The sequence below is a fragment of the Eleutherodactylus coqui genome, chromosome 3 (genome assembly GCF_035609145.1).
Source record: "Eleutherodactylus coqui strain aEleCoq1 chromosome 3, aEleCoq1.hap1, whole genome shotgun sequence".
Classification (NCBI taxonomy): Eukaryota; Metazoa; Chordata; class Amphibia; order Anura; family Eleutherodactylidae; genus Eleutherodactylus; species Eleutherodactylus coqui.
The window spans coordinates 148,057,898-148,179,793 of record NC_089839.1 but is presented as its reverse complement, the minus strand read 5'-3'; the positions used below and the strand labels follow the sequence as shown (position 1 = coordinate 148,179,793).

The window sequence follows — 121,896 nt, the reverse complement described above, 5'->3', positions numbered from 1 at the left end:
CTGGTATAAACACCACATCCCAAACATGCAGAGAGCCAAACTGCTATATGGAGGAGCAATTGCACAGGTGAAGGTACTGATGAACAACCACTAACACGCCTTCCTTATATTGAGAGAGGCAGCCACTTAGTACTGTTTTTGCCTAAAAAAGGTACATACAGGGTGTCAAGCCACATATTACGTGCAGTGCACCATGCAGGCTTACAACCTATTAATAATGCCATATTTTAATCCAGCAGGTTGCCCTGCACCCCAGTAGTGAACCACACTGGCACCCTAGGCTCCCCACGTGCCCAAAGCCGTACTGCATGTTACTGATAAATACCAATAAATATGAGGTATTGGTTAATATTTTGGACAAAATATGCAAGCTCACAACCCGCGTCAAGGGTCCTCATTTACTTGTGAGTCCCTACACTAATTAAATCAATATGAATCAAGACACCTTGTATATGTGAGTGGCTGTTCATCAGTGCCTTACACCTGTGCAATTGCTCTTCCATATAGCAGTTTGACTGTCTACATGTTGAGGGATGTGGTGCTTATACCAGCCCTCTTGTATCAGTATATCAATAAATATAGGGCTGGTTTCTTGATCAATATAAAATGAAAACCTAATCTTCTTCTTAGGAGCTAGTTTGGTGAAAACATTAGCAAATTGCTTATATAACCAGTCCCAAATATCACTATATGTAGTGATAATATATTTCACATCACTGCAGACATATTGAACCTTCTAACGCTCAACATTTTTTTGTGGAACTCCCCTGAGACACGGACAACAAAAGAGGCAAAGCTTTACATTACCCCTCTTCGCTTAGGCTTATTTTGAAGGAAGCTAAAGAACCTATCATTGAGTTTTTGGATTGCAAAAGGAATCCCGAATACATTGAGAAAACTCATGCAAACACAGGGAGAGCATTCAAACTCCCTGAACATGTTGTCCTTGGTTAAATTTAAAGCAAGGATCCTCAAGGCAACAGTACTAACCCTCATGCCAAGCTGTGTCTCATTTACTGTATACTCTGTATCCAACGTCATCTTCTTATTACCTCTGAGGTACGTGATTACAACCACTATGAAAATAATTAATGTGTTCTGAGTAACGTTTTGCCCAACGGGACATTATTGGCAATCATCTAGTCCTCATCAAATTCTAAAATTAGATATTTAATTTCCTTTGACAAATAACACATAATAGATTGTACTGTGTCATTACTTGTGAAGCATCAATAATGGATATGTTAGTCTGTCCTTGTACAGAGAAACTGTGCAACAGTAAGGTTAAGCCATAAAGCCCAGATATCACTGACAATGTGAGAGATGGGGGTCATCTAACATCTACGAGGTTGTTAGGTTCAGTGTTCACCCTGCTAAGAAGACCAAGGCAGCACAAAAAGTACCATCAATTCCAGATTTACAGCTATATACCTTGCTCTATTCCCTCCCTATATCCCCTTTTCCTCAAAAAAATACATTACACTTTACACCCCTCAGAAAATTAATTTAGGTATAGTTTATGATGTGCTTTGTACTTAAAGGGTTTTTCTGAGCATTAAGAGAATGGCTAGAGGGCAGATAACTCTGTAAAGCAAAGTAAAAAAACATGACCCACCTTTTATATGTCCCACTGATTCTGCACTGCCCACCAACTCAAGCATATACGTCAAACATATCTGTATTATTATTATTATCTTTTTTTTTTTTTAAATGTTGGTGAGCTTGGAACAACATCCTAGACCCCTCCACAATGGTCATACATGTCTGTCTTATGTGGATGCACTGTGCAAATCTATTATGTCTATTTTCTGTATGTGTGTTGCACAGCTGCAGCATCTGAAGGGTTAACTCCCTTAAAATCATTGCCTGTCAGCTCTGCTGCATGCTGAATGTATCTATCTTATAGTGTCATGTGGTACAAGTGAGGTGATAAACGTGAGTGTCTGAGAGCAGGAAGGGGTCTTCTTTTTTCTGTGTTAGAGCAGTGTTCCATCTTACCTGCTGCTCGGAGCTAACATAGAGCCACACGGGAGCACCTTTAGCTTCCATGTTGGAGAAGATGGAGGAAGAGGAACGATATCCCATAACGCATGGAGTATGAATGTAGAGGATTGAGCACCGTCCAGAGAGAGAGAGAGCACACCAAATCCAAATTGCTACTGAACCAGGTACCCGTTCACATTGCAGCAGTTATTTTTCCTGTGTGGCCGTCCGCCAATGGGATCACCACACAGAAGTACGTGATTTTAACACCCACGCGCAGAATGTGCGGGAGCATTTAAACTAAGTCTTCTGCTAAGTAATTTTGTCTTGCCAGTGAGTATGTGGAGAGGATCTTGTCTTTTTGCCTCCTCCGGAGCATATTTTGTGTCCAGGACCGGTGACATATAGATAACGTGGACTATAGGGTCATATTGTTCCTGTGTATTTTTGCCTCCCAACCTCTGAGCTTCTGCCTGTAAGTACTGCCGTCAATGTATCTGTAATTACCTGTTTTGCAAAGTTAAACTAAGTAAAGTTTTACTGGGCCTCAACTGTTCCTGAGGACCCAAGGTATGACACACTTGTCCAGGGTTTGTTAATCCGCCGTGTATGAATGCCGGTGTGTGGAATGATGGCATCATGAACTGACAATTACTACCCCCCCCCCCTCATCCTGAGGACTACTGGCCCTAACCTTTGCTGCGGTAACTCCCTCCTGGACCACTGTGACAGGTCCATGCACTACACCCCCCCCCAACTCCAGCCGTATGCTTGGGTAGCGAGTCATCCCCTGCAGTATTCCATGCTTGGGTATTGCAAAGGTTGGTGTCTCTCACGGGTCACCACAAGCTATAACATTAAAACCACTGATAGGTAAAGTGCATAACATTATTCATCATGTGACAATGGCATCTGTCAGGGATATATTAGGCAGCAAGGAGGTGGTCTGATAAAGCATCTGAGGGATGGGCTGAAAAAACAAGCCCACCTGTTAGGTTGTGCTGCTGGAGTTTGTTGTTCTACAGGGTTCCAGGAGCAGACCTGCCCAGGTGACGGTTAATTGAGCTGGCTGGGTGTGGTTGTTCAGGTCAGCCAATCCCCTGGGTCTGGGTGTGGATATATACTCTGCAATGAGGAAGCTGTATTTCCTCAGTTTTGTCTGCTGTGTGAGCAGTGTGTGGTCAGGTTGCAGCTTGCTGTGTGAGTAGTGTCTGGTCAGCTTGCAGCTTGCTGTGTGTGTAGTGTCCTGTGCTGCCTGTTTAGTGTCTTGCTAGAGTAGAGACTGCAAGACACGAGGAGCCTTGTCAGGACCTTGCAGCTTAAGTTCATTGGCCAATGCACGAACTAATCCCTTGCTTTTATATTCAACCTTACCATCTGCTTTAGCATGCGAGGTTGTGTGGTAAGTGAGTTTGTGCATTTAATGTGTCAGTTCCAACTGGTTGAGAGTGTCACCCTTTCAGGGAGAGCTGGGCCGAGGTTCCAGTGTGGGGCCGCCTTTATTGAGGCGATTACTCTGCTTGTAGGTAGGGCCAAGTCATCTTCCCTGCAGCACAGGGTCAGTTTCCCCTATCCCAGTGTCTTTGGGTCACGTTTGTGTGGCCCAGTGTTTATTTGCCCACACGAATCTAACACCGACCCATGGAAGTCCAGCCTCACAACTTACAGTAGCTCAAGGACTTGCTGTTACTGTTTTGGTGCCTGATATCACAGTAGCTTCAAAGGTCATGAGGAGTCTATGAGGGGAACCTACACAATGTTAGGCAGGTGGTTTAATGTTAACGTTGATAGGTGTATATACTTTGGGATATTATCATATAGTTCATATGCAAAGCAAAAAAACAGATATATCTTTAATTACAAAAGAAATGTGTGAAATAAGGACCCAGTAACACATAATTTTTATCTAAAACACATATCACTCTAAAATAAAAATTCAGCGTTAATTTAGTAGACTTCACTTGAATATATTCTCACCATTCATCCCAGTAAATATGTATTTGTGAATCTTTTCCGTAGAAGAAATGTTTATTAGGTTGTGCATGTTCATATTTTGGCAGATATTATTCATTACCTTCTACAGGTTGTTAATCATGGACTAAAGGCAATTAATGTCACCAAGTAAAAGGGAATCTATTGGTACTGCTATCAAGTATGGCTTTGTGCTCTGTAAAATAGTTGGTATTCACTTAAAGGGACACTAACATATGGGAACTTATGCCCATATAATATCCTGTGTGTGTTTCATCAATCTTGTAATAAACTTCTGTAAAAAAATTATTGTTATACCACTGTAAATTAAGTTTGAAGTGGCTGCCACAAGGGTTTTTCCTTCCAGCTCCTCTGCAATCTACTGTCTTTTGTTTGGTATTGAGTTTCTGCTAGGACGTTTGCTTAGCTGTGGTGAAGGGGCTAGCTTCATAGGCTGCTCCCTGCACTCATAGGCTGACAGATCTGCAGACACTGTGTGTAGCATTTCCGGTGCTAGGTAGGAGCTGCAAGTTGGAATGAGAGCCAGAGGTCATTAACAGGTAATCACGGTTTGCAGTACAAATGGAGGAAGCAGGTAGCTTTGACGGACAGAGGAGAGATAGAGGTTGTGAGCAGTTTAGGAGACAAAGCTTGATCAAGGCAGTACAGCATAATAATCACGCAATGCATGAAGGGACAGGTTTGTATAGAGGGCTAATTGGGAAAGGAACAAGACACAGTGGACTCGGTATCAGGAGTCAGATGAGCTATCCAGCATGCTGAATAGCTCAATCAGCAAAGGTCTCACCCGGAGCATGTGAGATCACTGGTTTGAATCCTGACACAGTGTTTGCAATCTTCACAATCATTGCCTCTCCTGCTGTTATAGTGTTTGTACACATTATATTGGAATTACTATTTAGCTAGAATGTCTCTGAATACCCAACTCCTACAATCAACCTGGGAAGGCACAGGGCATTCAGGTACTGCCTCATTGCTGATTGCTATAGAAGTTGGGAGAAGGAAGGTCACGACAGTGAACTACTGGCAAAATGCTAGGCTTTTAACATACCACCTGCCTGAAAGTGGATTGAAAAAAGCAGGGCAGCAGAAAAATGGGGAAGACAATCTGAAAATCAGAGACTAAAAACATGAAACTGATGCAAATGAATTGGTAAGGAGAACTTGGTATATTTTAGAAAACTTAAGGGGGGGCAGGGACTTGTTATTTGTATATTGCCAACATATTCCACAGCACTTTCAGGTAATTTACTTATTAGCCCCAGCAAGCTGGCTACTCATTTTACTGAAGCCTGTGTCAAGCTTCAGCCAGCTACCTGAACCATGCAGGGATTGAACCCTCAACCCTCAGATCATGTGTGAGAGCTTAGGACTGGATATGCTGCCTTGACACTCTGCACCACACTACATGATGTTGTGATCAACCATACTGGTACGAAAGGTACTTGACCACTAATTTAGCATATATAATAAAGCATGAGAAGGCATCACATTTAGAGATGAGCGAGCACCAAAATGCTCGGGTGCTTGTTACTCGGAACGAACTTTTCGCGATGCTCGAGGGTTCGTTTCGAATAACGAACCCCATTGAAGTCAATGGGTGACCCGAGCATTTTTGTATTTCGCCGATGCTCGCTAAGGTTTCCTTGTGTGAAAATCTGGGCAATTCAAGAAAGTGATGGGAACGACACAGCAATGGACAGGGCAGGCGAGGGGCTACATGTTGGGCTGCATCTCAAGTTCACAGGTCCCACTATTAAGCCACAATAGCGGCAAGAGTGGGCCCCCCCCCTCCCAAAAACTTTTACTTCTGAAAAGCCCTCATTAGCAATGCATACCTTAGCTAAGCACCACACTACCTCCAACAAAGCACAATCACTGCCTGCATGACACTCCACTGCCACTTCTCCTGGGTTACATGCTGCCCAACCGCCCCCCCTCCCCCCCACAGCGCACACCAAAGTGTCCCTGCGCAGCCTTCAGCTGCCCTAATGCCTCACCACCCTCATGTCTATTTAGAAGTGCATCTGCCATGAGGAGGAACCGCAGGCACACACTGCAGAGGTTGGCACGGCTAGGCAGCGACCCTCTTTAAGAGTGGCGGGGCGATAGCCCACAATGCTGTACAGAAGCAATGAGAAATAGAATCCTGTGCCACCGCCATCAGGAGCTGCACACGTGGGCATAGCAATGGGGAACCTATGTGTCACACACTATTCATTCTGTCAAGGTGTCTCTGCATGCCCCAGTCAGACCGGGCTTTTTAATTCATAGACACAGGCAGGTACAACTCCCTATTGTGAAGTCCCTGTCGACCGACAGCATGGGTGGCTTCCTGGAACCCACCGGCGGTACATAAAAATATCCCATTGCAGTGCCCAACACAGCTGAGGTAGTAATGTCGTGCTTAATGCAGGTGGGCTTCGGCCCACACTGCATGCCCCAGTCAGACTGGGCTTCTTTACAAGTGGAAACAGATGCATTTATAATTCCCTGTGGACCCACAGCAGGGGTGGGTGCCAGGAAGCCACCGGCGGTACATAGAAATATCCCATTGCATTGCCCAACACAGCTGAGGTAGTAATGTCGTGCTTAATGCAGGTGGGCTTCGGCCCACACTGCATGCCCCAGTCTGACTGGGGTTCTTTACAAGTGGACACATGTAGGTTAAACTCCGTGTGCACCTACAGCATGGGTGGCTCCCTGGAACCCACCGGCGGTACATAGAAATATCCCATTGCAGTGCCCAACACAGCTGAGGTAGTAATGTCGTGCTTAATGCAGGTGGGCTTCGGCCCACACTGCATGCCCCAGTCTGACTGGGGTTCTTTACAAGTGGACACATGTAGGTTAAACTCCGTGTGCACCTACAGCATGGGTGGGTGCCAGGAAGCCACCGGCGGTACATAGAAATATCCCATTGCATTGCCCAACACAGCTGAGGTAGTAATGTCGTGCTTAATGCAGGTGGGCTAAAAATTTATTTGATTACACTGTAGGCGAGGGCCCACAAAAATTGCTGTATCAACAGTACTAATGTACCTGAAAAAAATTGGCCATGGCCAACCAAGAGGGCAGGTGAAACCCATTAATCGCTTTGGTTAATGTGGCTTAAGTGGTAACTAGGCCTGGAGGCAGCCCAGTTTAACGAAAAATTGGTTCAAGTTAAAGTTTCAACGCTTTTCAGAGCATTGAAACATCTAAAAATTGTTTAGAAAAATTATGAGTGAGCCTTGTGGCCCTAAGAAAAATTGCCCGTTCAGCGTGATAACGTGAAGTTTCAGGAGGAGGAGCAGGAGGAGGAGGAGGAGGAATATTAGACACAGATTGATGAAGCAGAAATGTCCCCGTTTTGGATGGTGAGAGAGAACGTAGCTTCCATCCGCGGGTGCAGCCTACGTATTGCTTACGTATCGCTGCTGTCCGCTGGTGGAGAAGAGAAGTCTGGGGAAATCCAGGCTTTGTTCATCTTGATGAGTGTTAGCCTGTCGGCACTGTCGGTTGACAGGCGGGTACGCTTATCTGTGATGATTCCCCCAGCCGCACTAAACACCCTCTCCGACAAGACGCTAGCCGCAGGACAAGCAAGCACCTCCAGGGCATACAGCGCTAGTTCAGGCCACGTGTCCAGCTTCGACACCCAGTAGTTGTAGGGGGCAGAGGCGTCACCGAGGATGGTCGTGCGATCGGCTACGTACTCCCTCACCATCCTTTTACAGTGCTCCCGCCGAATCAGCCTTGACTGGGGAGCGGTGACACAGTCTTGCTGGGGAGCCATAAAGCTGGCCAGGCCCTTAAAGACTGTTGCACTGTCTGGGCTGTACATGCTGCTCGATCTACACACCTCCCCTGCTACATGGCCCTCGGAACTGCGCCTTCTGCCACTAGCGCTGTCGGATGGGAATTTTACCATCAGCTTGTCCGCCAGGGTCCTGTGGTATAGCAACACTCTCGAACCCCTTTCCTCTTCGGGAATGAGACTGGGAAGGTTCTCCTTATAGCGTGGGTCGAGCAGTGTGTACACCCAGTAATCCGTAGTGGCCAGAATGCGTTGAATGCGAGGGTCACGAGAAAGGCATCCTAACATGAAGTCAGCCATGTGTGCCAGGGTACCTGTACGCAACACATGGCTGTCCGCACTAGGAAGATCACTTTCAGGATCCTCTTCCTCCTCCTCCTCCTCCTCCTCCTCCTCCTCCTCAGGCCAAACACGCTGAAATGATGACAGGCAACCAGCATGGGTACCGTCAGCAGTGGGCCAAGCTGTCTCTTCCCCCTCCTCCTCATCCTCCTCCTCCTCCTCCTCCTCCTCCTCCTGAACGCGCTGAGATATAGACAGGAGGGTGCTCTGACTATCCAGCGACATACTGTCTTCCCCTGGCTCTGTTTCCGAGCGCAAAGCGGCTGCCTTTATGGTTTGCAGGGAACTTCTCAAGATGCATAGCAGAGGAATGGTGACGCTAATGATTGCAGCATCGCCGCTCACCACCTGGGTAGACTGATCAAAGTTTCGAAGGACCTGGCAGATGTCTGCCAAACCAGGCCCACTCTACTGAAAAGAATTGAGGAGGCTGACTCCCACTGCGCCGCCCATGTTGGAGTTGGTATTCCACGATAGCTCTACGCTGCTCATAGAGCCTGGCCAACATGTGGAGCGTAGAGTTCCACCGTGTGGGCACGTCGCACAGCAGTCGGTGCACTGGCAGATTAAAGCGATGTTGCAGGGTGCGCAGGGTGGCAGCGTCCGTGTGGGACTTGCGGAAATGTGCGCAGAGCCGGCGCACCTTTACGAGCAGGTCTGACAAGCGTGGGTAGCTTTTCAGAAAGCGCTGAACCACCAAATTAAAGACGTGGGCCAGGCATGGCACGTGCGTGAGGCTGCCGAGCTGCAGAGCCGCCACCAGGTTACGCCCGTTGTCACACACGACCATGCCCGGTTGGAGGCTCAGCGGCGCAAGCCAACGGTCCGTCTGCTCTGTCAGACCCTGCAGCAGTTCGTGGGCCGTGTGCCTCCTATCTCCTAAGCTGAGTAGTTTCAGCACGGCCTGCTGACGCTTGCCCACCGCTGTGCTGCCACGCCGCGCGACACCGACTGCTGGCGACGTCCTGCTGCTGCTGACACATCTAGATTGCGAGACAGAGGTTGAGGAGGAGGAGGAGGGTGCTTTAGTGGAAGAAGCATACACCGCCGCAGATACCACCACCGAGCTGGGGCCCGCAATTCTGGGGGTGGGTAGGACGTGAGCGGTCCCAGGCTCTGACTCTGTCCCAGCCTCCACTAAATTCACCCAATGTGCCATCAGGGAGATGTAGTGGCCCTGCCCGCCTGTGCTTGTCCACGTGTCCGTAGTTAAGTGGACCTTGCCACTAACCGCATTGGTGAGGGCGCGTACAATGTTGCGGGAGACGTGGTCGTGCAGGGCTGGGACGGCACATCGGGAAAAGTAGTGGCGACTGGGAACTGAGTAGCGCGGGGCCGCCATCATAGCTTTGAAGGACTCCGTTTCCACAACCCTATACGGCAGCATCCCAAGGCTGATAAATTTGGCTATGTGGACGGTTAACGATTGAGCGTGCGGGTGCGTGGTGGCGTACTTGCGCTTGCGCTCCAACACTTGCGCTAGTGACGGCTGGACTGTGCGGTGCGAGACATTGGTGGATGGGGCCGAGGACAGCGGAGGTGAGGCTGTGGGTGCAGGCCATGAGACGGTTGTGCCTGTGTCCTGAGAGGGAGGTTGGATCTCAGTGACAGGTTGGGGCACAGGGGGAGAGGCAGCGGTGCAAACCGGAGGCGGTGAACGGCCTTCGTCCCACCTTGTAGGGTGCTTGGCCATCATATGTCTGCGCATGCTGGTGTTGGTCAGGCTGTTGGTGGTGGCTCCCCGGCTGATCTTGGCGCGACAAAGGTTGCACACCACTGTTCGTCGGTCGTCAGGCGTCTCTGTGAAAAACTGCCAGACCTTAGAGCACCTCGGCCTCTGCAGGGTGGCATGGCGCGAGGGTGTGCTTTGGGAAACACTTGGTGGATTATTCGGTCTGGCCCTGCCTCTACCCCTGGCCACCGCACTGCCTCTTGCAACCTGCCCTGCTGATGCCCTTGCCTCCCCCTCTGAAGACCTGTCCTGAGTAGGCGTTGCACACCAGGTGGGCTCAGTCACCTCATCGTCCTGCTGCTCTTCCTCCGAATCCTCTGTGCGCTGCTCCCTTGGACTTACTGCCCTTACTACTACCTCACTGCAAGACAACTGTGTCTCATCGTCATCGCCCTCCTCACCCACAGAAAGTTCTTGAGACAGTTGGCGGAAGTCCCCAGCCTCTTCCCCCGGACCCCGGGAACTTTCGAATGGTTGGGCATCAGTGACGATAAACTCCTCTGGTGGGAGAGGAACCACTCCTGCCCAATCTAAGCAGGGGCCCGAGAACAGTTCCTGGGAGTGTTCCCGCTCCTGAGCAGGTGTCATTGTAGTGGAGTGAGGAGGCTGGGAGGAAGGAGGAGCAGCAGACAGAGGATTCGGATTTGCAGCACTGGACGGCGCAGAACTGTGGGTGGATGATAGCTTGCTCGAAGCACTTTCTGCCATCCAGGACAGGACCTGCTCACACTGCTCATCTCTAATAAAGGTCTCCCGCGTGGACCCATTAATTGGGCGATGAATGTGGGGACGCCAGAAACGTGCCTCTCTCCTAATCGCGCAACAGTCGGCTGCGACACACCTGGATCAGGAGCTCGGCCTGTGCCCACACCCTCACTTGGCCCTCCGCGTCCTCGGCCACGTCCACGTCCACGTCCTCTAGGCTTACCCCTACCCCTCAGCATGCTGTATTACCAGTGATTTGATTTCCCAGGCAGGAAATAAATTGGCGCAAGCCTGCAGGCCAAATATAATGTTTTCGCTTTTTTGCAAACGGAAGACCCCACTGCGTGTATTCAATGAACAAGAAGTTTAATATCTGTGGTGTGGCCCTCAAAAAGTGTCACACAACTATAGTGTAGCAGAGTTATTAACTCTAGCAGAGCAGGTATTTGCCAGTCAGGAAAGACAATGGCGCTAGGCTGCAGTAAAGCGTAGCTGGTTGCGTCTGATTTTTGTACGTAGTACACGCAGCACACACGTACACGCAGACCTTAGGACTGACACAGGCAGGCCAAATATAATTTCTTTTCCTTTTTAGCAAAGGGAAGACCCCACTGCGTATATTCAATGAACAAGAAGTTTAATATCTGTGGTGTGGCCCTCAAAAAGTGTCACACAACTATAGTGTAGCAGAGTTATTAACTCTAGCAGAGCAGGTATTTGCCAGTCAGGAAAGACAATGGCGCTAGGCTGCAGTAAACCGTAGCTGGTTGCGTCTGATTTTTGTACGTAGTACACGCAGCACACACGTACACGCAGACCTTAGGACTGACACAGGCAGGCCAAATATAATTTCTTTTCCTTTTTAGCAAAGGGAAGACCCCACTGCGTGTATTCAATGAATAATAAATGTCTTCTGGCCCTGCCTACACAATTCTATCCCTGTAGTATTAATGCCAGGTGCAATGCTCTGCACAGCCGGTTTTGAGAAAAAAAAAAAATATGCAACACTGCTAACAGCAGCCTGGACAGTACTGCACACGGATAGAAGTGGCCCTAGAAAGGACCGTTGGGGTTCTTGAAGCCTACACTAACTCCTAACACTCTCCCTGCCTAACCCCCACTTCTGTCCCTATTGCTGGGCGCAATGCTCTGCAGATCCAATTTTGGACTAAAAAAAAAAAATTACTGTGCTAACACAGTACTGCACACTAGTAGATGTGGCCCTGAGAAGGGCCGTTGGGGTTCTTGAAGCCTACACTGACTCCTAACGCTCTCCCTACAGCAGCACCAGCAGCAGCACTTTCCCTCAGCTAAGTCACAAGGCATGTGTGGCGAGCCGCGGGAGGGGCCGATTTATATACTCAGGTGACATCTGATCACCCCAGCCACTCACAGCAGGGGGGTGGTATAGGGCTTGAACGTCACAGGGGGAAGTTGTAATGCCTTCCCTGTCTTTCAATTGGCCAGAAAAGCGCGCAAACGTCTCAGAGAGGAAACTGAAAGTAACCGGAACACCGCGTGGTGCTCGTTACGAGTAACGAGCATCCCGAACACCCTAATATTCGCACGAATATCAAGCTCGGACGAGTACGTTCGCTCATCTCTAATCACATTACATACTGTGGTGGTCTATATATTATTAACATGATTGTTACTGAACATTATAGGGCACAGCCCTGTTGTACCTTCCTTATTACCACAGAGCTCAAAGTATCTGTGAAAGCTGCATTATGAATAGTCCATCTAAATTATTTTATTTTTTGTTACACAAAAGAGTTTGATATTTCCTAAAGTTTATTTTTTATTTTTTGCATCTGTATCCTGCATATACAAGAAACCTTACACAAGAGTTGATGTATAGTGGTGGGCACAAACATGATAATTCTTAAACAAAAACCTTTTATTCATGTATAGTAAGAAGTATCCCTCATTAGAAATCCATAGCATCATCACATATCTTCAAATATAAAAATTCAACACAGTGGCATATGTAGAAGAGAGGAGGTTTTTAAACCGCAACATGCTCTAAGTATGTAGATTTTCTTCAAGCATTGTTCTATAAAAACACCTGAAAGAAACGCATTTGTGAAGGAAACCTATTATTGTTCTAATTTTAATAGGTCATTATGACCTGTTTCATTTGACACTGACAGATAAAAAGCTGTCTTCTAATCTCCCACTACAGTGTCAGTAACAATTTGGGTGTCAGGAACTGAATTGGGGACCTTCAGTCGGTAGCTCTTACTACTGAGCCATCCAGCCTATACAGTTCCTCTGCATGATTCTCAGCCTTGTCCCATGATCCCACTTATCTAGTTCCTGCCTCCTGGTCCTGACCCCGCCTCTGTTCCTAATTAGGCTCATTATAAAAGCCTGACCCTGCCACTGCCCCAGCACGTGATTATCGTGCTCCAAACCTTAATCAAGCTCCAGTTCTGCCTGCTCCTCTGCAATTCTACTAGACCTTCTGATACTGATCTCTGGCTTCCTTTCTCACTATGGTATTCGCTTCATCCACCTGTACTGCAAACTGAGACCTCTCGCTGCCGATCTCTGGCTTCCCTTCTGACTATGCTACTCAACTCATCCACCTGTACTGCAAACTGAGACCTCCCGCTGCTGACCCCTGGCTTGCCCTCGAACTACTCTCCAGACCTGCGGCTATTACACCTGAGGCTCCAACCCAGTGCTTGAAACCGCTAACATTGGGATTTGTAAGAGCACATGAAAATGGTTTCCATACAATGGTGTCACCTGTCTCTTGATGGCAGACATTGAAATAAGTGGAGCTGCTTGTCGAATGACCAGATGATCCTCTTTAATGATGGTTTGTTGAGAGCTTCCTGAGCCCGGTTGCCTTTTGTGTATGCCCTCACACATTCACAGGTCATAACATCTTCTGATAGTCTGGTCATAACAACCCAGGTGGCAGGCAATTCGTCAATACAACCATCTAGCTTCTCACATGAAAAAAATACGCCCCTCTCAAACTCTGGTAATAGGATGAAATTTCTTCTCTGTGTTGTAGAGGTGTCTAGTGGTCAACAAGCTCTACACAAGCGGAAGAAGAGGTCACTACACACAAGGAGCCTCTGAGAGCCTTTTATAGGCCAAGGGGGCAATCACTTTTAGGGCCTCAGGTGACAAGACCGTTCATCTAATCACAACTCTTATCATTTGTATATCTGCCTGAGATGGAACTGCATCCTGAGTTTTGCAGCAAAATGACAACTCCCTCTAGGCAAGAAGCAAAATCTAACAAAAAAATATAGCAATGGAATCAGCTGAGATTGTGCTTTATTGATGTTTTATGTTATGGTCAAATCAGGGCCTTCACAGTCCATTGGCAACAAAGCTCTAGTGGGCAGAGTTTACTTTATCTTACTCTGTAATGTTTCCTCGTTATTAGAAACATACTATTGTACAGTGCCAGGAGCATCAGAGCTGATATTGGCTTTAATGTATTGAAAATTTCGTAATTTGATTTCTTTGGATTACATGATATGCGCAGTGACCGCATTTTCTGTTGTAACACTGTGCAGACCAAAACTTGAGCAAAGTTAGTTCTAACCATATCATTGCCCTGTTCCTTAAGTCTCTAACATCTGCAAAAGCTCACTACATGTTTCTATAAACGTCCATGTCATCGATGCGCGTGATATGTAGTTCCCAGAGAAAGAAGTTTTCTAGTTGCGATTTTCTCTTTCCTTTTGTAACAAGAAGTTCCATGTCACTGTCGTCCATGAGGCGAATCAGGTCACCATCTGGATCCTTCATATTCAGAGCCAGCTCAATGCCAGGGAACTGATTTCTGGTTGAGAACATCAATAAGAAAGTGGTAAGCAGTGAGGAGTAAATTCACAAATTTATCAATTTACAGAAAAAAAATCTTCAAGGAGGAATTTTCTCAGACTTTAATGTGCAATGTTGCATTGTTCACGAGCCTTTACTCCCCCCCGCCCAACTACTTTTTGGGCCACTAAATTAAATCCTCACCCAGGCGTAGTGTATGACAGTTGCGTAATATGCAGCATATGTACATGGCTGAAATACACATATTCCTCCCTTACTTGTGTAAATACGCAGTGAATATGCATGTATTATGTACCTCTCTCACTATCAGGGCTTAAACAGATGAACGTGTTTTAGTCCCGTTATGTGGCCGTGAAAATTAAACTACACGCAAAAAAATATAGGACTTGCCCAATCTTTCTCGCATGTTGTTAATACTACATGCAAGAAAGATAGGGCAGGACCTATCTTCCAGCTTTTTTTTTTCAAACTCGCATGCACTCGTGCTCTTTATGTTCCCCCTCTTTTGCACGGATTGCTCCATATGACCCCTTTCTCCAATTCATAGTCCCCATACCAAAGAAAAACAAAAAATAAATCAGACCAGAAGCGAGAACTGTTAAGGACCAATTAGACACAACGATTGTCATTTAAAATTCGCTCAAAAGCTGTCTTTTGAGCGATAATCGTTGTGTGTAACTGCACTGACATCGTGTAGTTTTCGTTAAGCCATCGCTCATTGTTGTCTTTCAGCCTGCTGAAAGAAGACTATGAGCCTTATCAGGGATTCACAGCGGGATACAGCTGATACTATTGTTTCAGCTGTATCCCGCTCCCTGATGACAGGCTGGGTATGAAGAACAGAGCGGTCCAGCTCAGTTCTCCATACCCGGCACGGAGCGCTTGGCTGTATGACAGGGAACCTGCATATTCACTGTATATTTAAGTACAAAACCAATGCAATTTTGTGTGTTCTTTTTTACACACATAAATACACAGCGTATTTATGTAGCAAAACGACTGCAGCATGTCAGCTTGTGAATACGCTGCATATTAACGGGCCGAAATACGCATATGCCCAAGTAAATGCACCCTCAATCCATTGCTCCGATTTTCAGCTGCCCGCTAAATAGCAGTGGCAGTGCAGCCAGCGCTGAAGCCCTACAGCCCAATGTCATTGTGTCCTGACTGCAGGCCGCCCATCACCATATACTATTGTGGGGTGTATGCGCATGTAATACGTGTCAAGATAGTACATGCTGCCCTTTTTCTTAAGCACATAAAATACTTAATTAGTGTGAGTGGCAACATGGCCTCCTATGCGATATTGGTACAGCGTATTACGCTCGCAAAACCTGTGTGCATAATACGTAATTACCAAGGGCTCATGTAACACAGCCCTTAGGGCTTAAGCAGAAAAATGTGATATGCTGCTATTTTGCAACTAGGAAATTCCACGTAACACAGTGAATAGAACCCATTGATTTCATTTATTTATTCTCAATATATAATTATTTCATTATTTATTCTCACTCCTCTTCTTTGCGCTCGTCATTTTCACAGGCACAAAAAATTAAGACGTTCTCTATTTTGTTTGCGCACCAAAGAGCCCCTTCGAGGTCTATGGGAGGTGTGCAAACACGCACATCTTCAGGCAAAAACACATGTGGCATGTGCTAATATGCTCGCCGCTATGGAGTGTATTCGCGCACGACCCTTGGACTATTCAAACGCCCTAAAAGTGCATGCGAGTTTGAAAAATAAAGCGAGAAGATAGGTCCTGCCCTAACTTTCTTGCACGTAGTATTATCACATGAGAATCCCTATAGTGAAAATTAAGCCATTGAAATCAATGGTTTAGTTTCATCCCAGAATGCGTCCATAATTTTCATGGCCACATAACAGGACTAGGACTCATCTGTTGAGGACCTAAAAGTTAGGCAGTGTAAACTTAGACTAGACAGTCTTTCTGCATTTGAAAGTCAGCACCAAAATGCGCAGGATAAAACAATTCAAAGCCACAGTGGCGCATGCGCTAATACGCTCACAGCTATGGGGCGTATTAGGCATGAACCGGGGTTTGTTTGTTTTTTTTGACTATTCAAACTCTATACTAGTGCACACCAATTATAAAAAAAAGCAGGAAGATAAGAATCCCAATAGTGGAAACGAAACCACTGACATCAATGGTTTCATTTTGTCCTTTATGCGGGCTTGATTTTCTGTTTAAGCCCAAAATCTGATTCAAAACCAAGTCAAAATCTGCACCACTGATGTGATTTTGAGGCAGATCTATTGGATAAGGTGAAATCGGCACCAAAATATACTGTGGATTTTGACATGGATCCACATCAAAATACCCTATCTGGGCCACCGCCTCAAGGGCAGATTCAGGCAAACATGGTTTTCTCCCCTTATACAGTCGTGATAATCACATACAAAACCTCCAATATCAATGGGTTTCAGTGGTTTCGTTTTCACTATCAGTATTCTAGCCCGTTAACTGGACGGGCGAGAAAAGTAAGGAAAGATGGGGTGGTACCTTGTTCAGGCTCAACTACACTCCATGCTGCCAGGCGAAGTTGTGCCTACGCTCATCAGAATAAGCCCTAAGACAGTTTTAAGATCTTTCAGATATCAGCAGCTGAAACAGCATTGGTCTAAAGTAAGGCTACCTTCACTCTGTATTCGCAATGTAGATGTGCCATATGCGCCAGGAGAGCTCCCGGCATATAAATCATATTAATATGCCTTTTTGTCCTTTTGTCTTCTGTTGGGCCAGTAAATGTCATTATAACTTTTTTTCCAGTATGGATTAGTGTAATGTACTGGGCTATTCTATATACAATCATCCAGAAAAACCTCTACCACAAGATATATGATTGTTTTTTCTTTTACAATGGAAGCCTTTGGCCAACAGATGCCACTTGATAAAAGAGTGCAAGAGGGGTCTGGACGCCTTTCTTGAGTGATACAACATTATATGTTATAATCATTAATAACTAGAGATGAGCGAGCACCAAAATGCTCGGGTGCTCGTTACTCGGGACGAAATTATCGCGATGCTCGAGGGTTCGTTTCAAGTAACGAACCCCATTGAAGTCAATGGGCGACCCGAGCATTTTTGTATTTCGCCGATGCTCGCTAAGGTTTTCATGTGTGAAAATCTGGGCAATTCAAGAAAGTGATGGGAACGACACAGCAACGGATAGGGCAGGCGAGGGGCTACATGTTGGGCTGCATCTCAAGTTCACAGGTCCCACTATTAAGCCACAATACCGGCAAGAGTGCCCCCCCCCCCAACAACTTTTACTTCTGAAAAGCCCTCATTAGCATGGCATACCTTAGCTAAGCACCACACTACCTCCAACAAAGCACAATCACTGCCTGCATGACACTCCGCTGCCACTTCTCCTGGGTTACATGCTGACCAACCCTCCCCCCCCACAGCGCACACCAAAGTGTCCCTGCGCAGCCTTCAGCTGCCCCCATGCCACACCACCCTCATGTCTATTTATAAGTGCGTCTGCCATGAGGAGGAACCGCAGGCACACACTGCAGAGGGTTGGCACGGCTAGGCAGCGACCCTCTTTAAAAGGGGCAGGGCGATAGCCCACAATGCTGTACAGAAGCAATGAGAAATATAATCCTGTGCTACCGCCATCAGGAGCTGCACACGTGGGCATAGCAATGGGGAACCTATGTGCCACACACTATTCATTCTGTCAAGGTGTCTGCATGCCCCAGTCAGACCGCGGTTTTTAATTCATAGACACAGGCAGGTACAACTCCCTATTGTGAAGTCCCTGTGGACCGACAGCATGGGTGGCTCCCTGGAACCCACCGGCGGTACATAAAAATATCCCATTGCATTGCCCAACACAGCTGAGGTAGTAATGTTGTGCTTAATGCAGGTGGGCTTCGGCCCACACTGCATGCCCCAGTCAGACTGGGGTTCTTTAGAAGTGGAAACAGATGCATTTATAATTCTCTGTGGACCCACAGCATGGGTGGGTGCCAGGAAGCCACCGGCGGTACATAAAAATATCCCATTGCATTGCCCAACACAGCGGATGTAACGTCAGCTGAAATGCAGGTGGGCTAAAAATTTATTGGATTACACTGTAGGCGAGGGCCCACAAAAATTGCTGTATCAACAGTACTAATGTACATCAGAAAAATTGGCCATGGCCAACCAAGAGGGCAGGTGAAACCCATTAATCACTTTGGTTAATGTGGCTTAAGTGGTAACTAGACCTGGAGGCAGCCCAGTTTAACGAAAAATTGGTTCAAGTTAAAGTTTCAATGCTTTTAAGAGCATTGAAACGTATAAAAAAATTTTTTTTTTAATTATATGAGTGAGCCTTGTGGCCCTAAGAAAAATTGCCCATTCGGCGTCATTACGTGAGGTTTCAGGAGGAGGAGCAGGAGGAGGAGGAGGAGGAATATTATACACAGATTGATGAAGCAGAAATGTCCCCGTTTTGGATGGTGAGAGAGAACGATGCTTCCATCCGCGGGTGCAGCCTACGTATTACTTAGGTATCGCTGCTGTCCGCTGGTGGAGAAGAGAAGTCTGGGGAAATCCAGGCTTTGTTCATCTTGATGAGTGTAAGCCTGTCGGCACTGTCGGTTGACAGGTGGGTACGCTTATCCGTGATGATTCCCCCAGCCACACTAAACACACTCTCTGACAAGACACTAGCCGCAGGACAAGCAAGCACCTCCAGGGCATACAGCGCGAGTTCAGGCCACGTGTCCAGCTTCAAGACCCAGTAGTTGTAGGGGGCAGAGGCGTCACCGAGGACGGTGCTGCAATCGGCTACGTACTCCCTCACCATCCTTTTACAGTGCTCCCGCCAACTCAGCCTTGACTGGGGACCGGTGACACAGTCTTGCTGGGGAGCCATAAAGCTGGCAAAGGCCTTGGAGAATGTTCCCCTGCCTGCGCTGTACATGCTGCCTGATCTCTGCGCCTCCCCTGCTACCTGGCCCTCGGAACTGCGCCTTCTGCCACTAGCGCTGTCGGATGGGAAGATTTCCATCAGTTTGTCCACCAGCGCCCTGTGGTATAGCATCATTCTCGAACCCCTTTCCTCTTCGGGAATGAGAGTGCAAAGGCTCTCCTTATACCGTGGGTCGAGCAGTGTGTACACCCAGTAATCCGTAGTGGCCAGAATGCGTGTAACGCAAGGGTCACGAGAAAGGCATCCTAACATGAAGTCAGCCATGTGTGCCAGGGTACCTGTACGCAACACATGGCTGTCTTCACTAGGAAGATCACTTTCAGGATCCTCCTCCTCCTCCTCCTCAGGCCATACACGCTGAAAGGATGACAGGCAAGCAGCATGGGTACCGTCAGCAGTGGGCCAAGCTGTCTCTTCCCCCTCCTCCTCCTCCTCCTCCTCATGCTCCTCCTCCTCAACGCGCTGAGATATAGACAGGAGGGTGCTCTGACTATCCAGCGACTTACTGTCTTCCCCCGGCTCTGTTTCCGAGTGCAAAGCGTCTGCCTTTATGCTTTGCAGGGAACTTCTCAAGATGCATAGCAGAGGAATGGTGACGTTAATGATTGCAGCATCGCCGCTCACCATCTGGGTAGACTCCTCAAATTTTCCAAGGACCTGGCAGATGGCTGCCAACCAGGCCCACTCTTCTGTAAAGAATTGAGGAGGCTGACTCCCACTGCGCCGCGCAAGTTGGAGTTGGTATTCCACTATAGCTCTACGCTGCTCATAGAGTCTGGCCAACATGTGGAGCGTAGAGTTCCACTGTGTGGGCACGTCGCACAGCAGTCGGTGCACTGGCAGATTAAACCGATGTTGCAGGGTCCGCAGGGTGGCAGCGTGCGTGTGTGATTTGCGGAAATGTGCGCAGAGCTGGCGCACCTTTCCGAGCAGGTATGACAAGTGGGGGTAGCTTTTCAGAAAGCGCTGAACCACCAAATTAAACACATGGGCCAGGCACGGCACGTGCGTGAGGCTGCCGAGCTGCCACCAGCTTACGGCCGTTGTCACACATGACCATGCCCGGTTGGAGGCTCAGCGGCGCAAGCCAGCGGTCGGTCTGCTCTGTCAGACCCTGCAGCAGTTCGTGGGCCATGTGCCTCTTATCTCCTAAGCTGAGTAGTTTCAGCACGGCCTGCTGACGCTTGCCCACTGCTGTGCTGCCACGCCGCGTGACACCGACTGCTGGCGATGTGCTGCTGCTGACACATCTTGATTGCGAGACAGAGGTTGCGTAGGAGGAGGAGGAGGGTGGTTTAGTGGAGGAAGCATACACCCCCGCAGATACCACCACCGAGCTGTGGCCCGCAATTCTGGGGGTGGGTAGGACGTGAGCGGTCCCAGGCTCTGACTCTGTCCCAGCCTCCACTAAATTCACCCAATGTGCCGTCAGGGAGATATAGTGGCCCTGCCCGCCTGTGCTTGTCCACGTGTCTGTTGTTAAGTGGACCTTGGCAGTAACAGCGTTGGTGAGGGCGCGTACAATGTTGCGGGAGACGTGGTCGTGCAGGCCTGGGACGGCACATCGGGAAAAGTAGTGGCGACTGGGAACCGAGTAGCGCGGGGCCGCCGCCGCCATCATGCTTTTGAAAGCCTCCGTTTCCACAAGCCTATACGGCAGCATCTCTAGGCTGATCAATTTTGCAATGTGCACGTTTACCGCTTGAGCGTGCGGGTGCGTGGCGGCGTACTTGCGCTTGCGCTCAAACTGTGGCGCTAGCGACGTCTGGACGCTACGCTGAGAGACATTGCTGGATGGGGCCGAGGACAGCGGAGGTGAGGGTGTGGGTGCAGGCCAGGAGACGGTAGTGCCTGTGTCCTCAGAGGGGGGTTGGATCTCAGTGGCAGGTTGGGGCACAAGGGGAGAGGCAGTGGTGCAAACCGGAGGCGGTGAACGGGCATCGTCCCACCTTGTGGGGTGCTTGGCCATCATATGCCTGCGCATGCTGTTGGTGGTGCCTCCCCAGCTGATCTTGGCGCGACAAAGGTTGCACACCACTGTTCGTCGGTCGTCAGGCGTCTCTGTGAAAAACTGCCACACCGTAGAGCACCTTGACCTCTGCAGGGTGGCATGGCGCGAGGGGGCGCTTTGGGAAACAGTTGGTGGATTATTCGGTCTGGCCCTGCCTCTACCCCTGGCCACCGCACTGGCTCGGCCTGTGCCCACACCCTGACTTGGGCCTCCGCGTCCTCGCCCGCGTCCACATCCTATAGGCCTACCCCTACCCCTCAGCATGCTGTATTACCAGTGATTTCCCAGGCAGCAAATAAATTGGCGCAAGCCTGCAGGACAAATAGAATGTTTCCCTTTTTGGGAAACGGAGGGCCCACTGACTATATTCAATCAGATAAGATATGTGTTACACAGAAATGCAGTTATATGAAGTGCAGCAGAGCGGAGACTTTTCACAGGCAGCAAATAAATTGGCGCAAGCCTGCAGGACAAATAGAATGTTTCCCTTTTTGGGAAACGGAGGGCCCACTGACTATATTCAATCAGATAAGATATGTGTTACACAGTAATGCAGTTATATGAAGTGCAGCGGAGCGGAGACTTTTCACAGGCAGCAAATAAATTGGCGCAAGCCTGCAGGACAAATAGAATGTTTCCCTTTTTGGGAAACGGAGGGCCCACTGACTATATTCAATCAGATAAGATATGTGTTGCACAGAAATGCAGTTATATGAAGTGCAGCAGAGCGGAGACTTTTCACAGGCAGCAAATAAATTGGCGCAAGCCTGCAGGACAAATAGAATGTTTCCCTTTTTGGGAAACGGAGGGCCCACTGACTATATTCAATCAGATAAGATATGTGTTGCACAGAAATGCAGTTATATGAAGTGCAGCAGAGCGGAGACTTTTCACAGGCAGCAAATAAATTGGCGCAAGCCTGCAGGACAAATAGAATGTTTCCCTTTTTGGGAAACGGAGGGCCCACTGACTATATTCAATCAGATAAGATATGTGTTGCACAGAAATGCAGTTATATGAAGTGCAGCATAGCGGAGACTTTTCACAGGCAGCAAATAAATTGGCGCAAGGCTGCAGGACAAATAGAATGTTTCCCTTTTTGGGAAACGGAGGGCCCACTGACTATATTCAATCAGATAAGATATGTGTTGCACAGAAATGCAGTTATATGAAGTGCAGCAGAGCGGAGACTTTTCACAGGCAGCAAATAAATTGGCGCAAGCCTGCAGGACAAATAGAATGTTTCCCTTTTTGGGAAACGGAGGGCCCACTGACTATATTCAATCAGATAAGATATGTGTTGCACAGAAATGCAGTTATATGAAGTGCAGCAGAGCGGAGACTTTTCACAGGCAGCAAATAAATTGGCGCAAGCCTGCAGGACAAATAGAATGTTTCCCTTTTTGAGAAACGGAGGGCCCACTGACTATATTCAATCAGATAAGATATGTGTTGCACAGAAATGCAGTTATATGAAGTGCAGCAGAGCGGAGACTTTTCACAGGCAGCAAATAAATTGGCGCAAGCCTGCCAGACAAATAGAATGTTTCCCTTTTTGGGAAACGGAGGGCCCACTGACTATATTCAATCAGATAAGATATGTGTTGCACAGAAATGCAGTTATATGAAGTGCAGCACAGCGGTTACTTTTCACAGGCAGGAAATAAATTGGCGCAAGACTGCAGGACAAATACAATTTTTCCCTTTTTTGGAAACGGAGGGCCCACTGACTATATTCAATCAATAATATATGTCTTCTGGCCCTGCCTACACAATTCTCTCCCTGTAGTATTACTGCAAGGCGCAATGCTCTGCAGACAGCCGATTTTGAAAAAAAAAAATTTGTGCAACACTGCTAACAGCAGCCTGCACAGTACTGCACACGGATAGATGTGGCCCTAAGAAGGACCGTTGGGGTTCTTGAAGCCTACACTCACTCCTAACACTCTCCCTACCTAAGCACCACTTCTGTCCCTGTAGTATTACTGCAAGGCGCAATGCTCTGCAGACTGCCGATTTTGAAAAAAAAAAAATTTGTGCAACACTGCTAACAGCACCCTCCACAGTACTGCACACGGATAGATGTGGCCCTGAGAAGGACCGTTGGGGTTCTTGAAACCTACACTCACTCCTAACACTCTCCCTACAGCAGCACCAGTAGCAGCACTTTCCCTCAGCTAACTCAGTCACAAGGCATCTGAGGCGAGCCGCGGGAGGGGCCGACTTTTATACTCGGGTGACATCTGATCGCCCCAGCCACTCACAGCAGGGGGGTGGTATAGGGCTTGAACGTCACAGGGGGAAGTTGTAATGCCTTCCCTGTCTTTCAATTGGCCAGAAAAGCACGCTAACATCTCAGAGAGGAAACTGAAAGTAACCCGAACACCGCGTGGTGCTCGTTAAGAGTAACGAGCATCCCGAACACCCTAATATTCGCACGAATATCAAGCTCGGACGAGTACGTTCGCTCATCTCTATTAATAACTTCAGAAGGGTCGGTGATCCGGGGATTATTCCGATTGCCAGATTGGAGTCGGGAAGGAAAAGTTTTTCCTTATAAATGGGGAAAGTTGGCTTCTACCTCATTGGTGTTTTTTGCCTTCTTCTGGATCAACATTGGGGGGTAATAGGCTGAACTGGACAGACATAGGTCTTTTTTCGGCCTAACATACTATGTTATTATGTTGCTGTATGCCTATATGGTCGCATTCGGCAGAAGTAAATATTGGGAGCCTCCGAATACTCGGAGGGACACTGGAACATGCAGTATGAAAGGAGCCTTAAAGGGGTTGTCCCGCGCCGAAACGTTTTTTTGTTTGTTTTTTTTAACCCCCCCCCCCCACCCCCACCCGTTCGGCGCGAGACAACCCCGATGCAGGGGTTAAAAAAACAAACCGGAGAGTGCTTACCTGAATCCCGGCAGTCCGGCGTCTTCATACTCACCTACTGATGATGGCCGCCGGGGTCTGCTCCCTCCGTGGACCGCAGCTCTTCTGTGCGGTCCATTGCCGATTCCAGCCTCCTGATTGGCTGGAATCGGCACGTGACGGGGCGGAGCTACACGGAGGTGGCATTCTGCACGAGCGGCCCCATTGAAGACAGCAGAAGACCCGGACTGCGCAAGCGCGGCTAATTTGGCCATCGGAGGCCGAAAATTAGTCGGCACCATGGAGACGAGGACGCCAGCAACGGAGCAGGTAAGTATAAAACTTTTGATAACTTCTGTATGGCTCATAATTAATGCACAATGTACATTACAAAGTGCATTAATATGGCCATACAGAAGTGTATAGACCCACTTGCTGCCGCGGGACAACCCCTTTAATGCTGTAGATCAATACAGAAAAATTAAAGCTATATATTTAATAAGCAATCTGGGGACTCTGATGTCTCCGCAATGCTGCTGGCATCATGGCAGTATTCAGAGACAATGGCTCCGCTTCCATTGACAATTAAGTCATATAGCAAAAATGAATTTTATTTTCTTTAGCAGCTATTGATTTTCTTCTATGCTAAAAATACCGGATACTGCATAGTGCCGCCTAGTTGAGAAACGTTGCCCATTAGTAGTGACCTTCTTATAGTCAAGGGAAATGCCCCCTTTCAGTAATAATGTACATACTGAAAAAACCAACCAATTAAAGCCCACGATAAACGTAAGATGGCCAATCTTCTACAACACAAGATCAATTGAATGGTTTTATTATACAGTTTATGAAACACCTCTCTCAGTTTGTAGCCATCTTACCTTATTAATTGTAGCAGTTCATTGTAGGACGGCCGTTTCTTTACATCCTCTTCTAAGGGAATATCTCTGTAACACAGAAGATTGTATACATCTGGGTGCCGTATGGCCATGATGTGAGCCGTGACTGCAGTAGCGCCCCCTACCATAATTACCTGATGGAACACACATCATAATCATGGAAATAGCAACGGAGCCAGCTGACTGGAAATTTTTCTTCCGGAAGATCTTTGATGATTCTTACAAATGACTCCGGAAATATTCCTACTCCGTCCACAGTAGATCCCTGATACCCAAGGCAGGAGAAATATTTCAGTTGTTGCATGAAATACATCATCAATAATTAGTTTTTTTATACTATATAATTTTCAGATTTCTGTGTAACGGAAGGTCCCATAAATGATAACCTGACCCAAAGCACCAGTTTCAAGTGTGCCATTTTTCTAAGCAGTGGCGGATTAAGTACGGTAGTCTATATGCCCTGGGTTGTTTGTCATACTCAGGCCTCACCTCCCAACGTCGATCTGCAACGTTGTGTCTATAGTCAATAGATGCAGAATGGAAAAATGGGTGGAGCAAAACTCATGTGGTAGGAGTGGCCTGAAAAAAAAGGCAAGGCTGTATGGGATTGAAGTGTACACGCTGTTATGGAGGTACTGCTGAGCAGATATTCTTCGATGTAAGTAGGCGTGATTGAGTGGAGAGACAAAAAATAGTGGTTTGGCGCAGCGCTCCAGAAGCAAACAAACTACTAGAATGATTAGGTTCTACTTTATTTGCTGATGTAAACAACCAGCATTAACCCTTTCCAATCCAATTTGTATCCTGGTTTTCCTAGGGGGCTTACTCTTTTTCTGCTGTTATACAACGGCGCTATATGCTGGCTAAAGCCAATACTGCATGAGGTGAGACATTGAATAGGCTCCAACAGCAGAGAGGCTGGCAATATACAGTAAGAGAACCACGACGGACGTCTTCCAACATCAGAGCTGTACAGCCTTAAATCATAATGTCTTCAGAAGTCAGACAGTGGATTGGAAAGGGTTAAAATACACATTTCAGGGCGAGAGCCCTTCATCAGTTCAGCTGTATTACACACTAAGAATAGACAATGATAGGTAAGGAATAAGGTAACCTAATTAATACTGATTAAAGGCTCCTGCACACGGGCGACTTTGCATGAGCGCAAACCACATCCAAAAGAACCCATTGTTTCAATAAGTTCCCTCACATGGAGCATTTTTGCACCTGCATTTCTGTTGGGCAAAAAAATATGTGAAATACTTTATTTTTGTGCGCACCTGAGGCTCAGTAGGAGTTAAGTCACAAACAAAATCTCACACTGAATGGCGCAATTTTGAGGTGTTGATCGTTAACACTGGGGACAAAGTAGGCTTCCTCTTTGGGCCTCATTTATAAAACATGTCTACAAGTAAAATTTTGTTGTCCATAGCAACCAATCAAAGTTCTTTTCACCAGGGTAGTTTTCTGCTGCCATCTTCTGGCCTCCATAATTTTCTTATTTTTCTGCCAATATAATTGTGTGAGGCCTCATTCTTTGGAATTCATATTACTTTTTTAATGGCTTTTCATTTATTTTCCCTTGTAAGTAGCGTAACTACAAACGTGCAATTCTGGCATTGCTTTTTTTTTCTGTTGATGTTCACCATGCAGGATAAATAATGTGTTACTTTGAAAGATCATTTGATCACGTCTGTGTCCCCGGCGCGATGCTCTCCCCGGCCAATCACAGCCATTCAGTGAATGACATCACTGAATGGCTGTGATTAGTTTATCGAGCGCCGGCTGTGATTGTCCGGCGCTCGATCCAATCACAGCGCTTCCTCACACAGCGCTGTCGGCGGTGGGTTTCAAAACCAAGCCAGGGAGATGACAGCGGGGAGAAGACTGAAGCAGCTTGCCGCACCGCTGAAGAGACCATTGCGCTGGGGACACAGACGCGGGCTGAGAGGTGAGTATTGCGTTGCTTTTTTTACCTAGTATATACTAGGTAACAAAACTATATAATTAACTTTATAAATTATTAGTACAAAAAGATCCTGGAAAAAAATCTGAATTGTTTGATTTGAAAGAGAATTAACAGAACTTCAAGCTCCAGCTAATATACCATGTATGGACAAGCTGCCAAATCTACCTTTTTGGGATTGGTGGTTATGGGTCAGACCTGATAGTGACCATCATGACAACATCACAATGAAGTTTAGTCCATTAAGAGTTTATTAGATTCAAAGAAAACGGTCCAGTCAGTGCTGGCAAATTTGACGCATTAGTATCATTGGTCCTATTTTGGATGCAAGAATTGACTTTGGTTTGATGGGTTCCAGGTTCATCAGTGGACGGCCCTGAGATGATGTCTTTGGCAATCCAATGGTTCTAGTGGACAACAATAGAAGTCTAAATATTACTCTCATGCACATCAATTGCATGAATTTCCCATGATCCCATGGTTCAGATTCTTCTAACATGTCATCTATCCTTCTTACTTATGATGAGCAGGTGCAATGCAACGCTGATTAAGGCAAAAATGCCTCGTTGATTCTGCCTGTGTTGTAAACGAAAAGCTCCAAGATACAGACTTATCCATCTATTCATGTTAATAAAATGATGAGAAGCATTGCAAGCAATATTATAAGTATTAGTTTTGAAAACACTAGAGGGCATCATTAAAAAAATTGTGCTTGACTGTCATTCCTATTTAATATTATTACATTACTCATGCTATAAAATGTATTTATACTTTTTAAATTTATTACCCGATACAGAGATACCCCAAATCACTTGAGAATATACAGCTTGTGGCTCTGCAGAAAATATACTTCATAGTTTACCCCAAAACCACCCAGAGCAGGGCAAGAGGTGAAGTAAACACAAATTTGTAGAGAAAGCTCTCAGCCAAGCAGGGGTCAAAAGGACAGCTCAGTGATAATGATTAAAATCCCATGCATTTTGTATGGTGTTTCCATATTTTTGTCCACCCCCTGTATATTACAGTTCTCATTGGGTTCCTCAAAGTTATAAGTTTTGACTTCATAAATGTGTACGATGGTCAGAAACAGCTAAAAAGGATTACTACAGCTCCTTGAGCACTGATTAAACAACTGTGAGCTTCCTAAGTATCCCTGCCAGAATTGTGGTGTATCTAGTGCCTAGATAACGCAGAGATGTTCTTAGGTTCCTTTTGCATGCAATGATTATCATTTAATTTATCGTTGGAATGTCCACATGATTGGATTGTCTGATAAGTGGGAGTTGAGTTGCTGTAACCCTCACCAATCATGTGAATGGGGATCCCGTGCCTCCCCGTATGAATGGAGTGATGGTTGAACATGTATGACTCCATTCCTCTCTATGGGACTGCTCAAAGTTGCTGAGTACTATACTCAGCTATCTGAGAGTGCATGCTTGACCACTGCTTTATTCATAGGGGGGGTTTTATGACATATGCCATAACATATTTATTGTAGGGAGAGAAGTGGGTAAATCTGCCCACTATGTTTCCAATGCTGATTCTAACACTATTGCTTGTCTTCTCTCTCTTCATCTCATTAACATGAGTAGATGGATAATACCTTGAAGGCTTTCTTCTAGAATAGCGGTGTCAAACTCATTTTCACCGAGAGTCACATCAGCCTTATGGTTGTCTTCAAAGGACCGATTGTAATCGTATAGACAGTGCTTGTTAACATGAGTGTATTTCTGTGGAGGTAATATGCAGTGAACAGAACCTATTGATTGCAATAGGGTCATTCACATGAGTGTATTTTTTCACATGATGTACAATCATGTGAAAAAATATGCGGCATGACCTATATTGGTGCATATTATGCACCCACCACAATAGGCCATTAAAAATGAATGGGAAGGTGCTGATACATAATGAAGACACAGGAAAGATGTCTGCATTCCAAATATGCAGTGTATTTGTGCACAAAAAACATACCAGAAAGGCCAAAAAACGTGAGTGTAAGCCATTTTTGGTCAAGCAAATACACAGCTTATTTGCACGACTGAAATGAGCTTATGTCTGTGTGAACAAGCCCTAATAGTGACCCCATAGTGGTGCCAATAATAATAGTCACCCCCATAGTGGCCACAGTAGTAAGTGTCCCCCATAGTGGCCACAGTATTAACAACATCTCCCATAGTGGCCCCAAAAGTAACAGGGACCCCCGTATTGACCCAGTTGTAATAGTGACCCCCCCAGAGTCATTTCGGGCATGCTGCCCAGCCAGACACCAATAGCAACCCCTCTATTGGCCTCGGGCGAGACAACATCTCTACAGGGTTTACACTCACCCAACCTGCAGCCTTGGTTCGGCGGCAGCCGCTGCTCAGTCTGTGATCGCAGTCCTCTCACCTTGGCAGAGGTGCCAGTGGGGAGAAGTTAACAGTTACAGGCTCAGCAGTGGCTGCCGTCGGCGGACCAGAGCTACAGACGAGGTAAGTATAATTCCTCTTCTTTTGATGCATGGGAGGTGGGTCACATAAAATGAAGCAGTGGGCTGGATTGGGCTTGTTGGTATTGTGTTTGACATGTGTGTTCTAGAACATAGGCAGCATCTGCAAGGCATGTTTGCACTGTGGAAAGATTATCCACCTGAACATCGTAGGTAAGAAGAATGGATAACATCTAGAAAAATCTGTACCATGGGATCGTGGGAAATCCATGTAATGATTCACATGAGATTAATACCTGACCTATATTCTCTTGTTGCCCTCCAGAAACATTGGATTACCAAAGACACTGTCTCAGTGTAGTCTACTGATGTTCATGAATGCCAGCAAAGCAAATACTTACATCCAAAGGGTGACCGATGACTCCAGTGCACCAAGTTTGCCACCAGGAGCATGAAATTCAGAAGAACCTAATAAGAGAAGGAATCTTCTAACCATATTAACTATAACCAACTTTATGAAACCAAAAATGAAAGTCTCACCTATAAGAGACTAGAAGACACCATCACATTTATAATACCATGGTAGACCCAAATGCTTTAGTGAAAAGTATAATTTAGTCATATATATATATATATATATATATATATATATATATATATATATATATATATATATATATATCTGCTGAGTGCTAACAATAAAATGGACTAAAAACCTCTCTCAATCCGTATTTACTTTGCCAACAACTGAAGTGTATTACATCCCCTCCATCAATGTCAATGTACTGTATTATTTCAAATGGAGCAAATTAGAGCAAACTAAAATCAATGAAGTTTCGAAAGAAGCAATGGGTTATAAATGGCAAACTACAGTAAACTCATTACCATTGATGAAAGTCTTACCTTATTGGACACCTACTAATAGCATATTCCCATATATAATGACATACACAGAGCAGAAGGGGCCCTAAAACAAGGTTGTAAATTCGCAATACCCCTTAGGCTTAAGTGAACACAGTTTATTAGAGTTAATCAATTCTCTTTATTGTATTAAGAGTCTAGACACAATCAACACAAATGATTAAAACCTATTAAAATACACACCAACCTACCTACAATTTTATCCATTCTCATTGCAACCAGAAATTCTAAACCTAGGCATTTACACACATCCTTAGGAAAGGGGTTAATCTGAGCTAGACCTCCTTCCCCATGGACGCCATAAGCACTGGCATAGACTAACTCTATGGCTTGTCCTCACATCTCAGTTACATTTTAGAAGATAAAAATGGAGAAGTCTGTGATTGGCTGAGCAGTCACATGCACAGGGAATAGCACGTGACCCCACGCCAGCTTGATATGGTTTCTGAGCAGTGCTGCAGCATTGGACAGGGAGCCATTTAAGTAGGAGAGTATGCATTTTTCTTTCTACCATTTTTTTTCTCATAAAACCCCTTTAACCTCTTAGTGACACACGTTTTTGCTTTTTTCCGTTTTCATTTTTTCCTCCACCCTTTTAAAAAATCGTAACTCCTTTATTTATTCATCGACGTCGCTCTATGAGGGCTTGTTTTTTGTGAGACGAGTTGTATTTTTCACTGGTACTATTTAATGTACCATATAATGTAATGAAAAACTTTTAAAAAATTCTAAGTGGAGAGAAAAGGGAAGAAAAATGACATTCCGGCATCTTTCGGTGCGTCTTGTTTCTATGGCACATAAAATGCAACAAAAATGACATGATAATGTTATTCTATGGGACTCGGTACGGTTACTACAATACCAAACTTGTATAGTTTTTTTTGCTGTACTACTTATATATTTTTGTAAAGATATTTAATTTTTAAAAATTATTTTCTGTTTCCATCTTCTGCGCACAATAACTTTTTATTTTTCTGTTGATATAGTCGTGTAGGGCTCATTTTGTGCGGTACATCCTGTAGTTTTTGTTATGAGCATTTTAGAATACATAGGACTTTTTGATCACTTTTTATTCGATTTTTTTCTTGGCAACAGGGTGATCATAAAGCGCATTTCTGGCGGTTTCTATTTTTATTTTTGGACGACGTTTACTTTGTGCGGTAAATAATGTATTACTTTGATAGATCGGACTTTTACGGAAGCAGTGATACCAAATATGTATTTTTGTTTTATTATTTAGATTCTTTCATTGTAAATATGGCAAAAGGGGTTGTTTTTTTTTACTTTTATAACTTTTTTTTTACATAATTAATAAAACTTTATTGGTCTTATTTTTAATTTTTCTTCTAGTCCTCCTAGGGTACCACAACTAGCGATGCTTAGATCGCTTATGCAGTATGATGTAATGCTATAGCATTACATCATACTGCATTCTGACAGGCAGCCTATCAAGCCATCTCACACAGGGATGGCTTGATAGGCATTATGTCATGACAGCCCTGGGGCCTTTCAAAAGGCACCCAGCTGCAATGACACCGGCAAGGGGAGGGCCATACGGGACCCCCGAACATCATTTGGGGGATTTAAATGCCTCTATTAGATTTGACAGCGGCAGTTAAAGGGTTAACGGTCCCGATCGGCCCTGCGTCCGAACAGGGATGTTGCCCGCAGGTGTCAGCTGTAATAAACAGCTGACACTTGCGATGTATGGAGGGAGATAGCAACACTATCTCCCTCCATACACGTCCTGCAATGGCAGGACATAAAAACACAATAGGGTGGTCACTAAGGGGTTAAAGAAATCGTTTATCCTCCTGTTTAATTGGCCCAGTCAGTGCAAAACATGGTTCTTGTGTGGGCTCAAACTGGAATTTTGTCTTTGGAGGAGTATATACTTTTCATGAGCACAAAGCGGGATTATTACTACGGGGGGCACAAAGTGAAATGGTAGAAAGTGGGTATTACTTTGCAGAGGCACAATAGAGGTCACATTTAGAATTTTTTATTGCGTAAAGGCACAAAGGGAGCAACTAGCCATTGTGGAGGAACACAAGGAGGCAATACTACTTGGTGGTGGGCACAGTTATTTTGTGGGACATAAAACAGGGCACCAGTGTTATGTGGGGTGCAAAGGTAATCCCTACCACTATGCAGAGGAATTGGGGGCAACAGCAAGACGGAGAGTTTCTGTGCAGAGACGAGTCGTAGTTGGAAGAAGCCTTTATGGTTTCCTGGGCGACTGTACTGTATGACCATACCTAGAGCTGAGCCTCTGTATCTAAGCCTGCCATGTTCTGAAAGTTGTCTTATAGATATGCGATGTCTCCGGTGTACAGATGTAGGAATTGTTAATATGACTGGTGCATCATGATAACTCAATTTACAGCACTGCAGCACATTGTAGTTGAGTTATTATAACTGGTGATGAGTGGAATAATAATTGGTTGGACTAATTTAACGAAATCATCGTGAATTGGTACAGTAAATTCCAACTCCTATTAAAGTCAATGGGAGTAAAAATCAGGGTCACTAATTTTCCCTCCAGCAGGTCTTCAATGCAGCCAAAGCCCCCAAATTGCCTGGAAATACAGCCACACATCTGAGGAATAGTGTGCTCTCCCAAAAAATTGGTCAAAATTGTGTACAGTGGTGTAGGGTGTCAATCATAGCACACGAGTGTCACTGAAAACAAAAGAAGGCCCATATAGGTTCTCCTAAAAAAATTACACCAATGAAGACAACAGATGTGCTGCTTGTTTTAAAAGCAATGTCATAAATTACAAGGAGAAAATATGTGAGGTTTAGATAAAACTCAAGCACAGCTGTAGAGCTACCAAAAATTACTCTGCCCAAAGCAACAAGTGTGCTGCTTGTTTTAAAGCAATGCCATACATTTTGCACATGACACATTCTACCAGGTGAGCAGAACAGTCAAGCACGGACCTTCTCCAAGGAAAAGCTGGAGAGCTACAGAGGTTTCTTCAGAAAATTTTCATTTTGGGAGAAGGAGGTGGAGGAAACAGGGAGAAAGCAGAACAAAATAGAGCAGCAGCAGCACCACCACCATCAACAGCACCTTGAAGGCACAGTGTGGTCTGAAATAAATCTATGCTCAGTCATATATGAGGAAAAATTGCCAGCCTGGTTCATTTTTATAAAAATAAGACAATCCACATAGTCTGTGTACAGGCGGATGCCTTTGTCAGTTATCACACTTCCAGCTATGCTAAACACCCTTTGTGATAGCACACTGGCAGCGAAGCATTCAAGCACCTCTAAAGCATTTTGTGCAAGCTCGGGCCACTTGTCCAGCTTAGCGCCCTTATCCAGCAAGTATTGCTGGATCCAGTGCGGGCTGATAGCGTGATCAGGAAAGCCATAGGTCGATACAAGGGTAGTAGTACTGGTTGCGGTACAAAAGGACCAGACATGTAGCATAGTCAGGGAGAAGCCAGAGGTCAGTACACAAAAGCAGCAATTGTAAGGAGGGGAGCAGTTGATAGCAGAGCACAATAATCTTGCAAGGGAAGGAGGTACAAGGCCAGGCTTAAATAGTGAGTCCAATCAAGGAACAGGGTGGAACCAATCACACAGAGACAGGGAACAAGGACAGGATTCAGCAGAGGAGCTATCCAGAGTGCTTGAATAACTCAGCAGGGAAAGCCATCCTGACAACAAGGATGGCCATACTGATTGTGCTACTATAACTGACTATTTTGGTCATTTTATCAAAGCAGGCTAAAATGGCACACACGTCTTTCATTAGTAGCCACTCCACAGGTCTCTATACAGCATTTGCTAATGACATAAACCATCTGGTACTCTGTGATCACTCTCTGCTGCTGACTTAGCCTCTACAACACATGCAACATGGAATTCCACCATGTAGGCACATCAGAAATGAGACGGTTCAATGGTAGCCCAAACTATAGCTCCACCTCCACCAAATGAGAGGTAGCATAGTATACTAGGTAAAAAAAATGTCCATCCAGTTCAACATGTTATCCCCCAACATTAATCAAGAGAAGGCAAAGAACTCCAATGAGGGAGAAGCCAAATTTTCCTCATTTTAGGGAAAAAATTCCTTCCCAACTCCAATCTGGCAATCGTATAAGTACCAAAATATGAGCCCTGTTTCATGATCTTTTCCAGCACAGGATGTAACCTCAGTAATTGTTTAAGAAGCGCTGCACTACTAGGTTCATCACATGGGCCAGGCAAGGTACGTGTGTGAGATTGCCAAGGCATAGGGCTGCCAACAGGTTGGCCCCATTGTCACACATGACCTTGTCTGGATTCAGATTGTGCATGGTCAGCCACATGTCAGCCTGTGAGTGCAACAGCTCTTCGGATGTGTGTGGCTGCACTCTCCTAAACATATGAGTTTTAGGACAACATTGTGGTGGTACTTGAGGCATGTTGTGTCATTAACTCTACAAACTACCATAAATTAGGGACAGCGCTCCACCAATCTCAGCACAACAGTAGCAAGGATGAAGATAAAGAAGGAATTACCCAGCGCTAGTGGGATAACCCCCTGGTTACCCACCAACACCTCCAAGTCCTAGTAGACGTATATCAAAAACAAGGCAGGATCCATCTGTAGTTCCCTTAAATCGTGAGGCAACAGGAGAGCTGCCTAGCAAATTTGTGCCCTCTCTTAGAGTGGGCCCAATGGATACAGTGAAACTAAAATAAAAAAAGAGCTCGGTGCTCCAAAGGGAAGACTCCAGGACACCTTCCGTAATAACAACTTAGGGTTTTAATCTCAAACTAGTGCAACGCGTTTTGTCGCTAAAGCTGCGAGTTTCTTAAGCACAATAACTCTACAAACTGTTCTGCATGCTGCAGATGTAACACACGGGCAGAACCACTTCTAAGGAACAACAGTGCGTTTACCTCACCTCCTGCAGAACGCGGGGCTGTTGCTTTAGTGGGAGCCGCCTAATGTACTTATTTGTACTGTCCTCTACCACCTCTACCACCATTGACACATCCCCTACCCTTTGCTTTCTTTATGTTTCATTTTTATTTATTTAATTTTTTGGGATATTTATTTTTTAGTGTAGTTATCAGCTAACTTTGTAGTTTGCAGGAAACTACGGGTAGCTGCATAAAGCCTGTATATAATTCATAGTGGCCGGACTGGCAACTCTGAACGATGTCTGCGGCCGCTGACATGCACTGTATGTATTTGCTGTTTCCCTGTTTGGTTTTATCTTTGTTTTATATTAACAAAAAAAGCAACATCAACTAAATAAGCTGCAATCCCTGGGAATCATGATATGTGAGAACAGAAAGCCACAGAATATAGCTTGTATCTTTGTGAGCTGTCCCTGCTTAGTGCAGTGTAATTGAATTCCCCAAACCCCACTTCTAGCTGCGTAAGGCCTGCAAATAATTTGTAGTGGCTGGACTGGCCATTTTGAACAACCTTTGAGGCCACAAACAGTGAATTGCAGTATTCTCCATACCAAAGCATATTTTGTCTATCTGCTTTGCTGCTATATAGGTTGACAGCAGCAAAAATATCCCCTCTTCCAATGTACAAACCATGTTTTGTATAGACATATAAAGGTGATGAAGCTTCTTTCTCTGCTCCCTCCAATATAATCCTGTTTAAGTTCTCTGCTGGTATACGTACAAGCTTGCACACCAGCAGTAATATATCCTCTGTAAAATATCTTATCCTACTAACAGACCACGTGTTTTATATAGGCATATAAATGTGATGCAGCTTCTTTGTCCTGTGCTCAACTGTAAAATGACCACTGGTGACACTGTGCCTATGGGTTATATGGCTAGGTCATGTGACGAAGATGTCCAATGAAACTGCTGCCTATATGCAAGATGGAAGAAACATTTGGTGACATCAGAAAGGTGCCCTAGGTGCTGATTGGCTGCATGCTGACATCTGCAGCAAGCAATATGGGAAATTTGATTTTCCAACGATTTTTGCCAAAAATCAGTTTGGACTAACCCGATTCATTTTTGCAAATACTGTATAGGGACAATTTTATCGTCCGGCCGATCCAGATGAACAACAGTAATCATAACACATGAAATGTCAAGTTAACATTTCCTACATCTGTACATATATATTTTGTTGGGGGTGCAAAACATATGAATTGGGCCTAATAACAGACAAGTCAACTCAACCGGTTTTACAAGGTGTCACCCTATTTTTAGCACCCTCACCCAGTCACCTTATGATACATAGTTGTCACCCTGTTGCTGGGAGGGAGGCTAAAAATAGGAAGTTAGAGGAGCAAAAAAACATAAAATATAAGCCATTGTCTGTTCGATTAATCCAATAAATACTGGCCTATATACTTACATTTCTTGCTACTGGCTTTTGCTCAGTTCTGGGGGCTGCAGCAATGATTCTTGATGCCATCCAGAATCAGGATGTAGTATGAAGAGATGCAGACAACATCCTGATGTTGGGCAGCAGCATCCAATGCTGAACTTCCATCGGGAGCAAGAAGGGTTAGGCCACTCTCACACAGGCCTTTTAACTAACACCTTTGTGAGACTGCTCTACATAGTCTGGTCAGGGGACTGAATTATATGTTTTTCTCTTATCTGGGGTCTGACTAAAGTTAAAGTTCTGGTCTGTGGTCTGAAATGAATATAGTGAGTCAGGGGGTCTGAAATGATTATAGGGGGTCTGGTATCTGAAATTAATATAGGGGTCCAGGGTCTGAAATGAACATAGGGATCAGGGATCTATATTTATGGGTAGAAAGATTTGAAAAATTAACAGCAACGCACTCTCCAAGTGTTACTAGTAGTAATGGGATCTGATTTAGTATTTGGGAGGTTTTGTCGGGGTCCAAATACATTTAGGGGGTGTATTCTTGACAAGATATTAATATAATTGGCCTTGTCCATAGGTTAATATTAATGAATATATTTTGGGGGTTTAAAGTCTGAAAATAATTTAGAGGTTTGATCTGAGGTTTCATATTGATATATGGGGTCTGGATATATTGAGTCACACATTTTTTATATAAACCACACCTCTTGGGAAAGTCATTCCCATTTTTGGACGTGGCCTGCTGCTCAAGTATTACCTTTGAAGGGCTTTTCCAGGTCGACATTTTGTAGTAACACCTCTGTATATAGTGACCACAATGCAGTCTCATGTATCGTGCAGAAGATGTTAAGCCCATAGATACCTTTTTATCCTAAAGTCAGTATCATGTCTATAGATCCCTATTAGAGATGAGCGAGCATACTCGTCCGAGCTTGATGCTCGTTCGAGTATTAGGGTGCTCGAGATGCTCGTTACTCGAGCACCATGCGGTACTCGTCTCGATTAAACGAGCACTGACCATTGAATTCAATGGAGCCGGCAATACAGCCGGCTCCATTGAAAGCAATGGGCTGCCGGCGAGCGCGGGATGAATTTTCGGGAAGGCCTTAAAAATATAAGCCCTTACCTGAAAATCATCCTAAAATGTGTAAAAAAATAAAATAAAATTATACTCACCTTTCCGCTGCAGCCGGAGTTCAGCCGCGTCTGGCCAGCAGTTCTCATGAACTGCTTTCTGTAGTATTCAGCAGGTGGGGATTTAAAATCCCCGCCTGCTGAATGGGCTGCCTCTGATTGGTCACAGCTCTCACCAATCAGAGGCAGCTCTCACTCACCCATTCATGAATTCATGAATGGGTGAGTGAGTGCTGCCTCTGATTGGCTCAGCGCAGGGACCAATCAGGGGCAGCTCTCAGCTGAATGGGCGGGGGGGGGTGTCTCACTCTTGCCACTATTGTGGCTTAATAGTGAGACCTCGGAGCCCGAAATGCAGCCCAGCATGTTGCTCCTCGCCTGCCCTATCCATTTCTGTGTTTTTTACATGACTTTGGTGATTTGCTAAGATTTTCACAAATGAAAACCTTAGCGGAGCACCAGTCATATACAAAAATGCTCGAGTCGCCCATTGACTTCAATGGGGTTCGTTACTCGAAATGAACTCTCAAGCATCACTGAAAGTTCGACTCGAGTAACGAGCACTCGAGCATTTTGGTGCTCGCTCATCTCTAATCCCTATGTAGCAGTAATACTCTTCTAAGTGTCAAGTAAGCAGAACAGTGCTCTCCATCTTATGCAACATCTACATCTTGTGCCTACACCACATCTACCATGGAATATGTTATTACTGCTGCAAATAACTACTTTACACACCGTACACTCGTCACAAGATGAGTTTAAATATAACTAAAAGATCGGAGTCCAATTGAGTTCTGTTGATGACTCCTGAAGGTGATGATTAAGGGCATTAATTAACATTCTCTAAATTTTCTTGGTTTGATGCCAACCCCCACACCTTCGTTTTTTTACCTCCAACCAGTTCTTGTTGACTCGACTTAAAAGATATATAAGATCGCCACACTTAAAGTTTAGTTCTTGATCAGCATTGCCTCTAAAGTCAAAAAGAGCCTAATAGAGGAAAGAAAAACATTGCATTAATAGACAGATAGATGCTGTAGATAGACACACAGATACCGTAAACCTTTCCTATTAAGGGGGTGTCCTAGAACTGAGGTTATGTCTAGATAGGAAGACTTTTAAGGAGTTGAAATTTATGTTAAAAAACATCTCTAATTACTAAATTGCTAAATGAAAGATACTACGGGATGCATTGGACGGGCAGATAAGCCTCAGTGCTGAGAACTATAGCTTTCACTGCATTGCAGCTTTGCAGGGCTCTCAGTTTTTTCTCTGTGTATAAGCCTGGGCAAAGCCTCATTGAAGCATTAACCTTATTCTGTCTTTGCTCTGATTGTGCAGAGGTTAAAATTCAGTGAAGCAAAAGTTTAACACCCACCTGCGCTTATAAGGAAGAGAAAGATTAGTGAGGGCAGATAGGACTGATGCACAGATATTAGAAACAATAAAAATCCCTTTATTGACAAGAGCATCATGTATCAACACTTCATTCGCCAATCCAGCTCTGGTCATAAGAGCCTTTTACACGGCCTTATAATCCAGCATGAATATTCACCCGCCCCATCATCGGGTTTTGCAAATGCATCAACGATCATCCAATGAATGAGGTTACATTTTTGGTTGGTTGTGTCTTTAACGCAAGCAGAAAAATGCTCGCCGAGTGGTTGGTATCCCTCCTGTGCGAATGGGGAGCAGCATGGGAATAAACAAACTGTATTGGCCCGAGTGAATATTATCAATGAGTAGTGGTTGACATACTTGTTGTCGGTTAGCAGTTATTACAATGGACAAATGATCTACATGTCTACAAGGACTTAGGAATATGTGATTAATGCTGGTGTCGCAGTCACTGTCACTAGTGAAGGGAGAGCCATTGCCCATGATGGCCAAGGTACCTGGATCTATCTCAATCCTACAATTGGTGCTCAAACTTTCAAGCTGTACAAGATGTAACTACATTCCTTAGTATTGACTGCGCAGTATTATTTGAGCACTGTAAAGTTGAGAGGAAAGTACAGCAAAGAGCACCAACTAATCTAAGGCCAGCCCTGAGACAGAGCTCAGTTTTTGCCCATCCAGACCACTTCTTTTTTAGACAAATTTGGTACAAGAAGCCTAGTTTTAACTACGGGTACTCTAACATAGAACGACTGCTTAAGAATCCAATAGCCGTGCCAACGATTTGCTCACTAAATAGAGGCGAAGTGCATCGGAGATCTCTTTCGACTGCTTGCCTCCATTCACTGTAAATAGGCAATCGTTTATAGATGAATGACTGCCGGATTTTACCGGCCGATAGTTGCTTGGTTTTTAGGAGAGATAAAAACCAAACAACTCTGGCAAGTGAACAATTCTCTCTCTCTTGAGAGTTGCCCGTAATCACTCTTTTGAGTGATCACTCAGGCGACTATTGGCACATGTAAAAGTACTCTATTAAATCACTTTTTATGTAAAAGTACTCTATGAGCTCCATAGCTATCATGACAATTAGTATTTATTTGGATAATACTAAAGGAAAATTGCTAATTTATTATGCAACTATTAAATAAAACCCACTGAAATCAGTTGTCCAGTGGAAGCTGTCTGCGATTCCTCATTTCCCCAGCAGTAACACAGTAGAGTTGATGCATAGGGTGACCCAGAGTCAGCAACAACTGAATGGTTAATCATCATCATCAACACAGTAAAAGAAATGTAGCATGGCATGTGCTGGAAGTGTGAAGCTATTTTGTGCTCCACTGTATGGTGGGAGGAATATGAATGATGCACGTTCTGATCAGAATGTTTTCTGATGAGGAATCAGCACAGTGATGGATTGACTGTTGAGGTCTGATTAAAAAAAAGTTTGAGAAGCTTTGCTTTGAAAAGAACTTGCTAGATAATAAGTGTCGCTCGGGGTAAGCATTCTTCTGAATGTAGTTTTTCAGATGTAATAATCCAGAGTACTCAACCAAAAATATTTCAGTGCATTAAATGGTTGTAAATGCATAGCTTACTCTATTGCATCCATTCAATAGATTTCTACTATTTATTTTACCAGGCACCTATCATAAATATATGAGACACGCAATAACTAATTTTGACCTTTGTTACTTATAATGATAAGAAAAGCCTCCCCTACCCCCCTCTCTATATGATCCCATCTCATTTACATAGATATCTAATCAGAGCTTTCATTTACTGAATGCATAGATCACAGGGACAGAATTTTATCTGCCTATTATGGGAAAAAGAGACATCTAGCTTTGAGCTCTACTCTATAAATACATTACTCTGCTCATTATATTGAACAGCCACAGTTTCTAGCACAATGCCAAGTATGTCTTGAGCGATTCCTGGAGATTATGGTATGTAATGATGTTAAACTTGATACCATTAAAACTGGATTGTTGAAAGTTTATGGTAATCAACCTTATCACATTTCTCTTATTAGGGAATGTGGCAGTGCAAATCCAGTGAACCAATGACCCTAGAGGTAAATGACCCTTCTAGTTGCATAAGGTAATCGTAGAATTGTATTATAGAGTTCATTACTTAATTATAGCTTTACTGTAAATATAGATGCTTTTCACTATGGGATGACCATTTGTTCAACATAACAGTGTTACCTCTGCCCGGGGTCTCTCCATATCTGAAATGTGCTGGGAATTCTTCTTACTAGCAGAAAGGAAAATACAGATTACTCTATAGCTGCCAATTTACAACGTACAGTCTTATACAGAAAAGTAACACAGACCCCTTCAGTTTTACACAGCTACAAATCATAGTATATTAGATCAATAAAATGTGACAATGTGTGCACTAGCTGCTCAGTATAGTCTGTGTTTTTCCAAATATTTCATTAGGAAAAAGCATTTGGAAGCCAATTATATCCATACTTCAAGCATTTAAGACATGCATAATTGATCTATATTTTAGGTGCAGTCTAAAGATATTTACACAGATAACCCGCCCTAACAAGGGCGAACCTGACCACATACTTAGACCACTACAGACCCTACGTGGGAGAGGAGAAAACCACAGACAATAGGATAACAACAATAGTAACTTCAGTACTTAGCTTAGTGAAGAATCAGCAAAACAAGTGATCCAGTATCAAACTCTGACTTCCACTGCAGTCAGAGGGAGACTGAATTAAACAGCAATGAGCTAAGCACAAGGCCAGGTTAAATAGTCCTCTCAAATTACCCAGAGGTAAAACCAAGCCAGTCTCACCTAAAACCACTCCCACCTGATCAGAAGATGAAGGGATCCAAATACAAGACCTGATCCAGATTACTAGAAAGGAACAGATCCCAGAACCACCACATAAGAGAGAAGGAAGAAAGCCACTATCACTTGACACTTGAACTTGAATACCAAGATGGAACAGGGTAGAATACCGACAGGAAGGGCAGATGAAGAAATCCAACAGGAAATACACGCAGACCGAGGCAGATGGGATAACCTGGCAGATATAGCAAAAGCTGACAAACAGGAGACTGACAGAGGCAAGATGAAAGCACACTGAACAGAAATCAATAACTGGCAGTGAATGGACCTCACTGCCAGCCTTATAAACAGAAGGGACAAAAGGTTTCAATAAAGACTTATGGAACACCCTGTGAACCCTCCTTGTAGATGGCAAACCCAGTTCATAGGCGAGAGGACTCACTACACGTGTGATGACAAATGGCCCCACGTAATGCGGCGCCAGCTTCAAGGACGGAACCTTTAATTTGAGATTTTTAGAAGACAGGTATACCTTCTGTCCCACCCTGTAAGGTTCAGATACTGACAGACTCCTCCCACTACGCAACTGCATACGAGTCCCCGTTGTTTCCAAGTTTTTCTGTACCTCTTTCCATACCCCCTGCAGCGTATCTGTGGCGACGTCAGCTGCAGGGCAGACAGATAGAGTAGGAATCGCTGTAAAGAAGCAAGGATGCTGCCCGTATACACAAAAGAATGGAGAGACCCCAGTGGAAGAACAAGTGTGGTTGTTCAGCGCAAACTCTGCCAACGGCAGGAACTCTGCCCACTGATGAGCCTTTTCACCAGCAAACAACCGTAAATATTGCACTAAATCTTGGTTCTTCCGCTCAGTCTGTCCATTAGTTTGCGAGTGGAATGCTGACGAGAAGGAAAGTGACGTTCCCAGGCTTCTGCAGAAGGCTCGCCAAAGCTGCGCAACAAACTGAACACCGCGATCAGATACAATGTTTTCGGGAACCCCATTAGGCGAATGATTTCTTTTACAAAAATCTTGGCAAAATCTATTACTGTAGGTAACTTCTTTATTGCCACAAAATGTGCCATCTTTGAAAACCGGTCTACAACCACTAAAATAGTGGTGAACTTCTGGGATTCCGGTAGATCAGTGATAAAATCTACCGATAACTGCGACCATGGACGAGAAGGTACCGGTAACGGTCTCAGAGGACCCTCCGGAGGACACCGCTGACTTTTATTGCATGCACAGACAGAGCATCCCTTAACAAAGTCTCCTGAGCCATGCCTGGCCATCAGAAGTGTCTAGAACAAAGATTCAGAGTCCCCTGCACCCCCGGATGGCCTGCGAAAACCGACGAGTGAGATTCTTCAATGACTCTGATATGTAAGGTCTCTGGCACAAACCATCTGTCCTCCGGCACCCCCAAAGGAGCGTCCTGCTGACAGTTCTGTAGTTGAGGGACGAGGTTAGATTCTACAACTGCGACCACCACCCCAGGTGCCAAGATGTCTCCCTTTCTGGTGACCTGAAACTTTGTGACAGGGCGTCCGCCTTCACATTCTTCTCTCCAGCCACCCACGCCCCCGGCAGCCAGACAAACAGCCGGGGGGACGGGCCCTGACCGTGGGACCCAGCGCCCTGCCGCCCCAGGAAGACCTGCAGCCGCATGGTAACAACTGCCTTATCCGAGTGTGCTCGCTCATCTCTAGTCTTGATACTGCCATGCTTATGGACTGACCTTTGCAGACTGGGTTTTTAAATATAGGTGTTTGTCTACGTTATAATAAAGGTTTATATTTTATTGAGAATTAATACTAAAGGGCTAATTTTGCTTATGGCAATTCAAATTCAGTATCTTTAAACCCGGATTATTTCTAGGCACCAATTTTCTTCTGGTCTTTTCATCAATTTTTGAAGGATGTCCAGTTCCTGGTAATATCACTGTTGTGCCAAATTAATCCACTTCTTGATGACGTCTTCACTGTGTTCCAGGGTATATGTAACACCTTGGGCATATTTTGCTTCCCTTCTCCTGACTGATACCTTCCAACAATCAGATCTCTTTATTGTGCTGTAAGTTCTATAGGGACTAACTAAGAAGATATCAGGAAAATCCTCCTAGAAGAGCCAAACGTTATATGGTGTCAACCAGAATCAGTGTACATAATGGCAGCGGAGTACTGACTACTATTTATCATGAGGTTAATGTGAAAACATCTCGAAATATAAGAGGGTATACACACTTATGCAACCACATTACTTTAGTTTGGGCTTTTTTTCCTAAATGATTTCAGTTTGTTTTTCAATGGGATTGTACAAATAACGGGTCACACTGAAGGTGGAGATAAATCTGAAATGATTAATCTTTGTCGTTTTTTCAACACAACAAAAACCTGGCATTCTAACAGGGGTGTGTAGACTTATTATATCCCTTGTACATCTAATGTGTATGACAATCTTAAAGGGGTATTCCGGCAATTCACAGTTAAAGTTATATGCTGCATAAGACAATAACATACAATTTTGCAATATAGTGTTATAATTTGTTTTACAGAGCTGCAGAGATATTACCGTACGGGTGCCCCCCCCCCCCCCCCCCCCCCCAGTTCCTCCCCATCTAGCTTAGTTCTCTATTGGTACCCAATGGTTACGACCTGTATGCTTCGCTGTTTTACCAGTCAAGTATGCCTTCAAATTCTCAAATGATGACATAGTTTGTACAGTTGTGAATGTGCACACCTTAGTACCTGGTAATGGGGTATTGTGGGAGATGTTGTTTTTGTACTCCATGGCATCCATTTTTAATAACAATGTAGAAATCTGGAGCTGGCTAGAAGCAGCGGTGGCACAGGTCAGCAGTAGATGGTACTGAGTTCAGTTTGATGGTTTAGATGGACATTTGGAATAATGGCAATAAGTGGAAATATTAGGGAATTTTGCCTAGTCACTGGAATATCCCTTCAAGTGCTTTAGAAATTGGGTATTGAACAAGGAGTTCCAACAGCTGAGAGCAAAATCATGCGCTTTTGACCCATTAAGGCCGCGTTCCCACGGGACGGAAATCCTGCGGAAATTTTTGCAGAATGTCCGCAGCAGGACCGCACAGAAATTCTGCGAGATTTCCGCAGCGGAAAGGCAGTTTTAATACCTGCACCTTCGGTGCGGGTTTGAAGTGGCTTGTCCATCTGTATTCCACTGCGGGAATCTCTCCCCATAGAGCGGAAATGGCAATACAATTGACATACGGCGGCTTTGAATTTGGTGCCGCATGTCAGTTTCAGCACAGCTTGGCTGCTGCGAACTGTCCGCAGTGCTTGAACGACATTTTTGAAAATCCTGTCCACTTTGCTGCTTAGTCTCGGGTTTAAGAGTGCAGTCCACAAGAAAATTCCTCAGCAATTCCACCCTGTGTGAACCCAGCCTAAGACAGGGGGCCCGAAAATCAAGTCCTGCTTGAAGCAATGGATTTTCTTGCTTTCCATGACTAAAGGTCTTTTATAGCTATTCCTTTTGACTCCTCCATAAGTCTACATTATCAGCTCTGCTAAGCATACATGTGATTTCAATGGGAAGAAGGAATACGTCGCTGCTAGACACCTCTCTCACATCCAACAAGTCTGATTTTTTATCTATCCTCCAATATTTGCTGTCAGAGAAGTTGCGTGATAGCCACGGACAATAGATATTCAGGTACTCTTGACAAAATTTCTTGGGTTCTGCCAAATTTCATCTAATCGGTCTTGCAATCTAATAGCAGGGCCTAATTGCTACTTAGTAATGTGAGCCTTTTGTTAGGGTCCCAGGTGCAATAGCAAGGCTTCATAATGATAGAAGCCACTGATGGGGTGAAAAAGGAAACCTCTTAATCCTTTCCAATCCAGTGTTGGACCTCGTCCGACATTGAGATTTCCCTTCCCAGCTCCCATGTCAGCTGAGGTCCGACGCATGTTTCTAACACTATGCAGAAGAGAGGTTCGACATCTGACCTCTCTCCTCCATACTGTAATATACATATTAGCTCACATTTGATTTTCAAAATATTGCTTATAAAAATCATCACATGATCATTTTTATGTGTTTCCATTGAGTAATTCCAAGGATTCCACAACACGCTTTCCCACCGAAAATAACAGAGCCATGTGAAGAAGCCTTTATGTGTATTGTATATATAAATGTAAAAGCCCTCATTGATTTTTCACTCACTGACTGACTCATCACACTGACTTGGGTGAATCCAGGTATGTCAGATAGTATATACATATAAATAATGTTGCACTACTAGTCACAGACTTTTAGTTTTATTGGGGGTAAAATGCTAAAAGAAAGGATTTTTAAAAAAAATGTATAGTTATTTTAGAGTAAATATAGTAATTTTAAAAATAAATAAAGTGTTGAAATGGGTTATTCATCTTCTTTCAGACATTTTGGCATGTAATTTGTATGGATTTGAATTACAGGGCACATACGGCGACAGTTTTGGTTGGCGTCGGCAGTAGGTCATTTTGTTTTTTATGTAAACATTTTTATTCTGTGAATTTTTTAATTTATTTTTGTAACTATATTTTTTACCATCTAAGTTTCCAATTACATCATGGAAGACCTCTGGGGGTCATTCACATTGCATTTTTCTTTTTTAATTTAAAACTTTCCCACTGTAGCCGAGGCATCCATAGGAGCCCAGCTACAAGGAAAAATATCCCCTGCAATGACAATAGTCCCCAACAAAGCTGATCAGCGCCTGCTAGGACCCTGCGCCAAGTCATGTAGTGGAAGAAATACTTTCACTCTTTAGTACATAGCGCTCATTGAGTGCTATGTAGCCTGAAAAGGAGAAGGCGAAGCTATTAAAAACCATTTCTCCCTTCTCCTCCAAGCCAAAGACCTGACCTGTTCCTGCTTGAGTGCAGAAGTTTTAATCCTGCGCCATACTTCTGCTATTAGCTGGGATTAAAGCCCTGGATTTAGCGCCGTAAATTTACTGCGCTTGGTCCTTAAGAGGTTAAAGGATGTCACCGTGTCTGTTGTGGTTATGTCAATTAATGCCAAGGCAGTTGCAGTCTGTTGTTGCTGTAGCTATCAAAAAAGATGTGATACGTTGAATATGCAGTTTACAATGAAAGTCATACATTTTCCGAGTGTGCGGGCGTAACCGGCGCAAGCCTCGAGGGATTCGTCGACTGTCATCTGCTGTTTGGTAGAAGAATAACCGAAGATCTTCATCTAATAGTATCCAGACAGGTGAGTTCAGAAGTGCCTGCAGAACAAAGATGGAGTAGACAATGTGAGGCATTTTCAGATATGGTAGTAGTATGAAAATTAAATGAAACCACTATATTGTTTAAAAGGTTGTCTGAGATAAGAAAAACGGTCTACTTCTTTTTTTTCCAGAAACGGCACCACTCTTGCCGATGGTGCACAAGTGAAGAAGTGACTGTCAGAAAAATGGGTAGAGCAAACCCAAAGTGGTATTTACATGCCTACATAATGGCAGTAGGACTAGGAGGGCAAGAGGGTGGATTGCTTTAGCAGAGAAGGTGCGGATGTTCTACCCAACCAGATGAAGGCCTTGGTGGAGGCAGACATAATCGAACACTGCTGGAAGGATGGGGCAACTTCTAAGATGACAAAATGGAAGAGATAAACTAAAAGAATTATGACCAGCTTCTTGGTTATTGTAATACAGCCAGCAATTAAGACTGGGGATTAGATGATTACTTACTACCACAGGTGTAGCTCCTCTAGATACATGATGGTTTATTATAAGGCTACAGCAGTCCTAATAGCAAAGATGCCGCACTCCCATGTACCCCAAAACAGCTAAGTCCATCTATGAGCCATAGTTGTTCTCTATAACAGCGTTAGGGTACATTGAACAATGAATGATAAGCAAAGGAATTATTATTTATCTTTTAATTGTTGGCTGTGATTAAACTGAACAACTATCATTCAAATTTGAATGGTCCAGCGATTTTTTTGTAATGATAATTGTTCCGTGTGAACTTTATAATCAGGAGTGCATTACCCTCTGACACACAAAAAGGAACTTATCCCTGTAATGTAAGGAGCTGTAAGACCTGCTCACATATACTGACTGCGGACAGGATATGGATCCCCAACACACAGCAGGACTATAAGATCCCAGGGACATTCACATGTTCCACGTCTGATGTTGTGTACCTGATCATGTGCATCAAATGTCCTGTTGGGGCCCTTTATGTTAGAGAAACAGGACAGAAACTGAAAGCAAGGATGAGATCTCATCGCCACATGATTAAACACAGAAAAAGAGAATTTCCTGTGGCCGAGCACTTCTCTAACCGTGGACATGAAATTGGAGATATGAGAGTTTTGATAGTGAAGGGTGGTTTCAAGTCACAAAACCACAGAAGAATTTGGGAATATAAATTAATAACAACCTTTGACACGCTGAATACTGGGTTAAATTATTCCCCAGGATTTATGCGTGAATGGGAAGTGTGAGACATTTATTATACAGACTAGCTGATATACCCGGCTTCGCCCGAGTTAATTTGGTACTGGTGTTTATCTGGTGTTCACACGAAAAATCTTATGAAGCCGTGCTTACTGTAGAGATACCGGAAAAACATATGTTCACCATTTTGCATAATTCTCTGCGTTACCCAGGAAACACCACGTGGAGGTAACCATGTGACATTTACTTTATATAAAATGACATCAGGAAGTGAGAGAATTAGATTACATACATAAAATTTGGACACTAATTCTTTTGAGCATAGAATTGAATAATCAAGTTGAGACACATTAACTTTTCCTATTTATGACATAATCAATGCTCGTGCCAAATTTCCCGTTTCTATGACACCGGAAAGTGAAAAAATTACATTCCGCACGTAAAATTTGGACGCTAATTCTTTTGCGCTAGGATTGAATAATCGAGTTGGGACCTATGAACTTTTCCTATTTATGACATAATCAATGCTCGTGCCAAATTTCACATTTCTATGACACCGGAAAGTGAGAAAATTAGATTCCGTACGTAAAATTTTGGACGCTAATTCTTTTGCGCATAGAATTGAATAATCGAGTTGGGACACATTAACTTTTCCTATTTATGACATAATCAATGCCCGTGCCAAATGTCATGTTTCTATTAAATTGGGAAGTGAGAGATTTAGATTATGTACGTAAAATTTGGACGCTAATTCTTTTGCGCATAGAATTGAATAATGGAGTTGGGACCCATTAGTGTTTCCTATTTATGACATAATTAATGCTCGTGCCAAATTTCCTGTTTCTATGACATCGGGAAGTGAGAAAATTAGATTCCGTACGTAAAATTTGGACGCTAATTCTTTTGCGCATAGAATTAAATAATCGAGTTGGGACCCATTAGCTTTTCCTATTTATGACATAATCAATGCTCGCGCCAAATTTCCTGTTTTTATGACATCGGGAAGTGAGAAAATTAGATTCCGTACGTAAAATTTGGACGCTAATTCTTTTGCGCATAGAATTGAATTATGGAGTTGGGACCCATTAGCATTTCCTATTTATGACATAATCAATGCTCGTGCCAAATTTCACGTCTCTATGTCACCGGAAAGTGAGATAATTAGATTCCGTACGTAAAATTTGGACGCTTATTCTTTTGCGCATAGAATTGAATAATCGTGTTGGGACCCATTAACTTTTCCCATTTATGACATAATCAATGCTTGGGCCAAATTTTAAGTTTCTATGTAGAGATGAGCGAGCACCAAAATGCTCGGGTGCTCGTTACTCAGGACGAAATTATCGCGATGCTCGAGGGTTTGTTTCGAATAACGAACCCCATTGAAGTCAATGGGCGACCCGAGCATTTTTGTATATCGCCGATGCTCGCTAAGGTTTCCATTTGTGAAAATCTGGGCAATTCAAGAAAGTGGGAACGACACAGCAACGGATAGGGCAGGCGAGGGGCTACATGTTGGGCTGCATCTCAAGTTCCCAGGTCCCACTATTAAGCCACAATAGCGGCAAGAGTGCCCCCCCCCTCCCAACAATTTTTACTTCTGAAAAGCCCTCATTAGCAATGCATAACTTAGCTAAGCACCACACTACCTCCAACAAAGCACAATCACTGCCTGCATGACACTCCGCTGCCATTTCCCCTGGGTTACATGCTGCCCAACCTCCCCCCCCCCCCCCCCCCGCACGACCCAGTGTCCACAGCACACACCAAAGTGTCCCTGTGCAGCCTTCAGCTGCCCTCATGCCACACGCTGGCCTCATAGCCACACCACCCTCATGTCTATTTATAAGTGCGTCTGCCATGAGGAGGAACCGCAGGCACACACTGCAGAGGGTTGGCACGGCTAGGCAGCGACCCTCTTTAAAAGGGGCAGGACGATAGCCCACAATGCTGTACAGAAGCAATGAGAAATATAATCCTGTGCCACCGCAATCAGGAGCTGCACACGTGGGCATAGCAATGGGGAACCTATGTGCCACACACTATTCATTCTGTCAAGGTGTCTGCATGCCCCAGTCAGACTGCGTTTTTTTATAAATAGTCACAGGCAGGTACAACTCCGCAATGGGAATTCCGTGTGCACCCACAGCATGGGTGGCTCCCTGAAACCCACCCGCTGTACATAAATGTATCCTATTGCAGTGCCCTGGACAGCAGAGCTAACGTCAGATTAAATGCAGGTGGGCTTCGGCCCAAACTGCATGCCCCAGTCAGGCTCGAGTTTTGTATACAAGTATACACAGGCACGTACATCTCCCTAATGGGAAGTCCATGTGGACCGACAGCATGGGTGGGTCCCAGGAAGCCACTGGCGGTACATAAATATATCCCATTGCAGTGCCCAGCACAGCTGATGTAACGTCAGCTGTAATGCAGGTGGGCAAAAAATTAATTGGATTACACTGTAGGCGAGGGCCCAAAAAAATTGGTGTACCAACAGTACTAATGTACCTCAGAAAAATTACCCATGCCCAACCAAGAGGGCAGGTGAAACCCATTAATCGCTTTGGTTAATGTGGCTTAATTGGTAACTAGGCCTGGAGGCAGCCCAGTTAAAATAAAAATTGGTTCAGGTGCAAGTTTCAACGCTTTAATGAGCATTGAAACGTATAAAAATTGTTTATAAAAATTATATAACTGAGCCTTGTGGGCCTAAGAAAAATTGCCCGTTCGGCATGATTACGTGAGGTTTCAGGAGGAGGAGCAGGAGGAGGAGGATGAATAGAATACACAGATTGATGAAGCAAAAAGGTCCCCGTTTTTGATGGTGCTAGAGAACGATGCTTCCATCCAAGGGTGCAGCCTACGTATTGCTTAGGTATCGCTGCTGTCCGCTGGTGGAGAAGAGAAGTCTGGGGAAATCCAGGCTTTGTTCATCTTGATGAGTGTAAGCCTGTCGGCACTGTCGGTTGACAGGCGGGTACGCTTATCCGTGATGATTCCCCCAGCCGCACTAAACACCCTCTCTGACAAGACGCTAGCCGCAAGACAAGCAAGCACCTCCAGGGCATACAGCGCGAGTTCAGGCCACGTGTCCAGCTTCGACACCCAGTAGTTGTAGGGGGCAGAGGCATCACCGAGGACGGTCATGCGATCGGCTACGTACTCCCTCACCATCCTTTTACAGTGCTCCCAGCAACTCAGCCTTGACTGGGGAGCGGTGACACAGTCTTGCTGGGGAGCCATAAAGCTGGCAAAGGCCTTGGAGAATGTTCCCCTGACTGCGCTGTACATGCTGCCTGATCTCTGCGCCTCCCCTGCTACGTGGCCCTCGGAACTGCACCTTCTGCCACTAGCGCTGTTGGATGGGAATGTTACCATCAGTTTGTCCGCCAGGGTCCTGTGGTATAGCAACACTCTCGAACCCCTTTCCTCTTCGGGTATGAGAGTGGAAAGGTTCTCCTTATACTGTGGGTCGAGCAGTGTGTACACCCAGTAATCCGTAGTGGCCAGAATGCATGTAACGCGAGGGTCTTGAGAAAGGCATCCTAACATGAAGTCAGCCATGTGTGCCAGGGTACCTGTACGCAACACATGGCTGTCCTCACTAGGAAGATCACTTTCAGGATCCTCCTCCTCCTCCTCCTCCTCCTCCTCCTCCTCCTCAGGCCATACACGCTGAAAGGATGACAGGCAAGCAGCATGGGTACCCTCAGCAGTGGGCCAAACTGTCTCTTTCCCCTCCTCCTCATGCTCCTCCCCCTCCTCCTCAACGCGCTGAGATATAGACATGAGGGTGCTCTGACTATCCAGCGACATACTGTCTTCCCCCGCCTCCGTTTCCGAGTGCAAAGCGTCTGCCTTTATGCTTTGCAGGGAACTTCTCAAGAGGCATAGCAGAGGAATGGTGACGCTAATGATTGCAGCATCCCCGCTCACCATCTGGGTAGACTCCTCAAAGTTTCCAAGGACCTGGCAGATGGCTGCCAACCAGGCCCACTCTTCTGTAAAGAATTGAGGAGGCTGACTCCCACTACGCCGCCCATGTTGGAGTTGGTATTCCACTATAGCTCTACGCTGCTCATAGAGTCTGGCCAACATGTGGAGCGTAGAGTTCCACCGTGCGGGCACGTCGCACAGCAGTCGGTGCACTGGCAGATTAAACCGATGTTGCAGGGTCCGCAGGGTGGCAGCGTCCGTCTTGGACTTGCGGAAATGTGCGCTGACCCGGCGCACCTTTCCGAGCAGGTATGACAAGTGTGGGTAGCTTTTCAGAAAGCGCTGAACCACCAAATTAAAGACATGGGCCAGGCATGGTACGTGCGTGAGGCTGCCAAGCTGCAGAGCCGCCACCAGGTTACGGCCGTTGTCACACACAACCATGCCCGGTTGGAGGCTCAGCGGCGCAAGCCAGCGGTCGGTCTGCTCTGTCAGACCCTGCAGCAGTTTGTGGGCCATGTGCCTCTTCTCTCCTAAGCTGAGTAGTTTCAGCACGGCCTGCTGATGCTTGCCCACTGCTGTGCTGCCACGCCGTGCGACACCGACTGCTGGCGACGTACTGCTGCTGCTGACACATCTTGATTGCGAGACAGAGGTTGCGTTGGAGGAGGAGGAGGAGGAGGGTGGTTTAGTGGAGAAAACATACACCGCCGCAGATACCAGCACCGAGCTGGGGCCCGCAATTCTGGGGGTGGGTAGGACGTAAGCGGTACCAGGCTCTAACTCTGTCCCAGCCTCCACTAAATTCACCCAATGTGCCGTCAGGGAGATATAGTGGCCCTGCCCGCCTGTGCTTGTCCACGTGTCCGTTGTTAAGTGGACCTTGGCAGTAACCGCGTTGGTGAGGGCGCGTACAATGTTGCGGGAGACGTGGTCGTGCAGGGCTGGGACGGCACATCGGGAAAAGTAGTGGCGACTAGGAACCGAGTAGCACGGAGCCGCCGCCGCCATCATGCTTTTGAAAGCCTCCGTTTCCACAAGCCTATACGGCAGCATCTCCAGGCTGATCAATTTGGCTATGTGCACGTTTAACGCTTGAGCGTGCGGGTGCGTGGCGGCGTACTTGCGCTTGCGCTCAAACAGTTGCGCTAGCGACGTGTGGACGCTGCGCTGAGAGACATTGCTGGATGGGGCCGAGGACAGCGGAGGTGAGGGTGTGGGTGCAGGCCGGTAGGCACTCGTGCCTGTGTCCTCAGAGGGGGGTTGGATCTCAGTGGCAGGTTGGGGCACAGGGGGAGAGGCAGTGGTGCAAACCGGAGGCGGTGAACGGCCTTCGTCCCACCTTGTGGGGTGCTTGGCCATCATATGCCTGCGCATGCTGGTGGTGGTGGCTCCCCAGCTGATCTTGGCGCGACAAAGGTTGCACACCACTGTTCGTCGGTCGTCAGGCGTCTCTGTGAAAAACTGCCACACCTTAGAGCACCTTGGCCTCTGCAGGGTGGCATGGCGCGAGGGGGCGCTTTGGGAAACAGTTGGTGGATTATTCGGTCTGGCCCTGCCTCTACCCCTGGCCACCGCACTGGCTCGGCCTGTGCCCACACCCTGACTTGGGCCTCCGCGTCCTCGCCCGCGTCCACGTCCTCTAGGCCTACCCCTACCCCTCAGCATGCTGTATTACCAGTAGTGCAGAAACAGAACACTGTAATTAAATGTGCCGCTTATTGGCCTGTGGTTGGAGGCTGACTTTGCTTACGGAACGCACAGCAGAGCCAGGAAAGAATTTTGCGCAAGCCTGCTGTAACACTTAGCTGGCTGCGTATGAATTAGGACAACTACCCCCAGCAGAGACCCAGTACACTGAGGACGGTCACAGGCAGCCCAAATAGATTTTTTTCCCCAAATGTTTTTGGAAAGGCCCACTGCCTATATACACTAAATATGTCTTCTGTCCCTGCCTCACCACTACTGGCCCTGAACTATGTAAAATTACTGCAGACTGTTTCACTGTGGACAGGAATACAGCGGTGATGTAACAGGCAACACAGAGCCAGGAAAGAATTTTGTGCAAGCCTGCTGTAACACTTAGCTGGCTGCGTATGAATTAGGACAACTACCCCCAGCAGAGACCCAGTACACTGAGGACGGTCACAGGTAGCCCAAATAGATTTTTTTTCCCAAATGTTTTTGGAAAGGCCCACTGCCTATATACACTAAATATGTCTTCTGTCCCTGCCTCACCACTACTGGCCCTAGACTATGTAAAATTACTGCAGACTGTTTCACTGTAGACAGGAATACAGCGGTGATGTAACAGGCAACACAGAGCCAGGAAAGAATTTTGCGCAAGCCTGCTGTAACACTTAGCTGGCTGCGTATGAATTAGGACAACTCTCCCCAGCAGAGACCCAGTACACTGAGGATGGTCACAGGCAGCCCAAATAGATTTTTTTTCCCAAATGTTTTTGGAAAGGCCCACTGCCTATATACACTAAATATGTCTTCTGTCCCTGCCTCACCACTACTGGCCCTGGACTATGTAAAATTACTGCAGACTGTTTCACTGTGGACAGGAATACAGCGGTGATGTAACAGGCAACACAGAGCCAGGAAAGAATTTTGCGCAAGCCTGCTGTAACACTTAGCTGGCTGCGTATGAATTAGGACAACTACCCCCAGCAGAGACCCAGTACACTGAGGACGGTCACAGGCAGCCCAAATAGATTTTTTTTCCCAAATGTTTTTGGAAAGGCCTACTGCCTATATACACTAAATATGTCTTCTGTCCCTGCCTCACCACTACTGGCCCTGGACTATGTAAAATTACTGCAGGACGCAATGCTCTGCACGGCCGATATACAAAAAAAAAAAAATGTGCAACACTGCAAAAAGCAGCCTCCACACTACTGCAAACGGTTAGATGTGGCCCTAAGAAGGACCGTTGGGGTTCTTGAAGCCTAAAATAACTCCTAACACTCTCCCTATAGCAGCTCCGGCATCAGCAGCACTTTCCCTGAACTATGTCAGAATGCATCTGTGGCGAGCCGCGGGAGGGGCCGATTTATATACTTGGGTGACACCTGATCTCGCCAGCCACTCACTGCAGGGGGGTGGTATAGGGCTTGAACATCGCAGGGGGAAGTTGTAATGCCTTCCCTGTCTTTCTATTGGCCAGAAAAGCGCGCTAACGTCTCAGAGATGAAAGTGAATGTAACTCGAACATCGCGTGGTGCTCGTTTCGAATAACGAGCATCTCGAACACGCTAATACTCGAACGAGCATCAAGCTGGGACGAGTACGTTCGCTCATCTCTATTTCTATGACATTGGAAAGTGACAGATTTAGATTACGTACGTAAAATTTCGACGCCAATTCTTTTGCGCTAGAATTGAATAATCGAGTTGGGAAAAGGATTACTTTTCCTATTTTGGAGATAATCTATGCGTGTGCCAAATTTCATGTTTCTACGGCATCGGGAAGTTGGAGAACTTTTGGCGAATTAGTCAGTCAGTCAGTGAGTCAGTGAGTCAGTGAGTCAGTCAGTCAGTGAGTCAGTGAGGGCTTTTGTCTTTATATATATAGATAAGACCCCCATCAACAGTAATTCAGGGACCATAAACTTTCACTCCCTTATCAGTGTTTAGCTAAAAATGTTTGTGTACATCTTGTAGCATTCCTGGCCTGACCGCCCCCCCCCCTCCCGCCAACAGTAATTTAGGGACCATAAAACTTTCACTCCGTTATCAGTGCCTAGACAAAAAAAAGTTTGTTTGCTGTTGCAGAATTCCTTTTAAGTGCGAACCAATCACATCCATATCTGTACCTTGTCATAAGTATGTATGTTATAAGCATGTATAAATATCCATGCCTCTTCAGATCCAATCCATTTAAGCCTGAAGAAGAACCCTGCGTTGGTTCGCAAGCTCGCTATTATTACATCATGTATTTTTGTTAGCCATTAAAAGGTATTATATCTACAAGATTACATGGTTTCTCTTGCTGAGAACAATCACATTCAGGCAAAACTGCATCTGTGAACTTCTGATCCTATAGTGCAAGTTTCACTCCTGATAGAGGATCAGAAGTGTTTTCTATTGACTTCAATGGGAAAACTTGCATCACACTCGCACGGCATGAATGCAGCCTAGCATCTTTACATATACACTTGCACGGCAAGTGAGAGACATGATGCATTCAAGTCTCTGTGTTCTGAGAAACCATGTGCTAGGTGCACGTGGTGCAATGCGAGGTTTCCCCATTGAAGACAATGGAAGAAACTCCATGATCCTACACTGCGGATGACAGCCCTAGTGGAGGATCGCTATTTCCCAAAGTGATGCGAGGCTACATTGCATGTTGGCGAGCGCGATATCCGGACATGATATCGCACTGACCAGTGTGAAGTTAGCTTTAATGGGAGAAAAGTGGCCCTTCTGGCATTTGTTTTTCGGATATCGCACTCGCCAACATGTGGTATCCCTGCGGGTGCGAAGCATTTTGATTTAAAACCATCTTGCATCACTTCAGGGAAGCAGCAACCTTCTGGGCAGCTTCAAGCTGCGGCGAAGGACTGCGGAGTGTTTCCCATTGTTTTCAGTGGGTAAACCTCACATCACATTGCACCTCGCACGCTATGCAATGCTGTGCTGGCCCCATTGAAAAAGATGGGCGAAACGTTCTGAGGGAACACCCAAAGATAGGACATGCCGTGATTATTTTCCCGCACGGCGATGTGTATGACCTAATTCGCTCATATGTATAACTACATTCAAAAGAATAGGGGTTCATATTCGTGCTTGATTTGTGAGCCTCGCAACACACAAATCTCGCACAATTTTCTCCGCTGTGTGTAAACGGCCTTAAGGAACCATTTTGACACTTCTTCACTTGATTTGATTTATTTATGATATTAAGATTGTAAATAATAACATGTATATAAGGATTATCACTGACAGCGCAGCAAACACTAAATTACCAAATGTTCTATTCTCTGCACACTTTTACAGCATAGAAGAGCTGAATGCGGTTTCCATGTAACTTCTACTACCGTATAATCATAAAGTCATAGCAGAACTACTTTAATACTAGCTTAGAGAAATCAGTCAAGCTGAGAACGAGTCCTAGAAATAAAGCACATACAATTTAGAAAAAGGCGAGGGTGGATAGTGAGAAGCAGCAAGATATACCAAGTAAAAAAGTATAAATGCACGTTGGGGAGCGCAATATCACTTATAATGCAGGGTCTCTCAGTTCAAGAGCTCTGATAAGTCACATCAACGAACAGGAGGCAGCTCACAATAATACTGCTAGACTTTGGGCGTCTTCAGATGGGTGTGATTTAGTCCCGTTATGTGGGCTGTGATATCTTCCTACTTTTTTTTTCAAATTTGCGTTGAATTGCGCGGTGTTTGGGTAGCCCAAAAATAACCCAGTTTATGCGAAACTATGTTCTGCAGCGTAGTTGCGCATACGCCCACGTGTTTTTGCCCTTTATCTGATTTTTGAGATTTCATGTGTTTGAAAAAATTTGCTTTTGATCTGACTTTTATACAATTTAAGCCCCTCCCACATGCCACAGATTGCAGCTAGAGTCTTGAAAATTTGACTATGTGCATATCTTAATGAAACCTTCTACTTCCTCGATTTCAATAGCCTTACAGCTTGTCCTTCTTGGTGTTACAATTTCATTGATTAAGAGTGAATTGTATGTCCACCCCTGCTATCTATGATCCATCTCCATGAAGTCCATGAAGCATAAAGGTGTTGTCCTCCTTATTTTTTGCTAGAAGGGTCCACCCGATGATAAGATGATCACATGGCCTTATTGAGACCCCCAGTGATCAGCTACAATATAGCAGCACCACCACAGAAGAAACTAAGTATTAGACTGAATCCCAATCATTGTTACAGGGCTTGTATAAAGAGTCAGACATTGATTTGCAGGAATGCTGCCATCCAATAGGTGGCGCTGCAGAGGTATTATTGCATCATTTAATATGTGGTGCTGCAGAGGTATTGTTCCATCTTCCTTATTTGCATATTACCCAGAGGAGCATGAGTGGCCTTATAGGTCTCCTCACTCACCTCCTAGGTGTCTCCCTAAAATGTGATGATACTCCTCCTGATTGAATCCACTAAAATGAGTGGGCTGTCCATGTAACACATTGTCTGGTTGGGTCCTCCATAGCAAGAGGCACTCTATTAGCCCAAGTGGCTATAAAAACAAGGGTCCTTCTTTTAATATTCTCTAGTAAGGTATTTGGAAATGGGTTTTTCTAAAGCAGACGCTAAATGTGGAAATAGTGCAGCAAATGTGTTCATAAACGGATTGCAGTAACTATACCTTCATATAGGCATTCAAGAGAGAAACGCGACCCTCAGCAATTTCCTTCTTGTTCCCAACATAAATCTTTGCTGCAAGACAGGGTTATTAGATACATTACACTGGGCACAACACATATAACAGCTCACACATCAAATAAATGGTAAATTAGGCTGCAGAGGAATGCAGGTCCCGTGACAATGATCATAGACTGAAGGGACAGACAGTACAGACCGCAGCTCATTACCGGAAAACAGACAACTGCTGTGTCAGAGATTGAATAATTCAATTAGTCATTCATTCCATACTCTGAAACTATTACAAATACTATGGTCACTTACCGGGGAGTGGTGGGAGGGTGCAAATATAAGGTGGCATACCCTTCTCGGGTCCATAATTATCTTCAAGCTTTGCATGCAGAGTGAAGAACTGGCTGTATCTCCTGTATATAAAGTACTTACATCCACCTTTTGTTTTGACCTCGATTACAAATGCCTGCAATGACAATTAAAATAGGCAAACTAGGTGAGCACGGGGATTAGCACTTGCAGCAGTGGGGTGCTAGGTTCAAGTTCAACCAAGGGCAAGATCTTCATAGAGTTTGTTTGTTCTGCATGGGTTTTCCCTGGGTACTTGGTTTCCTCCCACACTCCAAAAATATACTAATCCAAGTTGTGAGCCCCCAATGCCCAAGGTAAGTGATAACAATCTGTGTACAGCGCTGCGGGATATGTATGCACTACAGTATGTGAATGAGTAAAATGAATAACCTACTGAGCTTTAATGTGACAGTGTGAGAATAAATGATCATCACTAGATACTTTTTAGCATACTAACGATATTTTCAACTCTTCAGTTCAAGTAGGATTTCCTTGGATTATTGGTTATGAGTTGACAGCAATGCACTGCTGACCAAGATAATGGCCACTTGGTTGTAAGATCGAGTTTTGCTCATGAGCACTAATGAGTTCACTTAACAGAAAACCATGGCCCTCAGTGACATAGAAGCCTTGGGGACAAAAGTGATTGGATAGGGATCACCTACCAGGTGACGCTGTGCCTCCATTCAAATTTGCAAGCTCTTAAATTCTAGTAGCAATTACAGAACTTTTGCCTGTTAAAGATTTGCTGTACACAGCTGAGCTGTTATGTACAGAGGCAATATAGTGGCAGGCAGAATATGTGTGCCATCATATGGTCTTATGGTGTTCCATATGGTGCCGCATTGCAGAACTATTTTGAAGGGAAAATGGCTGTTTAATGCAGAATGTGATGGAGAAAACCACTTGTGAAATCGGTGGTACAGTAAGTCTCCAACTTCCACATTTATGGACTTACACTGATCCATAATACTTGTGTGTGCATAAACTCTTATTCTTCTAAAATAGTTGTCAAAAGTTGTGACCTATTTCAGCTTGATGATTCTACACTGCTCTCATTTGACTGTTGTTTTACAAAACTTTTATCACCTAACCGTTTCAATGGGGCTGGCAGACAGCCCATCAGCCCATTAAAGTGAATTGAGCGGTCCCGTGCATGCATGGCCATGACTACATTCAATGTGACATTACTACGGGTCGGTTCAGCAATCCTGCAATGACGACAAGATGGTGACAAGGGATCCCTGTTCATGGAATTGGTGGGGGTTGTTAATGGTTAGACCATCACCAATCAGACTCTCATCAGCTATCTAATGGATAGGTGATAAAAGTCTGTCATGACACAACCCCTTTAACCCCTTAAGGACATGGCCTATTTTGGCGTTGAGGACCAAACGATTTTTGGTATTTTTTCATCTCCATTTTTCAAAAGCCATAACTTTTTTATTTTTCCGTCGACGCGGCTTGTTTTTTGCGTGGCGAACTGTAGTTTTTATTGGTACCATTTTTGGGTACATAAACTATATTGTAAAACTTTTACTATTTTTTTTATGATCGTAGGGAGAGAAAACACATCAATTCTGCCATAGATTTTTATTTTTTTTTAAAGTGTTAATTATGCAGCATAAATGACACACTACATTTTTTTCTGCGGGCCGGTACGGTTACAACAATACCAATATTCTTATATTTTTTGTTTTAGATTTTTCCACTTTTCCACAATGAAAACCCTTTTTTGGAAATTATTTTTTTCTAAAATCACTGCATTCAAAGTCCTATAACTTTTTTATTTTTCCATGGACAGAGCTCTATGAGGGCTTATTTTTGCGAGATGAGCTGTAGCTTTATTGGTATCATTTTGGGGTACATACGTTTTTTTAAATCACTTTTATTGCGTTTTTTGAGAGGCAAAATGCTAAAAATTAGCATTTTGCCTCAGTTTTTTAGTGTTTTTTTAAACGCTTTTTGCCGTGCAGAATAAAAAGCATGTTCAATTTATTGTACACATCGTTACTGGAGATGAGCGAACATACTCCCTAAGGGCAATTACTCGATCGAGCATTGCCCTTAGCGAGTACCTGCCCACTCGGAAGAAAAGGTTCGGCTGCCGGCGGCGGGGGAGAGCGGGGACGAATGGAGGGGAGATCTCTCTCTCCCTCTCTTCCCCCCGATCCCCCCTCCTCACAGCCGCAACTCACCTCTCACCCGCGCCAGCAGCCAAACTTTTTCTTCCGAGCTGGCAGGTACTCGCTAAGGGCAATGCTCGATCGAGTAATTGTCCTTAGCGAGTATGCTCGCTCATCTCTAGTCGTTACGGACGCGTCGATACTAAATTTTTTTTAATGCTAATATGAGAAAAAGCTCTCCTGCCATGCCTTAACGCTTATTATAGCGATCTTAGGCAATGGCAATACAGGACGCCGGTGTCTGGCGTCCTGTTGCCATAGCAACCAGCCGGGCTCTCGCGATGTTATCGCAGGAGCTAGCTGAAGTCACAGAGGGAGCACGCTCTCTCTGTGAAACCTTTCCCAGATCGCGGAAGGGAAGGGGTTAACAGTAGGTGGGCGCATCTCCAATGCCCCCCGCTGTCGCAGCGGGAGGCCGGCTATGATCTCGCGCTATCTCTATGACGTAAGGGTACGTCATTTTGCGGGAAGTACCCCGCTCCCATGACGTACCCTTACGTCATGGGGAGGGAAGGGGTTAAGGGCATGGCTAAAACTTTTGGTATTTCTGGCCGTTCCATGTGCACAAAAGTAAATATATGTCAGCTATGAGCTGCTATTGATTTGCACGTTAATTTACATTAGAGTCTAGTGTGAATTCTAGTAAATTTGTTGTACCATGTATGACCTTGCTCCTTCCACCAAGCCCTGGCCACTTTTTAGAAAAGTGCTAAGGATGACAGAAAAAAAAGTTGTTAAAACTTTGTCTTCTATACACCAGGAATCTGCCTTGTTAAATTTCCCTGTAACGTCTATGTCCACCTTAAAACCAACCATTATATTATCCAACTGTCGCCTATACTGTTCAGGTTTTTTTGGTATTGGGGGGGGTGATAGTAATTTTATCCTATACATTATATATCAGTGAATCTGCTTACATAGTATACTGAAAAACCACTTCTCTCTTCTGCATCTGCAATATGGGCGGACACAGCAACATCTTCTGGAAGCTGTTCAAAGTCACTAGTACAATAAACAAATGACATCAAAATCAGCACCATAAATCAATAGCTGATGTTACACAATAAATATGTCTGTACAACCAGAAACTGTACTTGTCTGACTGGTTACTACTACCACACATGTTGTAGAACCCAGTTCCAAGTGAAGGCAAATTTTAGAAATCTCTTCGGGGACCAATGAAGTCAAATCTGTTAAGCTGTATCTTTGGAAGCCAAAGCTGCTGGTAAGACCTGGCAGTGAAAGCGTACCCGAGTTTTCAACAACTTCTCATATCCACTAATTTGCTGCTGCTTGCACCCTGTTTTATATCTGCAAGTTCTGATTTTCAGCTGTTTTTCACCATTTTTATGCTGCACTGCTGTTTGAAATCCACTTTCAGGCAGGGGGTGTGTTGAAAGCCTAACATTCTGCCAGTAGTTCACTATCCTGTATTCATTATCCCTCACTTTCCATGCTCAATTGCTCTGTCTCTGGTCCAATCAGCAGTGAGGCAGTATCTGAATGCCCACCCCTCTGCTTTCTCAAGCTGATTGTTGGAGTTGGGCATTCAGAGACATTCTCGCCAAATGGTTAGTAATCTCAATATAATGTGCACACATACACTGTAACAGCAGGAGAGACAGAGATTGTGCAGATTGCAGACATTGTGTCTGAGGATCTGTTAGCATGTGAGTGCCCCTCCTCCACAGCTAAGAAAACATCCCAGAGTCCCAGTTACTGCAGAAGCTCAATACCCAATAACCGATAGTGGAGTGCAGGGGAGTTGGAAGGGAGACCCCTAGTGGTAGACAATTCATACTTGATTTACAGCAGTAAAAAAAACAAAACATTTTTAATGAAGATATATTAGAAGATTGATGAGTTGTCTGAAAAATTAGTGCGCCTTTTAGAAATAATGCTTACATAAATGGTGATAACCTGAAAATAGCTGTTCTCTGATATAGCCTCAGAAGCTTTCTTGGAGCCCAAAGTGGTGATTTCTGAATGGCACCACCACCCTGTCCCTGTAGTACAGCATGGTAGCTGTCAGAGAGACAATCATTCATTTAATAGTCATCTGATACTCCTTTCCTTTTAATCAATAGTGTACTGAATGACAAATTTGGGCATAAAATAGCATTTTTCATTTAAAAGATTTCCATACCTTACATCCCCCACTCAGTGGGTCCCTGTGGCCTTTCCTCATTTCACCCCTTTCATGAAAGTACACCAGTTATGCCAATGTTGTATGATCATTTACATTTTAACTAACTTTTCAAACAACTTTTGCTTTTACGATAGCCAGTGTGATAGCTGGCAAAAGTATAAACAACTATATTTACCTAAAATGGTATTTTTTATGACAAAAAAACTCTCTCCTAATTTGCTGTCCACTGCCTGTTTATATTTCCTCCGTTACTGGAGATGGCACCACTACAGAACAAACAGTGTATAAGGTGATGAGATGAGTAATTCTGCTCATTAAAGTCTATAGGAGCAGAGGGGGTGGGGGGAGGAAGAGAAGGGATAGACACTCACACACAGATGTGCTGTTACAATTAATGTATTCATATACAGACATAGTAGCTTATTCTGAAAAGTAAGGTATGCTTTAATGCTAGTGTGAACATATCTTACAAGCCAAGCAAGGTCTAGCTCTGCAATTATATTTTAATTGCTGCAAAGCATCTAAATTTAAAAAAGAAGCAACTATGCGAATACTCATCTTCTATCTACAGCTGTTTTGTGGTTCTATATACCTCTATGATGACAGATTATAAACAAACTCAGTGTAGTCTGATCCTGTAATCACCCTCCACCAAATGTAAGTTATCAAGAAGTAGGGAACAAATATAAGGGAGTGTGACTGTGGGAGTAGACTAAACATGGTGTGTAGTCTGTGATTACTGCATGGAGACACATAAGTCACAAGACGGTTTGATATTTTTAATCAAGACTATTTGCAAAGTTAATTTAATTTGGATTTTAGATGCATTGGAACAATAACAAATAATGGTTACTTGTTGCAGTTTCTCTTTAAGCTGTATTGTTCTATATCGATTTTTGATACATGCCACTTACCTTTCATCCCTTAGCTGTCGAGGGAGAGACATAATCAGGGATCAGTTAGATGACTGCAGAAGTGTCCACCCTGTATAATTGATAAAAACTTTTAACTTTTTGAACTTGAACAATATGCACTAGTCATATATCCTAAGTGGCAAATTCTATGTTCATAATGGGGAGGTGGGGAATTGGATCTATGGTGTGGGATCCCCTCTCTTCCATGTAAGCCTCAGATTTCAGTTATTGAACATGATTAGTAAATTTTAGACCCTATTTAAAGGTTTGTGCAGCTGTTTACATTGAAGTCTATAGTAATTTTGTAAAAAAGCCAAACAAATTTACTGCAACCCCCACTTCTAAAAGATGGCAGTAAACATCAGTTAGAAATAGATTAATGGTTGAACAATTGTTGAAGGACCACAGCAGACTTTTTTCTAGACGATGATGGTCTGTCATCGGTTGGCTAAAACGTTCGTTCAGTGTAATACGTCACCCGATGGACAAGCGTTTTGGTTTAAATCATCCATTTTCATCAACCTTATCTGCCTATGGGCTTCTTAAAAGAGTGTTCTGGGCTATAGATGTCCCCCCAAAAGAGTTGAAAGATATGCAAAACTCCATATTCCAATATTCCAATTTTTTTGGAGAAATAAAAGTCCCAGAATCAAACAGAAAGTAATGCACTACCACAAAAGAACAGGAGGCCTATCAGTACCTAACCCAATAAAATATTACCTGGCAGCCCAACTAACACAAATACCCTTGATGTCGGCAGGCACCAAAAAACCTTTATGGGTAGACATAGAATCCTCCCTTGTAAAGCCATTAGACCTGAAAACCATCTTCTGGGACAGAAATTGGAAACCCAAAAACCTGGCCCAAATAGCCCCATTAACATACCACCACTTCCTGATATGGAGAAAAAGCAGGTTTAAACACAACATGATGTCACCCATCTCACCGTTGCTACTGGTGATCCCCAACCACACGTTCCCGCCGAGTCTCCAAGAGGAATATTACAAATGGTGGCGATCTAAACACATAACGCTTCTACATCATTTTATGTCCTTTGATAAAATCCTTTCGCCACAACAACTGGTCGAAAAATACTCAGTTCCAGATTTTCTATGGCTAGAACTTAAACAAATACACAGCTTTCTACGCACGCTAATCAACACGACCAGCCCCCCTGCCACCCATACACCTTTCGAAGGACTATGCCTATGGTCTCTGATCCAACCAGGCATACTATCCTCACTTTACTCCACCATGAATAAACCCCCCCCCCAGAAACTAAACTCCCCTTCATGCAACGTTGGGAATCTGACCTGGGCATATCCCTCTCCTTACCCCAATGGCATCACTGCTGCACCTTCATTGCTAAGGGGAGTCACCAAGTAACTCTGGCGGAATCAGCAATAAAAATTCTACACAGAACATACCTAGTTCCCACAAAGATACATAAATACTCGCCATCTACCTCTCCGAACTGCTTCAGGGGATGTAACAGTCTGGGAACACTAGCCCATACTTGGTGGACCTGCCCTATAGTCACCTCACTCTGGAGAAAAGTAACTAACATTATATCTAGAGTCCTAGGGAAAGACTTTCCCCCCACTCCATCTGTCTGCCTCTTAGCCGACAAACCCCCGGGTTTTAACAACCAACAGCACAAATTGTCACAACAGATTTGTATGGCGACCAAAATATACATCGCGTCCCAATGGCTAACACCCAACCTTTTCTAGAACCAATTAAAGCAAGAGTATCTAGAATGATGCTTTATGAAAAATTGTCGGCCATGAGAGGAGACAATATGGACATATTTCTCAAGACATGTAAACCCTGGGCCGACTTCTTAGACATACCGGGCCTAAACAGACCCCTCAGCGCATAAGGTACCAAGCAGACCTCAGTGTGCGACAGACCATATCAACCAGAAGAAAGGAAAACACTAACTCTGAGATAAAGCCAAAAAAGTCAAAACTAAGAGACAAAAGACAGCAAAGAAACTAACAAGGCATTGACTGGAGTTGGGGAGAAGGGAGGGGGGAGAAAAAGGCGACAAACATACAGGCTCTTGCACTAAAAACTCAAACACAGTGTGGACCAACACCTTCATCTTTTACCATCCTTTAGGTTCAATGCATAAAACTTGAATACTGTTTTCATGGCACCCCCTGCGCGGGGAATACATTTTTGCAACTATTTGTAATATTTGAAATTTCAATAAATACTTTTGAGATAAAAGAGTGTTCTTGGCAAATACTATTGATGATCTATCCTCAAGATAGGTCTTCAATAGTTAATCACCAGGGACCTGCCACTCCTGGTGATCAGCTGATCATCCAGACCACTGTCAGTGCAGCGGGGTCAGACGTCATCATCAGAGGTGGAAGCATCATAGAGGGCTTCACTCCCATTGAAATTAATAGGAACTGAAGCCTCTTATTACACTTAATGCACTTCCTGCTCCAACACCAGGATTAGACGTGGAAGTGTAATAGGAGGCAGCACTCTAAGCCCTCTATGACTCTACCACATCTGATACCAATGGCAACATTCAGTCCTGCTGGTGGGTCCCCAGCAATTAACTATTGATAACCTATCCTGAGGATAGGTTATCAGTACAATTTTCCTGGAAAACACCTTTAAGACATTCATGACATATGCTGTTCTGTGTTCCAGTTGGGAGCTCTCCCTGTTGAGCTATCCAATCATCTTCTGGACAGCTTCCTTGATGGACCTTAGCTTTGTTCCCAGCTCCGGCTATCCAGTCCGTTTTAGCTCTGCTCTGCCCCTAATTGGACATGCTATAAAAGCCTGGCCCTTCCACCAGTACCTTGCGTGATTATGGTGCTGCACAGCCTTAGTCAAGCTCCTCTCCTGCCTGCTCCTTGGTAAATATAAACTGAGACTTACCAATACCGACCTCTGGCTTCCCTCCTGACTATAATACCTGCCTCCTCCTTTGTACCATGAACGGAGACTTACCGATTCCGACCTCTGGCTCTCCTCTTACAACTCTTTGGACCTGCATGGCAACTACACCCGTGGCTCCAAACCCAGTGCCAGAAACACCACATATGCTGTGGCTACCATAAATGTCTGAGATGGATGTACCCCTTTAAGTTATCAAACATTATGATCCTCTAATGGTCCATTTACATAGATATTGATGATATCTCAATACTGCTCTGTTTGATAAATCTTTTTTTTTTCAGATGAACAACCATGCACATGAGAGATCATTCAAAGCTTTCTGAATGGATAATCAACTTAATCAACTGAATCATATTTTGTATTGTTCGTTTTTCTCATTTACATACTGTAGGGCAAGGATCAATATGATAATCTGCATGGGAAATGGCTAGATTTACATTTTAGTAATTACTTGGTTAAGCAGTTACTCATTCAAAAATATCAGATCTATATATAATGCTGCATTAACAGTATATAGCAATGCATGAGGAAGCCAACCTGTCATCTTCCTATTGCTTCACAGGAACCTGAAACTGCCAGGAGTATACCCAACCACATAGCTCTAACACATCACACTGTTTAGACACATTGCCAACTTTCTAATCTGTCATAGACAATGTAGTTTTACATGGTTTAACTATACGACCTGCAAATAGGATACCCCTGGGTCCAATCTCAAAGCAGACAACTCTACAGTCCAATGCTGCGCCTGTCTCTCACCTGTCCCACTGTCTTAGGAGGCACGGCGCGTTTTCTGTTGTCTCTGTCAGATAAGGAAGTATGCAGGACAAATGGTGAACAAAAGCAGAAGGAGAGTAATAGGAAGTGGTAACACAAGTCAGACATCAACCTCCCTTTCTACCAGCTGCTCCAGTGAGTCTCGATTTCTACCCTTCACATTTGAAACACTGATGACAGCTATGAACACTGGAGATTTAGTTGCACATGTTGGGAGTTTTGTCAGTATATTAACACCAGTCACATGTTTAATAGTTTTACGGGAACTGATGATTACAAAGTTAACATTTGAAATAACCAGTAACATATCTGTATCGGTGTAACAAGGATCTTAAAGGGGTTGTCTCGCGAAATCAAGTGGGGTTATACACTTCTGTATGGCCATATTAATGCACTTTGTAATATACATCGTGCATTAAATATGAGCCATACAGAAGTTATTCACTTACCTGCTCCGTTGCTAGCGTCCTCGTCTCCATGGTTCCGTCTAAATTCGCTGGCAGCTTGCTTTTTTAGACGCGCTTGCGCAGTCCGTTCTTCTCCTTTCAGCACGAGCCGCTTCAGTGTGCTCCCCGCTACAGCTCTTCTGCGCATGCGCAGACGAGCTGTCACTGCTCGGGAGCGCGCTGGAGCGGCCATTCTATACCATCCTCTGTTAGAGGAAGGTGCAGAGCCGCCCAGCTGTCCCGCCGTCCAGCTGTCCCGCCGTCCTGGTAAGTGATGGGCCGGGGGGGCTGCCGCTGCGCCGGGGGCGGGCTGCGCTGGGGGGGCTGCCGCTGCGATGGGGGGGCTGTCGCTGCGATGGGGGGGCTGTCGCTGCGATGGGGGGGCTGTCGCTGTGATGGGGGGGCTGCCGCTGTGATGGGGGGCTGTCGCTGCGATGGGGGGGCTGTCGTTGCGATGGGGGGGCTGTCGCTGTGATGGGGGGGCTGTCGCTGCGATGGGGGGGGGCTGTCGCTGCGATGGGGGGGGCTGTCGCTGCGATGGGGGGGGCTGCCGCTGTGATGGGGGGGCTGTCGCTGCGATAGGGGGGCTGCCGCTGTGTCGGGGGGGGGGCTGCGCCAGTTACCTGCTGCCTGGCGGTGGGTGACTGGTCGGCCGTGTTCACTCCAGGGGTCCGGTCGGCGGCTGCGGGGCGTCTGGTTGTCAGGGAGACACAGCTGGTAGCGTCTCGGGAGCGCGCACGTCGGGCTACAGCAAGCGACGGGAAAAGAGCCGGCGGCCATCTTGGGAAAATTTTTATAAGTTGCTGAAACGCTGGAACTGTAAGTACAAACCAGCTAGAAAAGTCATTTACAGGGGGGCTTAGTAATGTTTGCTTAATTAGGGGGACTGGGCAATAAAAAAAAATCCACTCCTGCCTCGAGACATCTCCTTTAAGATTAACTTTAACTTTTTAAAAAGTTGCAAATTCTTGCGCAAATGTGGTGTATGGCAAAGTTTGCAACTCTTTTGGAAGCTTTCTGTTGCTATACTTTGATAAATGCCCACCAAAGTCCTCCACTTATTATAAAGTGTTTTTTGGGGTTTTAGGTTATTAATGCCTAATCACCTCATAAGTAAAGAGTTCTACAACTTTTTAATATAGCTTATATATTACTTCCCCACAATAGTCTAGAGCAGTGGTCCCCATCCATATGTAACTCGCCAACCCTTGCTGTGCGGTTCGCTATGGGAGTCCTGACCATATGTACTGGTAATTATTGGTGACATATCTGAACCACTGGTTTAAATTCAGATGGCGTTTTACTAGTTTCACATTTTACACTTTCAGGGCTTAGTCAGACGGGCGTTTTTTGCCGCGATTTGCGCATGCGCATGCGTCCGGCGATTTTTTAAAACCATTGCTTCGCAATGGTATCGGACACATGAGCGCTTTTTATGCGCTCGTCCGAAAAATTATAGAACAAAAAAATCGCAGATCGCACCTATCTGCGATCTGCGATTCCTGTTCGCTTCTGTATATGCGCTCAATGGGGCCGGCGGCAGCAGCGCCGACCCCATTGAGAACATATAGAAGACAAATCATCCTTCTCTGCCACAGCTGTAACAGCTGTGCAGAGAAGAACGATGTTTGCCCATTGAATTAAATGGAGCGGCAATACAGCCGCTCCATTGAAAGCAATGGGCTGCCGGCGTGCGCGGGGTTAATTGTCGGGAAGGGGTTAAATATATAAACCCTTCCCTGCAATTCATGCTAAAATGTGTTAAAATAAAAAAAAATTGTATACTCACCTTTCCGCTGCAGCCGGAGTCCAGCCGCGGCCGCTGTCAGTTCTCCTGAACTGCTTCTCGGCACTATTCAGCCGGCGGGGCTTTAAAATCCCCGCCTGCTGAATGATCTGCTCTGATTGGTCACAGCCTGACCAATCAGAGGCCGGTTTCACTCACACACCCATTCATGAATTCATGAATGGGTGAGTGACTGCTGCCTCTCAGCGCTGAGCCAATCAGGGGCAGGTCTGACTCACATCCATTCATGAATTCATGAATGGGTGTGAGTGAGGCATGCCTCTGATTGGCTCAGCGCTGAGCCAATCAGGGGGCAGGTCTGACTCACACCCCCTTCACACCCACTGCAGGACGGCTGCCCGGAGCTGCAGGCAGAAGGTGAGAATGCAATTTTTTTTTATTTTAACACATTTTAGGATGGATTGCAGGGAAGGGCTTATATATTTAAGCCCTTACCGACAATTCATCCCGGGCTCGCCCGCAGCGCATTGCTTTCAATGGAGACGGCTGTATTGCCGTCTCCATTGAATGCAATGCGCTGGACAGCTCCGGCCCGTTTCTAATGAAACGCGGCTAGGAGCAGATTTTCGGGCGATTTGCGGGCGACTTGCGCGCACCGGTCACGCGATTTGCGGATGCGCATCCGTCATGCGATCCGCAAATCGCGGCAAAAAACGCCCGTCTGACTAAGGCCTCATATGGCCAAAGAGCTCACCATGGCCCCCATCCATTGTATCCTAATGTAAGTGACTGTGGTTGGGTTGCAAATCACAAGTTGCGTAGACCTGACAATTTCAAAAAGTCCATCATGTTTGGAATTCTCAAAATTGTCTGTAATGGAAATTTGTGAGTCACAATGCACCCACATTTACTTTCATTAGGGCTCATTTACATGGCCGTATTGTGTATTTTGGGCCATGAATATGCAGTGTAGCGTGTATTTACACATGTAAAAAAAACTCAATGCGATTTCTTACATAAATACGCAGCAAATACGCAGGTTTCCTGCATATTTATTGTACATTTACACAAGCTCATTGTTTTCAATGTGCTATTTTGGTGCATAATAGGACATGCTGCATTTCCTTTCACATGACGGAAAATTGCGTGAAAAATACGCGGCTATGAATGAAGCCATTGAAAACAAGGGGTTCTAATCACTGAGTTAAATGCTGTATATTAACGTTCATGTGAATGAGTCCTTATAGAGTGATCTTTGGCCTTGTCAATTGTGTTGCACCTAAAAATTTCTGTCCTCCATTTTTAGCTCTCGACCAGCACTAATAATAGAATGGGGCTCAAAAGGTACAAAAAGTTGGGAAACATTAACCCTTTCATGACGCAGCCCTTTTTTTCCATTTTCGTTTTTCCTCCCCCCCGCTAAAAAAAATCATAACTCCTTTATTTATCCATCAACGTCACTGCATGAGGGCTACCATGTAATGTACTGAAAAACTTTTTAAAAATTCTAAGTGGAGTAAAATGAAAACAAAACGACATTCCGCCATCTTTCAGTGCGTCTTGTTTCTATGGCGCACAAACTGCACCAAAAGGGACACGATAACTTTATTCTATGGATCAGTACGATTACTACGATACCAAAGTTGTATAGTTTTTTTTTTACTATACTATTTTTTTTTCAAAGACATTTAATTTTTTGCAATTCTTTTTGCGGTCATTTTGTGCACGCAATAACTTCTTTATTTTTTCATCGACCTAGTTCAGCGATGGCTCATTTTTTGCGGGATGTCCTGTAGTTTCCATTAGTAATAATTCGGAGTACATATGACTTTTTGATCGCTTTTTATTGCGTTTTTTCTGGGAGACAGGGTGACTGAAAAAGTGCATTTCTGAAACCCGCGCTGTATGCAGAGAGTTCACCCCGCAACCTCTCTGCATACATACCCCGACGCTCCAGGACGTAAATGTACGTCCTGGAGCGGGAAGGGGTTAAGGCCCATTTAGACACAAAGATTATCGCTCAAAATTCATCCAAATGATGGCTTATGAGTGATAATCATTGCGTCTAAATCCTACTATTGTTTGCTTTTCTGCTAAACAATGGATTTCATGTGAGCATGAAATCTATGGTCCATGATAGCAGGGACCGCACACTGAATTCTCCATGGGAGCGCTGATAACATTGTTATTAGGTGGCAGCCCTGGCAGAACAAAGGATATGTATTTAAAGTACAGACCACATGCTGTTCTGTAAATACATCTCTTGGCAGCTCATTAATATGCAAATTATGTTAATTAGCTGCTAATTGACATTAGTGCCCAATAGTAGCTATGCAAAATGATCACTCAAAACTGTCACTCAAACTGTCTTTTGAGCGAATTCTGAGCAATCATCTTTGCATGTAAATGGGGCTTTAGTCTAGACCAGAAGTATTTAACAGGTGGACCACAGCTTGCAGCTGTCTGGAGCCCTGCTGTCTGGCCCAGGTGTTGGTGAAAGCGAAAGGTAAGTTCACAGAAGTGGGGCATGGTGCTGAATGACTGCAATTGCTGACACATTGGGACCCTCTCCTAAAAATCCACCTGGACAGAAACATATCAGCAGGCGCAGCTAGTCATTCACTGTCACTATACAAGTTCCAGACATTGTGCGTTGTTCTGTGATGATGCTGAGGCCATCCTGACTCCTCACCCATGTCCTCCTCTAGCATAGAGTATGCTCAGTATATGGCTCAGCATTAACACAGAGCAGCACGTGGCAGCCACAACTTTTATAGAGACAGTGGCTGTTGAAATGTCTCTGCCATGCCAGATTTCAGAGAGAGGGGACACCACACTGGAGCTAATGTCACTAAATGGACACCACACTGGGATTAATGTCATTACATAGGGCAACTGTGGGGTTAAAATTATTAAATGGGACCAAAATAGGGTTAATGTCACTAAATGGGGCTACAGAGGGGACACTGTTACTAATTAGTACTATTATTAAATGGGGTCAGAGGGAGTACTATTACTAAATTAGATCACAGTATGGGCACTGTTACTAATTGGGGCCACATTGGGAACTATTACTAATTGTGGCCACAGAGAGGGCACTATAACTATAGCGGAATGCTGGAAGAAGGGATTACTAGCAGAATGGGGTACAAATACAAGTCATGGCTAGAAGCAGTCTTCATGGTGGTCTGCGCATGGATAAATAAGCAAAATGAAACAGATGATGCCAATCAGAGGAGATGTAACCTGTGATCACTGGAGGTAACTGCACTGTAATCCCTATCACTGTGTAGAACTGCTATCGCAGCTCATAAGTGTTCAAAAAGACATATGTACCCCCAAATGGTAGAAATTAAAACATCAATTCATTCTGCAAAAATCAAGCACTCACGCAGCTCCATTGAGGGGGAAAAAAGAATATTATGGCTTTCAGATAATGGCAAGTTAAGTGTTCTATAGTGCAAATGTAGTAAAAAAAAAAGCTACACATATTTGGTGTCATCATAATTGTACCGTAACTTATACAAAAATATAATTATATACCTGATACCAAACTAATATTTGTAGATGGGGAGAAATTGAGACAAAGTATGTTAGAAAATAGCAGAATTTTTCATTAATGTAGCGAGTAAACATTATTTACATGAAAAGGGAAAACCCCTATAAAATATTTAATTTGCAACTGTATGTCATGCTTGAGGTTAAAAGATTTCTTTTTTTTTTTTTTTTTTTTTTTTTAAACAAATATTTTATTAATTTTCACAGTGGAAATAAAGTACATTATAGACAAGCATAGAGATTCCGATACATACAGATGTGCATATCTGTCCACAGTATTGATAGATATTGGATGAATATTTCCATTATAACTATGTTCTTTCAGATCTTATATATGCATAACCACTTATAGGGTAGCCATAATGGCTATTTCCCATCAGTTGTGGACATAAAGCTGATGAGAAATCACCATGCAAGAGTACAACTCCTGTGGAAAACAGTAACAACAATTACTATTAGGAACAACATTTTAAAGTTAGGAACTGTTGGTCTGGATTAAGCACCACCAAGACAGGCCATACTGCTGAGTGTGGTCGATTATGTAAGATACATGCCAAATGCCACAACACACCACTCATCTTCTTCCTTCCTAAACCCAATGATCATAGTGCGGGGAAAAAGACTTAACAGGAATAACCTGAGAATTGAAGCCACTTTGCCCAGTTGTTTTTGAATTTTCCCACCTGGTCTAGTTTAGTGGCAATTAAGTGTTCCATTACGCAGTTGTGTTGGACCATTAAGAAAATTTCGGATAAGGAGGGAATATCAGAGCTTTTCCATCTTCTAGCAATAGCTGATCTAGTTGCCGTCAGTACATGGGATAAGATCACAAGGTCAGGGGGATTGCACTGTTCTATGCCTAGTGATAGAAGAGCCACACTTGCACTCCAATGAAAGTCAATCTGTAGAATGGAGCAAAGTGACAGATGTATTCGCTCCCATAGAGGCTTGAGCAAATCACACAACCACCAGACATGTATCAGTGTGCCTGTTTGTTTGTGGCATCTCCAACATAGGTGTGAATGCTGTGGTGAAATCTTTGCTAGACGATAAGGAGTCAGGTACCATCTGTATAAAAGCTTCCTATTGGTTTCTAGGTGATTTGCACAGTGAGAGGTCTTCAAACTGAGTTGGAATGCTAGTGACCATTGATCAGAGTTGAAGGATTTCTGAAAATCTCTTTCCCAGTTGATTTGAAAAAGAAAATTCTTTAGGTGTAAGCCAGATGATAGGGACGCATAGGCTTTAGATATGCCTCCAGCTTGCTCCCCACTCTTGTATAGGAATGACTCAAACTTTGTAAGTAAGGCTGTAGGCGGGGGTTTTAGTGATGAGAGATAGTGTCGTATTTGAAGGTATTTATAGAACTCTTTATGTGGTAATAGGTATGTTGCATGTAGCTGAGCAAAAGATTTCATAACAGGTCCTTCAAATAAATCCTCTATATTTCCGATGCCCAGATCCAGCCACATGTCAAGGTTTATATCTGGTATTAGTGATTGGATCACTTCCAAAGGCATTTTAAAGATTCGGCAGGGAAGGAAATTAGTTACTATAGTCATTCTTTTCCACATGCAAAGGGTAGCAGTGATAGTAGGGGAAAAGGATGTAGGGAAACTCTTAGTTAGTCTGGAGACCCATAGGAGATTTGATAGTTTAGAGTATCCAGTAATATCAGACTCAATTTGAATCCAGTGTTTAGAACTATCGTTTATCCACCAGCTGTTAAGTTGATCAAGTAATGATGCATAGTAATAATCCTTTATACAAGGGCACCCTAGCCCTCCTTGGGATGGGTGGAGGTATAATACTTTGGCCGGTACACGCGCTCTCTTATTGCCCCAAATATAGTGCATCAACAAACTTTGTATTCTATTTAAAGTGCTATTGGGTATAACCACAGGGAGGTTACGGAATAAATATAAAATTTTTGGAAGTAACAACATTTTAACAAGGGCAATGCGGCCTATCCAGGAGATTCGTAATTTAATATAGTTTTGGATGTCTTTTTCTAAACTAGACAGTAAAATGTTTAAATTAATATGCCCTAATTGGCTAGTAGGGAATGTTAGGGTAATACCTAAATAGGGGATTTGTCCATCTACCCACTGATAGGGGTATAGTGATTGTAGTTTTGCTTGGGTGTTTTTAGAAATTCCCATATTGAGAATTAGAGATTTGGAAGCATTGATTTTGTAGTAACTGACTCGACTAAATTTTTCTATAATTTCTGATAAAGTACTGAGGGAGGAATCTGGGGATGTTAGACTAAGAATAACATCATCTGCAAATAGGCCTATGCGGTGTTCAGTGCTACCTATTACGATGCCGGAAATGTCTGGAGATGAGCGAATCATATGGGCGAGGGGCTCCATCACCAGAGCGAATATTGCTGGCGATAGTGGGCAACCCTGTCTAGTTCCGTTTGAAATATCAAATGGTTTAGAAATAGAACCAGAGGTATATACTTGAGCAGAAGGGGAAGAGTACAAGGCCATTATAGAGGAAGTCAGATGACTGCCAAAGCCAAATTTCAGAAGCACTTTTTTAAGATACCCCCAGTGTACGCGATCAAACGCCTTCTCTGCATCCAGAGTAAGGAGCAGAGAAGGGGTTCCACGGGCACAAGCTACAGAAATGATATTAATGAAACGGCGTGTGCCATCACTAGTTTGACGACCTTTAATGAAACCGACTTGGTCCTTGTCGATTAGATTTGGCATGATCATCATTAATCTGTTTGCCAGTATTTTTGCATATAGCTTTATATCCGTGTTTAGGAGGGAGATTGGCCTAAAATTTGTAGGGGTATCAGGAGTTTTGCCAGGTTTGGGTAGAGTAATAATGAGAGCTCTCAACATTTCTGGAGGGGGTTGCCCTTTCATAGCTATATCATTAAATACTCTGGTGAGATAAGGGGCCAAAATGTACCTATAGGTCTTATAATACTCACTAGTGAGACCGTCAGGTCCAGGGGATTTGTTAGATTTCAGTGCTTTTATTGCTTTGAGGACCTCAGCTGAGTTAAATGGCTGAGAAACGGCATTCAACTCCGCGGGAGATAGTGTGGGCAATTGTACGTTTTCCAGAAACGAGGATATTTCAGTATTTATGGGTTGGGTGATTGAACAATCTTCCTTTAAGTTATATAGAGTCTTGTAGTAGCCTGCCAGTACATCAACAATGCCTTGAGGGTCATATATCTTAACGCCCTGAGTGTCATAAAGGAAGGGTATGCGCGCTTTAGCTGTACGGATTTTTGCTTGTTTCGCTAATGTAGACCCAGTCTTATTGCCTTGCCAGTAGTATGTTAATTTTAATTTCCTTAGAGCTAGATCGTGTTCATAGATACGAAGCTCCTGGAGCTGCTGGTGTAAAGCTGATATCTCTCTAGCTCTATCTATGGAGTAGGATGTTTTATTTAATCTATGTAATGTACCTAATTGCGTTTGTAAAGACAGTAGCAAGGCGTTCCTGCGTTTTTTATCATAAGCAGCTTGTTTAAGAAAATGACCTCTAATAGTAGCCTTATGTGCGCACCATAATGTTGGGTCAGAGATCTCGCCATTGTCATTGAGATCGAAGTAATCTAGGAGGGCCTGCAGCGACTGGGGTGCATATTTTGGGTGTTGTAGTATGTAATTGTTAAGGCGCCAAGTCACAATAGGTGGTTGATTAAATTGTTCTTGAAGAGACATTGCTACTGGCGCGTGGTCTGACCATGTTATGGCACCTATTGTCGTAGATGTAACGTTTTTTATAAGGTTTTGATCTATCAGAATAAAATCAATTCTGCTATATACTTTGTGAGGGTGTGAAAAATAGGTATAGTCGCGCTCAGTCGGATGTTGTAGGCGCCAAATATCAAAAAGATGTTTGTTGTTTAGTAGGGGAACAATAGAGGTTGGTTGGTTTGTATTCTGAGTAGTGGATGAAGTGTCCACTGAGGGCCATAGAGTTTTATTGAAGTCGCCCAGTAGCACTAATGGGCCCTCTTTAACCTGATCTATAGTTTTTAAGATGTTTTTAATAAATGTATGTTGCTTAGAATTAGGGGCATATATTGAGGCTAGAGTATACTTAAGGCTATTAACAGAGCATATCAGTATGACGTAGCGTCCATTGTCATCTATGATCTCTTTATGGACCGTAAGTGCAACTGTATCCTTGATGGCTATGGACACACCACATTTTTTATGTGTTGCAGGAGAAGAGAAAATATGGGGGAATCGCTTGTGTGTCAGCCTAAATATGTCTTCTTTGTTTAAATGCGTTTCCTGAATGCATAGTATGTCTGTATTAGTTGTATGAGCCTCCTTCCACACCATTGATCTTTTAAAGGGTGAGTTTAGACCCTTGGCATTGATCGATAATATTTTAAGTACCATAATACAAGAAGTTAGGTGCACTGAATTCAGGGAGGGATCTGTGGGGCCCAAGAGAATTATCTCTATTATGTGGGGCCCCCCAGCTCCACCCCCGATCACAATACGACCACAGCCCCATCACGTATAAGCACATCCCAGACCTTTTAGCAAAGGGAAACAAAGTAAACTCAAAATACCAAACACAATGGCTAGAAATATGGGCCTGTAAGGCCAACAAAAGAAACATTGAGATAAATGGTACACATATTACCATAGTTCTCGCGGGGGACTGGATTTACCGGTTACCAGTAGTTTACGTGCCAGATACGGCAGTTTTAGAAGAGAAACAACCCGAGTAAGGAGAGTCCCCAGTCCTGTAATGATTGTTCCGTAGGAGGTCGTGTTAATTGGCCACAGAATGTTCTTCAGTGCGTTTCTTGCTATATGGAACTGTGGACCATTCCTCCCGTAGGGATGGGGAATTCCTTTTTCCATTAGATCCAAGTGGTCCAGGGTGGCCCTGTGGGAGAATATCCCAGTCCTTGCAAAACTGTAAGGCTTCTTCCGGAGATTGTGCATAGAATTTAGTGCCATTTCTAGTGATAATCAGTTTCACCGGGAAGCCCCATTTGTATATGATGCCGTGTTCGCGAAGTATTTTTGTGCTCGTAGCATATGCTCTTCTTCGTAAAAGTGTCGCCGCTGACAGGTCTGCAAACAGTGTAACATTTTTAAAGCGGTCTGGAAGAGTAGGTGGGGTTCTAGCGGTTTCCATCAATTTTTCTTTAATTTGGAAAAAGTGTATACGTGCGATGACGTCTCTTGGTACAGATGCGGGTAAAGCTTTAGGCTTAGGGAGCCGGTGTGCTCGATCGATTGCTAGATCATAGTGAGTGGCGTTGGGGAGGAGGACAGTGAAAAAATCGGTGAGGAATTCCCCAAGATCCTCTGTTTTGACCGATTCAGGTATCCCTCTAAATCTAATATTGTTCCGTCTAGACCTGTCTTCAATGTCTGCTAGTTTTAGTTTTAGAGCTTCCACTTCTTCCTCCATGTTGTTATTAGCGTCAACTAACTCATTGTGGGCTGACGTCAATTCAGCCACTTTATTTTCAATATGACATGTTCGGTCACCGAGTGATGTAATGTCGGCTTGTATAGAAGACATTGCTTGTTGTATATCTTTTTGAATGGAGAGTTTGAGGTCTGTGAGTAGCAGACGCATTGTTGCTTCAGTTATGGGCATATCTGTACTTTGTGACTCCATATTCTGTGCTGGAGTGCTTTTGGAGTGTGTAACATTCTGCTTCCCCCAAGTACCTGGAGCAGTAGGCAATGAAGGGGTTAATGCAGTGACTGTTGCTGTTACTGAGCTCTCTCCTTCTTCTACTTCTGCTGCTGGGTTTATTATTACAGCTACAGATGAAGGGCTGCTTGCTTTATCATTCCCTGCCTTATCAGCTTCAGATAGCAGCGTGTCACTCACTGCCGGTGAGCGGCTGTCTGAGATAACACTGTGAGAGAGTGCCGTGCTTCCCTGCTGCTGGGCAGCGCCATCTTGCAGAGCCCTGCCGGCCGGGAAGAACTTTGTCACTTTTAGAGGACTTTTCTTAACCCTGCCACGAACCATGATGCTCTCCACAGTCAGGACTGTCAGCGGAGCTGAGGAGAGGTGAGTGAGCTGTAGATCGGGTGTTTCTAACCTTGTTTGTGCCGCTGAATTGCCGTGTATGCTGGCAGCTTCGGATCTACACCTCCTCTGCCATGCACTGCTGGCCACGCCCCCCCCAAAAGATTTCTTAATGTACAAACAGGGCTAGATTACAGCATAGATAAATGGGGTAACTGTTCTAGGAATTCCACTACTGTGTCTCAATCATGATTGTCTTGCTCTAAACTTCCTCCCCATACCACTGTGCTATTATTGTGTTTTAGCACTCCATGGCACTATTATGTATTCCCAATCTAAATTAATATTTAAATCAGTACTCCTGCGATGACATAAGGCCACTTTAGACACAATGATTATCGCTCAAAATTTGCTCGAACTCCATCTTTTGAGCGATAATCGTTGTGTCTAAAGGCCCATTTACATGAAGCGATGATCGCTCAAAGATCGCTCAAACGACAGTTTGAGTGGCAGCTTTGAGCGATCATTTTGCATAACCTATTAAGTAGCTACTCAGCTACTTAATAGCAATTTAGTGTACAAATGAAGCCTTTAGCTAAAAGCAGTTAATAGCCCGAAGGCTCTTATCTGCTTTCAGTTTCTTTGTTCTCCGATGAGAAACAATGCTATCAGCACTACCCATGAAGAACTCCTGATAAGGATAAACAACGATTTTTAGGTTGGCCTGAGTTTAACGATCGGCAAGTGCATGAAAAGTGCACGATGGCCGCGCATTTAGACGCAACGTTGATCGCTCAAACGATCACTTTGTAGCGATTTTTGAGCAATCCTCGCTCCGTGTAAATGGGCCTTAAATATGCCCATCTTTCAGTTTTCTGCCAAACGACAGTTTTCAGTTCTGCTTAAAAACCATCCTTCAGCAGAACAGCTGATAACAGGGACCACAGGCTGTGTTCTGCTGGGGAAAAGCTGATAACAGCTGATTGCTTTGTCTCAACTGTCAGCCCCACCAACAGAACAGCTGATAAGCAGGACCTCAGGCTGTGTTTGCTGTTCATGGTGCTGAATTCTCCACTGGGAACTAGAGATTACATAGTTTTCTTTTAGCAGCCACTGGCTGAACAATGGAGCTAATTACAGAGCTCAGACCTCCTGCTGAGTTCTGCAACAGGTCCCAGAAGCTCATTTGCATGCAAATGAAGCTGATAAAGTACTAATACCAATTAGTGCCTAGATTTTCTGTTATTCTCTGTAGATCTTAACCAATCCCCGAGTACAAAATATCAAAAAAGCACCTTTCAATGAATAGAGAGATGCATAAGTTCTATAGCAGCGAGGTGGCATTATCTTCACTAGTTTATTAGTAAGCTTTTTTGGATTTACAGGGAATGTTTCACTTATGTACAGGGGGTAGACAAAAATATGGAAACACCATATAAAATGCATGTCTTAAAATCAGTCTCTACATGTCTTATTGAAATATGATTTATAATTCCATGTAACTTAAGTGGTGGTAATATGACATAGATGCTGCCTAAGCTACAAGTTCCATTGGTCTGGGGTTTGAGCCACTCAGCTGCTGTTGCCAGCTGGCTCCCAAAACCACCCAGAGCAGGGCAAGAGGTGAAGTAAACACAAATTTGGTGGAAAAGCTCTCAGTCAAGTGGGGGGGGGGGGGATCAAAAGGGCAGCTAAGTGCTAATGATTAAAAACCCATGCATTTAACAATGTTTTATTAGTTGTCCACCAACTGTATTTTTTTACTGCTTAAAACCAGCTAGTAAAACATTTTCCACTTTCTGATCTGTTTTTATTTTCTGATTGTAGATTGTTAAATGAAATTTTTGGTACGTGACTAAGGATGTAGCCATCTTGCTGCAGCTGCAACTGAAAGCATTTAGAGACATGCTTTATAGAATTCACATGGACAAACAAAACTGTAGTGTAGAGCCATAAACATAATAAACTGGAGGGGACTCATTAATTTCTACAGAAGATGTTGTAGACATGCTTTGTGACATATGTAGAGGTCACTGTGCAGGGAGGGGGGAGAGGTGAGCGGTGACCATCCAGTATTATGAATAGCACATTCTATATTATCTATTAGAGGAAATCACCTTTCATTGCAATGATAAAATAACTACTGAAAAGTTTTCTATATAGAACAGACAACTTCCAAATAATATAAGGCTTAGTGGTCAGTGTGAATACTGAGTTTTAGATTTTTTTTTATTTCTAATATAGAGGGTAACATCACAGATGAAAAAAAAATCAACAAAAATTCTTAAAAATGTCTAGCATAAAAATTAAATTTATACAAAAGGGTCATTATCTGATGGCATATTCCTTTTTATTCTATATTTTTGAGACAGCAATTAGTGATTCATTCCAAAGTTACGCAAGCCTCTTCTTTATAGGCAGCCTGGACCTAAAAAGACATCTCACGGGGTATTCCAGCAGCTGAACCCAAATGGCAAAATGACAACTACTGCTCAACTTGATATGCTTTGTTGGCCATCAGTATAAGGGGAAGGGACTTGTTATTTGTATAGTGCCAACTTATTCCGCAGCTCTCTCGGGTAATTTATTTATTATTACCTCCCTAGCAAGCTGGGTACTCATTTTCCTGACCTCGGAAGGATGGAAGGCTGAGACAACCTTGAGCCAGCCACCTGAACCATGCGGGGATTGAATTTGCAACCTTCAGGTTGTGAGCGAGAGCTTAGGACTGCATACTGCTGCCTTAGCACTCTGCTCCACACGAGGCCCTATAATAGAATGATAGTATAATAGAATGTGAAGCTGCACTTAGGTCTCTGTGTGGAGAAATCTCTCTCTGTGAGCAGAAATGCAGTCCTAAGCTCTTGCTCACGACCTGAAGGTTGCGGATTCAATCCCTGCTTGACTCAGCCTTTCATCCCTCCGAGGTTGGTAAAGTGAGTACCCAGCTTGCTGACTGGAGAAGACAATGGCCAAAACAGTCTGCCAAGAAAATGTCTTGATGTGATGTCACCCTAGGAGTCAGTCATGCCTTGGTAATTACACCTGGGAACTTTACCTAATAATGCCTTCATAGAGGTGCATATACTTCAGGTTTATTTTTGTATTTCATATGGATACACAGAGTCTTTTTCCTATTAGATACCTAAGGTAGCATGCTTACAGTAAGGAAAAGCAAAAGTTGGTTAGAGTTACCACTACTCTTCTGGTGTTTATCATGCTTATGAACATGTCAACATATCTTTTATATTTGAGGTTCTTCAAAATTGTTTTGGATCTCACATCATCTGCAGATCTTTTTCTTTTGTGCAAGGACAACACAATTACATTTCAAGAATCAACAGCTGCTAACATATCTCTCAGACCTGGGAGCTGTCACCTTGAGCATATTATTGAGGCTATCCTCGTTGGATAGATAACCACGGATAAATAAAGCTGCTCAAGATAATCTGATTATCAATATGAGTTAGAGCATATGGTTAATGGTTTCACCTCAAGGGACATTCTAAATTTAATTTAGCATGTTATATTGCTGAGAGTAAGGCAAGGACAGTATTAGCTTCTCAAGTCAAACAGGTTAAACAGAATTATGGTCATTATTAAAAAAAATCCCTGTACTACATCACAACAGATGGGATGCCATTTAGAAGAAGGTCTCATCCTTTGGTAGAACTGCATCTAGAAGTCGAATAAATGCTCAATCCAAACTTCAAATTTGTATACTACTCTGTGATATTATCTAATACCTCCACGTATATCATAGACCTTTGTTTCTTGATGTTCTGAATGCACCAGACCTGCAGTTGGTACTATCAACTACAACCTGCTACATGATGAAACCTTACTCTGGTCTTCAATCTCGTGGTCAAGAGAACAATGCCAAAAAGAACAAAAATAATACCCTAGTATCCAAACTAGTCCAAGCAGCACCAGGTATGGTGCTATTGAGGTTATCTATCTCCTTTACAAGGAAGAAAATGATCTTATAAGACCTTTTGTCATGGCTTGCCGGCTACAGCTCTGGAATGGAACTGGGGTGACGTCACAGCGTCAACCTAGGCTCATGTGACCTACCTGTCTGCATATGCTCTCTGTCTTTTTGCTGCTGGACACTGATAGGAGCAATTCTCTACAGTTGTTTAAGTTGATTGGTTGGCTGAGGGGTGAATCAGCCCAACCAGCCAAACATTGTTTATTTGTGCAATATACCCTGGACCTCTTTTTCCACTTGTTTAGAGCTTGTTGACCACTTGACGCCTCTACAATGCAGTTTATAGATTTAGCACAGTTAACAGAGAGGGGTGCACTATTGCAATGCGAAATAGTCGTATTGATGAACTCCCTGCCACCTGGGCCGTTCTGACAAGACTGTTAGATGTTGAGTCTATTGGATATGTGAGGGCATGCACACAGGGTGACAAGGCTCAGGATGCCCTGACCAATTATAGAGAGGTTTGTCTGTCCGACAAGCATGAACAGCTCCAACTGCTTCATTGTCTGGCATCCAGAGACAGGTGGCACTACCATTACAGTCACCTGTCTATATTGAAACCATTTCCAGTTGCTTGGTTGAAGGAAATTTGGTCTCACTGTACCCATTACTGCCTTTTACACCCACCCACTGTCACATCCTTTTGCAGTGCTATGTAATAGAATTAGGTTGTTTTCAGTGACAAATTTAGGTTTCGTTTGGGCAGTGATGTTGGCTGTGTTTGTGTCTGGAGACACCATCACATATGACAGTTGGTCACCCCTTTTAGTTGTACGAGGGACAATGACAGCTCAGCGATATGTTCAGCGCAGATATTTTTAGATATTTTTCCTATACTGGGTTTGCAGAAGACAATGGAATCCTACTGGCCAGATATTCCCACACATAAACACACGCCCACCTGAGCAAACAACTAGTTCTCCTTCTACAAAGTTTACTTTAGCTAATGAGGGAAATAGAGCCATTATCTAAATGTTATGCAATTTATGTTAAATTTCATGCAAAAATGTAATCAATTCGTTCAGTCCTTCAAGCTATTATCTTTGCATCTAAAAGAGCCTTAAGTGTGACAATAGTCTTAGAGGTAACAACTGCTTCCAATATTACCCCGAGATCCTCATAGTTGACAATATTCCCAATTTTGGTTTGATTATGCAAACCCCACACAGGAGAGGCTGTTTTGGGCTGGAGCTCAACTGTTGTGACTTTGGCATTCTTAATATTGGTAAGTATGAAGTGCCTTTTGTGCCTTTTACTTAGCCATCAAAGGCAAGAAAATTCTGAATTTCATGTGATATGTATGTTATGTATTGTAGCTGAATTGTATATTCCAGTCACGCTTACCTTATAGATGTCTTTGCATTACTAAGGTGTAAATAAAATCTAGTCTAATATATTATCCGGATGCCTCATTGTTAATTCATACCTAATCTGCATATTAATGCAACGAGAGCTTTGTCTACTGCTGAGTCTTCTTTAGGTGTGAGTTCTTGAATCAGAATGGTAATTGTATAAGATGAAGTGAGATATTGATTATTACATGCTCCACTGCTTTCCAGCCATGTGCGGTAAAAGTTCAGTAAAGGTAAAACCAAAGGCATAGTAACAACATCTGCTGTATCTTAATGAGCTTTACAGAGAAACTGGGTCTCAAAAGATAGTGCCATTACAAAGTGTAGCCATAGCCTAAGAAGAAATACAAGCTCCTTTGTGTTTTCTATGATTATTTCTTATTCTTGCTTTCATAATTCAACATATTCCACAGTGTTATATAGAAAATATATCAATCACAATGTTTCCTTTACAGAAATAAGTATCATAGCTGGTGAACATTTTCATCAATATTTGCCTGGCTATATTGAGAAGCTGGAACAATGTTTAGCAATGTGCCTAGTCGAAACAGCTGTCTGTGTATGGTTCCTGCTTTGGCTTACAATTCCCAGTCATTGTTGCAAGATGTGTCTAAAGAGTCTAACATTGACTTGCAGGAATGCTGCCTTCCAATAGGTGGCGCTGCAGAGGTATTGTTCCATCTTTTCATTTGCATATTTCCCAGAGCAGCATGCATGATAAGTCTCCTCACTCATCTTCTAGGTGCTCTCCTTAAGGAGAAATGATACCCTTCCTGACCCCCATCTATAGACCTCTCACTATCCAAGCCAGAAGCCTACTGCACCCCAATACAGCTGTCTGTATATGGTTTCTAGCTTTGGCTTACAATTCTCAGTTATTGTTATAAAGCTTGACTAAAGAGTCTAACATTAACATGCAAGAATGCTGCTTTCCAATAGGTGGCACTACAGGAGTATTGTTCCATCTTAGCATTTACATATTGTTCCATCTTATTATGGATGGTCTTATAAGTCTCCTTACATACCTTCTAGGTGCTCTCCTTAAGGAGAAACTATACCCTTCTTAACCCAAGAATCCTTCGTAACACCTAATATAAATAAGCCTACAGGTTTTTCCCTGCCCCACACTTTGACCCCTTTGCTTGACCTTAGGTAGATGATTTAGGTGTTATTAGATTAGTAACATCCTCACCTCTGCTGTAAAATCATAAAGTTTATTTTTGGTACATCAAGTGACCTGTGAGGGCAGCACAAAGTTCCTATGTTAAGTCTATGGGTGCACGCTGCTTGGGAGAGTGAACTGTTGCTAAGCAGCATGAGTGGTGAGAAGACCAGGGGTTAGCGGTAGCGAGGGCGAGTGGTGCAGAAAGGTGAGCAGTACACAAGGTGAGTGGTACACAGAGCGAGCAGTACAGAGGACAAGTGGTGCAGAGACAGAGAGGTGAGCGGCATAGGCGTGCCATCAGGGGTTGTAATGGTGACTGGGCCCTTTCACTGAGGGGGCCCAGAGGCCGCCCTCCACCATATAAATATGCACATTCAGTGCATTACCGGCTGGTCGCTCTGTCTGCAGCACCGCACTGATCATACGGCTGGCAGTGTGGCCAGCCTGAGAGGAAGCAGAGAAGAGGTGGAGGGAGCCAGCCGCACAGGCCTGGTAAGGAGTTGACCCAGTGATGATGTCATAATGTGCTGCCCCTGCCTGCTGCTGTACAGCGGCTGCTAGGTTTGCCTGTCCTGTTGCTATCACAAGAAGAAGTAGTCCGGGCCCCGGGGTATGTGTATATGTGTGTATATATGTATGTGTGTTTATATATGTATATGTGTGTATATATGTGTGGGTGGGTGTCTGTGTGGGTATATGTGAATGTATATGAGAGGGGGAGAGGGGAGGGGAGATGACGGGAAGAGAGGGGGAGATGACAGGAGGTGAAAGGGGAGGAGCTCTGCTACATGCAGCTAGACACACTCAGCTCTGCTACATGCAGCTAGACACACTCAGCTCTACTACATGCAGCTGGACACACTCAGCTCTACTACATGCAGCTGGACACACTCAGCTCTACTACATGCAGATGGACACACTCAGCTCTGCTACATGCAGCTGGACACACTCAGCTCTGCTACGCGCAGCTGGACACACTCAGCTCTGCTACCTGCAGTTGGACACACTCAGCTCTGCTACCTGCAGTTGGACACACTCAGCTCTGCTATGCACAGGTATATGCTCAACTCTGCAATTTGCAAGTATACACTCAGCTCTGCTACGCGTAGGCATATAGTGGTCTACAGCTCTGCAATATTACTGTAGGATATACTGAACATACTGGGGGCTCCATGGTAACATATACTATAGTAAGTGGTGTAATATACCAACAAGTAATATACACTAATTGACTGCTGCCATGTCCCCAAAACGTGGAACACCAAGCTGTGAATTGCGAACAGTTCAAGACGAATCCTCACTCGACAGTTCTCAAAACATTTACAACCATTTTCCCAAACCTTTTTATGTTCACGTAGCGAATATTGTGTCAATCTACTTTTAGTAATTCATCTACAATAATGCCTAGAAAATGTATAGGGGCAACACCTTTTCATAACAGCCGAAATTGTATCAGAATAATTGACATACAGTTTACTTTTTCGTGTTTAAAATTAACCACAAAACAGAAGAAAAGAGTGAAAAAATGCCGCCGCGCTCCAAAGACATCCTCGGCAGGACTTGCAGGAATATAGATCCTATTTGAAGTAACAGTAAACCAATGTTGGTAAGAAACCAAGTATAATAAACCACAAGTGCCATGGCGCTGTCTGGTTGTGCAATCTGATCGAGGGTGATGTCAGCATGGCAGTCCCAGATCATGTGATGCACTAGGTAGTGCATGCGCAGTGTCATTCTGCGCTGGTCACTGAGGGAATAATATACCCCACTAGTGTTAGCACTGATAGGATGGCTGAATTGTCTTTGTGCCTAATCAGCCTATCAGTTTATATATAAAGACATTTAAACCAGCCCCTTAGTACAAGGACTCGTAATTATTAGGAAATTATAGCATCAGTGTATCTGTGCTACATGGTACATCCATTATGATCCCCACACATCACACACACAGCTCTACTACATCCATCCTGACCCCCACACATCACACAGCTCTACTACATCCATCCTGACCCCACACATCACACAGCTCTACTACATCCATCCTGATTCCCACACATGACACACACAACTCTACTACATCCATCCTGCCCCTGACACATTACACACACAGCTCTACTACATCCATCATGACTTCACACATTACACACACACCGGTGGTCCTGACCCTGCCTCTGTCTTGAACATCTTGGACATCCTATAATAGCTGGGTATTGCCCCTTCCTCAGTGCAAGATTATTCTGCTCCAGAGTATGTGATCCAGCTTCCATTCTGCCTGCTATTGCTACAAGTTTACCCATTGCTCACTCCTGGTTTTCTCTCCTGACTACGTTATCTGCCTCATATCTAATCTGTGTCTCCTCCCTTTCAGTTTCGTCCCATTGCTTCTAGTCTTTCCTTGTGCAAATGAGAATAGGGCTGATCCCTCTGCACTGGGACAGCCCTTCAAATATTTGTAGACAGCTATTAAGTCTCCTCTCAGCATCTTTTTTGCAAGCTAAACATTCCCAGATCCTTTAACTGTTCCTCATATGACATGATTTGCAGACCACTCACCATCCTGGTAGCTCTTCCCTGAACTTGTTCCAATTTGTTTATGTCTTTTTTAAATTGTAGTGCCCAGAGCTGGACACAGTATTCCAGATGAGGTCTGACTAATTACTTCACATGATCTAGACTCTATGTTTAACCAGTCTGGTTCTGGGTTTTAGCCTCTAGTGTTGTAGCCCATTCAGATCGAGAGCATAGTCAGAGGAGATCCAGCAGTTGGTAACGGGTGGTCAGAGTCAAAGTATAAGGTAGGAAGCTGTTAACGTAATCAGGAGGAAAGCCAGGGGTTGGTAACAGTAGGTCTCAAGTTGGTTGCAGAGGAGCAGGCAGGTAGTGGAGCTTGACTATGGCTGTGAGGCACAATAATCCTGCACTGGAGCAGAGGCAGGGACAGGCTTTTATAGTTTGCCTAATCAGAAGCAGGGCGGGGCCAGGACAGGGAACTAGACCAGGAATACAGGATCCTGGTTTAAGCTCAGCAGGGGAGCTGCCCAGACAGCTGGATGGCTCAGCAGGTAGAAATGCCCACTGGAGTACAGGAGTTCCTGGATTCGATCCTTGACACTATGCTTTTCTTAATACATCTCAGAATTATGTTTGCATTTTTTGCTGCTGCATCACACTGTTGACTCATGTTCAGTCTATGATCTAGACAGTGTGTTTTAGCGCACCTCATCATTGTGATGCGTCATGAGATGCACTAAACGCAAAAAAAATAGAGCAGATAGCTCCCGAAAACGTGGTAGAGTTGGAAGGGACGTCCAGGGTCATCTGGTTCCCCTGCTCAGTGCTGGATTCACTAAATCATCCCAGACAGATGTCTGTCCAGCCTTTGTTTGAACACATCCATTGAAGGAGAACTCACCACCTCCCGTGGTAACCTGTTCTACTTATTCATCACCCTCACTGTCAGAATAGAACTCTGAACTTTATGACTCTGAACCCATAGAAAGTCTATAGGTTTAGGAAAGGTTGAGTAAGCCATATACAGAGGCACAAAACAACTGATCAGAGCTGTAGTGGTACGACGCTCATGCACACACTTCTGCCTCATTATTCTAACAGTAGAGGTGTTAGCCCCTGGATATCCACTGATGAAAACTTTTGCCACGTCTGAAAGTTTATGCAAAAACAGTGACACCTTATTGTGTATTTCACTTCCTCACCATGTAGTACAGAGCCGACAGCCTTCATCTTCCAATTTCTTAATTGTCCTGTTGTAAAAGGTTACTAAGCAGAATTGTTTTACAAAGTAATAAAATATGTAGAGTAATGTATCACCTGACATAAATCATAGATACATTCCCAGCCACTGAGGAATTATTTAAGAAAATACCGGGCTAGATGCCAGGTGCTTTTACATGGGTCCTGGAAACCAAAGGCAACGTCTCATATACTGAATCATTCATAGCTGCGGTTGTGTTAGACCAGTTTCAGAAAAGACTTGGTGGCTGTTCTTGGAATTAATATTGAGAAATGTCCACACCTGCACATTGCTCTAAGATTGTTTTCTGCCTTGTACGATAATGGGCGCAGATTAGTTATAAAAAAGATCTACTTCTTAGAACGAGAAACCAGAGTTTTATATACCAGATGCAAGCAATATGGTGGATGCTAAAGGGGTCTTCTACCCTACTGAGTTCACTGTGCCCATCTGATGTAGAACTGTGTTAAAGAGCCTGCATTATGGAACTACAACTAATGGACCCCTGATATATAAACTTATGACATGTTGGTTTTAAATATTGCTTACTAGATTTAATTTGCTTATGGTTTGCATATGCAATGCAGGTTTTGGCCTAGATATACCAAACTATATTTTATTAGTTGCCAGATGCGTTCTGTTTTACAGTGGTTTCATATAAACATTCATTACCTTTCCACAGGATAAGTGATAAATGTCAGATTACTGGGGCCTCATAACTAGGATATCCTATATAACACGTGGTCTGCTGTTATGGACAGATATTCTGCAGAGGATATATTACTGCTGGTGTGAAAGCTTATATACCAGCAGAGAACTTAAACGGGGCTCTGTTGGAGGGAGCAGGGAAAGAAGCTGCATCATGTTTACATGCCTATACGAAATGTGGTCTGTACATTGGGAGAGGGGATATTTCTGCTGCTGTCAATATATATAGCAGCAAACAGACTATGCTTTGGTTAGGAGAATATTGCAGTTCTCTGTTTGTGGCCTCAGACATCATTCAAAGTGAGCAGTCCGGCCGCTTTGAAGTATTTGCAGGCCTTATACACACAGCCAGTGGGGTTTGGGAAATACAATAATCTATTGTGAAATTGCTGTAGGAGTAGTTATATAAATGCAATTCTAATTGCCAAAGGCAAAATATACCCATGGGTAAAATATAATCTAAATACTTTATTATTCAAAAAAGACGAAGACAACATTGAATGATATTTAAAATAAATGGTGGTAGCAATGAAATGTGACCAGCAGTCATCAGTTAGTATCATGTGTGTAATTGTGCATACACACACCAAAACATAGGCCTGGGTGGCCAACTTCCAAAAGCCTATGGCCGCCTGCAGAGACGAGCGCGTACTCACCCGCGCCCGGCGGCCTCGGCTCTTTCATGTGCCGGCTGCCGGGCAGCCGGCGCATGCGCAGACCGGAGCCGGCGGCCGGGTGAGTGACGTTTCTGTGCGAGGCTCTGCGAGCCCCGCACAAAAATAGGACATGCCGCGGTTTGTTTGCCGCGCGAGATTTCGCACGGCCAAACCGAGGCCGTCTGCATAGGAGTGCGTATTGTAATGCACTTCTATGCAGGCTTTCAGTGGCGGAAATCCCGTGGGAAATCCCGCCGCGGGATTTCCGCCCGTCTGCAGGCGGCCTATGTAGAAATTAATAAGTCAGCACCCCCAAACCCTATTATAATCTAATCTATAGCTTCCACAAAGTGATGCTCCATGCTAACCCACAGTACTAGATGCCGAGTCGTAATTTCTATGCCCAAAAAGCTGTCCCTGCCCTGCACCAACATCTGAGTGATAACGTGGCCCTGACATTAGAGAATGCTGTCAGTGGTAGAGTGCACCTGACCATGGACATGTGGTCCAGCAAGCATGACCAGGGGCGTCTCAATTCCCAGTCATTGTTACAAGGCTTGTATAAAGAGTCTAAAATTGACTTGGAAGAATGCTGCCTTCCAATAGGTGGCGCTGCAGAGGTATTGTTCCATCTCCCTTATTTGCATATCCTTAACAGCACTCTGGCTTAATGTCCTGAAGACGGAGCATGAAGCCAAAAGTGGTGGTCCACATATTATGGTATCCCCCAAGAGTTGTGGGAGATTCATTCTTGTCTGTCTCCTTCTCACCCCCTCCTTCTCTTTCTCCTCTTTTTCCTCCATCTCTTCATACCACCTTTTAACACCCTTCACATCGGCACAAATATCCATATGTGACAAAATCCAACCTCCATACAACAGTGCCAAAATGTTGTCCTAAAACTCATACCTTTAGGGGAGCGCAGCTACATGGCTGAGGAGCTGTTCATAGCTCTGGAGGTGTAGCAGCAGTTGCATCTATCACCCAAACGTCCCATGCAATTTTGAGGACTTTTGCTGCATTGAGGATCATCTGAAGGGCAAATTAATAAACCTGATTTTTACTCATATGGGCTTTAAAGGGAGTCAGAATCGACCGTTCCGATTCGTGATGATTTTCATGAAATCGGCAGATACGTAAAAGAACGATTATTCCATTAACCACTAATCACTAGTCCAAAAGCCCCATCCTGCTCACTAGCAAGACTATGATGAGAAAGAACTTGAATTGTGTGGCAGTTGTTATAGTAATAATATATGTATTCATACATATATGAGCATATGTATACATCAGCCTATATATATACATCAGCCTATGCCAAGACGTGTATATATATATATATATAGAGAGAGAGAGAGAGAGAGAGAGAGATGGAGAGATATAGATAATGGTATATCTTCCTTCTTAGTAAATAACAGCATCTAAAGGGATAACGTATTGTACGCTGGTATGTACAATAGCTCTGCCTCTCTCCTCCCCTCCGGCTGTTTGCAATCCTGCCCCTTCCCATTGCAAACAGCCGGAGGGGAGGAGAGAGGCAGAGAGACGGTGAGGGGGAGGGAAGGGGGAAGACAGCTCAGATGGTAGAGTATATCAGCCAGTCGTGAAAATGGCAGCTGATATATGCTCATGTAAACAAGTCCTAAAGGGGGGAAGGAAGAACGAGAAATGAAAACAGAAACTCCCATATACGTACTGCTAGAGCTAATGGCGAGGTATCTACTGGGTCTACTCACATCTGTACTTCTCAGTACTGTTATACACTGTCCTACATGATGATATTATGTTTCTGTGTGTGTGTTACAGACAGTTATTTAGCAGGATGCGCAGTTCGCTGTGTGCTGTGTATAGTATAACAGCAGACAGGCTCTTCCCACTAGTTCTGAGAGAACTGATAATAAGATATACAGCCTACATAGGGTAAAATGGGGGGAAATAAATGTAGGATACAAATAATACAATGGCCAGAAAAAGTTTTAATTCTTGTGTGGATATAATAAAAACAAAGGTTTGGTTCCATGTTGGCCAGTAAAGCAAAATGTGATTGTTCCTAGCAAGAGAAACCAGGTAATCCTGTAGATATGATACCTTTTAATGGCTAACAAAAAATACATGATGTAATAGCGAGCTTGCGAACCTCTCGGGCTCTTTGTCAGGCTAAAATGGAATAGATCTGAAGAGGTATGAATATTTATACACACTTATAACATACATACTCAGGACAAGGCACAGACATGGATGTGATTGGATTGCACGTAAAAGGAATACTGCAACAGAAAACAAACTTTCTTGACTAGGCACTGATAAGGGAGTAAAAGTTTTATGGTCCCTGAATTACAGTTTTGGGGGGTTGTCAGGCCAGGAATGCTGCAAGAGGTACACAAACATTTTTAACTAGACACTGATAAGAGAGTGAAAGTTTATAGTCCCTGAATTACTGTTGATGGGGGTTTTCACCTGGCCAGCAGTCTTATCTGTGCTATAGATATCTCATAACTGCCATTCACCCATAAATCCTCGTGAATAATTTAACCCATTATTCAGCGTGTCAAAAGTTGTTTTCTGTTGCAAACCAATCACATTCATGTCTGTGCCTTGTCATAGTATGTGTATCATAAGTGTGTATAAATATGCATGACTCTTCAGATCTATTCCATTTTAGCCTGACGAAGAACTTGAGAGGTTCGCAAGCTCGCTATTACATCATGTATTTTTGTTAGCCATTAAAAGGTATCATATCTGCAAGATTATGTGGTTTCTCTTGTTGGGAACAATCACATTTTTCTTGTGTAGACATACATGGCAGCTTATTCTGAAAAGTCAAGACAACTTCTATTAGAATAAGAAATGCTGCTTACATCAGTTCTTTCTCAATACATTCTTTTACAATATATTTCTGTGCGGTTTCTTGTGATGGTGTTCCCAGCATCAGCACAGCAGGGAATTTGCAATGCAGAGTTTTTGGCAGTTTAATCCACTTGCTGAATGAAGGAAGGGGCTAACATCAAAGTAATTAACAGCACCTGTTGGGTGGCAATGTCTATCATGACAAGTATTTTGTTATTCAATAGCTGTAAAGATAAGCCAGCCACCCAAAGAGTGTGTTAGCACCAGTCTTCATTTGGAACCGGTGGTATTAATGCTCATTATATGAATGTGACTATCTTATAAATAGTTATGCATATTGACATTCATCAGGACATTTTACATATCTTTATATATCTCACTCTATCACTTTGGATAAATGGAACTTAGATCACTATTTTAAGTATATTCTTGAAGTAAAGCCCCACTTTGGAGCTACTTTGAAGAATACATTAAAAATTGTGACTTGTATATTTGCGTATTACAGCACTCAAGCGAATATCATCTGCCTCACACCAAAGCAGCCTTGTTGGGGCCATGCAGGAGGAGAGAGAAGCTAAAAAACTAACCTTAAATTACTCATGAAGCCAACAAAGTTTGCTGTTCAGTTTATATTTGTTATAGAGGTCTAGTTAGAAGACCTCATGCCTCTCCCCCTTCCTCCCTCCCCAATCCTACCCCTATCCACCAGCTTGTGGTTCATCCTTCCCCCATCCTTTATATTTTTATTTATTTTTTCCCTTCCCCCCGCCCCCCAACTTTTTACAAAAATCTTTTCTTTATCAAAATGCAATGGGATATGTTATAAACGTGTGTTATGAACTAAGATTGTATCATCAGAACCAGACATATGTACCACAATGCTTGAAAATGTTTGCTAAGGATCTAGTATTCTATTGTATCTCTATCACTGTATAACATGCATCTATGTCTTACCGTACTTATGAAAAAAGTTAATAAAAACATATTGGAGCCTAACTATTCTCTTCTAAGCCACATTGTGACTCAGAATAAGGTAATGCAACTCTCATCCTGAAATACAAAATTGGACCCTCCCAGGCGCCTGCCCCCTTTTCCAAAAAAATGATATATCTAAAATATAGCCACTACATAATAGTCAGATACTGGCTCTACATAGTGACAGCGATTACAGTGAGGTTACAGTGATGAAGACTTCTTTGGTACTGGTGTATCTTGACGCCACCGGAAGCTAGGGGTGTAACAAGGGTTGCATTGAGGAACGCCCCGTCACGCCCCTAGCTCCCGATTGGCGGCTGAGGTGTGCTTTGCGTGCCAGCTCCATACATAGTCTTCCCTGCTTTCCCGCAAGCTTGGGTGCTTGCCCACATGTCGCAGGTGTTGTTTGCATCGTGGCTCTGGCACTGACAGTCCTCACCAATCTGCCGACCCCAGTGCACTTAGCTCTGTCCCTCCGTGCTCCAGACTCCGACGCTGCAGACACCAAGTGCTGTGCCCCATTACTGCTTGCCGCCCACCCACCCCACGCTTACTCTGCAGTGCCGCTGCTCCACACTCCCACGCTGCAAACGCAGAATCCTTCCCCCGCCACTGTGCTGTGGCCGATGACAGCTCTGTCCGCTGCCGCAGACTCTGCAGCTCCGGTGCTCCACAGTCCAACTCTGCAGTGAGAGAATCTGAGCTGTCCGCTCGGTATCTGGGTGTCTACCTGCCCCCATAGCCGCTGTGTGCGCTATGCAGAAGTTTGCTGGTCTGTGCAGCGGACATTCCTGGCAATGAGCTCCTGGGGGCGTGAAGGGGCTGCCAAGCCAGCCAATCTGCTCCTGGGGGCGTCAATGCCCTGTCAAACTGGCTGCTTCTTGTCTCCACCCACACTTTTGGTAGCATCAAGATACGCCAGTACCGACTGTTCTTACCCAGAACTCATCTCTGCACACTTTTTTTTCCTCTGATGCTCCCCCTTCTGTGTCCCAATAAAGTAATAGTGCCCTCTTCTGTGGCTCCAAAAAGTAATAGTGTCCCCTCTTAGTAATAGTGCCTTCTTCTGTGGCCCAACAAAATAATAATGCTGTTGACAAAGGCTACTGTAGCCAAAACATGTTCAGCGTGGACCTGTGAGCTGTATGCTTTTTATTCAATAAAGTATGAAATTTTTTTTTTAATGGTAGCAGCTCCTCTCCACTTCTATTTTTCTTCATATGGAATTTAGCCGTCTGCCGCCGGCTGTTTGAGGACGGAGCTCCCGTTGAAATTCAGATCTCCCTGCAACATTGGAAGATACTGCTGGTGAGGTGAGCCCATATTTCTCTTTTTTGCTTAAAATAATAATGCCCCCTTCTGTAGCCACAGAAAGTGATACTGCTCACTTTTGTGGTCATACTTAAATATTGTGTCCCCTTTTATGAGCTTACTTAACTATCATCCCCCCTTTTGGGCCCCCTTCAGATATAGTTTCATCCTCATGGTCTCACTTAGATACAGTTCCCTGCCCTGTGGCAAGGAGCGTAACTATAGGGGATACAGGGAATGCGGTTGCACCCAGGCCCAGGAACCTTAGGGGGCCATACGTCCTATCTTCTCCATATATAGAGCCTAGTAGTATGAATAAAGCATTATAGTTGGGGGCCCTGTTACAGGTTTTGCATTGGGGTCTCAAATCTTCAATTTATGCCTCTGGGTATGGGTACAGATGGAGGGTGGGACGAGCCCCAGCTGAACTTTTGCACCCGGGTCCCTTAGCTCTTAGTTTCGCCTCTGCCAGTGGTCCTCTATTGATGTGGTGGCCTCCTTTAGATATAGTTTCACCCTCTGTAGCCCCACTTGGATATACTTCTCCCTTCTGTGCCCCCACTTAGATATAGGTCCCTGCTCCCAAATCCCTGGCAGCAGTAGAAACAACTCACACTGTCACACACAAGACTGCAGCAGTTCTACATCGCTCTGCACAACATAGCAGACTCCTTCCTGCAGAGTGCAGTGTGTGTAGGAGACTGGAGAGGAGTCGGCTAAGTTGTGCCTGGCAAAGCAACACCCAACTGCTTCAGTCTTGTGTGTGACAGCATACGTAGTTCCTACTGCTACCGGAGATTTGTGAGCTGGGTCCCATGAGTCAAAGGGAGGGCTGTCACCTGGCTGGCCATGGTAGCTTAACTTATTTTTTAATGACAAATAACATTGCTGAGAGAAAAGATATTGGCACTGGCCTTTGGCCCTAATTACTAGCTTAGTCGGTTGGCACCTGCCAGGTGACTAGCCTACTACCGTAGCATCATCTCCATGGACCTATAGATACTCACCTTTTACTTCAGCAAAGGGTTGCCAGCCTACATTTTTCTGGACAGCCAACATTATTTACAGACACGTCTGAAAACCATACTGAATGATAAAGATTCTAAGTAATACAGGTGTATAGATAAAATACTGATATGAACACATTACCAGCATTTACTGTGAGCTGTAAAATGATGATAATTACAACCATAACAACCAGCTTAAGTACTACCGGCCTCAAAAAATTAATAGATGCATCTATTATTTTTTTTTGGACAGTAAAAAAAAGTCCTGTATTTTTCGGACTGTCCAGGAATTTCTGAACAGTTGGCAACCATGTTTCAGCAGTTGTTCTGCATACCACCAAAGATAGAGTGTGCTGGCAGATCCTGGCGTCAAGCCTTCAGCCTACCAGGAAGACAGTGCTCTGCTGCGGTTAAGGTACTTTTAGATGGGACGACTGCCAACCCAATTACTAATGCTCCTATGCTTTCATACAGGAGCGATTGTCATTCAGTGAATGGAGGTGGATCGCTCTGGAGATCTCTTTTGGCCATCCTCCTCCAGTCACAAGGAACAGGTGGTTGTTCATAGATGAATGACTGCCTGTTTACAGTGAGCAATGTGTCACTCATTAGTTGCTTTGTTTCAGCTCACTGCAAGCGCGGGGAACTCTCCTGCTTGTAATGCCTATTCCAGCCACCCCATTGGCTGGACGGCACGACGAGCAGTAGGGAGGGGGAGTGATTTGAGAGGCCGGGCAAGGGAGGATCCAGCCACCACATGAAGCGGCTCGTGCTCAGAGCAGAAGACCGGACTGCGCAAGCGCGTCTAAAAAAGCAAGAAGACAGCGAAATTAGACGGAGCCATGGAGACGAGGACGCTAGCAACGGAGCAGGTAAGTGAATAACTTCTGTATGGCTCATATTTAATGCACGATGTACATTACAAAGTGCATTAATATGGCCATACAGAAGTGTATAACCCCACTTGCTTTCGCGAGACAACCCCTTTAAGGACTTTTTCAGACGAGCGCATGTGCAAATATGTTTGTCGCTACAGAGCATATTTGCACATAAACCAATCAAAACATTTTTCCTAACCGCTTAAACCTTGCGCTTTTGCTCCCGAAAAAAAGGAGAGATCAATGGCTTTGCTTCGTCACATTCTGAAAACACGGTCTTCTGTTTAAGCCCTAACTGTGATGTTTCGTCTACCCTTTCGGGTCAAGACGCTCCTATGTAGAGCATTATCCTCTGGAGCTCCCGTTCCCAGTGGCTGATCTTCTGGCACTGACTGTATTCTGCTGACTGTGCAAGGATCGCAGCTGTGTGGAATCTGATTTCACTCTCACTCGTAATGGAAATGATAGTTATAGAAATAGAAGGTGCTCCAGCATGCAAGTAGAGTTCACCAAAGCCACTATCTACAGCAAGCACCACAGTGCTTCACAAAAATTTCCTTTTTGCTGCAGGAGCACCTAGAGAATGACCTGTATAATTTACCAACTTCCCCGACCAACCCACAGCTGACTGGCCTAAGTAGTGGTGAACAAGACTGGTCAAAGTCCATGCTGAACATGTTTTAAGGCTCCTTCACATAACCTCATTCAAGACAACCAGATCCCGAAAACAGCTTGACCCTATCAGAGAACCCTCTTGGTCTCTGGTGTGTCAATCAAACCCTGTCCAAAGTATGTCAAATTATGAATGCAGCTCTGGACTATAAGGGTTTGTTCACAAGAGACAGATTTTGGTGCCGACCCACACCAAAATCCACAGCATACTTAGCACTGCAGATTTTGGTGTGTCCAAATTTGATGTCAAAATGGTGCGGATTTTGATATGGATGTTGCTGCAGATCTGTAGCAGATTTCACCCTTTCAATTGAAGGGGTGATGCCTGCTGTAGATCTGCATAAAAATCGGAGTCAAAATATTTTGATTTGAAATTTGTCACAGATTTTCATGTTGATTTTCCTCTGCAGAAAATCTGCACCAATTCCACTACATGTGAATGTAATGTAATACTGCCTGTGGCGGGGGTTTTCACGCTTATATACGCTGCCCCTCTGATGCATTAATTTACAATGCATCAGTGCACATGGGCATATTTCTGTGGTGTAAAAGCGCCCGGACGGCCAAGATAGTGCATTTTGGCCAGGTGCTTTTACGCCGCTACCGGCTGCATAGACTCCTATGGAAGCCTATAACATCTGCCAGAGAAAGGAGGGGGAATGGAGCTTGACTGCTAAGCTCCCAACCCCTTCTCTGTTCCTCTTCACCCCTTGCTGGATGTTTGCAATGGTAGGGGGTGGGACGGGGCGCCCCCTCCCATTGCTGGCTGTGACAAGGGGCGCCTCCTCCCCTTGCCGAGAGACACTGTCTCCTCCCACACAATGGTATTGCGGCCTCGGCTTATATGCGCCGTCTGAATGGGCGCACAAACTTTAGATTTGTGTGCCCATTCTCGTCTTTTTATGACACAGGGGGCCAATGTAAAAACGCGGGACGCCCCTGTGAATGCAGCCTGTTACTTGAGATCAGTGGAACCATATATTTTTAAAGTTACTCAGTCTTAAATATTGCTTAAAGGGGTTGTCCCGCGCCGAAACTGTTTTTTTTTTTTTTTCAATAGCCCCCCCGTTCGGCGCGAGACAAACCCGATGCAGGGGTTAAAAAAGAAAACCGGATAGTGCTTACCTGAATCCCCGCGCTCCGGTGACTTCTTACTTACCTGGTGAAGATGGCCGCCGGGATCTTCACCCTCGGTGGACCGCAGGTCTTCTGTGCGGTCCATTGCCGATTCCAGCCTCCTGATTGGCTGGAATCGGCACGTGACGGGGCGGAGCTACGAGGAGCCGCTCTCCGGCACGAGCGGCCCCATTCAGAAAAGAAGAAGACCGGACTGCGCAAGCGCGTCTAATCCGGCGATTAGACGCTGAAAATTAGACGGCACCATGGAGACGAGGACGCTAGCAACGGAACAGGTAAGTGAATAACTTCTGTATGGCTCATAATTAATGCACAATGTACATTACAAAGTGCATTAATATGGCCATACAGAAGTGTATACCCCCACTTGCTTTCGCGGGACAACCCCTTTAAAGCAGTTGTCTGAGATAAGGAAACCCCGTGCATTCAAATAAAAATCAGCAGTAACTCACCTCTCCCTGCTCCCCATTCATCGTCTGCTGTCGGCTCTGCTCTCAGCTGTCAGTTTACAAGCACTTGTGATGTTCCATAAACCTGCTGCAGCAGCCAATAACAGTGTTCAATCATGATTGCTGAGCACTGTCATTAGCTGCTGTAGCTTGTTTGTAGACAGGCTCAGCATACAAAATGATGTCACAGGGAGGACGGAGACAGCGGAGGAGGGTAAGCGGGGGAGCAGGGAGAGGTGAGTAACTGTAATATAACTTCAATTATACATATATAGTGTAAAATTGCGTTTAACAGTGAACATATTCTAAAGAGTAGCAGTGGAATAATGTTCACATGATCTAACAAACTAGTATTTTTTGCCTTTTTTCAGTTGATGGGAAATTGCTACACATTTTATTACTGTAGATATGTTTTCAGTCATGTATTTTTATGACAACTGACGGGAAACCTAAAAAGCATCATCCTCTTAGTGATTAGTGCAACATTGACTCACAGGATTTGTAAATGCTGAGGAAATCTAACAATATGCAATTCTCTTCTCTAGTCCTACTTCTATTGCTCTAATCAATTCCCATTTTGGACCATACCAAAAAAAGACAGAAGTGCTTTTAAAGGAAAGTGTACCTGAGTTTTAACAAGTTTTTCTAAAATACACCAGGTTCTCTGTACCTTCTCATTTGCTGCTGTTTGCACCCTGTTTCACATCTGTAAGTTCAGATTTTTCTGTTGTGTTGCTGTTTGCATTTCACCATCAGGGAGGGAGCGTGTGGCATACTGCCAGTAGTTAACTGTTCTGCATTTCCTTGCCCTTACTTCCCATGCTGCATTGCATTCTGTGGTCCAATCAGCAAGAAGGCAGTATCTGAATTTAGTCCTGGTTGATTTTGATTTTCTGCACAAAATCACGCATTTCAGTGCGCGATTTTGTGTAGATGGGGGCTGTTGGTTTCAAATGCACGTGGAAGAAACACTGTGTAATGGATCTCATTTAAATCAATGGGTTCTATTCACTGTCTATTGCGCAGTTCTTGATTGTTTTTTTGCATACATATTCAGCCCATTTTTCATGTGCACAAAAAAAAGCAAGATGGTCCCATAGATTTCTCCTGCCTTCATGCATAAATATGCAGTGAATACCCAATAATCATGCATATTTGCACAATCTTATTAACTTTAGGGGGGCTTCATGGGTTGCACAAAGAATAGAACCTATTGTTTTCAATGGCTTCATTCACACTTTCGATTTTGCACGCACATTTTACTCACGCAAAAATAAAAAATGCAACATACTCTATTTTTGTGCTGCGGTTCTGGCAGTGAAGTAGTTGATTTTTTAATGAATGGAAATAAGGGCAGCTTCACACGGGCATATTGCAAAATACGCTTGCTCCTGTGTAACTTTTTTTTGCGCAATGGATAAGGGCACTTTGCATGCATGCCTGTGAAAAATACAGTGAATATTTGCACTGCTAGTTCACATGTGTGAGGGAATTACCCTGCCCTAATTTAAATAGCTTTTAGGAAGCCAAACGAGGTGCTGATTTGCGCAGCTTTGTACAGTGTTTTGCGCATACATATGTGCACCAATGTTGGTGCACCTCCTTTAGACCTCTATGGGGTTCTTTGGTGTGCAAATGCACACAAAATAGCGCATGTCCTATGTTTCTGAACGCAAAAAAAGAATTAAAAACGAACCCATTGAAATCAATGGATTCTATTTTTCTGCACGCAAAACATGCTAAAATACACTTGTGTTAAGGAGGCCTATTATGTAGATTTCTTTCTGACTCAAAATCTGTTCTCACTAATCAACAAACACCTTTCATATCTTCCTCATCTCATAGTAGCCGCATCCGCAGGTGCTGCAAGGCGCACGCTGGCCTGTAGGTGGAAGCAGGGAGGTGATCTGGTATGCTGCAGAGTCGAAACTGCTGAAAATGAGAAATTCAATCAGAGATCATACTCCTGTCTCTCTGAGTGAGACACATAGACACGGTATCAATGACATACACAGCATGTATCGCTGACAAATTCAGACACAATGTCACCAATGTGCGAACGGAACAAATGGTAACAAATGTGCTTGAACCTATTACAAGAAGTGTGGCTTGTAAGGGCAGTAGGGTCAGAGCAAATGTGATGCCTTTTTTGCAGATTACACCACTCTGCCTCTCTGACAGGTACCGTTTCCATTGGAAACCTGGGATAACAGCTTCATCCTGTATACATGACCATAGAAAACATGGCAAGTGCAGCAATGTTTCAACAGCTGATACTTTAACCCCTTCAGGACTGTCCCTTTTTTCATTTTTTCCTCCCCACTCTCAAAAAATCATAACTCTTTTACTTATCCACCAACTGTCTGAGGGCTTGTTTTTACAAAACAAGTTGTGTTTTTCAATGGTACTATTTAATGTACCATATAATGTACTGAAAAACTTTTAAACATTTCTTAATGGAGTGAAATGGAAAAAAAATAAAAATTCTCCCATCATTGAAGGGTCTTGTTTTTATGGCATTTTTATTACATTATAACTGTATTCTGTTGGTCAGTACCATTACTACGATACCAAATTTATAGGTTTTTTTTGCTGTACTACTTTTAAAAAAAATAAAACACCCTGAGGGCTTATTCAGACGACCGTATATCAGCTGGGTTTTCATGCCCAGCCGATATACGGTGTCCCTCTCTGCAGGGGGAGGAGGCTGGAAGAACCGGGAGCGGTGCTTTGAGCTCCACCCCCTCTCCGCCAACTTTCCACCCCCTCTCCGCCCCTATGCACTATTTGCAATGATGGGAGGGGGGTGTGGGGGGGTGGAGCTAATTCACGGAACTTAGCCCCGCTGCCGTCCCGCCTCTCTCATTGTAAATAGTGCAGAGGGGCGGAGAGGGGGTGGAGAGGGGGCAGGAACTCAGAGCACTGCTCCCGCCTCTTCCAGTCTCCTCCCCCTGCAGAGAGAGACGCCGTATATCGGCTGGGTGTGAATACCCGGCTGATATACGGTCGTCTGAATAAGCCCTTAGAAAAACAAAATTCTTTTTTGCCGCCATTTTCTGACAGCCAGAAGTATTTTATGTTTCCGTCAACATAGTTGTGCGAGGCTTCATTTTTGCAGGACGCCCTATATTTTTATTGGTACAATTTTGCAGTATATACAATGTTTTCATCACTTTATATTAAATCTTTTCTTGGAGATGGGTAACTAAAAAAAATGCAATTCTGACGGGGTTTTTTTCCCAGACAATAAATAATGCATTACATTGATAGATTGAACTTTTACAGATTAAGCTATACCCAATAAGTTAGGTTTTTTTTTGTTAAAAATATGGGAAAATCTTTTTTTTTTTTAATTCATACATTTTCTTTTTCTAATAATTAATGAAAAAATTTTAAACTCATTTTTACATTTTTTTTGTACTTTCCCTATATTACATTATACCGCAATGAGTCATGGCAGCACTGGGAGGCCACTGAAGGTCCCAGGCTGCTATGGGAACTGAAATACAAACCATGATCTCATCGCGAGCTGGGCGCCAAAATAGCGATTGGGGATTTAAATACTGCTGTCATAGTTAAGAGCCATTCACACTGATCGTGGCTGTTCTAAGCAAGTGTCAGCTGTAAAAAACGGCCGGCATCTGCATTGTATGGAGCAAAATAGGCTCCCAGTTCCCCTCCATCCTCTGTGTTTAGCACGCAAATATTTTTCACATGCAAAAATACATGCGACTACACCTGTGTAAGGAGGCTGGCTTCACAGGAGCGTAAATGTATTTATATGCACATTTATGCTGTGATTTTTGCGATGGGCATTGTGTTTTTGCGAGTGTTTGCTTATTTTACTGTATTTCTTGCACAAGCATCCCCTGTGTATTTGGGCACGCAAAAACACATGTTAGCATGCTCTCATTGATTTCAATGGGCAATTGAGTTTAATTTTTTTTCCGCCTGCATTACACGCAAAAATAGAACATGCTGTGTATTTTTTTGTGCTAACAAAATGCGTGCACAAAATGCGTTCATGTGAATGAACCCATGGAAATCAGTGGGTTCTATTCACTGCGAATTAAGCGCAAAATTTGAAATATGCAGCACAAATACAACCATGTGAATGCACTCTACGAAGACACTGCCATTATTATAAATGGCACATGCAGACTCCGAACCACAAGGGAATCGGTGAACCCACCTTAGGCACCGGCCCGCACCTACCTGCACTGCATGCAGAAAGGCAGCAAGCTGCATCTCAGGAGGCACAAGCCACTGAGAGACCCCCAGAACAGAAACAGTCTGATATGAGGGCCAGGCGGCCCCTACTGAGAGACCCCCGGAACAGAAACAGTCTAAGATGAGAGCCAGGCAGCCCCTACTGAGAGGCCCCCAGAACAGAAACGGTCTGAGATGAGGGCCACGCAGCAGCTACTGAGAGACCCCCAGAACAGAAACGGTCTGAGATGAGGGGCAGGCAGACCCTACTGAGAGACCCCCAGAACAAAAACTGTCTGAGATGAGGGCCAGGTAGTTGCTACTGGGCGGACTCCAAAATAACCACTGACTGCAAGGGTTTCTTTCACGTGTGGTTTAATTCCGCGCACGCGTGGAAAAATGAGCAACATGATCTATTTTTCTACACAATTGTGCATGGAAAGTCGTCGTCTGGCCAAAATTGAGCAGTGAACTGTGTGATTTCACAGGCTTAATCGAACACACCTGGGCATTGCGAGTCAGCTGACCTTCTTACAAGTAGGTTGCCCCGCCTACTAATTAGGCAGTCCTGCCTACTCCAACATGGCAGGACTTACTCTCAGCAGCGTAATAAAGTACAGTAAAATGCGCCGATCTGGGTGCAATAGCCCACGATCAAGCGCCATGCATAAAGCATTTACGTCCTGCAACAGCGAGCGTCTATGCTCTTACGCTCGTGTGAGGCCGCCCTAAGTGCAACTTCAGATGATTTTATAAGCAAATACGCTTGCCACAGTGCAACATATTTGTGCAGTGAACAAGGTTGATTTGCGGGTCCCTTTAATGTTTGTGTAGTTTTGCAGGTGAAAAGCAAATTTACCCACAAAGCCATATTGTTTGGCCATAAAACTGCAGGTTGGTGCACTTTTGCATTGAAGTGTATGGAGAATGCGGTGGGCTGAGAACTTCTGAATGGGGATCAGGTAATATTTGCCCCAGAATGACTTTTACTGATGAGTCCCAGGCCCCGCAGTCTGGTCCTGGGCACATGGTAGGTGGGGGGCCTGTTATATATTTTACATTGGGGGCTAGGTGCTTTAAGTTCCATCTCTGGGCATGGTTATCGTTAAACTTATTGAGCTATTTTCCTCACTATTGATTTATAGCTTGATTTTCATTTGTGGACATTCAGTTATCGAGCTGTGTATGCTGCCAAGGTTTTACTTAGTTGTGTGCTGCTGTTCTGGAGATCACAGCCATCCTTCTCTGTGCCAGGCATTGACTCTCTAATGCTGGAGTTATACACTTATTGTCAATAGAATCCATCCTCTAGAAGGAGTTGTCAGAATGGAATGAAACGTTATATGATATATGTGATTGTAACATTGATATAAGTAAGGACTCATTCACATGACCGTGATTTCAGCGCGTATTGTGCCCGCAATGTATAGCCACGCAACACGCTGTGAATGGAGTCATTGCAAGTAAACAGACTTTCATTGATCCGATCACATTAGCGTGTAGGCACTTCATATAGATACACGCGAGAAAAAGATTTCAGCATGCTCTCTTTCTCCGCGCACCATGTAGTGCGAGCCCCATTCTTTTCTTTGGGCAGCGTATACAACATTGTCCATACGCAATACATTGCATATAGGCGGTGACACATACGCAACAGGATTTAAATTAAAAAGTAAAAGTTACACTGCGCATGACTGCATGTGTCAGATGCGTGGTCATGAGCAGTACACTCACTGCCATACATGCCGGTAGCCAGCTCTCTGCCGACATCACACAGCCTACAGTGTTTCACGCATACAGTCATGAGCCCTATGTGATTACAATATCAGCGCAAAAGGATAATTTATGGCGGAAAACTGAACATTTGAAGGGAGGCTCTAGTACCCTGTTGTACCACCTCTAGCTTGAATACAACATGTGATACGGCTGGGCATGGAGGCTCTACTACCCTGCTGGGCTGCCTCTAGATTGCATACAAGATGTCATATATGTGGGCATGGAGGCTCTAGTACCCTGTTGTAGTGCCTCTAGCTTGAATACAAGATGCGATATGGGTGGGCATGGAGGCTTTAGTAGCCTGTTGTACCAGCTCTACCTTGGATGCAAGATTTGATACGGACAGGCATAGAGGCTCTAGTACCCTGTTGGGCCGCCTCTAACTTGGATCCAAGATGTGATCCGAGTGGGCATGGAAGCTCCAGTACCCTGTAAGGCCGCCTTTAGCTTGGATGCCAGATGTGATACATAGTAACATAGTTCGTAAGGCTGAATGAAGACAATGTCCATCTAGTCCAGCCTGTTAGCCTCCTGTTTTGTTGATCCAGAGGAAGGCAAAAAAACCCAAGAGCAGAAGCCAATTAGCCCTTTTGGGGAAAAAAATTCCTTCCCGACTCCCTAATGGCAATCAGACTGTTCCCTGGATCAACCCCTAATAGTTCCTACCTGCCTGTATACCCGGATTTACAATTAAACTAGGATTTATATCCTATAATATCCTTCCTCTCCAGAAAGACATCAAGTCCCCTTTTAAACTCCTCTATGGATTTTGCCATCACCACATCCTCAGGCAGAGAGTTCCACAGTCTAACTGCTCTAACAGTAAAGAAACCTTTTCTATGTTGGTGATGAAACCTGCTTTCTTCTAGACGTAGCGGATGCCCTCTTGTTACCGTTGCAGTCCTGGGTATAAACAGATCCTGGGAGAGATCCTTGTATTGTCTCCTCATGTACTTATACATGGTTATTTGGTCGCCCCTTAACCTTCTTTTTTCTAGAGTAAATAGTCCCAATTTTGATAGCCTCTCTAGGTATTCCAGTCCCTTCATTCCATGTATTAGTTTAGTTGCCCTTCTTTGGACCCCCTCAAGCGCTGCAACATCTTTCCTGAGCACCGGTGACCAGAACTGTACGCAGTATTCCATGTGAGGCCTGACAAGTGCCTTATATAATGGAAGGATAATGTTCTCGTCCTTCACCCCTATACCTCTTTTAATGCATCCCAAAACTTTATTTGCAGACCTGGACCCTAAGGTGGCGCTCTTCGGCCTGCTGGAGGAGGAGGTGTGGCCATACTATACTCGCGTCTTTCTGGAAAAGACGCTATTCCTGGCTCGCAAAGTGATAGCCGTGAATTGGATGGCTATAGAACCCCTCTCAGTCCCACACTGGATCCAAACTGTAAACACTGTGTAGCCTCATATGAAAAAATCATATATCAAAATAGAGGCTGCCCGACTAAATTTCAAAAAGTATGGGGAGCTTGGATGGACTCCCACTCAACTTTGCCTACGGTATGAACCCTAAGCCTGAACTACACTAACCCCCTCCTCTCCCCCCCCCCACCCCCCCCCCCCTCCCTATGGACAAGCGCTTAGAACTTGTAATTTTTTTTCTTACCAGGACCAAGAATAAGGAAGAACAGCATTGCATTGTTTTAAAAGTTTAAAAGTTTATTGTTATAAATGATTAACCAAGAAATTTAAGAAATACAGTAGCATAAAAAATGTGTCAACTAACTACAACTATGACTATACCCATATTACTATGTGCCAAGCAAACTTCTTTTCTTTTATTCTGTATTTTATGACTTGATTATTAATAAAAAAAACGAATTTAAAAAAAAAACTTTATTTGCCTTTGCAGCAGCTGATTGGCATTGGTTACTACAGTTTAGTCTACAATCCACTCGTACCCCCAGGTCTTTTTCCATATCACTTTTCCCTAGCAGTGCCCCATTAAGTGTATATTGGTAACATCCGTTTTTGTTGCCCATGTGCATAACTTTACATTTATCAACATTGAACTTCATTTGCCATTTTTCTGCCCAAGCCCCCAGCTTATCTAGGTCCGTTTGTAGCCGTACATTGTCCTCCGTTGCATTAATTATATTGTATAATTTTGTGTCATCTGCAAATATTGAAATTTTGCTGTGCAGCCCCTCTATCAGGTCATTGATAAATATATTGAACAGAATGGGGCCCAATACTGAGCCCTGTGGTACCCCACTAGTGACGGCGGCCCAATCAGAGTATGAACCATTTATTACCACTCTCTGCTTTCTATCATTGAGCCAATTTTTTACCCAATTACATACGTTTTCACCCAATCCGAGCTGTCTCATTTTGTATATTAGCCTATTATGCGGCACGGTGTCAAAGGCTTTAGAGAAGTCCAGATATACGAGATCAATAGATTCTCCCAGGTCCAGTTTAGAGCTTACTTCATCGTAGAAACTGATCAGATTTGTCTGACATGAGCGACCCTTCATGAATCCATGCTGGTGAGGAGTTATTCCCTCGTTCTCCTTGAGGTGCTCATTGATGGCGTCTCTCAGAATCCCCTCGAAAATTGTAGTTACCAGGCTCACTTTTGGTCCCCTTTTTGTAAATTGGAACCATGTTGGCAATGCGCCAATCCAATGGTACAAAACTGGTCTTGATAGTGTCTAGAAATATTAGGTATAGCAGCCTAGCTAACTCATCACTTAGTTCCCTTAGTACCCTTGGGTGTATTCCATCTGGGCCTGGCGATTTATCGATTTTAATCTTCTTTAATCGGTTCCGCACTTCCCCTTGCGTTAGGTATGGGCATGCAGGTATTCTGTTTTATAACCTGTAGCTTGGATACAAGATGTGATACGGGTGGGCATAGAGGCCCTAATATCCTGTTGCACCGCCTCTAGCTTGGATGCAAGATGTGATACGGGCGAGAATGGAGGCTCTAGTACTCTATTTGGAAGCCTCTAGCTTGGATACAATATGTGATGCAGAAGGGCATGCAGGTTCCAGTATTCCGTTTTATCACGTGTAGCTTGCATACAAGATGTGATATAGGTGGACGTGGAGGCTCTAGTACCCTGTTGAACCACCTCTAACTTGGATACAAAATGTGATACAGGTGGGTGTGAAGCCTCTAGTACTCCATTGGACCGCCTCTAGCTTGGATACAAGATGTGATACGTGCAGGCATCGTGGCTCTAGTATCCTGTTGTGCCACCTCTAGCTTGGATGCAAGATGTGATACAAGTGGGCATGGTGGCTCTAGTACCCTGTTGAACTGCCTCTAACTTGAATACAACATTTGATACAGGCGGGCATGGAAGTTCTAGTACCCTGATGTACCGCCTCTAGCTTGGATACAAGATGTGATACAGGTGGGCATGGAGGCTCTTGGCCCCTATATTATTGCCTCTAGCTGGGAGACAAGATGTGATATTGGGCTGGGGGGTCTTGGAGGCTCTAGTATCCTGTTGGGCCACCTCTAGCTTAGATGCAATATGTGATACAGGTGGATATAGAGGCTCTAGTACCCCGTTGGGCTGCCTCTAGCATGGATACAAGATGTGATGCAAATGAGCATGCAGGTTCTAGTACCCTGTTGTATCGCCTCTAGCTTGCATACAAGATGTGAACAGATGGGCATGCAGGTTCTAGTATCCTGTTGTATCGCCGCTAGCTTGGGTACAAGATGTGATATAGCTGGTATGGAGGCTCAAATACCCTGTTGTATCACTTGTAACTTGAATATAAGATGTGATACTGGGGTCTTGGAAGTTCTACTAGCCTGTTGTTCCATCTCTACCTTGGATACAAGATGTGATACGGGTGGATGTGGAGGCTCTAGTACCCTGTTGGGCCGCCTCTAGCTTGAATGCAAGATGTGATACAGACAGGCATGGAGGCTCTAGTAACCTGTTGGGCCACCTCTAGCTTGGATGTAAGATGTGCTACAGGTGGACATCAAAGTTCTAGTACCCTATTGTACCACCCCTAGCTTTGATACATGATGTGATATGGGCAAGCATGAAGGATCTAGTACCCTGTTGGGCCACCTCTAGCTTGGATGTAAGATGTAATACGGGTGGGCATGGAGGCTCTAGTATCCTGTTGGGCCGACACTAGCTTGGATACAAAATATGATACGGGCGGACATGGAGGCTTTAGTACCCTGTTGGGCCACCTGCAGTTTGGATACAAGATGTGATGCTGCCAAGTATGGAGGCATACATGTTCTGGCCCCCCTGACTATCACAGCAGCAGTGGGGGCAGTGTGCCACTGCACAGCAAAGGCAGGATTAAGGTGCTCACCCCTACGTCTCCAGACATGAACATGGCCATCATCAGTGCCCTAACTAAACCCAATTCCACTCCATAGTAGTCCAGTTGTGTATTTTCACGAGATCACTGCAAACGGAGGTGACAATGAATGTCAAAGGCACTACATGTTTGGGTGTCGTGAGATGAAATGTCCTGCAACCAAGCGCTGGAAATAGTTGTGACAGACACAGGGACCTGTAACGATGGCACCTCCTGTCTCTGGATGGGGGACAATGAAAAAGTTGGAGCTGCTCGTGCTTGTCGAATGATCAGACAATCCTCTTTACTGGTGATCTGTCGAGGGCATACTGAGCCCAGCTGCCTTGTGTTCATACCCTCATGCATGCATCCACAGGTCACAGCACCTCTAACAGTCTGGTCAGAATGGCCCAGGTGGCAGGCAATTTGCCAATATGACCATCCAGCTTCTTGCATACCAGTAATGTGTCTTCTATCAAACTCTGTTAAGTGGTCAACAAGCTCTACGCAAGCAGAGAAAGAGGTCACTACGCACAAGTAACCTCTAAGAGCCTTTTATTGGCCAAGGATGAAACCACTTTTAGGGTCTCAGGTGGCAAGACCGTTCATCTAATCACATCACAACTCTAATCATTTGCATATCAGCCTGAGATGTAACTGCATGCCGAGTTTTGCAGCAAAATGACAACTCTTTCTAGCGAAAATTATTGACAAAGAGTATATACGGTATTACTCAGTATAGAAATTGCTCTCTCTGCCGGTTACTGCTCAGAGGGAATATATGCTGGGTTGCACATGGCTACTCAAGAGTCATGGTCTTGTGAGAGGAGGAAAGGAGCTTGATAAATGTAGAAAAGGCATTTTCTCTAATAAGATACATTTATGGAAAGTCATTTATCATTAGAGGTACACTTCAAGAACAGCTCTAATTGGATCTAATTATGGCAAGCAGATAAATGAAATTATAGGGGCAAATAAAGCCTCACGTATTGTAGTTACATCAGCCTCCTTGTATTTTTCCTGTCTCCTCATGCTTAACTTCAGGGCAGTTTGTAAGAGGCCTGAAATATTTAAAGCATAGATCAGCTCAAATATCTTTTGGACTGAATTCAATAAGTTTGGTGTGAGAAGTAGAAGTAAACTTGCTTATCCGTAACACAGAGTCTCCATAGGTAATAAACATCAAAGCATTTTTACACAGCTGTTTTGAAAGGATATACAAGTTGTAGCCAAATGTTTTAAGACTGACACATATTTTTTCTTTCTCAGTGTTTTTAGATCTTTTAGTCAGATATCTCTATGGTCCCTGAAGTACAATTATAAGCATTTCATAGCAACATAACAGAATGTACAGGGCTCCTTCACATAGACACTGCGATTTCTGGCCGCTCACGTCATGGCCACAGCGTGGCCAAAGATCACATGAATGAGAGACAGCTGTGACCAAGTCACGGCTACATCTCCCGTTTTGTCGCCCGTTCAGACGGCTGGGTGCGGCGGGTATATGCCACAGCCCGAGATACCGTTGGGCAGGGGGAGAAATTGTAGCTCTGCTAAACTCCCTTCCCCTTTCCTTCCCTCTACACCCCTTGCCGGCTGTCGGCATAGGGAGGGGGTGAGAAGGGGTGGAAGCTAGTGTGCTAAACTCCAGCCCACTCTTCATCCCTTGCCAGCTGCCAGCAATGGGAGGGGGTGGGAGCTTAGTGAAGCTAGTGTGCTAATCTCCTGCCCCGTTCTGCACCCTCCCCTTGCCAGCAGCCGAGGAGGGTGCAGGAGGAGAGTTTACAAGAGGAGGAGGGAGTTTACAAGAGAGTTTAGGAGTCTATGGGATTGGCTGGCATATTCTAGCTGGAAGACAGGAATGCGCAACGGAAAATTGTCCATCCGAACAAGTGCATTAGTATCCAAATGCATCAGATGGTCGTGATATTCGGACAGCGTTTTATTGTGGCAAAAATGCCGCAATAAAACACTCATGTTAATAAAGACATATGTCATCCACTTCAGCCTATTACCCCCCCTCCCCCCCCCCCCAGTGTTGATCCAGAGGAAGGCAAAAAAAAACAATAAGGTAGAAGCCAATTTTCCCCATTTAAGGGGAAAGAAAAGAATCCTTCCCGATTCCAATGTGGCAATTAAAATAATCCCCGGATCACTGACCCTGTACCTCAGTCCTCTGCAGTCCAATCCCCGTACTTGTCCCGCAGAATGTCAGTCTGTCCATGTTTTTCTTGGAGGATTGTATGCAGTTTGAACAGTAACATACAAAGAAGGGTAGGGACCGCATAGGAAAGATCACCCTGGGCAGCTCAATATGTTGCAAAATTTGCCACCTGGAAAAGGAGGGCCTAGTGTTTTGTTTTCTCTTCCATGATGATGACGTTTCCATGATCATTTGACCATTTTCGAATCAATTTGTTTGCTAACAATAAGGTTCCTCTGTATAAAAGAATCCTACAAAGGGTCTTGCCACCCAATAGAAAAGGTGAAGGAACCAATCATGGCTGGCAGTTCTTTCTTTACGGGCTCCTTATCAGCCAGGCTGCCTCTATGGTACATTCAACCTTGATTTTGACCTATTTTGTTGATCAATTTTATCTATAGTTCAACATAACAGTTGTACATGATTGTCTTTAGTGACTTTAGATGCATATACTGTATAAATTACACCAGCTTGTACACCAGCAGTCACAGATATAAGATTACACATTATGCACATTGCTTTTATGTTTGTTATGATATACAGGGGGTAGGCAAAAATATGAAAATTGTACAAACTGCATGCCTTACGTTATATGGGATTATAAATTATATGTTAATAACATATGTAGAGATCGGTTTTAATTAGAGGTAATATGACGCAGATGCTGCCAGACAGAAGTGAACATCTACCCGAGCAACAAGGTTCCATTGGTCAGGGGTTTGAGCCACTCAGCTGCGGTTACCAGCTGGCTCCCAAAACCACCCAGAGCAAGGCAAGAGGTGAAGTAAACACAAATTTAGTGGGAAAGCTCTCAGCCAAGCAGGGGTCAAAAGGGCAGCTCCTGCTAAGGACTAAAATCCCATGCATTTCGTATGGTGTTTCCATATTTCTGTCCACCCCCTGTAAGTAAGTTAAATTAAAAGGTATAATTTGCTGATATTTTAAGGATAATCCCACAAAATGACACTTTATTTATAGCCAATTCATCTATTAACTAATCTACTACCATGTTGTTATATATTGAGTAACTGTTGTCTGCATACAGAGAATCAGTCAACTAGGTGCCTGAACAAGCATAATAATGTCATCTGGACTGCTATTAGGAAAAAGGGACATCCCTAATTTACTGCATGAGTTAGAATGAGAATATAACCCGGGAATGTGGCATTAGTGTAATTGATGTTTAGCCCAGAAGATACCCACTAAGTATAAGATAACTCTTTGGAGGAATTATCCACTTGTGCCCAACCTTTCTTTGATATAAGATGCCAAGCTTGATCTTCTGTATAGGAGTTGATGATCCCATCCATGTTACTTCAATCAACATGGACTTTGTATATCTGATGGCGCTGTCAATCTTTAACTCCAGAGAGGTCTCCGAAAGTGGTATCATTATAGGACTCTTCTGTAGAATTCTCCAAGAAGTAGACCTTGCTATCTTAGCTTTATGTTATGATATATATTACAAAATTCTAAAATAATCACTGATGCTGGATTATAATGGAGGACATACGTGGGGCACATACCTTGAGGACATAGGGAGCCTCCAGCATATGCCCAGGCCCAGATCAGTCCTTACAATCATCATTAACTGTCAGTCACTAATTCTATGGCTAGTGTATAAACATCTCATCTCTGGGAGTCTCACCTCTCAGGAAAGATGGGTCTTTGATGGCTGTTTGGAGATCCCATCCAGCGGACCAGAGGTGGCCATGCATGTATAATAAATATTATTATTATTATGTGTGTGTGGCTATCTCTTTTAAAGGGATACCTTAATTTGGGTGTTTCCATACTTCTCAACGACCCATAATAAAATTGTATGTTAGGCCGAAAAAAGACCTATGTCCATCCAGTTCAGCCTATTACCCCCCAATGTTGATCCAGAGGAAGGCAAAAAAAACAAACAATGAGGTAGAAACAAATTTTCCCCATATAAGGGGAAAAAATTCTTCCCGACTCCAATCTGGCAATTGGAATAATCCCTGAATCTCTGACCCTTCTGTAGTAATCAGGGTCTATAACATGTAATATTGTATTGCTCAAGAAAGATGTCCAGACCCTTCTTATACCCTTTAAAATATTCGTCATCATAACATCCTTTGGCAGAGAGTTTCATAGTCTCACTGCTCTTACAGTAAAGAACCCCCTTCTATGTGGATATAGAAACCTTCTTTCCTCTAGACATAGATGGCGCTCCCTTTTTACAGTCACAATCCAGGGTATAATAGATGATGGGAGAGATCTCTGTACTGACCCCTGATATGTCTATACATGGTTATTAGAGCGCCCCCTTGTTACAGTCCTGGGTATAAATAGATGATGGGAGAGATCTCTGTATTGTCCCCTGATATATTTATACATAGTTATTAAAGCGCCTCCTTGTTACAGTCCTGGGTATAAATAGATGATGAGAGAGATCTCTGTATTGTCCCCTGATATATTTATACATAGTTATTAGAGCGCCCCCTTGTTACAGTCCTGGGTATAAATAGATGATGAGAGAGATTCTTGTATTGTCCCCTGATATATTTATACATAGTTATTAGGTCCCCCCTCAGCCATCTTTTTTCTAAACTAAATATGCCCAATTTCGATAACCTCTCTGGGTATTGTAGTCCGCCCAATCCATTTATTATTTTACTTGCTCGCCTTTGTACCCGCTTAAGCACTGATATGTCCTTCTTGAGTACTGGTGCCCCAAACTGTCCACAATATTCCATGTGTGGTCTGACCAGTGACTTGTAAAGAGGAAGAACAATGTTCTCATGATGTAGCCGTAGACTTCTTTTGATGCTCCCCATGATCATATTTGTCTTGGCAGCAGCTGCCTGAGCTTACAGTTAACTAAAACCCCCAAGTCCTTTTCCATGTCAGTTTTGCCTTGTGGTTTCCCATAGTGAGGGCCATGCCTCTGTGTGGGCATATATCCTATAGACAGCCACAATAAGGAGTCCAACACAGTATGACTCTCAGAGGTGGACCTAGGGCCATTACCCAGTATTTTGCCCAGCTGCCTCTACTAGCCTTACTCTGGTCAAAATCATCCATACAACTCATTGTGGTGGTCTATAACCTAAAAAACAACCATTTTGCACTACTATCTCAGGAAAAATGGCAGAACTTAGGAAAAGGAAAGGTCTAGTACTATATGCAAATAAATAATAGTTGGGGGGCGAATGCTCTTCTCGTTTGCAATGTATTGCTCCCACTTCTATAATGCAAGTTACTACATCACCTGTCACACTAGAACCTGCAACAGACACATCAGTATCAGGCGGTGCCGTATGCTTCAGCTCTATGCTTCGAGGCTGTTGTGTGGGCCTTATGTGTACAGCAGATGAGAATATTGTAGATAGCATAGTTGTGTTTTTAATTAGAAGCATTTTATGACATGCTGCAAAATTCATTACTCTTAGAAACAGCAGCCAATTAGCTGGCTGCCATCAAACCTCCCGGCTCCTTAACAGATGCTGTACTAGCACAATGTCTTGGCAGGTTTGTCAAATGAAAAAAAAAATAATGAACAAAAGCAACTGGAGGTGTTTGTCTTAATGCAAGGAGAAAATATATGGTTTAGTAGACTAATGGTGTCACCATAAAGCATGCAGCTCTGCACAGATATTTGTTTGCCAATACTGCTGACTATGGAGGAGACATCATTTTCTTAAAGGGTTATTCCACCCCAAAAATGTATTTGTACTATAAATTGGTTAACAGTGCAGCAAAACCAGTGGAGGATCAACCTATTCTTCTTCTAATTTAATGGTAAAATGTGGACTACAGCAATGTGTTTTGGACCTGAATCGGTTCCTTCTTCAGGCTTGATACAATCTTTCATTGTTTGTGTACTGTGTTGTGCCTGAAGAAGGACCCGATCCAGTTAGAAAACACATTTCTATTGTACACATTTTGCCAATAAATTCTCATTAAAAGAAGTTGTGTTTGTCTTATATTCATCTTCCACTGGAGAAGCAACGCCGCTTAAATGGCCATTTTTTCACCTTGAACATTGTTGTTGACTCCACACCCCCATTCTCATGATCCCTCATGTTTTCTACTTTATAGTGCAGAATTGTGTGTCAAAAAAAATGTTCATCTGAAAACTGGGGCCAAGTTCTGGAAAAAGCTCATTTTTGCCTGGACCATTTATAAAGACTAACAGAGTGAATAGTTCATCACTAAGGGTGGCTTCACACGAGCGTGTTTGCAACATTGCATTCCCTATGGTGTGTGCACATGTCCGTGCTTTACAGGCATGTGCCTGCAAAAATAGGACATGCGTGCACCATTGGGAATGCAGGCATTGTTTGCAATTGAGCTGTGGCTGCTGCCGGCATCCTTGCATTCTTTTTTAGGGAAGGGCTTTACATATAAGCCCTTCCCTGAAAAAGAAACATTTTACTGTGAAAAAAAAAAATAAAATACTTACCTCTCTGCTGCTGCCGTGACCCTTGCGGGGATGAAGAGCACATCTGTCGCATGCGGCAGATAATTCACCCCCGCTAGTTATAAGAATTCCCTGCTGCTACATCTGCTAGATCTGTGGCAGATGCAGCAGAGGAATTCTCCAATTTTGTACCTCAGCTGTCACACATGACAGCTGCGGTAAAGAATCCTGCTGCCGGCATCCTGTCATTGGATTTCAGGGAAGGGCTTTAAACATAAGCCTTTCCCTGAAAATCGAATAAAAGTAGCGTAAAATTTTTTTAAAAAAAGCATACTCACCTTCCTTTATATGCGGGGCTCAGCCGAAACTTCTGGCGCTATCCCCTGCTCTGTAGTTCTGAGCTATCAGCAGCCGGGGATTTAAAATCCCCGCATGCTGGTAGCTCTGATTGTGATTGGCTGAGCGCTTCAGCCAATCACAATCGGAACTACCAGCTGTAGGGGATTTTAAATCCCCGCATGCTGATAGCTCAGCAGCGCTACAGAGCCGGAGACAGCACGAGAAGTCGTCGCTGAGCCCCGGCAGCTGTCAATGGATTTCAGGGAAGGGCTTCATAAGCCGTTCCCTGAAAATCCATTTAAAATAGTAGTGTAAAAAAATACATAAATAAAATACTTATCTGCCTTCAGCTGCAGGGCTCAGCAGCGACTTCTGGCGCTGTCCCCTGCTCTGTAGTTCTGAGCTATCAGCAGCCGGGGATTCAAAATCCCTGCCTGCTGGTAGCCCTGATTGTGATTGGCTGAAGCAAAAGTTTTTTTCCTTGAAAAACAATTCAGGGGTGCCGGTAGAGCATTGTTTTCAATAGAACCGCCGGCCGCAGCCGCGGCTTCATTGAAAACAATGCATGCAGCTGCATACACGCATGTTTTTGCTCGTACATAGGTGCGCACCTATGTACGCACAAAAACACGCTCGTGTGAAGCCACCCTAAGGCCGGTTTCACACGGCCGAGAAACTTGAACGAGATTTGCATGTTGCGAGACACACAAATCTTGTGTGTATATGAACTTAATTCTTTTAAATGGAGTCATATACATGAGCAATTTATATGCACATCCTATCTTTTCACGTTCCTTGGAACAGATCACCCATTATATGATGTACAATCCGATGTTTCCCAGTGAAAACAACAGGAAACATTTGCTTATTCTCCGACGCAGCTGAAAGCTTTGCTGCAGGATCACTACTTTACAGAAGTGATGGAAAACTGCCTCTCTTCGGGGTGAAAATACACGCTGGCGAGTGCAATGTCAGGTTGAGTTTCTCGGGCCGATATTGCACTCGCCCATGGGGAGGTAGCTTAACACTGGATTCACACGACTGTATTTGCGCACCTTTTGCGCGCACAGTATGCAGAGAATAGAACCCAGGAATTTCAATAGGTTTGTTCACATGTGCGTATTTTGCGTGTCCATTTCAGTCGTGCAAAAAAATACTTAGCATGTTCCATTTTCCTGGGCATTTGTGCAGGGAAAAAGAACATTTTTAACTCATTGCACTAATGGGCTACTCCAATAGCTGAGAGCATCGGTGCATGTTTTTTTGTGCGTGCAATTGTGCACGACTTGCAGTAAAATGTGCCCATTTCACAAAAACGCAGCACAGATGTGCGCATAAATGCACATACGCTCGTGTGAATCTGGCCTAACAAAGAAATGGGTATTTATGTGTTGGTTGTTCGATGAACACATAAATACCCATCCATACAATGGTAAATAGTGAGCAGAATAGGAGGCTAACGTGTTAACTGGAATCTCAAGTAGGTTCTAACTAACTAGTCAGCAGATCTTTCCTTACTGGACCTTCATATAGTAGGACCCCATTGTTTGTTAATTGTTTTTCAAAAGTTTGTTGATAAAAAAGGCTAAAATTCAAAAATATTAGAAAAAGAAGGAAAAATGAAGGAAATTGGCACATGATGTGTTACATAGAGATTAGAGATGAGCGAGCACCAAAATGCTCGGGTGCTCGTTGCTCGAGTCGAACTTTCCGCGATGCTCGAGGGTTCGTTTCGAGTAACGAACCCCATTGAAGTCAATGGGCGACTCGAGCATTTTTGTATATCGCCGATGCTCGCTAAGGTTTTCATTTGTGAAAATCTGGGAAATTCAAGAAAGTGATGGGAACGACACAGAAACGGATAGGGCAGGCGAGGGGCTACATGTTGGGCTGCATCTCAAGTTCCCAGGTCCCACTATTAAGCCACAATAGCGGCAAGAGTGCCCCCCCCCCCAACAATTTTTACATCTGAAAAACCCTCATTAGCAGGGCATACCTTAGCTAAGCACCACACTACCTCCAACAAAGCACAATCACTGCCTGCATGACACTCCGCTGCCACTTCTCCTGGGTTACATGCTGCCCAACCCCCCCCCCCCCCCCGCACGACCCAGTGTCCACAGTGCACACCAAAGTGTCCCTGCGCAGCCTTCAGCTGCCCTCATGCCACACGCTGGCCTCATATTTTTATAAATAGTCACAGGCAGGTACAACTCCGCAATGGGAATTCCGTGTGCACCCACAGCATGGGTGGCTCCCTGGAAACCACCAGCGGTACATAAACAAATCCCATTGCAGTGCCCAGCACAGCTGAGGTAACGTCACATTAAATGCAGGTGGGCTTCGGCCCACACTGCATGCCCCAGTCAGACTGGGGTTCTTTATAAGTAGACACATGCAGTTACAACTCCGTGTGGACTGACAGCATAGGTGGGTCCCAGGAAGCCACCGGCGGTACATAAATAATTCCCATTGCATTGCCCAGCACAGCTGAGGTAACATCAGATGAAATGCAGGTGGGCTTCGGCCCACACTGCATGCCCCAGTCTGACCGGGGTTTTTAATACATAGACACTGGCAGGTACAAATCACTAATGTGAAGTCCCTGTGGACCCACAGCATGGGTGGCTCCCTGGAACCCATTGGCGGTACATAAATGTATCCCATTGCAGTGCCCTGCTCAGCAGAGCTAACGTCACATACAATACAGGTGGGCTTCAGCCCACAGTGCATGCCCCAGTCAGACTGGTAATATGTACCTTAACAGTAACCGCGTTGGTGGGAAATGGCCTCGTCACCATCATGTCTTTGGGAAGCCTCCGTTTCCACACAACAGTGACATAGCATTAGCAGCGGTATAGTCAGAGCCCAGAATTAGTAACATTTCAGCGGTAGCATTAGGGACAGGCCCCAGTAACATATCACTAGCAGCTGTATAGGGGGAGCACAGTCTTAGTTCCATTTCAGTAGTAGTAGCAGTCAAGACAGGCCACAGTAACATTCCTGTTGCAGCAGTTTAGGGAGATAACAGTCTCTTTCACATTTCAGTAGTTGCAGTATAGACAAGGCCCCAGATACATTTATGTAGCAAAAGTGTAGGCCAACCCCACACACCTTGCTGTAGCATGAGTGCAGGCGAAGCCCATAAAAATTACTAGGATTACACTGTAGGCGAGGGCCCAAAAAAATTGGTGTACCAACAGTACTAATGTACCTCAGAAAAATTGCCCATGCCCAACCAAGAGGGCAGGTGAAACCCATTAATCGCTTTGGTTACTGTGGCTTAATTTGTAACTAGGCCTGGAGGCAGCACAGTTAAAATAACAATTGGTTCAGGTGCAAGTTTCAACGCTTTAATGAGAATTGAAACGTATAAACATTGTTTACAAAAGTCATATGTCTGAGCCTTGTGGGCCTAAGAAAAATTGCCCGTTCGGCATGATTACGTGAGGCTGTCCTCACTAGGAAGATCACTTTAAGGATCCTCCTCCTCCTCCTCCTCAGGCCATACACGCTGAAAGGATGACAGGCAAGCAGCATGGGTACCCTCAGCAGTGGGCCAAGCTGTCTCTTCCCCCTCCTCCTCATGCTCCTCCCCCTCCTCCTCAATGCGCTGAGATATAGACATGAGGGTGCTCTGACTATCCAGCGACATACTGTCTTCCCCCGCCTCCGTTTCCGAGTGCAAAGCATCTGCCTTTATGCTTTGCAGGGAACTTCTCAAGAGGCATAGCAGAGGAATGGTGACGCTAATGATTGCAGCATCGCCGTTCACCATCTGGGTAGACTCCTCAAAGTTTCCAAGGACCTGGCAGATGTCTGCCAACCAGGCCCACTCTTCTGTAAAGAATTGAGGAGGCTGACTCCCACTACGCCGCCCATGTTGGAGTTAGTATTCCACTATAGCTCTACGCTGCTCATAGAGCCTGGCCAACA

General features: G+C 44.3%; 1 protein-coding gene across 2 annotated transcripts; it reads right to left on the bottom strand.

The window, feature by feature from the left end:
* Positions 1–12,392: 12,392 nt before the first annotated feature.
* On the bottom strand, positions 12,393–68,155 carry NCF4 (neutrophil cytosolic factor 4). Of its 2 annotated transcripts, none has more exons than XM_066596293.1 (11): positions 68,081–68,155; positions 64,394–64,463; positions 62,248–62,332; positions 59,106–59,259; positions 58,786–58,856; positions 47,200–47,327; positions 41,469–41,517; positions 38,752–38,850; positions 25,224–25,354; positions 25,072–25,137; positions 12,393–14,364 (listed from the first exon to the last, which is right to left on the bottom strand). In XM_066596293.1, the coding sequence occupies exons 2-11, from the start codon at positions 64,423–64,425 to the stop codon at positions 14,172–14,174; spliced, it is 1,008 nt and encodes a 335-aa protein (XP_066452390.1). In that variant the 5' UTR covers positions 64,426–64,463; positions 68,081–68,155; the 3' UTR covers positions 12,393–14,171. The 2 variants fall into 2 exon arrangements, with proteins under 2 accessions (XP_066452390.1, XP_066452391.1); XM_066596294.1 differs by lacking the exon at positions 68,081–68,155 and adding an exon at positions 68,007–68,078.
* Positions 68,156–121,896: the final 53,741 nt, after the last annotated feature.

What these genes read in the sequence shown, in the direction of transcription:
- NCF4 (XM_066596293.1), bottom strand. Translation starts at nt 64,425, where the DNA reads ATGTCTCTCCCTCGACAGCTAAGGGATGAAAG. An exon ending in TCTTGAATGCCTATATGAAG is followed by an intron (nt 47,328 to 58,785) that starts GTATAGTTACTG and finishes TTTGTTCTGCAG; the next exon opens with GCACTTCTGAACTCACCTGT. An exon ending in GAACTGCTACAATTAATAAG is followed by an intron (nt 14,365 to 25,071) that starts GTAAGATGGCTA and finishes GTTCTCAACCAG; the next exon opens with AAATCAGTTCCCTGGCATTG.